We start from the raw sequence: 128,878 nt of genomic DNA, 5'->3' as shown, positions 1-128,878 counted from the left end.
AGTAGAGTGGTCACCGAGGAAAAGGGGAGTGGCCGAGGTGGGACGGAGGATGGTCCGAAGAGTGTCAACAACACTTAATGAGCTCCCCTGGCGTCTCCAGTCTAGTCATAGGCACTGAGAGGGATACAGAAAGAACAAGGTACAGTTTCTGTCCTCTAGGTGTTTACAATCTAGTTGGGGAGGCAAAACATGTACTATACACATTAAATAGCTTAAAAGCAGCTCCAAGGCAGCTTGTAAGCAAGGCCACATAGAGAGTGTATCTAGAGTGTATTGCTTTAGGGAATTCCGTGCACAGCCTGGAAGGTTATGACCCCTCAGGGATTGGTCAAGGGGTTGGTGAAGGAGTCCCAGAGAAAGATCAGAAAGGTAAGCAAGTTGGGCTTCCCTGGTGGCACAGTAGTTTAGAATCCGCCTGCCAATGCAGGGGACACGGGTTCGAGCCCTGGTCCGGGAAGATCCCACATACCGCAGAGCAACTAAGCCCGTGCACCACAACTGTTGAGCCTGCGCTTTAGAGCCCGAAAGCCACAACTACTGAGCCCGCGCGCCGAAACTACTGAAGCTTGAGTGCCTAGAGCCCGTGCTCCGCAACAAGAGAAGCCACCGCAATGAGAAGCCCGTGCACCACAATGAAGAGTAGCCCCCGCTCGCCGCAACTAGAGAAAGCCCGCGCGCAACAACGGAGACCCCACGCAGCCAAAAATAAATAAAATTAAATAAATAAGAAAGGTAAGCAAGTGTTAGTGGCCCCTGTGGTTTGGCTTTAAATACATCTAAATGAGTTCAAAGCTCGTTGAGGCTTATGCATGGCAAGAGGTAGGATAGTGAGGTAGTTAAGAGTAGAAGCCATAGGGGATTCCCCGGTGGCGCAGTGTGAGAATCTGCCTGACAATGCAGGGTACATGAGTTCAATCCCAGGCCCGGGAAGATCCCACATGCTGTGGAGGTACTGAGCCCGCGCACCTAGAGCCCGTGCTCCGCAACAATAGAAGCCACCACAATGAGAACATAACTGTAAACAAAATTGGTTCCAATTTTCAGCACTGCCACTTACTAGTCTTATAAAATTGGCAAGCTGATAAACTTGTTTTCACCTTAATTTTCTCATCTGTAAAATTGGGGAGGTAATAGCAGTACCCGTCTCATCTGGCATTTGAGAGGATTAAGTGAAATAGACCAGTGCCTGGCATATAGTTCCCTCCATAAAGGAACTTTTTTTATAATATTACATTATTATAATATTTCAAGCCCCCTGCCTAGACTAAAATTCTAGATTGGAAGAACTCTTAGACCTATGATCTGCTCCAGATTGCCATTTTAAAATATAAAAAGTAATTATACTAATGTGTCTCCTAAGTAAGTTCCAAATGATTTAGATGTATTCTCAGCAGACAGATTCATAATGGGTTGTTGAAAGGAAATTAGGAATAATCAAGCTATAGCCCTCACCTTTCTCAGTTAAAATCTTTTTTCTTTTCCCACAATTTTCTGCAAGACCATCAATGGAAGATTAGTAAGATGATTCAATATTACAGTATTTAGTTTCTTCCAGAAAGTCATTGGGTACTTTATAGACTGCCGAGGATACAGACTACACTCATGGAAAAGTTATAAGAACACTCATGAAAGAAAAAACATTTTTAAAAAAATAGAAAAAAAAAGAAGAAGAACATGCGTGAAGCACAGACGGCAATCTGAGTACATGAGATGCCCTGAGCCAAGTACTTATTGAGTAATAAGTAATATTGGTAATTATTGGGCTTGGGGTGGGGGTGGGGGGCCCAATATGGACCTGTATCTTAGAAAACTCACATACTAAGATATAGAAAAAGAGCTTAAGGGGAATTAGTATATGATTCAGGGCCACAGCTGGGTTCCCAAATCATCGGCTTCCCATCACAGACCACAGTGCAGAATGGCCATCTGGAATCATTGCTGTAAGGACACAGTTCCCTACTCCCTTCCCCATAAAGACCTGGGAGGCTTAGTAGCAGTGACATAGTAACTTCTGTTCCATCTACCATGTCCCTTTAGCTCTGTCTCCTTGGCCTCGATCACCTAACATTTATTGATCACCTATTATTGACCAGGCACTTTGCCAGGCACATTCACGTACATTATCTTGTTCGTTATCACAATCTGGAATATAGGTGTAACTAACCCTCTTGTACCAGTGAGGAAACAGAACCCAAGGAATTCAGCGCCTAAGGTCACAAGGTAGTAACTGGCAGAGCCAGGTTGGAACCCAGGTTTCCTGACTCAAGTGCAGGGTCTTTTTTTTTGGCCACGCCACGTGGCTTGTGGGATGTTAGTTCCCCGACCAGGGATTGAACGCAACCCCGGGCCCTCGGCAGTGAGAGCGTGGAGTCCTAACCCCTGGACCGCCAGGGAAGTCCCTGCAGGGGCTTTTCTAGTCCTGTGTCCATCAGGGGATGGGGGGTGAGCAAGTCGTTAGGAGGGGCAGGGCAATGAACGCCCGAAATCTTTGTTTGAGGTCAAAAATCCAAGTGAGCTTTGCGTTCTACTCCAGCTTATGCCAGTGTTTGTTTTCATATAAAAAGAATGTCCTTTTTCCCCTAATCGTTGAGTAAAATTAGCACTCCAGGAAGATGTGCCGTGTTTATTCTGTGGCTTCTTATAATAACAGCTAATAATAGCAACCATTTATTGAGCTGTAACTTAATGCCAGGGACTATGATAAGTGCTTACATAGATTACCCACCTTTACATAGATGATCTGCCTGTGAGGGAGGAAGTATGAGCCCCTACTTTGTGAAGCACTGTGCCAGACTGTGCTGTGCCCCGCTCCCGCACCACTACCAAGAACGTTCTAGGCTGTAGGCAAGAGACCTAGATTTCAAATGCTGACCCCTCCCTTGCTAAACCTGTTCTGAGCACGTGGATCCTCTTGTATTTATATGTGTAACCCTGGTGCCTAGCGAGTGCCTGGCACAGCACTGGCACGCAATAATGTAACATCTTGGTGGGTACAGTCTGAGGTTTCTGTACTTCCACTTGGCCAGTTTCCCAGCCTCTCCTCTGTATACCTGAGGAGTTGAAGCTGGGGTGGGGGAGAGCAGCGCTCTCTAGCCCTCTCCTGCCCATGCTCCCTCAAAGCCCTTTCTTCTCTTTTTTTCATATTTTATTTATTTGGCTGCACCGGGTCTTTGTTGCTACATGCAGGATCTTTGTTGCCACGTGCGCGGTATTTGTTGCGGCATGCGGGATCTTTTAGTTGTGGCATGCGAACTCTTAGTTGCAGCATGTGGGATCTAGTTCCCCAACCAAAGGTCAAACCTGGGCCCCCTGCATTAGGAAGGCAGAGTCTTAGGCACTGGACCACCAGGGAAGTCCCTCAAAGCCCTTTCTATCACCCCCAGCTTGAGCTTCATCCGAGCCCTTTTACAGAGAGAAGCTCAGTGCGTTCCTCCCCACCTCGTGGTGACCTTCAGTGCCCTCACTCAGACCTGAGATGCCCTGGACAAGGTTTGAGTCTTGACTCCTTCCCAAACCCCTAGACAGTGTCTCTTTACATCCAGGCTGGCGAGTGGGGTGAGCCTGGATGGAAGCGACTGCCTGATTTTTATTTTCATAATTGTTGAATGAAAAAAACCCTTTATTCCCCAATGGAGAAACCCCCTTCTCTCATGGCCCCAACACCTAGCCCTTCTTGGCGAATAGAGATGCTTCTTGGGAGAATTTTGCTTATTTACAAATGTGCCTGCCAGAAACTGAGCTAGCCTGGCCACTCCCCTTGCTTAGGAGCTGGCCAGGTGCAGGAGGCAGCAGAGCTGACAGCAAAGTGAGCTGATCTCTGGGAAGCAGGCCGTGTCTTGTCCCTATCTTAACTGGCCACTGGCTGCCTCTCCAGACCCATGCATGAAGTGTGCACGGGCCCCACACCGCCCGCTGGGGGTGCCTTACCCTGCCCAGCCTCTCCAAACCTCCGTGTAGGAGCAAATTCAGACGGGCTCAGAGAGGTCCTTCTACCCTGCAATGAGTGTTTGGGGGCTCTAGGCTGGCTTCAGCACTGGGGGCTTTAGTTCAGAAAGTGGGACAGGAGGGGAGCTGCCCTGGAGAGTCCTCCCACACCTCAGTGGCTGGCTGGAGAAACGCCTCTGAGATCCAGCTGTGTGTTGCTCTAGAATCACGGGCTCTTGGAGTTAAAGGGGCTCTTCTTGTCCCTGGAGCCTCACCTCTCCTTGCATTGATGCCCTGGGAGAACCAAGTGTGGGGTCTGCCCAAGGTCACCCTGCAGTACAGTCAGAATCAGGACCCAGACCAGCTGGCTTTTGGCCATTCTCACTCCTGACTCTGAGGATGGGTTGCAATCCACTGCGTGAAACACTTTGTGCTGAGGGCAACAGTGGGAAGGCTGAGCCATAGTGAGAGCCCAGGCTTGGCAGGCTCATCCTGCTTCCCTCCTCCTTGAGGATACAGGGGCCAAAGACAGCAAATCCACCAGACCAGCTTGCAGAACAACAGGGCTGCAGTGGCTTAATCAGGCCATGCTCTTCACCACCGACAACCCAGCACCAACACGTGGGTGTTTCCTGGATGACCAGCCACGGGTGCCAAGTGGCATCTTCTCCCCAGACCCCTTCCTTTTCCCAGAGTCCTCATCCAGGTTGATGGCAAGGTCACTTACCTGGGTACCAAGTTGGCCACCTGAGGGTCAGCCCTCGATATTGAGCTCCGTAAGTCATCAAAGCCCAGGTCATGGTCCCTCTACCCCCTTTTCACAACCCCAAATCCAGAGCTGCTCCGCGGAGGGCAGCTCCACGGGGGCTGGTGCGGGAGTGGTGATGGGATGGTCCAGTGGCTAAGGCTGGGGTTCTGCCGTTAGATGAACGTGGGTTTGAAGCTTGTGCTGCCGCTGACTCACTATGTGACCTTGGGCAGCTTATTTTACTTCTCTGAGCCTTGGTTTCCTTTCTGTAAAATGGGAATAATAACAGTACCTACTAGATAGGGCTATTGAGAATTTAACTGACATGATGAATGGGAGGTGCTTTGCACCTGCCTGCACAATGTAGGCGCTTGATCAACGTTACCTGCTGCTATTAATTCATCTCCATCCCTTGCCTACGCCATTGCTGTAGTCGCCTCACCACCTTGTTCCCAGGAGATTGAAAATATAAACATGATCATTCGACTTCTTTGTTTAGCGTCTTTCTGTGGCTTTCCATGGTCCACCAGAGAATGGCACAAGGGCCCCTTCATGAATTGGTTCCTTCCACCTACCTCCCACCCCGCCTTCCAGCTCTGCACCCCAGTGCACACAGTCCACGCTCTGGCCTCAGCTGCTCACGCCAGGATCCCAACGTTTTGGGGCCACCATGCCTTTGCACTTGCTTCACCATCTGCTTGTAATTTTTTCTTTTTTTTCTTTTTTTTTGGGGGGGAGGTACACGGCCCTCTCACTGTTGTGGCCTCTCCCGTGGCGGAGCACAGGCTCCGGACGTGCAGGCTCAGCGGCCATGGCTCACGGGCCCAGCCGCTCCGTGGCATGTGGGATCTTCCCAGACCAGGGCACGAACCCATGCCATGTCCCCTGCATCGGTAGGCAGACTCTCAACCACTGCTCCACCAGGGCAGCCCTGCTTGTAATTTTTTATTCCTCTACTTCAACCCATGGTTTTACCTAAAGAACTCCTTTTCATCTTACAATACTCAGCTTGGGGCTTCTTTTTATTCTATCTATCTATCTATCTATCTATCTATTTATTTATTTATGGCTGAGTTGCGTCTTTGTTGCTGCGCACGGGCCTTCTCTAGTTGCTGAGAGCAGGGGCTACTCTTCATTGCGGTGTGCAGCCTTCTCATTGCAGTGGCTTCTCTTGATGCGGAGCATGGGCTCCAGTACTTGTGGCTTGCGGGCTCTAGAGCGCAGGCTCAGCAGTTGTGGTGCATGGGCTTTATTGCTCCGCAGCATGTGGGATCTTCCCGGACCAGGGCTCAAACCCGTGTGTCCTACATTGGCAGGCGTATTCTTAACCACTGCGCCACCAGGGAAGCCCCAGCTTGGGGCTTCTTATCTATGAAGTCTTCCAAGAGCCCTATTTTCCCCACTTATTCCCCCACTTACCTGGTCATACCTGTCTGATTGCATTTATTTCCCTCTATTACAACCATTTATTTGCATGCCTGTCTCTCCTGTGGGACCGTATCTTCTTTGTACCTTTGTATTCCAGCATCCAGCATAGTTCTGATTCATAGTAGGTACTCAAAAGATTTTTGTTGAGAAAAAGACTCACAGACATAGAAAACAGACTTGCGGTTGTCAGAGGGGAAGGGGGTGGGGGAGGGATGGATTAGGAGTTTGGGGTTAGCAGATGCAAACTATTATATATAGAATGGATAAACAACAAGGTCCTACTGCACAGCCCAGGGAACTATATTCAATATCCTGTGATAAACCATAACGGAAAATATATGAAAAAGACTGTATATATATGTATAACTGAATCACTTTGCTATACAGCAGAAATTAACACAACATTGTAAATCAACTATATGTCAATTTTAAACAAATTATGTTGAATGATTGAACAAAACAAACCAACTTCTCTCAAAGGTCCCGATGGTGCCAACAGGTCTCTGGGACACCTCTGTCTTTGCTCAAGTCCCAAGTTCTCCATTTGTCCTAGACACACACCCTACACAGGCACATTCACCCCACGTGCACATACGTACATATACACGTGTATACACACACGTGCACACACATACACATGTGCCTCCCCCCACCATTGCTCTCTCCTTAAACTTCAGTTTCTAGATCTGGGCTGCCCGCTGCCGTGGCCCCTAACCACCTTGGGCCTTGAGCACTTGAGATGTGGCTGGTCTGAATTGACACTGGATTATGAAGACTCAGTGTATAAAAGAAAAAAAAAAACAGAGTATGAAACATGTCTGATAATTTTATATTGATTCCTTGTTGAAATGACAATAACTTTATATATATTGGGTTAACTACAATATTTTTTTAAAATCAAATTAACCTGTTTCTTTTGGCTTTTTCTCGTGTGGCTACTAGAAAATTGAAAATGACATATGCGGCTCACGGGATCTTTCCGTTGGAGAGCCGGGCTCCAGAGGCTCAGGAAGCCGTAGGTCCCTTCTTTCTCCAGGAGGTGGCGAACTCTTCCTGCTTTTGACACCTCCGTTGCAGAAAGGTCTGGAAAGTTCCTGAGGAAACTGCCTGTGTAATATGGCAGATTTTGAACCCTAAATAAGGACGGGGCCACGTTCAGCCCTGCAGTGATGTCAGCCTATCTATGCAAAGGAGGCTTCAAAATAAATCCACAGCAAATCAACGAGCTAAGTGTCATCCTCCTCGACAGAATCGCCACCTAGTTGATAGGCTCCTAGTCTCTGTATCTAGCACATCGCCGCCACACGTTCAATACAATTTCTGTTTTCCAGAGGTTTATACGCTCCCGGGAGCTCGCCCAGTGAAACTCCTGCACACAGTTCTCCATCTCAGCCTCTGTCCCCTGGGGAACCTGCTAGTGACAGACTATGGTTGGAAAAGTAACTATGATTAGGCAAAATGTGCCCCGTGCCAGGTGTGCAGAGCCTATCTTAAGTGCAGGGGAGGACTGAGAAAAGGATGCCACCCTCAAAACCACCAGAAAATGCAACTAGTTGCCCAAGTGCCTGAACTGAGGGCTGCCTTCCCTGCCTGTCCAGGCCTTTTGGTTGCTCTGCTGGGAAAACTGGGGTCTCAGAGGTATCATCAGAGTGTTTCGGGGCCCCCCAAAACACTGCATCTGGTCCCCACCCACCCCACCCCTCTGTCCTGGAAGGACTTTTTTTTTTTTTGCGGTACCCGGGCCTCTCACTGTTGTGGCCTCTCCCGTTGCGGAGCACAGACTCCGGACGCGCAGGCTCAGCGGCCATGGCTCACGGGCCCAGCCGCTCCGCGGCATGTGGGATCTTCCCGGACCGGGGCACGAACCCGTGTCCCCTGCATCGGCAGGCAGACTCTCAACCACTGCGCCACCAGGGAAGCCCTGGAAGGACTCTTAACGGCCATCAGAAGCCTCCTTGTTAGGGGAATCTAAGATCTTTTCTCCACTCTGGGCTGCGTGAGATGCTGCTGGCCACCCCCTCCTTGGGTTCTGGGGTGTGTCCTGATCCTGGGTCTGCTCATTTCCTCATCTTTCTTCCTGCTAATGGTTCCCCCCTCCAACCCAGAGAGAACATCCCCAAGCTTGGGCCCCAGCTTCCCTGTGGGGACACGCGGTCCCTCAGAACGTTCCTCCCATACTGTGACTCAGATGTCCGCTCCATCGTGAGGACAGCCAAGTCTGTATCCGTCATCCCACCGCTATGGAGCATTAGTGGGGTGGGGGCTCAGCCGGATCAGAGGCCAGGCTCTGCTGGGGCAGGTGGGCAGTCAGGTCCCATGGCCCTCTGGGGTTCACCATGTGCCCTGGACAACCTGCCTCCAACTGTCATAGAATGTTCTGGAGCCCTGGAGCAGGAGCCCAGCCATAGCCCAGGACTTGCCTGGGACTACAGAGCCTGTAGGAGAGACCTGGCAGCCAGCCACAGCTGATGCCCAGATGTGTGTATCCCTGTCTGGCGGGCTAGGAGGCCCCAAAGGAGACCAGGCTGGAGCGGGTGACGGTGGGACCCCTAAAGGGGAGAAGAAGTGCAGAGTGGGGGCAGGGTGAGCAGAGTCAGAGCTGGGGGAACCATGGTCGCAGGACCCTCTCAAGGGAGCTGGTGCTGGAGGGAGACTGTGGCACAAAGAGCAAAACCCTACGAACAGGGGTCTGGAGAGAAGCCCCTGAGCCGTCCCCACACCGGGACATTTGATGACGTTGACTTTACATCCAGCACCCGGACTGTCCCCTCCCCTCTGGGTCTGCAGTTCTAATTGGCCACCAGGCAAGTGCTCTAAATGATAGCACACTCAGGCTGCCAGAGCTGGAAGGACCCTCAGAGCTGGGCTTGCCCAGGCTTCCAGGGGACAGAGGGTGAATGCCTGTGCCAGCCAGTTGGCGCCAAGGCAGGGATTAGAGTGGACCCATGAGTTTATCCCCGTGCTCTTCCCCCAAAACTCTGGGGCCTCAGCCAGCCACTGTAATCCTCTGCAGCCGTGTGCCATCTGAGGTTTCACCCTCAGCACGCAGGGACAAGGCGCAGGGTGGCCGGAGCCCTGCTGACTTCGACCTTCCTGTAAAAGGGAGGCGGGGCGGGTGGGGGATTAGACAACTCTGAGATCAACGTCACGTGCTGCCCGGCCACACTTGCTGCAATAGCCGTGTACCCAGGAGTCTGGATTTTTCTGGTCCTGAGCCTGTGGATGGCCCCTGGGGTGATTGGCTCTGTGGGGGGAACATTCGAGCCCCTGCCCCACAGTCCTGATAAGTGGGACCCCTGCCCCTGGGCTCCCAGAATTCAAGAACGGGAGTCCCCTGCTTGGGGCTTGGAGATGTGGGGAGAGAAGGTGGAGGAGGGAGGGCAGGGCGACATGCAGGACGTGGGGCTTTGTAAGGGAGGGACGGCCACCTCTAAGAAGTGCACATCAGCAGACGGTCAGGGAAAGAGACAAACAGTGACCCGGGGACCCAGTAAGCAGGGACAGGGCAGGAAGTGTCCACGCCCTGCTTGCCCGCTCCACCCCAGCCCCGAGATTCCCCACTCCAGGTCCCCTACAAAAGAGGCAAGATGCACCATCACCCTGGACGGCCCCCCGGGAGTTGAGGACCAGACCCCTGACCGTCGCTCCTCCGCAACAGGTGCAGAGGGGCCCTCCTCATCACAGAGGCCACTTCTGAAGCTGGGGCCCCCCAGGGTAGCAGCAGCGGCCAGGAGGTCCACTCAGAGCATCCACTACCTGAAGCCTGTGGCTCTGCGCCTGCCACCTGGGATCCCAGAGTCCCCAAGTCACCAGCGGCGCCACACACTCTCCACCGAGCTTTGCTGCCTCACCCCAGAGGATGCTCCTGGCGTGTCTGAGATTGAGTGAGAGGGTGGGTAACCCCCCAACAGGATCCAGGACGCTGCTGAACTCTGTCGCTGTTGCCCTTGGAGAGAAGACCCTCGAGTCTCCTGCCCTTGGCAGTTGGGACCCCAGAGTATCTGACTCTGGGTGTTTCTGTGCATGTGCAAGAGCACATGTGTGTTCAGCAAAGTGGGGGGAAGAGCAGCCCTGAATCCTCTGCTTTCCTATGGGGGAGGGCTGGGGGCTGAGGGAGCCCACCCCCAGCATCCGAGCAGATGCTCAGTGGACAGTGGGCATGTGGCACGGTGACCACCGAGTCACCACCAGGGCCGGCTCCACAGCCTTCATCTCTGTCTCGGGCATCTGCCCCCTGAACCTGGACCAGGTCCGGCACTTCCTGGCCCTGTGTCCTGAGCTGTCCCTGGACTGGTTTGTGGAGGGCCGCCTTGTGGCCTTCATCGTCGGCTCCCTGTGGGCTGAGGAGAGACTCACTCTGGTGAGGAAGGGGCTGGGGGCAGAGATGCCCAGCCCCAGGAGGGCCTCCGGGGGAGAGGCCACTGCCCGATGGTGCCAGCTCCTCCTGTGCTCACAGAGGCAGCCAGGTGGGGGGAGAAGCCTGGAGGCTGGGATCTCTTCCTCCGAGATAAGAGATGAGCACAGACGTGGGTCCTCTCCAGGGCAAGACCAGTCCTTTGCGGTCTCAAGGCCCTCATGAAGGGACCGCCATAGGGCTGGGAATGTAGGTCCCAATTTGGGGTCTCCTTGGGTAGGAGGGGGGTCCTGATTAGAGGCACTCAGGGGCACCTGCCCTTGGCCCAGTTGGGGGTGGTTTGGGGGTGCAGGTGTCCACAGAGGTGACCTGGACTCGTGTCCATCTCTTGCCCCCAGGGGTCGCTGACACTGCAAAGGCCCGAGGGCCGCACGGCCCACCTGCATGTGCTGACCGTGCACTGCCCCTCCGGAGGCAGGGCAAGGGCTCCATCCTGCTCCGGCGCCACCTGCACCACCTGGGCGGCCATCCGGGCGTGCACCTGGCCGTGCTCACGTGCGAGGACAGGCTGGTGCCCTTCTACCAGAGGTTCGGCTTCCACCCTGTGGGCCCGTGTGCCGTGGGCTCACTCGCCTTCGGGAGATGTAGTGCTCCCTGCGGGGCCACGCCTCCCCGCGCATGCACACCGACTGCTGAACTGGCCGCCCCCGGGGAGCCCACGGACGGGTGCCAGGGGTGTGGGGAGGCAGGCTGGGGGCTCCTACCCAGTCCCGCTGTCCCCTTCTCTGCCCTGCTGTCGCTCAGCTCAGCTCAGCCTGAAGGGAGACAGTGATTCCCAGAGGGTCCTGGGGTGGGGGGTGGGGGTGAAATAAAGAGAGGGCGGGGCGGCTGCTCCCGGCCCAGGCTGCCCTGCTGGGGCACGAGTGCTGTATCCTCCAGTCTGTCCACGCGAGGCCTCCTGGACCCCCTGCATCCAAACTGTGCCCACACGTGGCTGGGTGGGTGAATTGGGGACAGTGGGAGGCGGCCTGCAGCCCTGCTTCAGCGTCCTCACCAAAGGAGCCGGGTGCCCAGGGGGCCCTTATTCCCCCAGGCCCAGGGCTGCCCCTTCCCATCCTCATCCCTGGAATGGAGGCAGCCGGGAGCAGGGAAGGGCAGGGGCCACCTCCCAGCTTCCCCACCCACCCACCCTGGGCACCCACGGTTACTGTGGGTCCTCTGTCCCACGGGGTGTGGGATGAAGGGCTGGGGGGCGCAGGGAATGGACCGCACTGCTTCTGCCAGGACGGCCCTCCCCTCCACCCAGCCAGACCCCTGATGGGGCTTGGGGAACGCAGGGGTCTAAAGATTTGACACCACCTTCTCAAGGGCACCCTTGAGCCCCTCCATGTGACCCCAACCTGGCTTCTTCTCCAACCAAATCTCCCACAAGACCCACAGGCATCCACTGTCCCTTTGGGCCAAGCCCCTGCCCCCTAGCTCCTGACGGCTGACCCTGCCACCCCCCACTCCCAAAATAAAGTTCCAGTTTTTATTCTATGCGAGGCTGGAGGTCAAAAGACGATACTTTCTTAAAGAATATCATTTAATACATTTCAGACATCGTCCATACAAAGTTAGCGTTACTTTAAAAAAAATTAGGACCATAATATAAACTGGTAAAAAAAAAAAAAAAAAAAAAGGCCTGATTGACCTTGGACAACCCCCTGGACCCGGGTCCTTGGGGTGGCCCTGCCCTCACCTGGGCAGGAGTGAGGCAAAGGATGGTTGGCTGGCTGGCGTCAGTCCAGCCCCAGGAGGCAGAACACTGACTTGAAGGAAGGGACTGGGCTGGGAGGGGCTGGGGGGCCTGGGTGCGGGGCAGGTTCAGCCTCTGTTTGCTGAGCTCAGCGGAGGCTCTCGGATTGCCGGTCTGTGTCTCTTTGCTCCTTCTCTGCCCCAGGCCACTGCCAAACCCTGTCCCAGAAGGTTTGGACCCGGAGCCTCGTGGGCAGGCTCACCAGGCCACGGATGAGTGCAGGGCATGGATTCACAGGGCAGAGATGGGAGGGGAAACAGGTAGGGGCCGTGGCCAGGCAGGGCTGGGAACCTGGTGGGAACCCCAGCCAGGTCCCCAGGAAGGGCAGGCTCACAGCAACGGGGAGGGGGAACGTACCAGCAGAGCCAGAGGTGGGAGATGGGCAGCAGCCCAGGACCTTGGGAAGAAAGGAGCCCACCCCCCAGGAAGTGGTCCTGACAGCAGGGGAGCAGGGTGATGTCAGGGCCTGGGCCCTGAGCTGCAGAGAAACACATGTTCGGAGTGTCCCCCAGCCCAGGCCTGGGGAAGGGGGCCCTCAGTCCCCCAAGGAGCCGCCCTTGATGACCGTCTCCCGCAGACTCAGCCTCTCCTGGGGGCAGAGCTCCTGGGAGCAGGGCCGGCCCCACAGGGTGTCTGGAGCGGGGGTGGGCGCTGTGCAGGCAGGCAGCCTGGCCCGGGCACAGTCTCCATGTCCTCAGCGCTGCGTGGGAGCAGCCGTGCCAGCCCCGCCAGGCAGGTGGTCAGTGCAGCACCTGGTCCAGCTCGTACTTCTCGCAGAAGTGGCTGGTGAAGGGGAAGCAGGTGAGGTACTCGATCCAGGGCCAGTGGATGGGGTAGACGTAGAGCCAGATGACCAGCGAGGCGAAGAGGCCGGCGAAGACCAGAAGCGACACGAGGATGAGGGCGCGCTTGCGGTACTTGTCGCTCGTGCCGAAGGTGATGTAGGGCAGGAAGGCGAAGGCCAGCAGCAGGCCGCTGAGGAAGCCAAAGATGTGGGCGATGTTGTCGATCCAGGGCAGGAGGCCGCAGATGAACAGGAAGAGCACGATGGCCGACAGGTTCAGGAAGGCCTTCCAGGGCCGCTCCAGCAGCTGCCAGCTCTGGAAGAGCTCCACGAAGAGGCAGGCCAGGAGGCCGAACTGCGACCCTGCCGGGCCCACCTGCGGTGGGTGGATGGGGAGGGGACAGGGTCATTTCCGGGTGCCACGTGGGAGCCTGTGGGGAGGCCTGGGCACAGCCGGGCTGGAGGCCCAGGACCTGGGTCATCCTCTCCGTGAGCCCCTCCCAGGGTGGGGACCCCGAACCTGACGGCCGGGGGGCAGGAGAGGTGCAGCTGGAGCTGCTGGAACAAAGCTGGGCTCGTTCCACCCACCCTTTCTGCGACACTGAGCACCTACTACGCGCACGCCCAGTGCCATAAGCAAGACAGACTGCTCCAGGCAGCGCACGTGGGGAGGGACAGACACTGAACAAGCCACAGCGTGAGGCTGGCTGATCAAAACACTGCCGTTTCTTTGGGTCAAGAACGGTTGCACGAGGGCAACTTCATATGGCCCAACTCACAGCTATGGGACGCGCTGCAGGCGGTGGTCATGGTCACGGAAAGAAATGAAGCAAAGAGGCAGAGTGAGGGACGGGGTCCAGGTCTTCCTGGAGGTGACCTCTACACGTGACCCAGGGGCATCACTGCTCCCTCGCGCCTCAGGATGGACTAAGGAATTGGCCGGGAAGCCCCCAGCTTAGCTGTCCATCCGCTGTTGAGCCTGACGTGGCAGGGGCTGTGTGTCCCTCAGGCCAAGCCAGGCGGGAGGCGTGGAAGCAGTAGAGCTAGCCCTCCCTGCCGCATCCTGAGTCCCTACCTCCGCGCGGTACGGGAGGAAAACGGCACTGGCAAGGTTGCCGGTGATGCCGCTGAGAATGAAGATGATGGCGATGCGGTGCCAGCCGGCCAGCTTCTCCAGGTCCCGTAGGATGGTCATTTGGAAGATCACAGACACGAGGCAGTGCACCACGCTGGGCGGGGACACACCGGGCATCAGCCCCCCGCCCCGTCTGCCAGCCAGCGACTTCGGGAGCAGCGGGGTCTGGCAGGTCATGCCAGCTGCGCCCTGGCCCAGGGGCCCCTCCTCCGGGAGTCCAGGTGGGTGGGCACCACAGGGGTCTGGGGGGTGGGCAGCGAGGCACCTCTTACCCAGCGTGGAGGAACAGAGACAGCCAGAGCCTGTAGAACTGATCTGGGACCTCAGGATTGAGGAAGGGCAGCAGCCCACACACCTTGTCCAAGCAGTGCACCTGGGGGTGAGAGCACGGCAGTCAGCGCCTAGGATCCCGCTGGGTCCGAGGCCCCGATGTAGGGGACAGGACCAGATACCCGCTGCAGGGGAGCATACAGGCTGCTGCACCTGGCTGCTCGTGCCCAGGGCCCCACCAGACCCCACCTCACCTGGGAGCAGAGCGTGGCCTCTTCGTGGAAATAGCCGTGCACGAACTCGCAGTATTCCCGAGTGGTGACCTCACAGCTGGGGGACAGGGAGGCAAGGCGAACGCCAGGGCCCTGAGTCCTGCCCGCCCCCACCTAGTGCCCAGTGCCCGGCCACAGCAGGCACCACTGGGAGGACGCGGTGCCCCTCTGCAGGAACCTGCCCACACCACGGACGGCCCCTGAGTGGGGAGGGAGGACGCCAGCTGGGCGGTGGGTGACAGAGGGGGAGCACAGGGGCTCCGGGCCCAGGGCCCAGGCCGGCTCACCTGCCCTTGGTGCCGATGCAGCAGGGGCGGCCCCGAATCTGGCAGTCCATGTGCGGGAAGCCCGAGCGGTTACTCTTGGCCTGCTCCGTGCAGATCTGCCAGGAGGGGCACAGGCAGCGGCTAGGGCTGTGCAGCAGCACGCAGGCCCTCCCCACCCTTCCCGGACCACTCTCCCCACTGGACACTCACCGGCCACTTGGTGATGTCATCGGGCCAGATGTGGGCACCACTGGAGGCCGGCTCCTCGCAGGTTCTGGAAGCAGAGGTCGGAGGGGGCAAAATGAGGGGCCACGACATCCCCAGCCTGCCACGCCCACTGGCCAACATCCCCGTGGGTGGCACAGACCACATGATGCTCAGCCCCATCTCCTCAGCTCAGCTGTGGGTCTCCCGGGACTGTACCTGGGGTCCTGGTTGCACACGGCCCCCGATGTCCGCTTTTGGCCCAGCGCAGACTTGTCCATGGGGGGCCCCGTATCATCCTGCCACTTGACAAAAGTGGCCAAAGTCTCCTGGAGGATGGAGGCAGGCTGGTCACGGCTAGGACAAGGTCACCACCATCAGAGTGGGCAAGGGCCCCTCCAGGGCCGGGGCTCTTGCCCTGCTGTCCAGGGCTCAGGCTCATCTCCCAGACCCCCACCCCCACTGACACTCCCAAGACCCAGCTTTCACCGCTCTGGGGCTGGGCAGGTTGGCACCCTCCCTGTGCTGAGCTGCGTGCAGGGGTGTGTGATGCCAGGGAGGGTAGAGGAAGGACAGAGGCCACATAGACACTGCCCTTGAAGGGCCCCTCCCCCAGGCTGGGGCAAGTGGAGATGGTGCAGGGGACCAGGGTGGGGCTCGCAGGGGTCGGAGGGCCTCTGCCCCCACCGAGCAGTCCTGCTGCAGCGTCTGGATGCAGCCCGAGTGGTCATTCTGGACACAGCAGCCCGAGTCCCGCTCCAGGTCTCGCTCCCGCAGCACCAGCTGCTCGATCTGCTGGTCCTTCCGGATGCAGGGTGAGAACTTGGCTCCCAGGTGGATCAAGTCAATCTGGGGGCGGAGGGTGGTGGGGAGTGAGCTCGGGTCCAGACCTGGCTGCTCCGTTGAGAGTCTCCCCCTGGGGGCCCCTGATGAGGGGGGCTTGAGGCAAGCCAAGCCCCTTCCTGCTCAGCTGGGGTGGCAGAGGCCAGAGGCTCCCTGCTGAGATGCTGTCCCTGCCTGGGCCCCTTACCGAGCTGGGGCCAATCCAGAAGTTCTCCTGCTGGATGTACTTCATGCTCTCGTACACACCTCTGTTCCTGAGTACCTGGTGCAGAGGTGGAAGGACGGGGGGGTCAGGGGTTTCTCTGTCCCAGGAAAGGGCCTCCGGGGAAGGGGCTGAGAAGCAAAGCAGTGGTGAGCCCAGAGCACCCTCCTGCTTGGGCCAGGTTGTTGCTGTGGGAGGGCCTGGGTGGCCCAAGATGCTGCCGCCTCTTGGGGGAGGCTAGGATCCCCAGGGCGGAGCCCCCCTTCCCTAGCCCCACTCACCAGCTGGGTGGTGACGTGCTGGGCGAAGCCCACCGGCGCGATGCCGTACGTGCAAATCACCAGCAGTGTGATGATGACGTGGACGAAGGTCAGCCAGTAGGTGAAGTAGGGCCTGCGGGCAGAGGCCTTGGGTCAGCGGAGCCAAGGTCACATCCCAACCCTCAGCCCCAGCCGCCAACAGCTCGCACCTGCTCCCTATCCTCCACTACTCCCCTCCAACTCATCCTTCTCCACAGCAACTCTTAAAATGCACCTCTCTGCGTCTCTCCCAGCTTAAATGCTTTCCATGGCTTCTCGCTGCCCTGGGGATAAAGTCTAACATGGCTCCTTCCCCACTGGTTGCAAGGCCTTGCTACGTCTGCCCACCTCCCTGCCTCCTTCCTCTCCTCCTGCAGTTCCTGGAACAAACCCCAATCCCCGCAGCCCCAGGGCCTTTGCACATGATGCTTCCTTTGCCTGGGATGCCCTTGCCGTCTCTCTTCACCCAGCTAACTGCTGCTGCTCCTGAGGACGCTGCCCCCCACCAGTTGTTCACTCCCACTCTCTGTCCTCCTCCTCCAGGACACTCACCACACCTGCTATCACTTAATTTTTTTAAACTTAGGGTCCAATGTCTATCAGGTTGCTGCTAATTGTACGTTCTTTGAGAATGGCCTCTTCCCAATCCTCTGGCTTCCCCCAAGGTCTCTGTGCAGGCCTCTTCACAGTCCCTTCACTCGTGGTCACAGCTTCTAACTGCCCCTCTGACCTACCCCGCCCGCCCTGCTCCCCGCAGAGGAAGCAGGTCCAGAAAGCAGGGAGGGTGGAGAAGAGGCAGCAACACCCGACAACCCTTCCCAGGTGACGTGCATGCTTGTAGGGTGACCCTAGGGGCCGTCCCTGCTCCCCTGACCCAAAGACTCGATGAACAATAAGGGGAGCTTCGGGAGGGGCCCCAGGGGAACCTGGAAGCTCCCAGGCCCTCCTGGATGGCTCTCAGCCCTTCTCCCCTGGGCCTACGCCTGGGAGTGGCTCTCCCCGCACTGTCACAGAGTGGGCGGGGCCCCAGGCCGGAGTGGCTCACCGGTGGCTGTCGAAGCTCTCCAGCTGGCGCTGCACGGTGCTACTGATGCTGCGGCGGTAGCTGCGGTTCAGCCAGTTGCCCACAACACCCAGGCCGTAGTGCCGCTTCTTCCGGTCGAAGGCAAAGTGCTTCACCTTGGATGCGATACGCTTGCCACGTTTGGCCGCGGGCACCGGGGCTCGGTCAGACTCCTTCCTGGTGAGGACGGTGGTCTCAGCCTGGTGTCCTCCCCTCCCACATCCCATGACGGGGGTCAGGAGGGACCTGTGGTCTAGGGAAGCCCCCTGGCAGGGTCGTTGGGCTCCTCCTCCACAGTGCCACCTCCCTCCACCTGGAGGATTGCCCAGAACTCACAGAGGGATCTGCACCTCTTCGGGGGAGACCGGGGAGGCCGAGCATGGGATGCCCCGGAAGTAGCTCGCAGAGAGTGGGGGCGACTCAAACACATCGTCAGGCACGGAGCTCATTTCTTCCTGGAGTGGGTGTGGAGTCGGGGACACGAAAGGAGACAATGTGAGGAGTCACCGTCTCCAGCACTGCCCCCAGTAGCTCAATCAAAGGGCAGGACAAAGCCGGACAGGCTCTTTGGAAGGGAGGTAGAAGGCACGTGTTTGTGGGCCCTGATGGGGACTTTCCCGGCTGCCACCCTTCCTCGCCCCAGGTCCTTGCCCTGCCGACAGAAAGACGCACCCCCATCCCACCGACGGGCCTTTGGCCATCCCAGGGGCTCCCAGCAGAGCATGACTGAGGCCGGGCGACCTCTCCTGGCTCCCACCCACCCCGGTCCCCCGACCCCGAGGGCCCACACACCCCATGCTTGCCTTACTAAAAAATGAGGAGTAGAATGTCTCTGCTCCATCGACCGCATCCTCCTCCAGGAAGCTGGGGTAGGCAAAGCTGCGCTTGACCACCCGGCACCGCTGTCCTGCGGCATCCATTACCGAGCGCCCCTGTGCCAGACAGAAGCATGGGCGTCAAGCCCAGGTCAGGTACCCCTGCCCCTGACACCAAAGGAGTCTGTCAAGCCCATCTGTCTGGGGAGGTGGGACCCTGCCCAGAGCATGTGCATCTGCGAGAGAGGCCAGGACCGGGCTCCGGCTCCTGCGTAGCCTGACTGCAGCAATCTCTACATGGTTGGCTCTTAACTTCTCCCTGGTGACTCCGGCCCTCTGGCTTGGGCACCTGACACCCCACCACTCATCCTGCACCCTTATTCCCACCGGCTTCTTGGCACGGCACACCAGGCCCCTGCTGACCTTTTGATCCCATCTCCTGCCATTCCTCTTGTAAACACACTTCACTAAAACCACCTGCTACTCCCTCCTACCTCCAGGCCTTTGCATAGGCCATTCCCCTTGCTGACAATGCTGTTCCCTTCCTGGCAAACCTTTCCTTATCTTTCTCAAGTGCCTTCCCTGACACCAGCCTCTCCTATGGGTGGGCCCCAGCACTTATCACACTGAATGGTGACACCTGCCCTCACCCGAGCTGAGGGCTCCTCTAGGGCAGTGACACTGGCTCAACTCACTCTGTAGCCCCTGTGCCCAGCACATAAGGGGGTTCAGTAAACACAGGTCAGTGAGTAGTGCCTGCACATTTCACTTCCTACTTTCCACCTTATGTGTCAGTGCAGAAACCAGCTGTCCACACTAGGGACAACTAGAAGTGGACCACTTCAAGTGGGACCACTAGAAGGATGTGGGTCTGGCGCCCAGGGATCCCGGAGCAACCACTGCCCTTGGCACAGAGGAAGATGCCTGGGGACAGAGGTGCTCTGGAGAGAGAGATGCTCTGGGGAGAGAGATGCTCTGAGGAGAGAGATGCCTGGGGAGAGAGATGCCTGGGGAGAGAGATGCCTGGGGAGTGAGATGCTCTGGGGAGAGAGATGCCTGGGGAGAGAGATGCCTGGGGAGAGAGATGCTCTGGGGAGAGAGATGCTCTGGGGAGAGAGATGCCTGGGGAGAGAGATGCCTGGGGAGAGAGATGCCTGGGGAGTGAGATGCTCTGGGGAGAGAGATGCCTGGGGAGAGAGATGCCTGGGGAGAGAGATGCTCTGGGGAGAGAGATGCTCTGGGGAGAGAGATGCCTGGGGAGAGAGATGCCTGGGGTGAGAGATGCCTGGGGAGAGAGATGCCTGGGGAGAGAGATGCTCTGGGGAGAGAGATGCTCTGGGGAGAGAGATGCTCTGGGGAAAGAGATGCCTGGGGAGAGAGACGCCTGGGGAGAGAGATGCTCTGGGGAGAGAGATGCCTGGGGAGAGAGATGCTCTGGAGAGAGAGATGCCTGGGGAGAGAGATGCCTGGGGAGAGAGATGCTCTGGGGAGAGAGAGGGAGCAGGCTGGGCAGAGGTGTTTTTACCTTGAGGAAGGCCGTGGCAGCTTGAAAGCTCATGTGGGCCACAGAGATCCTCTTGCGGTGGGGCAGGTGGGAATAGCCGCCGGAGCGGACGCTGGTGAAGGAGGTGAGGGACAGGACCCCAGGGGTCAGGGGTGGGTGCGGGGCGTGGGGCCGGTCCACCTCGTCCGTGTGGCGGAACGCCCGTCCTCGGGCCAGGGGATCCACAATCTGGACAGGAGGGAGGTGGTGAGCATAGTCAACTGGGCCCTGGGCCAAGTCATCTGCCGCCCCGCACCCCCCACTGGAGCCCACCTTGGGCATCTTGCAGGGTCTTGGAGACTCGGTGCCCTGGAAGGAGGGCAACTCTTGGCTGGGGAGCTCCAGGTCCCGCTGGCACGAGGCCTTGAGCCGGCCGTAGCGGGCGCTGCAGTGGCGCAGGCTCCTGCGCTGCCAGTGCTGGTGCTTCAGCTCCCAGTCGCTGCTGACCCCGAACCACTGGGCCGTGCCCCTGCGGGAGCAGATGGGGTGGGGAGCAGGCAGGTGTGTGACAGGGGAGCGACCGCAATGAGAGAAAGGCCATGTGCGCAGAGAGGTGACAAGAGAGGTGACAGGGCACGTGTGTGTGCAGGGGAGGTGACAGGCACGTGTGTGTGTGCAGGGGAGGTGACGGGGCACGTGCGTGTGTACAGGGGAGGTGACGGGGCACGTGCGTGTGTGCAGGGAAGGTGAGGGGGCACGTGTGTGTGTGTACGCAGTGGGAGGGGCAGATCAGCGTCCCCTTGACCCCTGGTTCGGTGCCCAGGAACCAGATGGGCAGAGGGGGATTCAAGTCAAGAGCTTGAGGGCTGAGCTGGGAAGGCCCCGGGAGCTGCTCTGAAGGGCAGGGGTCCACCTCCAGCTCCCTGACTCCCCTCAGCCTCCTCACTGTGGCTTCCTACCAGGCACAGAGCAGCCTGGGCCTCAGTTTCCCCGCCTGGACCATGGGCTGCCTGCCCGTGCCTCCCGGGAAGGGCCCAGGGCCCAGGTCCCAAGAGTTGACTGGCCCAGGGTGGGTGGGGAGGAGGTGGGGACGCGGCGGGCGTGCTCACTTGCGGATGCTCTGGGACAGGGAGGCCTGTCGGCGGAAGCCGGGGCGCTTCTCCGAGCCGCCCTCCTGCCATCGTGCCCTCGGCTCCTGGAGGCTGACGCTCTTCAGGAAGGCTGGGTTCCTGGGCCTCTGTGGACAGCGGGCAGGAGCATGGGCTGTGACTGCCTGCAGCCCAGATCCCAGGCTGGCTCTGCTCTGGCTCCCAATGTGAAGACCCAGACAGAACAAACCTCGACCCGAGTCTACCCCAAGCTGCTTTCATTCCGAGGGTCAAATCGTCATTTTCTAGTGTCTTCGGCGATCCCAGCACACGCTTCCCTAGCTCCCTATCCAGCGCTCCTGCCTTAGGCCTTAGCCGTGGCTGAGCCTTGGCCTCGCCTGGCTTTACATGTTTGAAAGAGCCCTTGGCATGAGTGGGCGGCATGAGACAGCCTCCCCGGTGCCCCAGGCTGCGCAGGGAGCCCACGCTCTTTTTTTTTTTTTTTTTTTTTTGCGGTACGCGGGCCTCTCACTGCTGTGGCCTCTCCGGTTGCGGAGCACAGGCTCTGGACGCGCAGGCTCAGCGGCCACGGCTCACGGGCCCAGCTGCTCCGCGGCATGTGGGATCCTCCCGGACCGGGGCACGAACCCGTGTCCCCTGCATCGGCAGGTGGACTCCCAACCACTGCGCCACCAGGGAAGCCTTTTTTTTTTTTTTTTAGCCCACGCTCTTTGCAGCTAGTTCTCCATGAGCTCTTTATGGAACGCTGGTCCGGACCGGACTGCTGGCAACGTTGATTCCCCCCCCCGTTCCCCCGCAGGAGCTGGGCACTGGGATCCAGCTGCTGGTGCTGCAGGCGCGCTGTGCCCCTTCCCCCAAGTCACAGGCAGCCCACCGCCCACAGAAGGGCCAGGGCTCGGGCAAGGGAACGGAAACAGCCAATTCCCGGCGGAACCGGCAAGTGTTTCTTATTTTCCCTGGCCCACCATGAGACAGAGACTGAGTTCAGGGCCCACCCCCTGTGAAGTGTGGGGCCAGGAAGGACGGGGTACAGCCTACAGCAGGGACACAGGGCAGCTGTGGCTCCAGAAGGCCCTCCTCCGGGAAGTGAAACTGCCCGAAAGGTGTCATGGGAGCACAGCGGTGGCCGGTGGCAGGGCGCCGAGCGCCCAGCTGCTCCCTTACCTGGGGCAGCATGCTGGCCTGCTCGCTGGGGTCCGGGGTCCCGGGCGGAGGGATGGCGATGGATAGGTTGGGTGGCTTCCGGCTCTGCAGGCGGCTACTGGACACCGAGGAGACGCTCTCGCCATTCTTGTCAGCGGAGGCCATGGTGGGAGGGGGGGTGGGGCAACTGGAATGGAAACAGGGAGGGGGCACAGGTGTGTCAAGAGGCGGCAGGACAGGAGGGGACACGGGGACAGTCCAGGGTGTCAGGGTGGTACCTGGGCAGGCAGCCCAGACTGAGAACAACCTGTAGAAAGTTGGTTCAAACCTAACTCTGGATTTCCGGGAAGGGAGGCGAAGGTTGAAAGAAGTGCAGCCGAAATTGTAACCAAAGGAGGCATTATGCTTCCAGAAAAATCACAAGGAAAAGTACTGCAAGCAACGGTAGTAGCTGTTGGATCCGGCTCTAAAGGAAAGGGTGGAGAGATTCAACCAGTTAGTGTGAAAGTGGGAGATAAAGCTCTTCTCCCAGAATATGAAGGCACCAAAGTAGTTCTAGACGACAAGGATGATTTCTTCTTTAGAGGCGGTGACGTTCTTGGAAAATACGTCGACTAAGATAAGTCACTATCGAAATGGCATCACGTGAAGCTGCCACTGAAGTTCTGAAATCTTTCATCATGTAAATAATTTCCGTGTTTCTTTTACCATAAAGTAATGATATCCAAACTCATGATATTCAGTGTCTCTGAAATTTAGTTTCTCTGTATTGATTTAAACATTCTCAAATAAAAGTATATCAATGAAAAAACAAAACAGAACAAAAACCTAACTCTGGACACTAAACCATGAAGCAGAGACTGACTCTGGGCTGTGTGGGGCAGGGTGAGAAGGTGTATTTTCATCCTTCATTTGCATTCCAGGGCAGCAGGGGTCTGGGAGGTCCCCAGCTCACCACCTCGTTCCATTTCCAGTCTCTCTGCTTCAGGCAAGGACCTCACCCAGAAAGGAACATTGAGGGCCAGGGATGCAGAGCTGCCATGATCTTGGCCACCTCATCAGCCTGGCCAGAGCAGGCCAGGGGGCCAGAGGCAGCTTCCTTGGCCAAAGAGCCCTGCCTTCGTCCTGGGGGCAGGGCTTGGGGGAGGACAAGGGGAAAGGCTCCAGGCAGCCCACAGACAAGGGGCCCACAGCTGTGCAGGGAGCAGGTGGTTCTCAGAGGAGAGATCCCTGGGCTTTGAGCAAGGAAGGAGCAGCTCAGCCTAATTCCCAGGTAGATGAGAAAGCCACCGTACCGGTCCCTGTCCCCCAGGGTTGGCAGGTTCCTCTTTCAAAGGAAAGTGAAACTGCCACCTGTCTGGTACTTTTTTCTTTTCACAAAGGAAGAATATTATATCTTAATGATAAAGATGATATATGAACCTTGCCAAAAAAAAAAAAAAAGACTCAGAAGACTGTAAAGCAGAAAAGTGAACTCCTGGCCCGCCTGTCACCCCACGTTCCAGGAAAGAGCTCGGTGTGCACCCCTCTCCAGGTGCCTCTCTGCACTTGGAAAAGGACACGTGTACTTAACATTTTACACGCACTCATACCTTTTCTTCTATAGCGTGGACATCCTTCCCTGTCAATGCAGACAGATAGCTTTACCTGATCTTTCTTGATGACTGGGAAGGTTTCACTGAGTGGAATGTACCAAGATTTACTTAATTCCAGACTGATGGTTGTTTAGATTCATGTCCAGTGTTAACGAACACTCTTGCCTATACCGTGTGTACTTGTCCCAGTATTATCGCAAGACGAACTTCTAGAAGTGGAGTTGCTGGATTGAAGAGTAATTGCATCTTGAATTTCAATGGATCTTGCCAAATGGCCCAGCCAGGAGGAAGTAGCAGTTTACCTCCACCTGGGGCTTTTCCATAGCCATCATGGTGCCACTGACACCCACACCCCCTTTGACCCACCAGAACTAACACCTCCGCCTCATCTATTCTCTCCATTTCATCTCTCACACTGCCCGTGACCTTTTTCTTGCTAAAACCCTTCACTATTTCCTCTCCCCACGTCCCAAGGCTGCTGGGGCAGGTTTGATTTCTCTCCCCTCGCACAAGGCCAGGGACCTCACATCCATCTGCCAACTCAGGGGAGAGTCACACAGGAGCCCTCCAGCCATGGGACGGGCGCCGAGGTGTGGGACGGCCGGGCAAGGCAGCAGCCACCTCTGTTCCCAGTCTGTCCGCTCCCCACTCTCTGTCCAGCTCCTAGAAGAGCCACCGTCGCCTCTCATCTGAAGGACCACAGCCTCCAGATTCCTCTACCTGCTGCCCCCCCGAGCTCCCACCCCGGGACCATTTTCCACACGGCGGCAGAATCCACCTTTGAAACGTGCAAATCATACCATATCACTCCCTGCTCAACGCTAGGCCAGGATCTCCAGCTCTCACTTAAAGCAAAGTCCAAACTTCTCACTGGGGCCTCTGGACCCTTTGTGGCTTTGTCTCCTCCTTGTTCCTTCCCCACCCCATCAGGGCACCCTGGGCCCCTCACCGCCCCGCACCTACCAAGCCTCTGTGAGGAGGTGCTGAGGGCTTGTGGTCAAAAGCACAGACTGGAGCCGGGTGGCCAGGGTTTAACCTGCACTTGACCATGGGTCACCCAAGTCCTCACCTTACGAGGGAGGAATAACCCGCTCCGCCGGAGAGGTGTCCTGGGCATCAAACGACTGCACGCATGACACACACTCAGGCAGCGTGGCCACAGAAACTTGTTCAGGAATGTTCACAGCGGCCTGTTCATTGCGGCCCAAAGGTATAAACAAGCCAAATGCTCACCGACATACAAATGGATGGGGGGAGGGATAAATAAGGAGGTTGGGATTAACATACGCACACCACTATGCATAAAATAATCAACAAGGACCTCCTGTAGAGCACAGGGAACTCTATTCAGTATTCTGTAATAACCTATATAGGAAAAGAATCTTAAAAAGAGGAGATAAATGTACACGTATAACTGAATCATTTTGCTGTACACCTGAAACTAACACATTGTACATCAACTATAATATTAAGATTTTTTTTAAAGTGTACTATAATCTGTGGGAAAAAAACATACAAATGGATTAAAAAAATGTGTTAATCCACACAGTGGACAATTACTCAGCCACGAACAGGAATGCTACGCTGAGACGGGCTACAGTGTGGATGAACCTGGGGGATGTTACGCCAGGTGAAAGAAGCCAGACACAGAGACCACTTACTCCAGGGGTCCAAATACAAGTCCAGAAGAGGCAAATCTATAGAGACAGAAGGATGAGTCGTGGCTTAGGGCTGGGGGAGGGGGCTGGAGGATGACAGCTAAGGGGCGTGGGTTTCACTCTTGAGATGATGAAAATGTTCTACAGTTGACAGTGGTGATGGTTACATACACCTGTGAATATACTAAAAACCATTCAACTGTACGCTTTAAATGGATGAGTTTTATGTGAATTACATAAATTAAATGTGAACTATATCTCAGTAAAGCTGGTTAAAAAAAAGTCTCCAGCAGGTGCTCCATAAACGTTGGGCCTCTGCCCCTGCTGCTCCCTTCCTCCCCAGATAAGATCATCACACAGCAGAGCAGGTAGCTCCTTCTCATCATTCTGGTCCCAGCTTGAGCGCCACCTCCTCCAAGCAGCCCTCCCTGGCTGCCTGAGGCAGCTCCCCCTCTACCCCATGTGCCTCTCCATCACTTCACCCTGCTCACCTCCCTCACTGCCCTCTTTCTGACTCATTCGCAGCTGCATCTCCACTGCCAGAAGAGTGCTGGCCCCCATGCAGCATTAGGACGTAGTTGTTGAAAATCAGATAAGCAAGCGAGCAAAGCAGCTGGTACCTGGGGTCCAGCCCACTCGGCTACCCAGATTCCTACCTTCAGGGTTTGGGTTGAGCTCACACCTTCCTGGGTCTTGTTGCAGAGCTCTTTAGAGCATGTTCTAGTCCTTTCCTCACTCTGCACAGATGCTCTAGGGTGAAGCCTCAGCTCTGCGGAGAGGTGGATGGATGCAGAGACAGAAGGAAAGATGGACGGATGGCTCCAGGTCAAGCAGGGCAGCTCCCTTGGTGCTCACAGCCTATAAGGAAGGGAGGGCAGGCTCAAGGGTGCATGTCAGGACTACTGCACCTTTTAATCTTATTGACCTCAGTCTCCTCATCTATAAAATGGGGATAATTCCACCAGCTTCATAGGTGAGGGATTAAGAGATATATTCTCCTCCTCCTCCCCCTGGAGTAAAGGCCCTTGTGGTGATGAGCTGGATGCTTCAGAGGGCCTGGAGGCCAGCAGCCTCTGGGCATTTACCTAATAAAACCACCTAAAGACCTGGGCTCTGGGCTGGGAACCATAATCAAGATGGTCCCTACTTTCTTTTCCTGTTTCTACAGAACTTTACTAGAAACATTTAACTTTAAAACACGCAGGCATTATTGGCTATCTTCTGATTAAGACCTGTTTTCAATTAAGGTAAGCCAAATATTCAAGGCAGTGTTCAAATGATTCGGAAATGTTTTGGTTCTTTAAATTAATAATTTTTTTTAAGGTAAAATCCACACAACATAAAAGTAAGGATTAAAAAGCGAACAACTTGCGGACTTCCCTCGTGGTCCAGGGGTTAAGAGACTGTGCTTCCACGGCAGGGGGCACGGGTTCTAGCCCTAGTCGGGGAACTAAGATGCCACATATGCAGCTTGGTGCAAAAAAAGTGAACAACTCGAGGGCAAGCCTTTGTTTTTGAGAAGTCCCGCATAGGGGACATTACCGTGTAGCAGAGCGCTCGGCAGCCCCGGCTTGGTAGAACGCCGAGGGCCGTCGGGGGCAGGACAGGGTCAGGGCCCAGGTGGGCCAGGCCTTCCTCGGCCCTTCGCGTGCATTATCCCGCTTTGTCCTCAAAACACCCTTCGAGATAGACATTATCATCGCTTTCATTTTGTGGATAAGAATGGAAGCTCAGAGGGGTTGAGTAACTTGCCCAAGCTCACACAGCCAGGAAGGGGAGCAGCCGGGACTCAAACTGCTCTGGCTATAGGGCCTGAAGTCTCCTCGGGAAACAGGCGCCCCCCCCTTAAAGCTGGGGTGCACTTCAGGCTGGACAGCCTCCTATCAGGGAGACAGAGTAGAGAGTCCAGCCTGGAGGGAAACTTGGTCGAGCACTTCAGCACTTTGCAAACTGTGCCCCTCGGCGGGCTGGGGTTACCCAGAGGTGCCCAAGGGGCTGCCATGGGGTGAACTGGAGGCCGGGGGAGGGTCTGGACTCCCCTCTGATTCCATGGGGCAGCACCCCTCTGGCTTTACATATTAGAGCGGGGTCTTTCACTTGGTTGCTGAAGTCGTCCAACTACAGGTGAGAGGAACTCTGGGTGCGGAGGGGGTGCCAGAGAGGGATCTGAGGCAGAGCTGGAGGCCCAGGATGCTCCCTGCTTAAGGCTTGAGCAAGACCTGGACATCACCCTTCTACGCTTAGTGCAGGGAGTCCTGACCCTTCATCCCAGGGCAGACAGGCCGTGGATGATGGGGCCGCTCGGAGATCACAGACAGACGGGACGTGGTGCTGGCCTGGCTGGCGCCTCGGACGCCACTCTGCACCACTCTGCGGACAGCTCCAAGACAACAGCCTCACCTGGGACGCCTGCACAGAAAGTCCTCCAGCTTGGCCTCCTCTGGGACCAGGGTACAGTGAGAAGGCACCAGGTGGGCACTGCCCTTGGAAACTGGCACCAAGGAGGGAGGGATGCAGTGGAGGAAGGCTGGTGGTAAGCGTGGGGCTGCCAGGTTTGAGCTTGGGTAAGGTCACCAAGCAGGTAGGATCCTTCTGAAGCTCACAGCTGATTACATCTCCCCACAGTCAACACGAGTGCCCTTCAAAACCTGCCCCACACACCACTGGACACACCACATCCCCCACAGCTCCCCAAGCTCCTGCTTCCTCTCATCTGAGGCCCTGTACCTGGCCCACCAGGCTCCACCCCATCTGCCTGGCCAACACCTACCAGCTGCTTTAAGGAGGGTAAAGTGTCATCTCCTCCAGGGAGCCTGTCGCGTTACCACCAGCCAAAATCAACCACTTTCTCATAGCATCCTACAGAGATCTGCCTACACGTAGGTATCTCCCACCCACCCCTGGGCAACACAGGGTCCACAACCCAGTTAGCCCTGTTAATGGCTAACTGGATGGAAGGCGGGGGAGAGGGTGGGCGCCTGCACGGCTGCAGATGGTAGGTCCACACTGACCCTGAACAGAAACTGTCTTCCAGAATCCTGCAGCCAGCCCAGGAAGTGGCTCATTCTGGAAGGATCTACCGAGTGCTGCTTGCCCCACCCCTGCTCTGTGACCACTGCCCGGCCAAGGATGGAGGATGCTGTCCCAGGATGAGTCCCTAGAGGACCTCCTGTTTCCCCCCTTCTCCAGCACAGCCCAGATTCCCCAACTAGCCCTCCCATTCCAAGGCCATACCACCCCTGGCTGGGACCCGTAGCCCAGGACTTGCCGTGCTGCTGGCATCTGTCCCGATCTTCTGACAGGAAGAAGGGCAGACTCAATCCAAGGCTGAAGGACTGGTGAGACTGGACCAACCCCAGGGAAATCCTAGGGGTCCCAAAGAGAAGTGGCGCGGCCCTGGAGAGCAGAGGCAGGGCTGGGGCACATTCTCCCGGGGAGCCACTTAACCATCTTCATACGGCGGTGCTGAGAGCCCTGGCCTGTAAGCAGCGTGACCGGCACAGCCTCAGTTTCCTTCTCTGTTAAGCGAAGGGATTGGACAAGGTGATGGCCCAGCTTTGACACACGTGAGGCCCACACATTCGGCATAAAAACACCACTTTGGGGACCTCCCTGGTGGTCCAGTGGTTAAGCCTCCGCACTTCCATTGCAGGGGGCACAAGTTTGATCCCTGTTTGGGGAACTGAGATCCCGCATGCTGCAGGGCATGGCCAAAAAACAAATGCACAAAAACACACCACTTTGCCCCAGTCGCTCTCCACCACAGACGGGAGGGCCTGCTCCTGAGGCCGCGTGCCCCCAACTTGTGCAGAGATGGTAGGCAGGTGCACCAGAAGCCCAGCCCCTGCCTCGGGGCTCAGGGAGGGAGGGGGAGGGGGCGGCAAGTGCTCGGGGCAGATGCAGTGGTCGTCGGACCCACTCTGGGCACCTGCGTAACCCAAGTCCAGGGCATGGGGCAGCCCAGACGGCAGAGACCAGACAGAAAAAGTGCTGGAACACTGGGAGCACCGCCCCGCCCAGCCCTTACCTCCCGCGCCCTCAAAGTGCTTCCTCACTGCAGAGGAAGCTGTGACAGCCTGGGACCAGGCTTCCTCCTGGCCCAGTCACATCCGCTGCTCTCTGAGACCCCCAGGCTTGCGGCGGCGCCCAGACCGTGGGCGGGGGGGCGGGGTTTGAGGGCCTGGCCCACCCGGCTGGCCACTGTCACTTGCCCGCAACAATTTTGGCTTCGGTGGGGCCTTCCCCAGAAAAGAGCCTTCAGCCCCAGGATACCTAGGAGACCCCCAAAAGGCCCTGGGTAGAGAGAGGGGGTCCAGCATGGGGTAGCAGGGGTGCATATCCAAAGAAGCAGCGCAGCAGAGAGTTCACATCACCCGAGGCACCCACGGGTTGACCGACCCAGGGTCTGAACCACCACTATGCCCACACCCAGTAGCCTAACCCCTTTAGCAGCAGCCAGGAGCTGGCACATGTGGCAGAAACACAGACTCAGAAACTACAAGCTGGTGCCGCTGGGGAAGCCGGTTTCCCCACAGAGGGTGGAGCTGGGCACGGCCGGCTGAGCCCGTCCCGGCAGCCACGGCCAGGGTGAGCCGGGCCTCCCCCGCGGGTCCCCCGCCAGAGCACTACCAGGGCACACGCTGGCAGGGTGCCCCCTCCCCAGGCTGCATGGGCCCACTGTCCCCTCCCCACCTGCCCCCACGTGTGCTTCCGCGGTCCTGAGGAGTCTGGCTCCGGCGCCCGCCTTCCCTCTCTACCTGCCCGCCACCGACACACTAGCAGGTTTCTGAAAGCTCCCCTGGTCTTGCTAACAGTGGATGGATTCTCCATACCCCCGGCTGTGAGGACCTCATGAGCCGGAAGCAGGCGACTGACACGAGGACTCAGCCTGTGTGTGGTCAGAAATGGGGACAGAGAGAAGGGAGGGGTCCTTGGAGGAGGGGAAACAGGCTTTCTGAAACACGGGGAGGGCCTCAGGCCCCCTGAACAGAGGAAGGGAAGAAACCACCACCTGGCCCAGAGGTTCCGCCCAGCTGGCGGTGGGCAGGCCGTCTGCAGGGAAGGGAGGCAGCCAGGGCCGCTGGGACCTGCCTGTCCCCCGCTGAATCACAGGATGTCGGGGTGAGGGCAGGGGGCAAGGAAGTGGCCTCTCTCCCTGGCTTCCCTGTCACAGAAACCGAAACCCGATGTTTCCCTCCCCACAGCCCTTCTGGGAACTGGGTCATTTTTAGAAAGCAGCAAGGAGGAAGCTGGCCCTCGCCCAGGGTGCAATCCCCAGCGGAACCCCTGGTTCTGCTGATCTCGGAGCCACTCCGGCTGCCACGAGGCCCGGCAGGAGCAGCTTATGTAAAGACTGCAACCTCGCCCAGGCTCCCTACCCGCTGGCCCGGCACGGCCGGTGACTCACCAAGGACGCCTCCCTGCCCTGGCGAGAGCCGGTGGGGACAGGAGCGCCGGGCAGGAGGGAGCAAAGGCACCCAGCTGGGGGTCACGCAGGATTAGGAAGACAAAAAATGGACAGACCAAGAGGGAGGGAAGTAAAGTGCGCCAGACCCAATCATCAGAGCTAGAGAAGGCAGGGGGGGAGGGGACACCTATCTATCTCCAGAAGCCGGCAGGAGCCGTCCCTGTGGCCGCTCTCCCTCCTGGCAAGCGGCCACTTCCCTAGAGGTGCCAGTCGACAGACACACTTCACAGGCTGCCCCAGCGCACGCCCACCCTTCAGCCCAGCTGCCCCCAATGGAGAGGAAAAATGAAACCACCTGTGGGTTTGTGCTCCAGCCGCAGGGAGAGGCCCCACTCACAGAGGGCCCCGGCCTGGGGAGGCCCCGATTTCTCCTCCACCTCGAACGGCTTTGCTCAAACTCTAGAAGATAAAGAACCTGGGGACAGGTTCAGGGACCTGGTGACCTTCCCCATCAGACCCCAGGCTCTGGGCTCCCCGTGACCCAGTTAGAGTGGCTTGGGCGTCACGGCCGACCCCAGACACGGGAAGCGGGAGCTGGGCACATGCTCTTGGTGGCGGCCTGGAACCCAGTGTCCGCCAAGAGCGTGTGGGTGCGAGGAGGACGGGTTGCCATGTTCACAGCCCCACTCCGTTCCGCCCGGAGGTTTTCTCAGGACCACACGTCAGCGGGGCTGGCAGCGATGTGAATACCCCCATATTCTGTGGGGACCCCAATTCCAGAAACCCAGCTGGGAGTGCCCGAGCCCCATGTCCCCACGGCCTAAGGTGTGGCAGCTGCTGGCAACATACAGGGACAGGCATTATTGGAAGTGGAAGCGGCACCAGATCTCCCCAACTGACCACAATGCTGGGCCCTGTCCACCGTGGTGCCCTCCCAGAGGCCCCTCTGGGAATCTCTGGACTCCAGAAGCTGCTGATGGAAGCAGATCAGGGGAGAGCAGTTGAGCAGAGACCTTCCAGACCCCAGGCAGTAGCGGCTTCCAGAGCCTGGGGGCCGATGGCAGCTTAAGGACAACAGCGGGAAGGGAGCAGAGTGGCCGGGTCCTAGGATTTTCTACCCAGCAGCCCGGCCTCCTTTGGGAAGGTGGCCTATTCTGTCCCAACCCTGCTGTTCCCTGAGCATTGCTGTGAAGGACAGGAGTCAGAAGTGGCCCCTAGGGGCCCAGAAGCCTCTGGTCCTTCCAGGCCAGACACCAGGGCACAGGAGGGATCCTGGAGAGGGGTCAGCACCTCTGCGCACCACGCTGTCCCAGGTGTGAGGTGAACCAGGCTTTGCTCCAAACACTCATGAGGATTTGCCTCTCTTGGGATCTTGAAGTAGTGGGAGTTGGGTTTCCACCGGAACAGGCAGAGGCTTAGCAGAGGCTTAGCACATGCTCAGTGGTGGGGGAGAATGGGGTGCAGCATGGGTGGGGGAGCAGGAGAGGCCCACCTCACTCCTGCTGGGGCTCCCACACCCCGAGGTGCGACCAGGCTGTTTCCAGACACGACTAACCTCGGCACACAGAGTAGGCCTCTGTCCCGTGCTTGCAAGGGTGGAGTCCACCCAACTTCCACCCACTCCTCGTGGCCTGGCCCCAGACAATGAAAACACTGTCCAGCTGGGGGAGGCACAGGGTCAGAGTCCCAGCCCTAACCGCTGTGTGATCTTGGGCAAGCCACTTGGCATCTCTGAGCCTCAGTACGTTTATGCATAAGACGCTAAGGAGCCTCCCAGGGGTCTGAAATCTAGGTGGCTTTGTCACCACTAGCTAGGGGTCACCCTGGGAGCACAGGCAGCTGAGGGACAAAGTCTGACCATATCTCACAGAGAGGTAAGCACCTCACCCAACGTCACTCAGCCGGAAGTCAGGCCCTGGGCTGCCCTGAGTCCCTCACCTCAACACACTCAGGACAGGGCGCTGGGTGCCCCTCACTTCTGGAGGCCCAGGTCGGCTGTCAGCAGGGAGGGAACATGCCAGGCAAACACTTTTCAGCTTGTAAACAGTCATTAAGGAGCTAATAAACCAGACTTCCCAGAATCCTGCCCTGGGGCTTTGCTCCTTCCCTGGAAGAGGCTGGCCCCAGCCCCAAAGGCTGCTGCGAGGGCTTCGGGGCACATGGACGTGGGCCATCCAGGCCACTCAGACCACGGGAGCTCTCCACACACGTCACCAACCCCATCCCCGCATCTTGCTTTGGAGCTGTATGGGTTCTGTTGTTGAGAAATGAGGGCTGGGGAGCTGGAGACAGGGCTTAAACCCTGGCTTGGCCACCTACCCGCTGGGAGACTGGCCAAGTTATCACTTCTGAGCATCAGTTTCCTCTGATGCAAAATGATATGATGCAGCCCCCATCCCCAGGGATGACACGAGATCATGAGTGAACAGTGCCTGGGACACAATTGGTGGCTGGTAACTGGTAGCTTCTATTATTCCCAGCTGACCTCTGCCACCATCGCTCACTTGGTTTCTACATCTGAGCCAAGAGTTCCAGAGGTGACAGATCTCTGTTTGACAGGTGGGGAGACTGAGGCTCAAGGAGGTGAAGTCCCCTGTCCAAGGTTACATAGTTACGTGGTGGGGCTGTGGCCTCCTGCCACCTCGGAACTGGTCGAGCAAAGTGGCAAAAGAACGGGCAGTGGGGTGGTGACTCAGGCGCTGCGGACGAGTTTTAGGTGCACAGGCCTTTGACTCATGAGTCCCTCCCAGCCCGCCAAGCAGAAATGACATCACCTAAGGCCTGATGCCACTTCCCAGCTTATCTAAGGACTTTCACAAGCATCCTCTCACCCTTGTCCTTATCTCACGATTGTCATTGGCTGATAAAGCCATGAGCTAAACAGCCAGGGCTCAGGCCAGACTGCAGTTCCAAGTCCTGCCTCTGCCCGGTCCCACGGCAGCTCTCCCACCTTCTCTTCCAGGCCTTTGGGGCCCACACTAGAGGCATGACCTGGGGAGAGCCACCAGGAGAGGGAAAAGGTGCTTCTTGCTGGCAGCCGGGCAGGACCACCTGAGGACCCTCTCGCCACAAGCTCCGGGGCCACACGTGGGAGGCAGAGAAAACCAAGCTTACCCCGCTACCAGCTCCAAGAAGCCCGGCCAGAGGGAGCAAGGGCTGAAGGACACGGCCTCCACGACCACCACCCCCACCGTCATGACGCACATGCTGGAGGGCGGGGGCCAGCAGTTCACAGCCTGATCCCCCACTCCCAGATGGAAACCCACCCACTGTTCCCATGGCCTCCGTGGTGCTGGGGGTCCCCTCCCCCCCAGACACAGCCACTTCTGCAGGATAACAGCAGTGCTGCCGTTCTGCAGTATGTTCTCACCTCCTCCTCCCAACAGCTCAAGAGACGAGGTAAGACCTCTGGCATCACCATGAGTCTGTGCCAGGGCACACAGACACGTTCCTGTTACTGTGACAGCTCGCCCACTGCATTCTTAGTGCAGCCGGGCACCTGCCCAGGCTTTACATGAGTCGCCACTGGAATCCTCACAGCAACCCTCCCAAGCAGACTACTGTGAGCCCACTGGGGAAACTGAGGCACAGACTACTTAAGTGACCCCCATCCTACTGACCACACTTTCATAGCCCAGGTGCCTGCCAGCCTTTGGGCCTGGCTCCCCAAGCTGGGAATCACCCCCTCCCACTGCTGCCCCTCACCCTCCAGACCAGCGACCCTGATGGCCCACCTCGTCTGCCCTGCCCGCTTAGCTCCAAACACTTTCCTAGAGGGGCTTGGAATGTGCCTTCCCGTAGCTTTGAAACCTCAAGTCTTGCATCTGGGCCCCTGGATAAACTTACTGCATGAGGGAATGTGGACACAGTGGCTGTCTATACTGCCCTGAAGTTGAGAAGAAACTATTTCCTTTATGCCAGTCCTGAGAGCTGCCCTTGCACGGCAGCCTCCCTGCCGGGGTCCCCACGCGCTAGGTCAGCCTGCACTGACGTCCCCGCCACTCCTCGCCCGGCCTGGCCCAGCCGGATGGGAAACTGGGAGCAGAGGCGTGAGCTCACTCTGGAAATCCCCACTGGCCGGGGCAAAACTGAGGCCTGCTCCAAAGTGGGTGTCACAGAGACCCAAGGGGAACCGCAACCTGGAGAGTACATCTCCCCTGATGCTGCACCAGGTGGCAGGCAGGGGGCCGGGGCCACCCCAATCCCGCAACCGCTCATCCCGACCCAAAGGGAGGCGCCAGGTGGCTCATCCCAGTCACACGCACAAACATACACCCCTGACTTCCTGCTCTCATCTGGGGTCTCGCCTGGGGACAAGTGTGCACAGCAAATCAACAGGAACCCTGTGAAGAGCTCTGGCCACAGTGAAAACACCACCACTGACCCAGAGCTGGGCTCGGACCCCAGCTGCTCCCACAGTGCATTTCCGGTGTGATTATTCCTCCTCTTCGAGGGCCAGGAGTCCCCATCTAGGCAATGAGCGTGTGCCTGTGTGCATATGTGCGTGTGGGTTACACCAGGTATGGCTGCAGCTCAGAAATGAGCACATCAGGTAGGAGTCACCTGGTACTCTTGCTGGTAGGTGGCAGAAGGTTTTAGGGCTGGGCCTGGGAACAGACAGCCCAGGTTCAATGTCAGGCCCTGACAATTACTTCCTGAACAGCTCTGTCCAAGTCTGAATGCTGCTTTGTGCCTTGAGAGGCACACAACAGATGGGGGTCACTATTATGGGGTTGTTTTTTTTTCAGCTGAACAGATGAAAGTCTCACTCCAGCCTTTTAAACTTAAAAGACCAAAAGAAGCCCCAAAAAGCAAAAGTCAAACCAGAAACTGCGACCTGCCCTCTGACCCCACCAGGGTTCCCAGGTCAGGAGGCCAGGGTCCTGAAGTGAACATGGTGGTGGGGGGAGGGAGGGATGGATATTGTCAGGAAGTGGGAAGGGAGGGCAGTGAGGTGGCCTGGGCTCCTGGGCATGAACGGCTGCTTCATCCCATCCTGCCCCTCTGTGACAGCCCCCCGCCCCAATTCCCTACAAAGCGGGAGCATACTCCTCGAGTCCAACCCAAATAATTCAAAGTCATGCCTACCGGGGGAACCCCAGGCCTGTGGCTCTGCTGTCCTCCATCTCTCACTGGTGCTGAGCTAACACCACGAGCAGGGGGCGCATCACTCCACCAGCAGCTGGGCCCACCCCAGGCCTCTTGTCTCACCCAGGATTCCCACAGCCACGGTGGAACTTCCTACTGCAGGAGGGAAGCAGATTGGGGAGCCGCAAGGAATTAGGCGCCCTGTTATTCCTCAGATGTTATTTTCCTGGTGTAAGTGACTGAGGAGTCAGGTGTGGGTTCAGAAGGGAAAATCACAGCTGGTCACATGGCGTCAGGCGTCCAGGCCCACCTAGCAATCCAACGTTGGGAAAACCTATGAGAACAGAGCTCGCGCCCCGGCCCCCCACAGGGGTATTTGACCTCCAGGGTTGCCCTGGTTCACCCTGCGTGGGAGGTGCCCTAGGGGCGAAACACTCCAGGACAGAGCTGTGAGAGGGCCCCTGTTCCCAGCGCCTCCCCCAGAGCACCGAGAACTGCTTCCCGCAGGGCTCATGGTTTAAGCAGGGAAGAGGCCGGCTTGTGGCACCAAGGGAGGCCTACTGCTAGGGCGTAACTGCCCTCACACCTCCTTACCGCTTATCTCATTTAGGCTTATTCCAAGTTCCTCCTCTAACCCCTGGGGAAACTGAGGCAGGGAGGGGCAGTCAATGAGAAGTAACTTGGTGGCCCGGGTACTGCGCCAGGGTTGCTCAACCTCAGCACAGCACTACTGACACTTTGGGCTGAGTAATTCTTCGTGGTGGGAGCTTCCCCGTGCACTGTGGGGTGTTTAGCAGCATCCCTGGCCTCTACACCCTAGACCCCCTCCCCGGAGTTGTGACAACCAAAATGTCTCCAGACACTGCCGAAAGTCCCCTGGCAGGCAAAAGTCACCCCCTGCTGAGGACCACTGCTTTAAAAGAAGCTTCACGGGCTTCCCTGGTGGCGCAGTGGTTTAGAGTCCGCCTGCCCGATGCAGGGGACACGGGTTCGTGCCCCGGTCCGGGAGGATCCCACATGCCGCGGAGCGGCTGGGCCCGTGAGCCATGGCCGCTGAGCCTGCGCGTCCGGAGCCTGTGCTCCGCAACGGGAGAGGCCACAACAGTGAGAGGCTCGCGTACCGCAAAAAAAAAAAAAAAGCTTCACTTTCCACTCTTTGCTTTACCTACAGCAAGTGACAGTAACATAACACAGACTCTGGGCTCATTATGCCACCCACACAGGGTCCTAAATCTATAGCCATTGGGAAAGAGAAGCCAGTCCACGTGTGGGGTCAAACCCGCAAGCCCTCCCCTCCTTAGACACTCCCTCTTAGGGGCTCCAATTCGAGGCCTCCCCCTTGGCCTTTCACCCAGTTAGGCTGAGACCTGGGCTCCCCTCCGCTCTGGGGTGGTGGGTTTATACTCTAGGGACATACTCCTCTCTAACCCAACACAGTGCCCTGGGGGAACGGAGGAGGGGCAGCCTTTCCAAGCCCCTCTGTCCGGAAGTCAGGAGTCCTGGGTCCAATTTCTGAGCTCTGGTCCAGCCTGGCTGTGAGCCCACCCTCCCGCACCTGTTTCCACCTCAGCTAGACTGAATGGACAAACTCCGCCCCGACCACGGCTGCTCACCCAGGAGAAAGGGGTGGGGAGGGGAAGGTATGAATTCCAGGCGCTTCTGGGAGGAAGGCGGGACTGCGCGGTCCTGCCCTGGGGCGGTCCCCTCTCTTCCTCCTGGGACTTTAAACTTCTGCCCAATCGGCATGCCCCCACCTCTGGTGACCCGTGGCCCAGGGACCCCTGAGGCGTCTTGTCCGAGCTGAGTCCCAGGGGCCGGGAGACCCGGTCCAGCGGCCCCGTTCGAGTAGAGCCCCGGCCTCTGGCCTCGGGCTCGGCCCACGTGGGGCCCGAGTGACCCGCAGCGCCGGCCCCTTCGCCGGCCGCGCACCGCCGCCCCAGGGCATGCTCGGGCGCGACCCCACGGCCCCTCCGGGACCCGGAGTCCGGCTGCCGCGAACCCGGCCTCGCCCGTCGCCCCGCGCTCACCTCCCTGCGGCCCCAAGTTCCCGGGACTCGGCTTCTAGCGGCGCCGGCTGGCGCCTGGGCGGTGGCTCCTGGGGGCGGGGCCCCAGCGCTCCGCCTCTTCCCTACCTGCGCGCGGGCGGGGGGACGGGGCCTGGCGCCGCGGGGCGGGGCCCGTGGGGCCTCGCTCGGTCCCAGGCGCAAGTGTCCTGCTCTGCTGCTCCCGGCTCGCGCCGCCCTTCCGCGGTCGGCCTAGTGGTGTCCCCTACTGGGCAGAGCCCTATTTTCCGCCGGAGCTGGTCTCTTCCGGGCGCCGTCCTCTCCTCCCCCGACAAAGCGTATAATCTAGGTCTGAAGTACCATCATCAGGTCAACCCCCAAGAAGAACCCCTCCAATAAATGACAGCCACCTTCCATACCCCTCCCTCCAGAGCCTTCATCCTTAGGCCAAACGGGCCTGTTCCCTCGAAACTTTTAGCCCTCACCCTTTCCCTGAAGCACATTTGGAGGGTCTCACCTACAAGTGCTGCTGCAGCTCCCGCCTCCGGGACGCCTTCTCTGATCTCCGCCACTGCCCTCGCCTCTCCTCTACAGCGAACGCGCCCTCCTCCGCATCCTCCCGAGGCGGAGGCTCCTTCCGAAGCTGAGCCCAGGTATTGCTCAACTTCCCCCGCCCCCACCCGCCCTCGGCACTAAGTGCAGAGCTGGCGCAGATGACAGAAGGGTGCCTAGGCTTTGCTACTAGGAGAAGCCCTCACTGAGTGCCCGTGTGGGCGGCGGGGTCTCTGGAGGAGTTACAGGAGTCTCCTTTAGGGCAGACCCGGTAAAAACCCGCGATGCCTCTGTCCCCACGACACAGACCTTCCCGATGGGGCAGAACCTTGGTTCACAGGGGTGCCTGCAGCGGACGCAGAGGAAAGCGCTCAAGATCTGGAGATTCGGCTGCGGGGTCAGCCTCCAGGACGGGGTCGCCTGGCTCAGGCCCTAGTCCGTCTGAGGCAGTTCTCAACAACGTAGTGACCCAGGTCCGTCCTTCTCACCTGTGAAATCACGGGCGGTGGGGTCTCTACAGCCAGCGGAGCTGAGTTCAGATCCTGACTCTGCCACTTACTATCAATACCTATGTGGCCTTGGACAAATCCTTCAACCTCCCTGGGCCTCAGGCTTCCTCCTCTTTAAAATGGGGGTAAAGGGAATTTCCTGGCGGTCCAGTGGTTAGGACTCCGTGCTCCCACTGCTGGGGGCCTGCGTTTGATGCCTGATCGGGGAGCTAAGATCCTGCATGCCGCACAGAGCGGCCAAAACCAAATAAATAAATAAAATGGGGGTGAAAATAGGCCCTGTCTCTTGTAAGAAGCCCCTTGAAGGGCACGTGGCACGGGCTCATAACTGTTAGCAGCTGCTATTGTAACTACTGCTGTTGTTACTATTATCACAGGAGGACCCTAATGTCTCCTCAACTTTGAGCCAGTCTCTCTACTTGCTCTCAGCCCAGAGAAGCTCAGTTTTGATTCCTGATCTCCCTCCTATGCTGCAGCCTCTCCCCTAGCCCTGCTGCTCCCCTGGGGTGGGAAGAGGCATAGTCCCCATGGCCCCAGGCACCCACCCCTGTAATGTCCCTCAAGCATCTGCCCAGCAGCCGGGGCCACCTTCCTGCACCTTCCTGCTCCCAGAGGCATTATCCACAGGGCCCACCTAACTGGGACCTGCTGGGTGGGTGGGGCCCTGGCTGACCCCTACTGGTGCCCAATCACTCCGTCCTTCTGTCCTTCCCACCACTCGGCTGGGGTCTGATTACCCAGGTGACCCCTTCTCCCTCCTCCTAGCCTCCTGCTTCAGATTAGATGAACAAAACCATTGCGGGGGGGGGGCCAGGGGGGTGAGACCTGGGGTGAGCTCCAAGGTCCAGATGCCCCTTTCTTAGCCCTGGGCAGGCTCTTATCTCCCCCCACCCCCGCCCTAGCCTTGGGGAGGCGTGGCTGGCCTGGAGAAGCAGAGTTTGGAGTGAGACTCAGGCCTGGCAGGAGGGGGACAGGGTCTGGACCTGTTGGGACCAGAATCAGGCAGTGGTGTTGGTCTCAGGGTGTGTCAAGACCCTGGCCCTTTAAGGAGCTCCAGACCCCCGCCGCCCCACCCTCCCGGTGTTTATCGCTGACCTGGATGGGGGTGGGAGGTAAGGAAACAGAAAGAGGGGGAGGGCCTCCGGAGTGCTGTGGACATCCAGAGAAAGGCATCTCGCCTCCTCCCCTCCCCAAGGGCAAAGCTGGAGGATTGCTCCTCTGTAGCAGGGGCAAGGACCATTTATTGTGCACCCACCGCATCCGCATCCCGGGAAGCTGTGGGGTGCAGAGAGGACAAGGCCAGGGCCCACATGCAAAGAGCTGGTACTCTGTAGGGTAGATGGAGTACAGGAGGCACTATGACGGGAAGATTAAGGCAGCTAGCCATCCCGAGTCCTTTCCGTGACCCAGGTGCTGTGATAGGTTATCGCATGTTATCCTTGAGACAACTCCAGAAGTGATACCATGATTATCATCTCCATTGTAGGGATGAGAAAACTGAGACAGAGAGAGATGTAGGGAGAGCAGCTGAGATTTAAACCTAGCCACCATCTGACTGTAGACTCTGGCAAATGTTCCACACACCTGAGCTCTGTGCTCACCCCTGGAACTCCAAGGAAAGCTCTGTAGGAGGCCCAGGAGGTGAGGGATTCCTGTGGGGGGGGATGTCATGGATTTTCCCCATAGGAACATGGCACACTGCCCTGCCACATGGGTGGAGGGATGCTTACCACAGCCTTGGCTGCAACAGCACCTGTCCAGCCCGAGAGAAGGGTGTTAAATAGAGCAGGGGGATAATTTGTACTAATGTCACCCAGCTGTTAAAAGCAGGGAGCCCACTCTCTCTGTGCTCATTTGGAATACGTCCAAGATACGTTAAGTGGGAAAGAGCAAGTGTGTGTTCTGTATAATTCCATTTACCTACATTTAAAGAGAATATACATGTACATGCTGGTAGAGCCACAAAAACTTTCTGGAAGTACGTGTGTGCAATGACCTCGCATTTGGAGGAGGGGGATGAAGACAAAAACAGAGACTTGCTTTTTATTTCGTACCGTGTGCACATATTACTTTTATAACTGACTGAAAAAGTCTAAAATTTTCTTTTAATAGGTGTGAAGTCGTAGGGAGGATCTTGACAGAGAGGAAAGAGGAAAGGGAGTTTCTGGTGGAAAGAACAAGAAGGAAGGCACAGGAGTGAGGAATCCCTGGTTACGGCAGGGAAACGTCTGCTCCCGTGGTTTGGCTGCCTCACAGGATGTGTTGGGAGGATGACAGGCGGCGACAAGTCTGGGAAGGCAGGTGGGCGTGTGCTGGAGGCTCTGATGGATCAGGGGAAGGTGTTTTTATTTTATCTTGTAAGTAATGGAAGATTTTTTGGTTGTTTTTTTTTTTTGGCTGCGTGGCATGTGGGATCTTTGTTCTCCAACCAGGGATCAAACTCACACCCCATGTATTGGAAGTGTGGAGTCCTAACCACTGGACCGTCAGGGAAGTCCCAACGGAGGGTTTTTTTAAACTGGGAAATTGCATCCTAATACTTTACACTCACGGAGCCCTCTGTGAAAAGTGCTTTGTCAGACATGATTACATTTTTAAATCTTGACAGCAATCCTGCAAGGTAGGTAGGGAGAGTTTTACAATGAGGAAACAGGCTTTGTGACTAAAGGCCACACGCTCAGTTTTAAAATGAGAAGCTTTGTCCTTTGTATGCACTGCTTTGCAGGAAGGCAGCAGAGAGGAGCCGCCACCGGCCGGTTCCCCAGCTCTGCAGAATGACAGGCTTCCTTTCATATCTGAGCAATCTCGAGGACCCCTCGTGACATTCAGATCAAGAAGATGAGATATCATGACCCTCGAGAGAAAAGGACAGAGGACCCTGAAATCATACGTTCACAAACTCAAAAAGGCTCTGATGACATACCTTTCAAGGATGTCCCTGTTTTTGTCCTGGGGAGTAAAATGTTAGGGGTCTCTTTGTTAGCTGAGATTTAAAAATTTTTAGAACACAATGAAGTTCTATTGAATGAAGGGATGCTGACTTTCTTGTCGAGGTTCAGAGAGGTTTAGGGCTATGCCTAAGGCCACACACCTGGTGGAGCCCAGAGGCGGGCGCTGGACCCGAGGCCAACCCTCTTTCCGGCCATCATGGACCATATACAATATCAGACTGGTTTGGACGAAGATGGGGAGGCCAGTGAAGAGGCTACTAAGGGTTCAGAGACCCAGCCAGGAGGAGGGGGCCAGGAGAGCCAAATGGTGAGGACTGTTGAGAAAGGCATCCCCTCTCTCCAGAATTTGGTGGACACAAGACCCCATATTTCCTTTCCATTTATGCTCCAGGTTTACCTCCTCTCACCCACGGGCTCCACGGGACAAAGTCAGGAAAGAACGGACTTGGGTGGGGTGAAGCTGAGGGGTTTTCCTGAGAAGGGAACCGGTATCTCCCGCTCACCTGCAGCTGGCGTTGATGGTGCAGAGTTGCCACCTAGTGTCGATAAGGGGTACTGCACCAAGGAACGCCACCTGTGATCACAAGAGCTCAGAGGAGCCACTTTTCCTCTTCCTCCTTCTACCTGCCTTCTCCGCAGAAAACTTGGCAGTCCCGTCTAAAGGTTACAGGCAGAAGGCCTCGGGCTCACTCTTTTTTTTTGTTTTGCTTTGTTTTGTTTTGTTTTTTGCGGTACACGGGCCTATCACTGCTGTGGCCTCTCCCGTTGCGGAGCACAGGCTCCGGACGCGCAGGCCCAGCGGCCACGGCTCACGGGCCCAGCCGCTCCGCGGCCCGTGGGATCCTCCCGGACCGGGACACGAACCCGCGTCCCCTGCCTCGGCAGGCGGACTCTCAACCACTGCGCCACCAGGGAAGCCCCTCAGGCTCCGTCTTAAGAGGGCTTGTGAGTCTTAGTAAGATGCTACAGCCTCTGTAACTCTTCTCCCCGCCATCCTGCCTGCCTTTCAGGTCATCATGTGACCCTCTATAGGGGCGCTCAGGTGCTGCAAGACCCCAGGCACCCTGAGAGCTGCCTGCCACCCAAAAGAAGCGCCGGGGCATCCAGTGTCCCAGGGTCTGATGTGGTCAGGCCTTGGGGCCCCAGGGATACTTTTCAGCTGTCTCCTCCTGGTGCCGTCTCCTCCCCCATGGCAGCCTTGAAATCCCCACCTCCCTCCCAGCAGCCTGCTCCACGCACATGCTCTTCTCACCCCTCATCAGGGTCACCCTCTGGGTCATCCTTGTCTCAGCCAGGGTTTGGTCATTCCAACTGACCTTTGGGAATGGACTTTGAATGTTACTCCATTGCTCATGTTACATCCCACGTCCCTGCAGGGCTCAATCTGCAGGCCTTGGATCGCTACTGCATCTTCCCTCCCCCTCCCCCCTGGGAGGGCCCTGTGAAAGGGCACTCTGGCTTTGGTGGAAATACTCAGGTATACCCAGCTCACCACTTACTAGCTGTTTGACTTGTGCCATTAAACTTGAGGCAACGAGGCCTCCCTAGGAAGACACCCTGCCCAGAAGCTCCACCCAGTAGCCATAAATGAAAAGATGGACAGATCTGGTGACATAAAAACTGCAAACTTCTGTGCCATAAAAGGCGCCCTAGACAAAGTTAAAAGCCAAGCATATGGGAGAAAATATTTCCACCGCATGGAACTGATAAAGGACCAATAGCTAGAAACGAAAAAAATGGGTCAACAAGTCAATCTTAAAATTGCAAAATAATCTAAGAGAAATGTGCATAAAGCCTAGGAACAGATAATTCATAGAAGAATCAGTAAAAATGGTCAATGAAGGTAGGAGAAGAGGTCCAACCTTACCAGTAATTAGGGAAACACCAATTAAAACTACGATGAGCCCCCTAGCATCCAGATCTCAGCGTCTAGAAGGAAGGCGCCACTGTTGGAACCAGGGCTCCCTGGAGAAATGGCTGCTCCAGGCCTGGGGCAGGGAAAGTGCATGGGGAGCCTGGGACATCTTGTTTGGGGCAGAAAGCAAGGCAGCTTTCAAAGATTAATGGGGTCATGTCAGAAGGACACGGGAACCAGCTGGAAGGGAGTCCCACTGGCCAAATTGTAACAATTTGAAGCTCAAAAAGAAAAATGATTGTTGGCAATCGAAATACATCAGGCTGATGAAAAGCCATGTGCTCCTAAGGAACTCCGACAGTAGAAATCCAGAGAAAGTCTTGGGACCCCATTGAGGCATCTACTAAACCAATATCTTGATGAGTACAAGGTGTGTTGAGGGAGCCGCCGGCTTCCATACGGAGTCTTAGTAGCATCAAGACGCGAAATAGGGACTTACCTGGCAGTCCAGTGGTGAAGACTCTGCTCTTCCAATGCAGGGGACACAGGTTCGATCCCTGATGGGGGAACTAAGATCCCACATGCCGCGTGGCCAAACAAAACAAAAAACAAAATAACGTGAAATAAAAAACACTTTATTTAGTTCTGTGCAGTGTTTCACCATTCATTCTAGTAAGAATGACACACAGTCATATGCATGTATCAAACTATGAGCTACCAATTGTGTAAGTTTGATGATTCTGCAGGTGAGTTTCGTGCTCTTCCAGTAGCATTTAAAAACTGGCAGTACAGGACCTCCCTGGTGGCGCAGTGCATAGGACTCCCCTCTCCCAATGCAGGGGGCCCGGGTTCTATTCTTGGTCAGGGAACTAGATTCCACACGCATGCCACAACTATGGAGCTGGCGCAACCAAATAAATAAAATAAGTATTAAAGGGCTTCCCTGGTGGCGCAGTGGTTGAGAGTCCACCTGCCAATGCAGGGGACACGGGTTCGAGCCCTGGTCTGGGAAGATCCCACATGCCACGGAGCAACTGGACCCGTGAGCCACAATTACTGAGCCTGTGCATCCAGAGCCTGTGCTCCGCAACGGGAGAGGCCACAACAGTGAGAGGCCCGCGTACCACAAAAAAAAAAAAAAAGACTAAAAAAAAAACTGGCAGTGCACAATATGAAGATGAACTGTTAAAATTCATGCTAATAATTTAAACTTTTATTTTATTTTATTTTTTTTAATTTTTGGCCAAGCCATGCAGCATACAGGATCTTAGTTCCCTGACCAGGGATCTATCCTGCACCCCCTGCAGTGGAGGTGCAGTCTTAACCACTGGACCGCCCAGGAAGTCCCTAAACTTTTGTTTAAAAGTAAATGGCATTCATAAATGACATTAAATAGCAAATAAAAAAAACACCAGGAAAAAGTTTTATATTTTATAACTTTTTAAAAATTTTTATTTATTTATTTATTTATTTTTGGCCGCGTTGGGTCTTTGTTGCTGCGCGTGGGCTTTCTCTAGGTGTGGTGAGCAGGAGCTACTCTTCTTTGCGGTGCGCGGGCTTCTCATTGCGGTGGCTTCTCTTTTTGCGGAGCACTGGCTCTAGGTGCGCGGGCTTCAGTAGTTGTGACGCGAGGCGTCTAGAGCACAGGCTCAGTAGTTGTGGTGCACGGGCTTAGTTGCTCTGCGGCATGTGGGATCTTCCCGGACCAGGGCTCGAACTTGTGTCGCCTGCACTGACAGGCGGATTCTTAACCACTGCGCCCCCCTGGGGGCTCTTGAAGTAACTCCCAGAGCAGACTCGGTTCAGCAGAAGAAGGAACAACTCAAGAGCCAGCAGGGTCCCAGTGGTCATCTGGCCCCTCACTTTCGACCGTGGTAACTGATGCTTAACTGAGGGTGAGACCTGCTCGCGGTTGCACAGTAAGTCAGGGGAGACGGGAATAGCCTGCCTCCCCTGACCCTGGTCTGAAATGGTACCACCCACCATCTGGCCCTGAGAAACAGACGGTTCCCAGGAGCTTTCCTGTCTCAAGGCTCCCGAAGGCCTTTCCAGGTCCCAGAAATGGGTGGCCTCGGGCCTCTCCTCCTATGGAAGTGAAGCCGAGCTGGGACCCACTGCTTCTCCTGTGTGTGAACACCTGGGCCCCCCACCATGGCCCAGATCTCAGTTCGGGTGTAAGAAGCTGTGCACATGAAGTCTAGAAACACTCCCGCTCTCCCTCCAGCTCCCCTCGCTCTCAGATCCCAGGTCCCTACTCGACTTCCTTAACCTCCCCCATCAGCTGCTTCTTTTGTGGGGTCCTTCTTTTTCCTCTTTGGCCCCGCCCCGTGGCTTGCGGGCTCTTAGTTCCCCCACCAGCGATTGAACCCACGCCCCCCGCCGTGGACATGCGGAGTCCTAACCACTGAACTGCCAGGGAAGTCCCAAGTGGGGCCCTTCTTTTGTGGGGTCCCAGGACCCATCTAGGACCCAGAGGCCATTGACAGGTCTGAGCTGCGGCCATGATTAAGAAATCGTTGCTGGGCTGCTGGGCGGAGACAGACTGCAGCGGGTGGCAGCTCCTGGAGTTCCTTTGATAAGGACACTAGTCCCATCATGAGGGCTCCACTCTCATGACTTATCACCTCCCAAAGGCCCCACCTCCAAGTCCCCCCACCGTGGGGATTAGGTTTCAACATACTGATTTGGGGGGGGACCCAACATTCAGATTCTCCTCCAGCGCCATCAGTGGGAGTGCGGCCCTGCCCACACCTTGTTTTCGGACTTCTGGCCTCCAGAACTGCAAGAGAAGACATTTCTGCTGTTTGAAGCCACCCAGTTTGTGGTAATTTGTTCCAGCTGCTACAGGAAACGAACATGATGAGTAATTCAAGTTTCCCAACCACCACCGACTCTAGCTCTGACCTTCCTCACCAGAGCTCCATGCTCTCCTGGAAGAACCCCAACGTATAAGCAGATAGGGTAGGGGGTCCCCAGAGAAAGAGAACCAGGCATGGCTTTCTTGACAGAAGAGAAGCCATTTTTGGCCTAGGCCATTTTGTGATCTAAGCCCGGCCACGATCCTTGCGCTTCAACGGGTCTCAATAAGTAATGATTTTAAGGGAACAGGAAAAGCAGGAAAACATTATCAGGCAAGAGAAGTAACAATAGCAAAGAAAATGAATCAGTTGTAAAGACTCCCGGTTCTGTTCCAATGGTAAAGATGAGCCTGCAGCACTTTCTTGAGCTGTTTTGCAGAATTTAACCCACCTGGAGGGCTCAGCCACCAGATGAACCAGAACCTAAAGAATGATGCTGGTGTCCGTTTCTGACCCCGGTGACTTCAATCAACTAAAGCTTGGACTCTGTTGTACTTTGCCCCCATTGGATGCTTTAATTCTTCTCCGCCCGAGCCCCTTCATGAATATGCATACGCCACCCAACCCCCCCCCCCTTCATGAATATGCATGAACGCTTAGCTTAAAACTTCCCCAATTTTGCGCTTTAGGAAAGATCCCCGGTGTTCCTTACTTGCTGGAAGTAATGAATCCTTCCTTCTCCTGCTGTCTGACTTGGTTGTATCTTCTGACTCAACACCCACCAAGAGGCGAACCCAGTTTTCAGGGAACAAACTCACTGTCTCTGATCCCTGCCCTGTTCTCAGGGACCCACCTGACCTCTTCCCCCCACTGCTTCCCCAGGCAGGGGGCTCCTCAGGACTCCCAGCCTGGCCCCTCTGGGGGGAGACCCCTCCTCTCTGTCCCTCCTCCCTCTGCCCACCTGCTTCTGTCTTTTGCTTTCACCCAGCACTGTTTTCTCCCCTGCTGTTCCTAACTCATCCAGGGACTGTTTCCGAGCATCAGCTGTGGCTGGACGATTCTAAACAGGACAGAAGGGCAAGGAAGACAGATCCTGTCTTCATTAAAAATGTTGATATTGTTTCATCGTGGATTTTGTGGGCATTAATTTCTATTTTAAAAGATATTGGGACTTCCCTGGTGGCGCAGTGGTTAAGAATCCGCCTGCCAATGCAGGGGACACGGGTTCCATCCCTGGTCCGGGAAGATCCCACATGCCGCGGAGCAACTAAGCCCACAAGCCACAACTACTGAGCCCGCGTGCCACAACTACTGAAACCCGTGCGCCTAGAGCCTGTGCTCTGCAACAAGAGAAGCCACCGCAATGAGAAGCCCGCGCACCGCGACAAAGAGTAGCCCCCACTCGCCACAACTAGAGGAAGCCTGGGTGCAGCAATGAAGACCTGACGCAGCCAAAAATTAAAAGAAAAAAAGGGGGGACTTCCCTGGCGGTCCAGTGAACTTCGTGCTTTCACTGCTGAGGGCGCTGGTTCAATCCCCAGTCGTGGAACTAAGATCCCACAAGCTGAGGGGGCAAGGCCAAAAACAAACCAAACAATTGCATTAAAATATGATTTCTCTTGATTCTTGGGGGTTTGGGGTGCCCCTGTAAGCTTTGCCCCTGAGGCGAGTGCCTCACTCATCTCATCCTAGGCCAGCTCTGGCAGGCGAGGTCCACGCCTTCATGGCAGGCTGCGCTAATGAGGGAAGCGGACAGTCCAAAAGTGCAATATCAGGTCATGATCAGAGCCATAGGAAACCTAGACCAGAGCAAAGAGAGAGGGATGAGACAGGGCTGTTGTGTTGGAGGGGTGGTCAGGGAAGGCTCCTCTAAGGAGGTGATGTTTGAGCAGAGACCTGAGTGAAGGGAGGGACAGAGCCATGGGATGATGCAGGGGAAAAGCATTCTGGCACAGGGAACAGCAGATGCAAAGGCCCTGGGGCAGGAATGTGCACGTGCCTCTCAGGAACAGCAGGGAGGCAAGTGCGGCTGGAGCACAGAGAGGAAACTGAGGCTGGAGAGATGGGCCCTGGGCTAAATCGTGCCACCCAGTGGGCCAGGCCAGGACTCTGCATTCTGTTTGAGTGTGACTGTGGGAAACTGTGGAGGGTTTTGATGGGGCGGGGAGAGGGCTGACACAATCTTATTCACATGTAAAAGCATCCGCTGGGTGCTGAGTGGAGAAGAGGACTCAGGGGGCAGGAGTGGAAGGTGCAGGCTGTAGAGACGGCCTTGAGGTTGCCTGGGAGGAGATGGTGGGCTCCTTCCCTGGGTCGTTTCAAACAGGGGACCAGCCAGAATCCCTGGGAACATGTCTAGCACGCGTGCCACCATGGAGTCAGCTGTCATTGTTGTCACTGTGTGACCCCGACATAAACCATTACTTGGGTAAGAGCTCCAGGAGGCTCCATGTAAGCAAAGAGATCTTGCTGTGAAACAAACACGTGCCAGATGATCCCAACTTAATAAAAAACGCAGTACATGTATGCCAGGTGTGATGTATGCCAGGTGTGATGTCCGCCAGGTGTGATGTACGCCAGGTGTGATGTACGCCAGGTGTGATGTATGCCAGGTGTGATGTACGCCAGGTGTGATGTACGCCAGGTGTGATGTATGCCAGCGTATGGAAGAGGCTGCGAGGATTTACACCAAAACGGTAACAGTGGTTGCCTCTGCTTGGCAGGATCACAGGTAATTTTCCCTTCTTTGTGTTTTCCTTTTGTCCCCAAATTCCCTGCAGTGATCATATGTTGCTTTTGGAATCATGCAGAACCCCCGTGAATGCTATTTTTATTGTTTTGTTTTGTTTTGTTTTTTGCGGTACGCGGGCCTCTCACTGTTGTGGCCTCTCCCATTGCGGAGCACAGGTTCCGGACGCGCAGGCTCAGTGGCCATGGCTTACTAGCCGCTCTGCGGCATGTGGGATCTTCCCAGACCAGGGCACGAACCCGTGTCTCCTGCATTGGCAGGAGAATGACCAACAGTTCAGATGAGGGAAGTGTATCAGTGCCAGGTTGTGGGCCCCCCCGCCCCATGGCTGAGGAGCTCGGACCATCTTTGTGAGGTCTTTGTGAGGTCATCGGAGCCCCTGGACACTCTTGAGGAGGAACAGGGCCCCTTTTGTCCCCAGCAGACTGAGCCGGTGGCCGTGTGAGGATGGACTGGAGAGGGCAGGGAGGCTACAGTGGGGGTTAGGCCTGAAACAAGAGGGCAACAAAAGAAAAGGACAATGGTCAGAGGTGGCGGCTGACTGCTCCGGGTTGAGGGTTTCATGTGCGACAGAGAGGATCTAAGACCAAGAAACTGAAGTGACAGGGAGTCGTCTGGGGATGGAGTCTCTCTTTGCCGGGAAATACTGCAATTGGCCCTTGGTGCTAGTACTGTGGCACTCGCCACGTTCCCTACCACATGGCCATTGCCGATTGGACCACAGGTGGGCACCTCACCCAGGGCAGCCAGTGGCTTCTACAGTGGCCTCAAGTGAGAGCTTTGTCTACAAACACTCACCCAGAAAAGTGGGATCAAACAGCATCTCTCTGCTGGGGGGTCCGAGAGCTGATTCCTCAGTGGGAAGCCGTGGAAGGCTGAGAGGCTGGGTCCAGAGGATTGGAGCCCCAGGGACTGTGCACACTGCAGTGGGGATGCTCAGGCCCACACTGAGGGCCGGGAGATTATGGGGCCTGGAGCTGTCCTCTCCCAGGCGACCACCCAGTTCCCAGGCCCCTGGGCAGCTGTGCTGGGGTCCCTCCTTCTAGCGAGGCCGGGCCATGTGGTTTTTCCTGACTCCCGGAGGCCTGACTCCCTTCTTTCAGCATGTCTGTCCTTCACCATACAGCACCCCTCACTTTGATTTTCCTTTTTTTTGGCCGGCGCTGCGCGGCTTGTGGGATCTTAGTTCCCCAACCAAGGATCGAACCCAGGCCCTTGGCAGTGAAAGCATGGAATTCTAACCACTGGACCACCAGGGAATTCCCCAGCCCCCTCTCACATTGGGAGCCTGAGTGGACCTCTGTTTCCTGCCACAAAAACCTTCTGACCCAGTGTCTCCAACCCTAAGGGACTGCCAAAGTCCAAACTCTTACCCTGGCGTGGCAATTCTTTTATCAAAGGTATCAGCTGAGCCACTCTGAAACCTACTGCCGTGGGAAGTGTGGAGGGGGCACTTTTTGAGGTCAAGGATGAGTGTTTTTCAGCTGTGGTACCTCGAAAGGATATTCTAGGAAAGCTCTGGGAATAGGGTGAGATGAATGAGGCACTTGCCTGGGGCACAAAATTTAAGGGGGGGGGGCAGTAAACAAAGGAAATAATATTTAAATACAATATTTAAAAAAATCTTTACTGGGAAGTCCCTGGTGGTCCAGTGGTTAGGACTCTGCGCTTGCACTGCCCAGGACACGAGTTCGATCCCTGGTCAGGAAACTAAGATCCTGTAAGCCCCAAAAACAAAAGAAAGCCTGACTGTTAAAGAAAAAAAAAAAAAAGATCTTTATTAAAACAAAAATATCCATGATGAACAAAAAATTCAAAATTTTAAACAAAGACAGGCCGTTGTTTCTTTTAATGACCCCACGTACGTGGCTCTTGTGTCCCCAACTGGGTTTATAAGTGTTGACATAGGTGAGCTAACAGCTTGGGAGATGTGGGGTTTTATGTAGTCTTTTTAAAAATGGAGCATTTATTAACTTTTTCCACTTGGGTCAAAACACGGGAGGATATTTTCAGAAGTATACATGCGGTGCACATTTTTTTCTTTTTGCCTCAGGCCCCGTTAGGGCACTACCTCCTTTAAAGCGAGAGAGGAAGTTGTGCTCCAGAGGAAGGAAAATAGGAACGTACCTTCGCCAGCCGCTCAGGCAGCGGCTTCCCGGGTGATGTTCCTGTCGTGGCCAGCAGGGGTCGCCGTGGGGCTGCGCGGCCAGAACGGCTTGGCCGGGAAGGTGCCTCACAGCCTCTGCACCCCCGTTCCTAACACCCCATCGCTCACCGCTCGAGCACGCCAAGGGGGTTGACACAGTTGCTCAGCTCTTCGGCGACAAGGTTATCCCTGAGCATAGAGCACAAAACAAAACTCCAGTCGCTGCTCCTGTACCCTGTAGCCCCCTGCCCACAGCCTGCAGCCCACCAGGACACACGGGCCCTGCCCAGCATCACCTCTGTTTGGACCTTACCTGCCCCCCTACTCAAGCAGCATCCCTTGCTCAAGTGTAGGATGAATCACTAGTTGCCAGTGTCCTCTCTGTGGGGGGTTGGGCAGTGGAGAGAACCATTCTCAGGGGCCACATTCCAGAATGATTCCAAGCCAACCGAAGTGAACTGGGGAGGGGTTTTTCTTCCTAAAGACTACCCCCCACCTTCGACCACAGATGCCCCTTTTCCTCTTACTCCCCTCGGCCCCACTGTCCCCACAGCCCTCTGGCTCCGGCTCAGCCTGAGCCCGCCAGGGGCCATGAACTGGAAGTCTCTTTCAAGAGTCATCGCTCATCTTGGCCAGCAACCCACCCCCCGCCCTCCATCTGCTGCTTCCGGTGGCCTGACCGTCACTCTGTCCTGAGCATTCCCATGTCCCCAGCACGGTGGCGTGCATCCTCCGTCTTGCTCCTGGTACCTGCCTCGCCAGACAGGCCTCACGTTCACTCCTGTTTTGAATTAGAGGTGACCGTGGCTCAGAAAGTGTGAGTGACTTGTCCAAGGTCACACAGCATAGGGAGACAGCCCAGAGCCCGGGGCTCTCTCTTGCAGCGCCGCCTCCCTGGAAAGGTCTTGCCTCGCTCTGTCCTCTCCACGCTGCGTGCCCGTGTCAGTGCACACAGCTCACTCTTGGCCCCAGGTACTGGTTTGGCTTTCTAAGAGTGGTATTTATTTAGTCTCTGGATTGCTATCCAGCACCTCTGCTGTGCCAGGCCCAGGCGATGAAGGCCTGGATTCAACAAGTTCACGGCCTGGGAGACAAGACCTTTCTTGTGTGTCAGCTGAATCTTCCCAGGCAGCCGGGAGCCCTCCCAAGGGACAGAGGCTGCTTCCTGCTTCTCCTGCAGCCCACCGGGGGTGGTGACCTCCTGGTCCCTCCTCAGGGAGTCGATGCTGCTGACTGTTGCCTCCATCATGAGTGAGGGCTGGGCAGGCCTGGCCCGAGGCTGTGGGGTGGGAGATAGGAGGGGCTGGGAGCAGAGAGCTCAGGGAAGGTATTGGGGGCCTAAGGCTAGTAAGGACACACTTCCTCTTTCTCAAACGCCCAGGGGCTGCCCTACCACTCGTACCTTGAGCATAAGGCCGGGACTCAGCTCTTGGTGTGGGATGCCCAGCTCAGGTCCAGAAGGTGAAGGTCCTATCCTTGGCTGGCTTGGCTCACTGAACTAGCAGGGCCCTCCTTTCTGAACATCTCTCCCTTGAGTTCTCTCTCTCTTCTCTCCCCCACGTGAGGGAGGATATTTCCAGAACAAAAGAGGAAAAGCCCCCGGACTATTTTTTTTTTTTTTTTTTTGCTGTACGCGGGCCTCTCACCGCTGCGGCCTCTCCCGTTGCAGAGCACAGGCTCCGGACGCGCAGGCCAGCGGCCATGGCTCACGGGCTCAGCCGCTCCGCGGCCGGGGCACGAACCCACGTTCCCTGCATCAGCAGGCAGACTCTCAACCACTGCGCCACCAGGGAAGCCCCCCCCCGGACTTTTTTAAACAAGCAGACTCCCTTCTCCCCTCCCACCTCTAGAGCCCAGCTTCCGTTCTGCAGCTCTGTGCTCCTGAGTGAACAAGCCGGGGCCCCCCACCACCGTCCTGAGCCCCAATCAGAAGGGCCCGCGACCAGCCAAGGCTGAGACACAGGTGAGGGGGACCCTTGGGCTGGGGGTCGCCTTTCAAGAAAAAGTCCCGAGTCGAGACTTGAACTAAGGAGGGGAGACAGAGGCGAGGGGCAGGTGGCAGGAAAAGACCAAATGAGCGTGCACAGACACAGGAAGAACGAGTCTGTTTAATGACATGGCTGGGTCTAGTTACAAACATCAGAAACTACAAAAGGAGGACAGGCAGTTACACGGATGGCTGCACGAAGATGGGACAGGAGGACACAGGCACAGTAGCCACAGCAGCAAAACATCCTTGAGGACAATACACGTGACCAAGGGGCACACATTGGGGGGGTCCCCAGCAACGCTGACCTAGATGGATGGAGAGGGCTGACTGCAAGCCAGCAGCCAGGAGAGGCAGGGGAGGGAAGGCCCTCAGCCCTCAGAGCCCCAGGAAGAGACAGAGGCATCTGGTCCCGTCACCACTGCCCCACTGACAGCAGCCTGGATCCCCCTCCCGCCAGGGCCGTCTGTCTTAGTGGCAAAGGCAGATGGAGCTGCCATCCGAGGTTTCTGGACCATGGCCCCTCCCCTGCTGCAGTCATCCTGTCCAGAGCTTCTGGCCCCCTTGCCCATTTAGGGGCAAATCAGGGACCCACCTCCTTTTGTGGGGGCAGAGGTAGGGAACACCAAATCCTTTCTGCCCGAAGTGGAAAGCAGGAATGTGGGGAGCTGGTCAGAGAGAATGGGCTGGGCTTTGCTGGCAAGCTGGGTCACCCCAACCCTGCCCACGCAGGCCCGGGTCCCCTCCGTGCTGATGTGAGACCCCGTCATCTCTGCCGGAACACTCTGTTCTCTGCCCAGGAGCTGCCAGGACTCCTCGGTGGGCAGAACCGAGGCTTCACTCGTGCCTCTGGGCCTTACTGATACACATTATAGATATGTATGTGTATATATATAGATATAGATTTATATATAGATTGTATATAGAATATATCTGTATATACGGTAGACGTGTGTGCGTGGTATTCTAGATAAATGATGTGGAGACCTGTGTGTGGCCAGGCAGATAGAAACAGGGCTGGTTTGCTCCTCCAGTGACTCACAGGCCTGCCCCCGATTCCCGCTGGCCGCTCAGCTAGGTCTCTAACAGTGAGTAGAAAAGCTAAGAAGGGTGTGCCTGGCTCTCCAAGGAGGAAAGGTCCCCCACCCCACAGGCCACCCTCTGCGCCGCTGAGCTGGGGTCAGCAACCAGGCAGCTGATGCAACCTTCCGGCGGCTCCAGGGGGACTGTGGCCGAGGCCGAGGCAGCCTCTTTCCAGGAAGACGAGTCAGGGATTCCTCCAGCTTCCTTGGCACCCAGAGATGGAGGGTCAAGGAGCGTCTTCAGAACTCGGCCTTCTGCTCAAGGTGCTGCCAGGGAGCGGGGAGGAGAGAGGGGGTCCTATGGCCCCGAAGAGGGCAGCGTGGCCGGCGGGCTGTGGACGAGATAGGAGATGTAGGTAACAGGTTACTAGGGCCTTGGAGTGGGACCAGGGAACCTGGGGAGAGGGTAGAGGAATCAGGGGCTGCAAGGCCGAACGGTACCAGCCCAGAGACCCACAGGGCCCGTGAAAGACGCCCACTAGACCCAGCTTCTAGGCCCTTTTCCGCCAAGACCTCGGCCGGCCCATCTGAACCTCAGCTCTTTTTCTCTAAAATGTGAATCATGTCTGTGGTGCCCACCTCCGTGGGATCTGAGCTACAGAACTGCCTGAAAGTGTTCCACAAACTGCGAACAGTGAGCTCTCTTCCTCTTAATTCTGAGACATGAGCACTCCCTGGTTGGCCTGTGGTGCCCCCTTGGGCCACCCATGGGCATTCTCTGCACACGCAGCCCCTTTGCACTCACCACCCCCAAACTCCGCCACCTCCTGACCACCCACACACACCCACACACACCCACACACACACACACACACACACACACACGAGTGCGAGCACACCCTGAAGCAGAGACAGTTCAATAAACAGTGGCGTCTGGCTCGCTATTACGTCTCTGATAAGCGAGGCTGGATGGAGCCTTCTAGAACTCTGCCCTGTAACTCTCTCTCACCCTCCGAACCCCTATGGACACTGGCAGTAGTGGGGTCTGCAGGCCCGGGCCCAGGGAGACACGCCCTCTTGGGGGGGGGGTCACACCGTGTTCCCAGGAGACCAGAGGTGGCACCAGAGTGTGCAAAGGGATGAGGGGACAATTCCCCTCAGCTGGGGTAACCCAAATGTGGGGTGCTCAGGCCCAGGAAGGCGCAGGGCCCCGGCCAGTCCCCACGGTGGCCCATCTCCATTCAGTGCACAAGGAACAGAAAGGGGGAGGCATGAAATTTCAGCGGTTTCCTAATGCTTGGGGTTTGGCGAGATTTAAGTCCCAGGGGTCCAGCTACGGCAAGAAAGGGGAGGGGACAGGGCTTCGTGTCGGGAAATGCTGTCCATGTGTTTCTGATTCACTGGGGCTTGCACGGGCCAGCTCTCTCTCTTCCGTCCCTCTAGGCCCCTATAAAAAAGCCCTTTTCTCTGGAAGCAGGAAGTCTTGTCTCCTGGCTGTAAACAAACTCATCTTTGGCGGCAGAGCCTGCCTGGGGAGAGGCGTGGGAGGGCAAGCCCCCTCCCCCCACTGACCCCTCCCCTGCCCTCCGGCTGCTTCCGGGCTGCCGGCTCTGCCAGCTCCTCCTCCGACAGGTAAAAATCGCCTGCCTGCTTCCGTTTACTCTGAGGTCTGGGGCGGCCCGGGCCCAGCTGTGAACATCTGGAGTCGCTGCCTGGCCATTGCCAGCAGCCCCCGAGGGCTCCGCGCTCTCAGGGTGGCGAAGGGAGCGGCAGCAAGCGGGGGCCAGTATGGTCAGAGGCAGGAAGGCCGGGAGGCCGGGCCTCTGCAGGCTGCCCTCGGGGGACCTACTCCGCGGAGCTGCGCGGGGATGCCTGTGTGCAGGAGGTCCGGCCGGCTCCGCGGACCAGCTCGGAGCCCAGGGAGGGGACGCCGCCTTTTCCCTGGGAAACTGCTGGGAATGTTTCTCTCCAACGCGTGTCCCGAGCCGCTGGCTGACCCCTGCTTCCCATTCCCGCCTCCGCTCCTCTCCCCACTCCCTCCTCCAGCCCTGCCTCCGCCCCTCCATTGAGCTCCCAGAGCCCCAGCCCCTTGGGGGCCCAGGGAGGCCGGAGTGTTCCCAGCCGCCAAGTCTGGGGGCCAGCCCTCCCCTCAGGAGTCACCAGGCCAGCCACCCTCCTGGAGCCCGTTCCCCGGGGGCCCTCACCCCAGAACTGGGAACCCGGCCTCCGGGGTCAGCCCAGAAGTAAAACCCCCTGCCGGTGTGCGTGGGAGGGACACCCACTCAGGCCCCGGGTGGGCCCCGGCACGTGCGTGCGTCCTCGTGATTCTCCTGGCTCCAGCCTTGCTGAGGCCAAGGCGGGAGGGAGCGCGGTCAGCATTAGATGCAAAACAGCCCCATGTGATTGGTACCAGGGAGGAAGTGGCCAGAGCCGGCCTGGGCTGCCTCTGGGCCCTATGAGCGGCCTTCCCGCCGGGAACCTTTGGAGCCTCTCTGCCCGGGGCGGCCTCGGTCTTGGGGTGCCCTGAGTGTCCACTGGCTCCAGGGAAAGAGAAGGCTCTGCCCGAGGAGAATCTGTGTGGGGTCCTCGGCGTGAGCGGGCCTTTTCCTATCATGCCTGATCTTTAATGTGTCAGACCCCAGGCCCACCCTCCTGGAACTGTTCCTGCCCCGGTGGTCAGTCCCTGGGCGCTAGGAGAGGTGGGAGGCCAGGGGACGGGGGAGGATGCGGCAGGGAGGCTGCCTCCTCACGTGGTGGTGTTGGGGACCTGCTGTACCCAGCCCACTTCCTTGTAGGCAGCGGTCACGTGGCTGTAGATGAGGCCGCGAAGCTTGGCCCAGGCTCTCTGCGTCTCGGGTGGGAAGTCATTGGCAAATTCCTCGGCAATCACCTCCAGGATGACCCCAGAGAGGATCTGGGTACAAAGGAAGGAAGGGGGAGTAAACGCCTGGGCATCCTGCCCTCTGCAGCCCCAGAATCCCTTCTGTCCTGTGTTTGGCCAAGGGGATTGTTCATGAAACAAGAACCTGGCAGCTTTGGGAACCAGACACCCTCAAGACACAGCCCCCATCCTGCTGCCCCTCCCGGGAACAGCCATGCCAGGGGAAGAGGCTGGGTGGCCCAGTGGCCCGCAGGCTGTCATTGGTTATGGGGCTCTGGGGTGGAACAGGGTGGGTGGTGGGTGGCAGCACCCATCCGGTGACATACCTTGAAGTACACAGGCTCCACCTTGTGCTTGAGGGCGTGGGCTTTGCCCACGAGGGCGAGCACAGAGGACACCTTCTCGGGGTCGTGCAGATTCTCCACCACGGTGTTGAGGGCCCCCATGACCCGGCAGGCGTGCTTCCGCAGCTGCGGGCTCCGCTCCATTTCCAGGGGCTCCTCCATGTGCTTGAACTGGCTGAAGTACTGCTTGGCCGACGGGAAGTTCACAAAGAACCTGGCAGGTGGAAGCAGGTGGGTGCTGAGCAGGGGGTGGCCTCAGGCCCCACCCTGAAGTGTCCAGACGATGGTGGGGGGGTGGTACGGAGGTGGGAGAGGCTGAACCCACCCTCACCCCACCATGTGTAGCAGTTCCTCAAACACACACCCTTCCTCTGGATGACCTGGCTTACATGCAGACCCCTCTCCAGTCCCGGCCATTTCTATCTGCCAGGTTTGCAGCTTCCTCTCCCAAGGAAGCAAGCTTCCTTGCTTTTTGCCTTCTTTCCAAACTCCACACACCCTTCAAGCCCTGCTCCAGTCGCAGCTGAGAGGGTAAGAGCCTGCTTTCTGGAATCCCCAGCCGGTGTGCCCTTGGGCAAGTTAACTTTTCTGCGGTCAAATGCTATATCCCTGAGATATACCCCCAAGTTAACTTTTCTGAGCCTCAGTTTCCTCATCTATGAAATGGGCGTCACTGTTCCTATCTTGGTTGTGAGTCGTTGTGGTTGTTGGGAGGATGAAACGAGAAACAGCATGTGGAGCCCTGGCACAGTGTGGACACAGGGGGCTCAGTAAATGCCACCCTTTTTTATGAAGTCAGAGCTCTCCTCCTAAACAAAGGAAGGCCCGAGCGGCTTAGCTGACTTAGCTCAGGTCATGGAAGGGAAGAAATGAGACTCAGTCCTCCTCCCAGCCCAGTCCCTTCCCTATTCACTACCCTGCTTCCCTCCTCAGCCTGCATAGTCATCGGTTGATTTAATTAAAGATATGGATTGATGTCACCAGCCTGGTGAGTCCTTCACGTCTGTCTGTACATCTTACCTCTCCAACCAGCCTGTGCACTTCTTGGGGCAGACCCCAGGGCTTTCTAACCCTTCCCTCTCCAGTTTATCTGAAATTGTCTATCCCCCCCGCCCCCCGCCTAATATCACATTCACTGGGTCGCTCTCATGCTTGAAAACATTCCATGGCTTCCCACTGTCTACCGGACAAAGTCAAAACTCCTTAACCTCAGATTCCACGCTTCTTAGAAACTGTCCCACACCCGCTTCTCCAGCATGGGGTCCACATTCTTCCCTACGCTCCAGCCCAACAGCTTCACTTACCATGGGTTAAAGATTCCTCGGCATGCTGGGCCCCTTCCACATGGTGGACCCACCCGTCCTTCCCCCGTGTCAGCTGGGCCTCTCCCTGAGCGCCCGGCCTGGCCCCGGGCGACCGCTTTCCCTCCAAGGCCATTAGTGTGTTCCCTGCCACCTTTCACGGCTTCTTCCTTGTGTGTCTGTCTGGGTCCTGCAACCCCAGGGCAGAGCCCAGGTCTCATGCACACGCTGACCCATCACCTTGGCCCAGAGCCCTGCACTTTGCCGGATGGTGGTGATGACATCTGCGATCCCTCACCCAGCTGGGGCGGGAGGTATGTGGCCAGACTCAATCAGAACTTACATAACTGAAGCCTCAGAAAATGGATGGAATGTCCTGGACCTGTTTTCTCAGGTTGTTTCACACTTTTGGAGTGTCCCCTTTGTGATTAGAGAGAGCTGGTAATTTGCCAAAACAGCCCTTGGGGCCTGGGGTCGGGTCTCAGATCTGAGAGCTGGAACAGATGCAGGGAGAGCATCTGGCCCCGGCCACCCTTTCAGGCTACGAGGAGGGCCCCTCTCGGAGGCCAAGTGTGACCTCGGGCAAATCGCTTCACAACCTCCTGTCTGCAAAAGTGTGAGAGAAGTCCATGCACCCCTGCTTGCTACTTCACAGCTGTACTGGTGAGGACAAATGACGTGATGGGTCTGAAAATACATTGGATTTCTCTGGAGAAGCGTCGTAATGAAGGACAGATACCCAGTCTGGATTTAAATGAGGATCTCTGACTTTAGAGGTTTTACATTGCAACAAAAATACTAATTTCTATTTGGCTGGTGAATAACAATGTGCAGAGCATCTCCACTTGTTATTTCATATAATGCCACAACGAAGTGGGTATTACGTCCACTTTACTGATGACAAAATAACAGGGACTATTTATTGAGCACTTACTATATGATCTCATTAATTCTCGCGATATCCTCCTGAGGTTGGCACTGTTTTTATTCCCACGTTCTGGATTAGGAATTGATGCCCACGGCTGCATCAGTGGGCCAAGCGGAGTGGGTGGCAGGACCAGGAAGGATCCGGGGCGGCCCCGGCTATAATGGCTTCCCCGGACCGCCTCAGAGGCTGCTCTGCCGGGGATGGTAGCCTGGGACCGGTGGGTCTCCCGTTATGGCCCTAAGGATGGTCCCGATGAGCCCTTCTTCTGGGCCAGGGGAGTCAAGGGGCCTTGCGCTCTGCTCCTTCATCCTGGCGTTTCTCTGCGCCTCCCCCCACCCCCGTGTTTACTCCTGACCCTCCCAGTTCCGGCCTGCGCTGCTGGGAGAAGCCTCAGCAGCCAGCTTGGGGAGTTTCTCAGCTTCCAGAGGCATCTGGGCTTCCAGGAGAGCCTGAAATAGGCTTGTCTGAGCGTGAGGGGGAAGGCGGCAGTTACAACCGGGAGAGGAGCCTTCCTAGAGCATGCATGCTCCCTCTTGGTCTCCTCCCGGCAGGGAGAGGAGGCATGGGGTCTGGGCAGCCCCTCTGGCACCATCCTCGAGGCTGCTACCTCCTCACAGGAGGAGTGTTGGGGTGTGGGAGTGGGGAGGGAGGAGGTGAGCGTGCCCGGTCAGAGGGCGACTGTCTCGGGCTCTGTCCCGCCCGTCCTTGTTGACGGGGCGTAAAGACAAGAGGGGTCTGTGACAAAACTGAGGGGCACAGGATCTGGGGAGGGGCCTTATCTGAGCAGCTTATCAGTCGAGTCCCCCTAACACCCCCTACTGGGGCGGACATCAGGAGGAGAAAAAGGAAAGGGAGGCTGGTGGGACTTGGGGCTGGGCGAGGGGGTGCCGGGCCAGCTTCTCTTCTGAGCTGGGCTGGGCTGGGCTGGGCTCCCGGCAGCAGAGGTGGGGTCAGGCGAAGTGTGCCTGGGGTTATCAGCAGCCCAGATCTAACTGCTATCTCAGGCTTTCTCAGGTTAACTGTGGGCCTCCCTCTGAGCCCTGAGCACTAGGCGACCACCTCCCCAGCCCAGACCCAGTGCCCATTGAGGAACGAGTTCCCCTCTGGGGAACTAGAGGGGCACAGAGAGAGTATGAAACCCTTGCCAAGAGCTCAGACTCTCCAGAAACACCCTAGGGTTCAGCTCCTTCCTCGGCACCCCCCATTCCTGGGGAGGTTGGGTGGGACCCTAGGCGCTGGATCTTGGACACATCCCTGACATGTCCTCACCGGCAAACGGCAGGGCGTCGGGACAAAAAATCTCCAAGGTCCTTTGGACTTTGCCTCATTTCCTCTTGGTGACCCATGTGCACACTCGGCTGCATCCTGAGGCCTGGGGGGCCCGCATGTGCCGACAACACAGCTGAGAGCAGCCCTCCGGGGACGCAGTCTGGCGCATCTGTGACTCCACTGTGCACGGTGTGCTTGTGTGGGTGCTCGCACGTGCAGAGCTGCACCTCCCAATGTCTGATGGCTTCGGGATCTGAAATCCCCTCTTAGCTTCCCCACCACCCCCGGCTGTTTCTGGGCCTGGGAGCTGCCCAAATAGCTGTCCCTTCCTCAGGAATCCTCCTGGAACTCCTCAAGAGTGCTTCTTGCTCTTTTTTCTCCAAAATCTGTTTCTAAGTTGGAATCAGGGCACATCGATATGGAGCTGAGTAGGTCCCAGGCTTGGGGGAGGCACAAAGGAGAGAGTTCGGGAGAGAAAGAGGAGCCAGAGACGGGGCCAGGACTGGGAGACAGGCATGCACTTCAACTGTCCTTTCCACAGACAGGTTTCACCCCATCTTCAAACAATCAGACTTTCCAGATCTGCCCTAGATTTGACAGCTTCCCTCTGCCAAGGACAGAGGGTTAAGGGGACCTCCCTGCCTGCGCCCCCAGGGACCGGCATGTGTGGGAAGAGAGCACCGATCTGTAGCTGTAGTCAATTACTAGCTTGTGTGGCTTGGGGACATTAACTATATGGGAATGGTGTGCATGTGTACTGGTGTGTAGGTGTGTGAATAACAGTGTCACTCTGTGTGTGTGCGTCCCTCGGGGGCATGTGGTGCCTGAATGACCCCTGAGCCCAAGACACATGACCCTTTCTCCCCAGATCGGGGTTTCAGGGTGGGGCCCTGTCTCCTGAAGCTTCTCCCTTTCCCTCCACCAAACTCGGCAGGGACTGTATCCTAGGGGACTGTTTGCTTCTCCACTCACCTGCACCTCACCTGGGAGCTCCCTGCTGGCCTGGCCCCAGGGGCAGGAAGGGGCCAGCTGGGAAAACCGGACCTCCAGGGTCTACTCCTTCTGACCTCTATTCTTTCGCCCTTTGCTCTGTTCTTCCAAGTCTCTGAATACAGAAAGGGGCTGAGCTGGAGAAAGGGGTTTGCTCCTTTGTCCTCCTTCTTGGCTGGTCCTCAGTTTTCCTGTCTCTAGAATGGGGAGCCCCCAAGGCCCCCACTGGAAAGGCTGGTAAAATGTGTGTCCATAACAGCTCGGTTGCGTGGCTGGGGTCGCTGGTGAGGAAGGCATGGCTGGCTGAGCCAGGAGTTCTGAGGCCCGGGAGGGGAGGGAGATGGAGGTGCCCTCCTTCTGCGTCTGGCTCCTAGTTCCTGGTGAGCACCTCGCCCAGAGAGAGCTAGGAAGGGCTCGGCCAGGGCTTCGTCCACCCCAAGGCGCCCCACGCTGCCCGCACCCCGACCGGCCCGGCCCCAATCGCAGCTGGGGAGGTGGCGCCCGAGCTCGGACCCGGGCCGAGCCCGCCTCTGCCCGGAGCCGCTGCCGCCGTCCCTCCCCCGGGCCCGGCCGGGCCGGGGCGACACCTACCGCACCAGGATGGCCACCCCCACGTCCTCGCAGTTGGCATAGAGCCGGGCCCACGTCGCCTGCACCGCCTTCCTCTCCGCCTCGGACAGCTCCTCGCTCCGCTCCCTGCGCTCTATCTCCATCTCGCCCGGCACTTTCTCCATGAGCAGCTCCCAGCGCAGCCCGGCTACGCTCGGCGGCGGCGGGGCGCGGGGAGCCGGGGCCGGCTGCGTGTGCCGCTGGCGGGCGAGTGGTAGAGCGCGCCGGAGGGAGGGAGCGTGTCTGTGCGCGCCGGGTGTGTGTGTGTGTGTGTGTGTATATGTGTGCGTGCGTGTGTGTGTGTGTGTGTGTGTGTAGGGTATATGTGCAGGGGGCGGGGGACCGCGAGCGGGGGGCGGGGATGTGGTCTGCTGGAAAAACATGAAAAAAAAAAAGATCCGCTCCAAACCCCCAACCCCTTGTCCGTGAGCCAGTTCCGGCAAGGTGAAGGTTGGGCGGGGTGCCCGCCCTCCAGGCCACCGCGGAGTTTGACTGCCGGGCGGGGCGTAGGTGGGGCGGGTGTACTGAGGGGTCCCGGGAGGAGGAGGAGGCGGGCAGTCACGGGGCGCCGGGCCGCACGGGAGTGCGCCGCGGCGCGTGCAGGTCTGGGGGCACCGGGTCGCGGCTCACGCGCTGGGCGAGGCCGGGGCGTCTGCGCGTGTGCCCCCTTCCCGCGGCGGGGAACTGACTCTAAGTCGAACACTCCCAGGCATTTGCGGCGTGGCCGCCAGCCCGAGGGGGCGGCGCGAGCCCCTCCAGCTGCGCCGCGGTCCGAGCTGAGTTCCCGCTCGCTCCCGGCCTCTCCCGAGCCAGCCGGGGGGCCGCGGCGCCACCCGCAGAGCTCCGGACCCCAGACTCTGGAGGGTTTAGGACTGGGGTCATCTCCCTACGCCATCACCTTACAGGAAAACACCAATGCGGGGATGGGGGGCGGCTGTCGAACTTGAGCGCCAGAGGCCTGCGCCAGCCTTTCCTTCCCGCCAGCACTCCTCCCCCTCGGGGCACGCACGTGGCGTCAGAAAGAAGGCCCTGGGTGGCTTACTGATGACACAGGCAGGCCCAAACCTGGCGCCGCTCCTAATTCTGACCGTGGGGGAGAAAAGCTCGAAGGAGAGGCCGCTGGGCCGGGCAGAGAGAACCTGCGGTGGGTGGGTCGGTGGGGTTGCCAGGAAGTCTTGGTGGTGGGGGAGGCCCAGGGCGCTGGAGACATCTCAGCCACCAGGACCTGGATTAGGGAGGGGTTCTGTGGGTGGAGGAGACAAATTCTTGTCCTGGTGGCCTTCTCAGGGAAGGGGATTGGACCAGAGGTGGGGACTGTGCCTCTGAGAGCCACCTGGTCCCCACCCTGCAAGCAGCTGCTCGATTCTGGTATGGAGGGGGTCCCACCTCTGACTCCCAGTTGAAGCCTGAGGCCAGACCCGGGCTGCAAGCATCTGAAACATGTGACACATGTGACGGCTCTTGTGGGGTGTGTCCAGTTCTCCCTAAGACTCCCTGCTGACACTGCCCTTCCCAAGTCTGTGTCCACTGCTCAAGTATGGCAAGAGGTGGCGGCTGTCCTCTTCAGCTTTGGTTTACGTGTTTATTTTTAAAAATTCTGTTTCAAAGCAGAGGGCCCTAGGGCACAGCCCTAGCTCCGGGCCTTGCTGGAGCCCAGGGTTCAGGTACGTTACTGGAATCCTGGGCGGGAGGCCTCTTGCCGCTCAGGTCTCAGTTGAGGGAGGGAAACTCTAATGCCCTCTTCTGGGGGTCTTGGAAAGAGATGGAGGAGAGTGTGTGGGCTTAGTTTCTTACGCCACTCTCGGACCCGTGTTCTCTCTTTTGGCCTGTGCTCCGCGTGCTTCCTGGGCCGCCTCTGATAGCTTCCCAAGAGCCAGTGCAGTGGCCATCCAAACGGCTGCCCAAGAGGTTCCCCTGGGATGTGGACAGAAAGTAGGAGAAATCTTGATTCTATTCACTTTGATCTCACCCTTTACAAGTTTTATGTATGTCTCTGGTGCGGGACTAATACAGTTTGCACAGTAATATAGTATATAATTTGTGAGTGGATGCATATATCCCTTTTCCTGAGTGCACACTTAGATTCTGCCTTTTACTGAAGAAGGTATGTAATCAGAAACATTTGGAAACGGCTGTCCAGAGGTTAGAAGTGAACCACTTAGCCAGCCCTTCACTCCCTGGCCTCCCTTGTCTTTCTGGCTTCATCATCTATATTCTTCCCCTGTCCTCCTCCCCTCCCGATGCCTCCCCTGTGACATCATGACTCCACCAATACTCAACTTCCAGTTGCCAGAACATGCCCTGTGCTTTCACGTCTGCAGCCCTGGCGGAGTCTTCTGTCTGTGGGCCCACCCTTCCTTGAGCTCCTGCAAATACAGATGAGCCCAGCTCCTCTCTGAAGATTCCCCTGATGCTTGCGACTCCCAGAGTGCTCTGTAGGCACCGTGAATAGACTAAGTCTGTCTGTGGTGGTCATATGTTTAACTTGCCCGTGCGTTTGTCTAGACTCTAAGTCCCTTGAGGGTCAGGCCCAGGGCTTACTTATACCTACATCCAGAACAGACTGAGGTCGATTTACCCTGCCACGGGGAGGGGGGACAACCGGGTCCAGTGAGGTCAATCAGTCTTCACAAGGTCGGCTCTGCTGACCCCACTAATCAGCTTGAGCCTCCTAATCCGTCGCCTGCAGGAGCCTCAGGAAGGACCGCAGGGGCTCGGGAGAGCTGGCAGGGGCCATCTTGGCCTTCTCCTGCGGACGCGGTCTGGAGGGGATGGGGCAGCTGAGCCATGTGCACTACCCTCTTCCTGCTCAGCACCTTGGCCATGCTCTGGCGCCGCCGATTCGCCAACAGGGTCCAACCGTGAGAAACTGACTGGGCCATGGGCTGGGGTCGGGGAGAAACTACTGCGCTGGGTTACAGCCAAGCTGAAGGCGGGCGGGGGCTTCCTGGGCTCCAGGGAGGCTGGGAGGGACTTGCCAGGGAGCCCTGAGAGGTTCCCCCTCGAAGTAGGGGGAACTTGGAGCCCTTCAAAGACGCTGGCCACAGCCTCCGGTTCCAGAGCCCAATGTGGCTTAGGTCTTGCAGAGAAGCAGGAGCGGGGTCTGGGGTCTGGGTGCTGCCCACAGCTCTGCCTGCCTCTTTTCCCTCCCACAGAGAGCCCAGTGGAGTAGATGGGGCAGTTATGGGCAGCAGCTTGGAAACAGACCTCCAGTCCTCAGGCAGGTAAGGCAGAAGAGTCTAGGGTGGAGGAGGAAGGGTGTCGCTAAGGAGGCTGCCGCTGTCCCCTGTCCCTGCCCAGGCCCCGGGGGTGTTCGTGGGTATGTGTGTGTGTGTGCGCGTGCGTGTTCCACGCTGGCCCCTCACCCCAGCTACCCTGTTCACTGTATGCCTAGTGGGCAGGCCGAATGTCTGTTTTCTCCAGTTGGGAATGGGACTCTCAGCTTCTCCTCTGGACCAAAATTTCTCTGCCTTGCTTGTCCTAGTGCGGGGTGGTCCCCAGGGTCCCTTCTGTTGGAAGGTGCAGGGGGAGTGGAGGGAGGGATGAGGCAGAAGCAGCTCTGCGTTGCTTTGCTTGCCTTCCCTTCCCCCTCCCTCTCCCGCTGCCCCCCCCCTGCCCCCCCAGCCTCGGCAGCAGCGGAGCTGCCTGAACCTCCAGCAGGATTCGCTGTCCAGTCCCCAATAGAAGGCGCAGGAGGAGCATGACATCATCAGCACTGAGTGCCATTGGCTGGGCAGTCCCTGCGGGCAGGACACTGTCTCCAGTGGCCAGAAAGTTAACTCTTCCCTATTCTGGAGCCATGTGGCCTTTACCAGGGGTGAAGATTGGGGAACTTCTGGACTTTTCCTTCCCCGCTGACTAGTGTCCTTTGATGATAGGGGCTCTATGCCCAAGAAGACACTGAAAAGTCAGCACATATTTCTGAAGAACATACAGTTGGAAATGTTCATTTGTGCCTTTGGGCCCATCTAGTGTGGGGGACCTATCTGAAGAGTGATATTCTCTGCTGTGGAAGGATCTTCTAGCCCCCGGCACTGCTTCTCTCACTCCCCTGAAAGGAGGCTCAGACGGCTAAGACAGTGAACATGCACACTCGCCTGTGCACCCCACGTCTCTTCCAGGGAGTGGGCGATGTGCCTGCAGTGTGCCCCATAAATACGTCAAGGTTGGCAAGCCGAGAACTTGGGTCTTTCTCTGTGTCTCTGCTCTGACTTCTCAGTCCTTGGGTTCCCCCAGGTTTGGAATGTCAGAAGGCCTCCTGGGAAGCCCAGGGCCTGTGCAGGAAGCAGAGTCATTTCTGTGACGCCCTTCCTCGATAGCTGGGCTAGCTGAGAGGGTCACAATGGTGCCTAATTATGGCTACCGGTGAAATGGGCTGACACGTTTAAAATGACGATCACTGGGCCCTCAAATGCTGACTGGTCCTCACTGTTGAGTTTGGGTCTGGAGCGGGGCAGCCTGAGTTTAAATCCTACCTCCGCTCTTACTGAGAGGCTGTGGGCAAATTATGTAATCTTTTTATTCATATGTATAAACTGTGATTAATAACGGACTGGTTGTGAGGTTTCTGTGAGGTTTAAATGAGATAACCGTAGTAAAGCACTCAGCACAGAGTAACTGCTCAGTTAACGCCAGCTCTACTCTTGCTGTTATATGATCAGTGCTTTATTCTTCCTCAGGGGTTTCTCATACATTAACTCACTCGGAAGTCTCCATGGCCCCAAAGGTTTGGCAGTTCAGGTGTTTCTAGCTCTTGTCAATGGTGCAAGAAGCTGAGGGGCAGGGAGACGTAAATGACTTACTCAACATCGTCCACCCAATTTGTGGCTGATGTGGGACTGACAGGTCCCTGACTTCAGGCAGTCCATCTCCTCGACTGAAATGCCCCTGGACCTCCTGTCGGGAGAGAAAAGGCCAAATCTGGAACCATCTGGCCGGGCCTGGTCTGCTGTGGCCTTGCCAGAAGGAAGCAGTTGCCTGTTAACTCCTTGGGACCCAGCTAACTGGTCTACCAACCAACCCCTTCTGCCAGTGGTGGCTCCACGGAGGGCTGGCCCAGCGGGGCAGTAGACGTGAAAGTTCTGCTCTCCGGTTCCACAGTCATAAATTCCAATTGGCTTCTGGGGTGTTGCTGATTCACCCTCAATAGTGGGGTGAATCGCTAGGCTTGGGGGCAGGAGGAAGGGGAAGGCTGGAAGCGTGGGAGGGTCATCCTCCAGTCTTCTGACTCCATGCTCTTTTCTGTTTAGAGAGAAAGAACCGCTGAAGTAAGCCCTCGCCTCTTCAGGAGGAGCTCTGCGCCAGGGCCAGGGATCAGCTGGCAGGTAGGGCAGGGGCTGCAGCCTGGAGGAGAGAGGGCAGGGCTGGGGACAAGAAAGGAAGAATACAGAGCACGCAAGGCCTGGCCATGTGGGAGCAGAGCAGGCTGTCTTCAGCTCTGTGGTCACGATGGAGGTTAAGGGTAGGAGGGTGGACTCCTTCCGTCGGCTCCTACTTTGAGCCTGTTATGTTCCAGGCCACAGGGCAAGGGTTAGTTTTAAGAGAACTACGTGTGGTCTCAACAGCATTTTCTAGGCCTGGGGATGGTGGTCCTGCTGGGGGCCTGAGGGCTGTCTAGAGGACTTCTCAGGGAGAGGCAGTGCTCTGGGATGCCCACTCTGAAATACAAGGCCCCGCTCTGGGGTGGGAGAGAGAGCCGACCCGGCTTGGTTTTCTCTTTCAGCTCACGTCCTGGTGTGCCCCCCACCCCCGAAGGACACCGTGGTGGAAGGAGCTGCAGGAGGGAGACTAGGGAAAGCAGCCATTGAGAAGGTAGACTCCCCTTTTCGGCCCCCAGACCCACCAGTCTGCGCTTCCCCCAAGGCCCTGGCTCTGGGGCTTCTGAAGCTGGGCCTGGCCGGGCAGGCGGGAGGGGCAGAGGTGCTCAAGCTCTGGGACGGGCTCCCTTCCTCTGAGGAGGCCCAGAGAGAGGGACTCAGTGGGGTCCCCCCATTTAGCTCGGGGGCAACCCCTGCCGCCCGGGGCTAGAGGAGGGAACAAGTGGGGGGCGAGGAGACTCCAGAACTGAGGGACAGAGATGGTTCACATTCACAAAGGAAGGGCTGCCCTTTCACCCTCCTCTGAACCCTCGCAACAACCCACGGAGGCTGGTCATGTTATTGTCCACGGTTTAGAAATGAGGAAACTCACAGAGAGCTTTGCTGATTTGCCCAGCGTCACCCAGCTAGTAAGTGGAGGACCCCAGGCTCACAGGCAGGTTGCAGAGCCCATGCTCTTCACGCCCACAGCGCAGGCCTCCCTGAAGCCGCCTGCAAGTCTGCAGCTGCTCAGTGGAAGACGCGGTTTTACTGGCCTGGCCGCCCATCTTTGGCAGCTCAGCTTGTCCAGGGCTGTGTGGTGTCACTTTGCGATGGTGGCACTCACTTCCTATGACATTTGCCTCTCCCTGGTCCCCAGAGGTCACCCTGCCACTGGCTGCTCTGCTGAAATGATCAATAGGAAATGCCGTTCGGATCTGTGACATGTCTGCCTACAGCTGGATGGAAGCAACTCACAGCTTGTCCTCGGAGTGTGTCTTCTGTGTGTGTGTGTGTGTGCACGCGTGCCCGTGTCCCAAATGGGCAGTAGCATGTGGGAAGGGAAAAAGCATGACACTTGCTTCCGTCAATCTGCTGACTGCTCGGTAACGGCGGTGGCCTCCTTTGCCCCCAGCTGCTCTGCCCTTTCTCTCTCTTTACCATCCTGCCTGATCCTGAGCAGACAGAAAAGCAGATTTCCGCTTCTGCTCCCTGCGGTCCAGGCGCAGACCCTGCAGGCTGCTGCTGCCAGCTGCCTTGCAGCCATTCGTCTTCCAAAGCTCCCCAGACTCCCCCCACGTGCATCTCACCTCCCCATCCAGCCCCCATTGCCCATCCAGCAACAAGGTCTCTGCCCGGCTGGGCCCCGCCCCTGACTTTCAGGAAAGAGGAGCTGGGGGAGTTCTCTAGACAGCAGGAAAGGGTGAGGTGCAGCCGACTGGACTCGGGGAACCCACTCTGAAGTGATGGGGAGTTGGGGGGGCTGCTGCAGGGAGCCTGGCGGTTCTGTGGGAGCCTCACAAAGTAGGGCAGGGCGGAGGCAGGGGAAGGGTCTCATCAGGGGAAGGAGCTGCACCCCTGACGCGGGCCACGAGTTCGTGACCACCTGTCTCAGCTCCTGTCAGCATGTCTTTCTCCCTGGGAGGCATCAGTCTTCCTGGTGACAGGACTCTCAGGCTGAGGGCCGGAGTGCACTGCTCTGGGACCCAGTCTGTACTCCGTGATCCAATGTATGCATCCATTCTCTAATCTACTTGCCATATTCCTGTCACTTCATCCTTGCCTCCGCTCTCTGCCATTTTCAAGTTGCCTGTCTCCTTCCACTGGGCTTAGGAATTGTCAGACCAAGGTCGCCTAGCGGCACCGGGGCTGGCTTACGGCCCAGACGCACATCCACAAAGTGACACCCCTTTGCAGCCCTGTTCTAAGAGCCTGCTCAGGAGATGAAGGCTCCTCTGGGGACTGGTTCCAGATGGAGGGAGGGAAAGCAAGAGGAAGGGGCTGCTGGAGGTGGGGGGATGTGTCTGCCTGGGCTTGGAGGCTGCCCAGGCCCTGGCAGCCGGGGTGCCATGTGGGCTGGGCGGGAGGGGCTCTCTCCCCCAGGGAGCAGGCTGGCTTCGGTGGGAGCAGATTGTGTTTACACCTTCCCCACACACCCGGCCCACGCTCGCCTCTTCTTCTCAGGGCTCTCCCACCCCTGGGCTCTCTGCACAGTCTGCACATTGGCAGCTTCTGCTGCAGAGAGTTGCCACCCTCGGCCTAGAGAGCCTCTACGGGAGGCTGCCCGGGACCGAGGCGCCCCTTCCTCGGCCCACCATCTCCTGTCACAGCAGCTGGTAGGAAGCCCATGCTGGGGTGGACCCAATGTTCCCAAAAGGCTGAGTCCTTCTCCCCTCCCATTTCCTTGGAAAGAGCCGCTGCTTGGAAATGGGAGCAGGAAAGTTCAGGGGCTTGGTAGACTGACCATAACAGGAGGGGGGGATTAAGGGCAACTCGAGAGACAGAGCTGGGTCACTCCTGGTCCGGGGTGTGGGCTCTTATGAAATGATGATAAAGGATCTGAGAGGGAGGAGCCCCGAGTCAGGGCACCGGGTTGAAATCTTGACGCCGCCACCACGTCCTACCTCTGTGGCCTTGGGTAGGTTACTGAACGTCTCTATGCCTCAGTTTCCTCATCTATAAGATGGAGATAACAGTAAACCTTCTCACAGGATTATTGTAGTGTTAAATTAGATAATGCGTGTCAAGGGCTTACCATGTTTAGTGAGTGTTCAGTATAGGTAAGCTAGTGTAATTGTGTTTATAAACTGTCAATTACTGAACAGTTAGTCATTTCAGAACAGTTAGTAGGTTCAGAACAGCTAGAGTCCCTCACCCCCTCCCCACAGCCCTTCCTGGCCTGTCTTTCCACATACACACCAGCTGGGCAACGGGCAACCCTGAAACAAATGAGAGGAGAGCAGAAGGTGGAACTTCTGGGTGGGGGCCACCTAGTAAGACCCAGTACCCAGTGAGATGGTACCAGAGTGCACCACTGTTGCTTCTCGGTATCTAGAACCCTGTCCCAACCTCCAGTGGGAGGGTCCTGGCCTGGATACCTTCCCCGCAACGGGCTCTGCTTCTCCGAATGAATCTCAGCTCCCAGAGAAGACAGGAGGTGGTTGTCCTGATTCTTTTCCATCCTCCGTCTGAATGCTAATCTCCCTACTGATGGGAGCCTGAGTGACAGGGAAAAGGCTGCTCGGAGCTGCAGGGTGGCCGAGGGCAGCAGCCGGGAGCGAGCGGGGAGGTGCTGTCTGCTACTTCTGTGGCTGCAGCTCAGGGCCGCTGCCAGTCTCTCCTGGAGATTGGGACACGACCAGAGAGCTAATGAGGTGCCAGGGGTGGGGCGGGGGAGCAAGGGAAGCAGCTGCCACAGCTGCCTGGCATCACCCTAGGGTGCAGATGCAACCAGGGAGAGTACCCGCCCATCCCAAACGTGTGACCGAGTGTCTACAGGCACGATAGTCCTGGGCAGGGGCAGAGAGCACAGGCCCCGGTCCTAGACTAGGGGGCACGGCGCCTATTGGAGGCCGGCACAATGGCGCAGCACAACAGCAGGGGACCCGACTGGTTCCCCCAGGCTCCCAGGACCCCTCTGCAGGGCCCTCACTGTTAGGAAGAAGCCCAAGACCTTGAGATAGAGGCAGTAATGCTTCTCTGTGAGCCTCAAAAGAAGGAGAGTAGCCAAGTGGCTCATATTAAGGTTTACTTGACTATCATGATGATGATACCACTCATATTATTAATACTGGCTAATAGGTCTCAGACACTTACTCCGTGCTAGGCGCTGTACCAAGAGCTTTATTCATAAGCATCATCTCACTTATGAGGCAGGAACTGCTGTTAACCTCATTTACCCAATACGGAAAGTGAGGTTCACAGAACCCACTCAAGGTCACGCGCAGCTGGTGGCAAAGCCAGGACCCGTGCCTGGGCAACACTGATGCCCAAGCTTGTGAGGCTGTCGGGCGAGGAAGGAACAGTCTAGAGCGGGGCCTGTGAGGAAAGCCTGGGGTGACCGTCCTCCAGGCACAAGGCATGAGAGCTGCGGCCTCACCCCAGCAGTGCCTTTGCAGGTGGGCCGGGCGGGGTTTGCCAGGGTGATTCACATGCTCTCTCTTCAGGAACCTGGGGTTCAAGGGCAGACCAGACTCTGGGTCGCGAAAGGCCAGTCCTTGTCTACCAGCTGAGGGGAAGGAGGAGAGTGGCCCCTCCAGGATCTGTCATCCCCTTCAGGGAGGAAGCAGTGGCCACCGGCAGGGGTGACGGACGGCGAGGCCAGCACTGAGAGCCACTGCCACTGCCATTCTGCTACCTCCTTCAACCAGGGCAGAGCCCCTGGGAGGGAGACGATGGCAGCCAGCGGCCCGGCTGGAGGCGGAGCTAGAGGAGCGGGGAGCTGTTTGTTTTTGCAGGGGGAGGGCGCAGGGCATGTGGACCAAGGAGGTAGCTTCAAGAGGGATCCACGGACAAACTGGAAACAAGTCCTGGAACTTTAGAAGTGCAGACCCTCTCTGTGGAATGCACATGCCCCCTAGTGGGGACTAAGGCTAGAGGGTGGAGAGAAAATTAAAAGCGTTACAGATGACCATGACCTACGAGCCTGGGTAGGAATGGCCAGTCCTATCCTTCTGTGAACACACACACGCCCACATAACATCACACGCAGAAGCCAGCTAAACTAAGTATTAGAGGAAACTATTCCATTTATTCACCTGCTCCTATCTGACAAGCACATATTGGGAGCCTACAATGTACAAATCCTGTGTGAGGTGCTGGGAATGAGACAGCGATAAGAGGCAGTGCCTGCCCTGCTGGTTAGTACAAGACCAAGATCCTGGCCTGGGAGGTCCAGTTCTGCCAGCCCAGCCACTGCCTGGTCACTTGACCTTTCCTTCTCTGGACCTCAATCTCCCCATTTAATAGGCATGTGTTGAACCCAGGTGGGCTGGCGCTGGGGACGTAAAGGACTAGTGACCATCCTCAGGAAAAGAACTGTCTACTAAGATGCAGGGGATGGACCAGATGACCTCTGGGGGCTCCACAGCTTCTCCCAATCAAAAGAGACTCTGGGGCTTCCCTGGTGGCGCAGTGGTTGAGAGTCCGCCTGCCGATGCAGGGGACGCAGGTTCGTGCCCCAGTCCGGAAAGATCCCACATGCCGCGGAGCGGCTGGGCCCGTGAGCCATGGCCACTGAGCCTGCGCGTCCGGAGCCTGTGCTCCACAACGGGAGAGGCCACAAGAGTGAGAGGCCCACGTACCGCAAAAAAAAAAAAAAAAAAAGAGAGAGACTCTGGTGGACTGTGTCTGGAGGTGCTAACAAGGGCTCGCTCACTCAACAGACATTCACGGAGTGTCTGTGTGCCAGGCACTGTGGATGCAGAAATGAATTAAGACTTCCTGCCACAAACAACCAGAAAACTGAGCAAAATATAAGAAACAGACACTTGACAATGCACAGCACACAGGACGGTGACCTCATGATTGCCTCAGCGTCTGCCTCAGACAGCTCCCTGCCTGCGGCGCGGGGAGGGCAGACCACGCAGACCACGGTGGTCTCACTAGGATGAGGAGACATGATGAGAGTTCAAGACGGTGCTGGGTGGGGGGCTTTGCAAAGGACATACATACAGATCAATGAGATCCAAAGACAGGACAAAGGTGATTCAGTGGAGCAAGGAAAATCCTTTCAATAGAATACAGAAAGCACTAACCATAAAAGCAAAATGGATAAACTGGACTTGATCAAAACTGGAAAGACTGGGAGATAATATCTCCCAAGCAAGTATCTGAGAAAGGACCTGTATCCAGAATATATAAAGAACTTTCACAACTCAATAAGAAGATAGGCCTATACAAAAAGGGAGGGTTTTAACAGACACTTCACAAAAAAGTATACATAGGGCCAACAAACACACAGAAAGATGCTCAGCGTGATAGTCAACGGGGAAATGCACGTTAAAACCACAATGAGACATTATGACACACCTACCAGAATGGCTTAAAGACTGACCATAACAGGTGTTGGTAAGGGTGTGGAGCAAGTGTAACTCTGTAATATGTTGCTGGGGGAGTGTAAGCATCACAAAGCACTTGGGAAACCCGTTTGACAGTTTCCCCTGCAGTTATCTAAGAGGGATGAAAACTTATGTCCACAAAAAGGTGTGTACAAAAACGTTCATTGCAGCTTTATTCATCATAGCTCCAAACTGGAAACAGCCCAAAGGTCCACCAACATGCACGGGAATAAAAATGTTGTGGTGCATTCATACAATGGAATGATATTCAGTAATTAAAAAGGAAATGAACTACTGATCTAAGCCACAACACGGGTAATTGAGAGAAGCCAGACACAGAAGAGCACCTACGGTATGACTCCATTTATATGAAATTCTGGAACAGGGAAAACTAATCTCTAGTGACAGAAAGCAGACCAGTGGTTGTCTGGGGCCGGGGCTGTATGGAGACCTGACTGTAAAAGGGTGTGAAGGGGATCTCTGGGCGATGAAAATGTTCTCAATTGTGATGGGGTCGTGGCTGCATAGGTGTATTCCTTATTGGACTACTGCACTGTACATTTTAAATGGATGCATTTTATTGTATGTAAATTACACCTCAAAAAAGATGACTTAAAGAGTTTCAAAAAAAAAAAAACCAAAAAAAACAAGAACGAAGACTTGATTCTTGCCTTGCTGTCTAGTAGAAAAGCCAGACACGAAAACAAATAATCATAAAACAGTGAGCATTAAAAGAAGTATGTACGTTCACATAATAAGAGTGCCGCTTACTAAGTGCTTCCCTCGTGCCCGGGCGTGCTAGATACTCTTTGCGTGCACAGTCCTAAGAACGTCGTGTGGGGTTTGGGAGAGCCTCTGCCTCCTCCTGTTGCAGATAAGGAACCTTAGAGAGAGGTGAAGTCATCTGCTTGGGGTTACTCAGCTCGAATCAGCAGAGCGTGTGCTGAAACAGCCTGCTGTGGACGCTGAGGAAAGAGCTAGGGGACTGCTTGAGCACCTCAGGTAAGATTTCTCAAGGGGGTACTGAAGCATGAGTTGGGATTTGCTACGCAGAGGGAAGGATGAAGGGAAGGAAATGTCAACGCAAAGGAAACAAACAGCATGAGCAAAGGTGCTGCAGCAGTTGTGAGAAGGCAGGGTTTCTGGGAAGGAGAGATGTGTCCAGAAAACAGCAGAAGAGGTCAATGGGATATTACTTATTCTTCAAATTCACTTATTTTTTTAAAAACCCATTAAGTAATAATTTTATGAGAGGCAACAGATGTTCCGAGCAGGCGAGTGAAGTGTGTGCTATTGGTCAACACAGGAAAGAATCCACCGCAACCCAAGGTCATCCATTCTCAATAATTAGGGTTCGTGTTGTTCTGTTTCTTCTCCTCCAGGAAGTTAAAGCTATGTTCAATGGTCCCAGATCCTGAACAGGATTTGTGGCCCTGTTTCACAGTCCTGAGAAACTGAAGGGAAAACATCCTCTATGCTTTTATGATGGGCTTTCTAGCTGGATGAATTAAAATCGCCAGAGTTAACAAAACATGATCCACTGTCATAGCGTATTTTTCCAGGAAATCCAGCACAGCAGTTAAAACCATAGGTTTGGAGGCTAGATTGAGTTCTCAGTGCCCCTACTTACTAATGACTTTCATCTTTCTGCACTTTGGCTGCAAAATGGGAGGATAATGACAGGGCTGTTGTGAGAGTCAAATGAGATAGCAAACTGAAGGTGCTTAGAATCGTCAAGTTTTATACATTAAATATGGGCAGCTTTTTGTATGTCACTCAGATCTCAATAAAGTGGTTTTTTAAAAAAGGTGTTTAGAGCAGTGCCTGGCACGGAGTCAACACTAGACACCAGCTGTTATTTTTTTCAGGATGGTAATTTGAGTGTGTCAGTTTGTCTTTATTTTACCACGATCCATCCTTCCAGAGAATAATCATTAAAAAAAAAAAATTTCGGAAAATGTCGATCATATCATTTAGGATGATTTTGATTCTTTTTTTGGCTGAGTTGGGTCTTTGTTGCTGCGTGCGGCTTTCTCTAGTTGCAGCAAGCAGGGGCTACTCTTTGTTGCGGTGTGCAGGCTTCTCATTGCGATGGCTTCTCTTGTTGCGGAGCACGGGCTCTAGGCGCACAGGCTTCAGTAGTTGTGGCACGCGGGCTCAGTAGTTGTAGCGCACGGGCTTAGTTGCTCCGCGGCATGTGGGATCTTCCCAGACCATGTCTCGAACCCCTGTCCCCTGCACTGGCAGGCGGATTCTTTTTTTTTTTTGGTGGTACGCGGGCCTCTCACTGTTGTGGCCTCTCCTGCTGTGAAGCACAGGCTCCGGACGCGCAGGCCCAGCGGCCATGGCTCACGGGCCCAGCCGCTCCGCAGCATGTGGGATCTTCCCGGACCGGGGCATGAACCCGTGTCCCCTGCATCGGCAGACAGACTCTCAACCACTGCGCCACCAGGGAAGACCTGGCAGGCGGATTCTTACCCTCTGTGCCACCAGGGAAGCCCAGGATGATTTTGGTTCTAACAGAACACCCAACTTGAGATGGCTTAAACAACACGGTGGTTTCTTTCTTAAATCTCACACTCTGTATTTCACTGAAACTAAGATGCCATTGCTCAAAAGATGCCTCCCACATTCAGAAATACTAACATGTAAAAATACGTGTCTCTGAATCAAACAAAAGGTCTGAAGGCAGGGGGTTTGGGGACTGGTTTCTCCAGCAGTTCAAAAGCATCTTCAAGGGTTCATGCTCTTTTCTCCTCTCTGCCACCACAGACCTTCCGCTCTTGCTGGGAAACGGGCGTCACGGATACAAGATGGCTTCGGTGCTCTCAGGCATCTCCTCACGATGTCCCAAAGCCGGAAGAGAGGCTACTGTTTTTAAAAACTAGAAAACGTTCCCAAACCTGGCAGAACTGCGCCGCAGACCCTTTCCTGAAACAATTCCTGGCAAAGGGAATAGCTTTCTATGGCCGAGATGCACTCCTTTGGGCAGGGCAGGGGCTTGCTCAGTGGCTCTGCTGTTTGTAAGACAGAGGAAGGACAGCTGCAGGACTAGGAGTGCCTGCCACACGGGTGAACTTCCCGGGATATCACTGGTGCATCTGCTCCCAGTTAAGCAGCCAGCTGCTTGGGATATACCTACCCTCCTCATGCTTTTACTAATAAAATTAAAGATTCCTTTTCAGGTTAAGAAATTCACCTCAATATTTAAAGACTCTGTTTTCTATATGTGGGTTTCGGATACCATGTCTTAAATCCTAGCAGTGACTGGAACTCAGTGAGCTGACCGCTTGAGCACAGCAGGCCAGCTGACCAGATTTCCCCTTTGCACTCAGAGTCGAGGTCCCTTGAACGGCCCTGGGGACTCTTGCCCTGTTCAGCTTGTGATCTACTTCTGTCACTTATCACTAGACTGTGTGACTCTTTCCATGTAATAAATAGAGGTCTACGCCGGCCTTGAATAATGTAAAACTCAAACGTCCTAGACCTCACCAGCAACGAGTGCAAATGAAGGCACACTGGCCTCGGCATTTCGGTCTCAACAGCTCTGAGCCCTTGCCAGCTCATTCAGGAATTCTGGTGCATTCTTTGAAGTCTTTCTCAGTTATTTCTGGATTGCCTAAGCAGTGCACCTGACGTGTGCTCAGACGCAGGCCTCTCATTGCATTTTGCTCCGGCCGCTTGGCCACAGCCCAGCAGCCCGTGACACCGCCATCCGCCGTGAGCCTGTTGCTGCTCCACCTAGTGCCCTGTCAGGTGTGAAAGCTACACTGTGGCCTCTGGCACAGTGGCCCTTCTCGAGCTGCGACAAATGGCCCTCACTGCACACTGGGTGGCAACTAGTCTGGGACCCAAAACAGACCTGCCAGGGCCCAGAGCCTCTGCCTTTCACTGATCAGCTCCTGCAGGCTCTCACCCTCACTCTTCCTGCCAGAAAGTGGCTCGAAACAGTGCAACAGGTGCCCATCATTCTCCCCCAGTTTCCTCCCTAACCACCCATGCAAACACACAAAATCCCTCTTCCTTCCCCTTCCCCCCAAACCAAAAACCCTTATATATAAGATCCATTTATATATATACACACACGGTGCAGTATAACTTTGTGGTGAAAGCACAGACTCTGCAGGCTGGGATCAAACCCTGACACCACCAGTTACTAGTTGTGTGAACTGCAGCAAGTTACATCATCTCTCAATGCTTCTGTTTCCTCATCTGTAAAAAGGGGGTAGCGATCATACACTGCACTGTGCAGTGGTGAGGATTAAACGAATTAATATCCGTAAAGTACTCAAGGAGTGAATGGCATACAGTAAGTGCTATGAAGTGTTAGCTATCATCATTGTTTTGCCTGCAGATCACCTGCCCACACAAGCAGTTTTTGGCAAATGCCGCACTTAGGGTCTGAGACGAAAGGAATTTAGTTTGCAGGGAGAGACCCCATTCTTTCTTTCGGTATTATACAAAATAATCTGTCTTCAAGGGTAAGATAGAGAAACGTAAGGGCCAATTTCACACGATAGAAGCTATTGCTAAGTTAATGATTATATTTGTGAAGTACTTACTGTGAGCAGAGGCAGTGGAATACCAACTAGGCCTGTGAGGAAATTAAAAAGAAAAAACAAATTAAAATAGACTTCTGCCTTGAAGAGCTCACAGTCCAATTGAGGGAGGCGAACATTAACAAATGTGGTAACTTGAAAATAAGTACCCACAGTGTATTACCACATACAGAACAATTTAATCCAGACTAAATGCCACTGAGATCATTGCTGAGGGCTGATGAGCATGGGGAGAAGGTAATACAGAAAAGGCTTCGTGGTCTTGCAAGTTTAAACCAATTTCCAAATAGGTGTAAACTCTGGCTCTGATTCTAGTTGTTGTTTTGCCCTTTTGTTATTTCAAAACTGAAGCCGGGGTGATTACCTGAAAATCAACACTCAGGAATAGCAGAGGGCATTACACTATTCTCAGTTCTTTTCGTAATTTGATTATTTTTCCTTGTCGGAATTAAAGCCGCGCCCCAGTGGGGCGGCGGGGCGGCGGGACCTGAGGCGCGGGGATAAGCCCCCGGGTTCAGGGTAATTTAGAGCCCGGCCCAGCCCGTCGCTCTCGGGCGCCCTCTGCCGGCCGCGCCCGTGCCCCACTGCTCTCGCCCCAATTAAGAGCAACTGAGCGGGACGTCGAACAATTTCCCGGGAATCTCCCTCCTCTTCGCTAACGCAGCCAACCACCCCAGACGAACTCGCCCCGCCCCAAATAAAATCCGCACAGCAATTAAGAACGAAATCCGGCAGGGCCTCAGTTCCCTCAACCGTTCCTCTCGTGAAGTCCCCTCGAGTTTTCTGAGACCTCCACCGCCCACCCAGTCTCGGCCAGGGACACCCTGTTCACTCAATAGATAAATGGCTTTGTGGACCAGGCGACAGTCCACCTTCGTTTTCTACCGGCCGTGGTTCTATACAGAGCAGGCCTCTCACCCCAGGCTCTCTACTGTCCCTGGCGGCGGGGACCATCTAATCCCGGGTCCAGAGCCGCGCTGAGGACGCGGCTGCCCCGCAGCGGCGGCTGTTTGCACTACATTTCCCATCAGCCTTTTCTCAACAGCGCGAGAGTTCCGGCGAGACTGCCGCGAAGACTTGCGCGCAGGCGCGGCCCTTCTCTCTTTTCGGCGTCGGTCTTGTGGCGGGAAGTCATGGCGGCCTCAGGCTGGTCCGAGCTAGGCCGGCAACCTCGGACCTTTGGCGGCGGTAAGGCTGCGGAGGTGGGAAAACGGGGTCTTTCTTGACACGGCGCTAGCACACTCGGCCGCCCCCTCCTCGAAGGAGAAATGGTGACTCTTAAGCCTGGTCTCGCCCCCAGTAGGGTGGTTGGGAGGATTCGCTGAGATAACTGGGGAAACGCTTTCCAAAGGGCGCGAGTGTTCATTAGTGAGCGGGGAGAGCCCAAGCCCACCTTGGCGTCGGAGCGGCCCTCCTGGGGGAGAGCGGCCCTTCCGTATTGCGCAACCCCCGCGCCCCCCTCCCCGGCTTTGCAGACACCCATGTGCTGAGCTCGCAGCCCCGCGGCCTTGGCAGGTCCCCAGGTCTTTACACGGAGCAGGCTGACAGGGACGGTTCTCGGTTCACTTCAGGGGTGTTAGCGGCTGAACGGCCCCAGTTTTTACGTAACTCCAAAGATGGTAATTAGGGGGATGGTGGACTTTGTTTGGAAAGCCGTAGGCCGTAGTTTTACAACGACCCTTAACACGCTCACGTTTCCGTTCCCCACAGGCCTTTGTTTGGCAACTGCAGAGATGGTGAGAAGCCGACGTGCACGTTGAAGCTTAAAACCAGCGAATGGAACCCTGAAATGAGTAAGAATGGATGCAGGTAAGACCTGGGGGGGCACCAGAAGTGAGAAGGGGGAGGTGGTGTGAAGGCCTACCGCATACCGCGCCCTCACGCTCTGGTCTCAATTCTGAAGTTCGGCTCTGTGAATCCGGGTGGACCCAGAGGTCCCGTCAGGGTCCTGCCTAGAATCCAGAAGTGAGGATGGCCTGAGCCAGTGTAATCGGGGCCACTAGGTGTCACTGAAATGAAAGTGGATGCCGCTGCATACAGGGGTGAAAGGAAGACTTGGAAAATGAGCTTTGCTTGGCTGGGATTTAGAAATGTTTTGTCACTGGTTGAGCTGAGGTTGGTTTGAAGTTATCCCTGTTTGAAAGGACATCTTTTGTGAGGAGTTCTGACTCGCTTAGGTTCAGCTTTTTTAAACACCATCGAGAATCAATACCTTAAGTTGGTTTCTGTTAGAATGAAGTGTGTTATCCGTATTTCTCTTTTAGATTAAAGATGTTGGCTGTGGACTTGGAAAAAAGTCACATGAAAACCATCGTTCAAAGATACTGAGTGTAAGGATCTTTGTGATGAAATTTCTGTGAATGGTAAGATTTTTAGCTCTTTCACAGAATTGCATAGGTTATGATCCCTTTAAGTGTTGGTCAGTTAGATTCTGAGATGTGTGGGTCTTCCAGGATTATTAGTGGCTGGATAAGAGAAGTGGTATGGAACTCTTTGCTAGACCCCTGCCAAGCAGCCTCACAGTGTTTGTTACAACCCGACATGAGGTAGATATTTTCCCTGAGTTGCTACTGAGTAAGTAAACCGAGACAATGAGTTCACTCACCCATAGTACGCGGCTAGGTGTTTTTTTGTTTTGTTTTTAAAGAACCATAAAGATATAGCTAATTGATTTTGGGAGGTGGGGGGGTGTTATTATTACTATTAAGCTTTTTTTTTAATTTAGAAAATTTCACTGATGTAATATTGTCAGTTGTAAAGAGGTGTGTCTCAACCAGATTGTAACAAAATTACCACAGCTTATTCCAAAAGAAACTATTAAGCTTTATTGAGGTGTTAGTTGAACAACTAGTTACTGAGTTAGGCCAGTGGTTCTCAGCTTGGGGTCGGGGTGCGCTGGGACGCAGTAAGTACCCCGAAGTACCCTGCAGTGCGCAAGACAGCCCCCACGACAAAGAGCTACCCACCCAAAGCGTCAGTAGGTTGAAATCCCGTGTTAGACTAACTTGAGAGATCTAGACTCCAGTCTCAGCCTGTTACCAGGTTGACCGCACCAGAGCCTTATTTCTTCAGTTTGTAAAAACAGGAATGGTGCTTCTCAAACCTGGCTGTGCACCTACAGAGGTTTGAAGTAGTATACATGTTCTGGACCCCACCTCTGACCATGATGAGATGGCTCTGGTTTAAGAGCGGGTACGGAGGAACAGTTAGATGATCTGATCTACTTTTAGCTCAGGGATTTTTATGACAGCAAGATTATAGTACTGGCTGTTTTTAAGTAGCTCTCAGGGCAGATCTATAATCCCTGTCTTAAAGCACTGAAAGCCACATGGTTGCTCTGCAGTATTGTTCTGCACACAGAGGTGAGTGAAGGAGAAATGACCTTGTTTGATGTCGATTCCTCTTGGCATCAGGTACCCTTTGTGCAGCTGGCCTTCAGTGGTCTGGCTGAAAGGAGTAATCCGCACCGCCTCAGGCATTTTACTGACGCCAGAAAGATGCTGGGGTGTATATACCATACTTGGCTGCTAGACACTTTGTGCTAAGGGAGACCCTGGCTTTAAAAGGACAGGAACTGTCAGCGTGTCGGGTCTGGGATGCTGGGTGCAGCTAGGCACAGTGCTGCGGGCTGGCTGAGGGGTGGGAGCTGAGTCCATGATGATGTGAAGTTATCCCTGTCTGAAGGCAAAGAAGGGTCTTTCTGTGTGGAATTTGTATATCTGAGACTCAGTTTCCCAAGTTTTTTTAATGCCTGATTTAAAAGTGAGCTACCTGAGAGAGATTGTGTATATCTTCTTGAATAGGTTTTTCTTTGCAATTTCTCCTCGCCAGGTACAGTCTCAGCCTCAGTTTGAGGCCGAAAAGGATGCTCCAGAACAAGACACTAACTAGCAGCAGTGCCGTTTCCGCTGCCCTGGACCCGAGGCGGAATTTCTCTCGTGTGTGTAATGGAGAAGATCTTTGGAACAGGCTTGGGGGGAGTGTTCTTTTTGCTTCCCCTGTCCTGGCCTTTGAGTTGTGCTGAGTGGCAGGGAGACTTTGACTTAGGTTTGTCTTCTTCGCCGGGTGTCTGCAGTGAGTGAGACAGAATTGAACTGCTTTGCCTGAAGCAGGTGAAACGATGATTCTTCTCGTGTTTGTAAGCTTTCTCTTTCTTCTTACGTGTCCCAAAGAAGCCCCACAAGCCTATGATGGTTAGTTATCCCTGTCTGAAAATCTCAACTGATGGAAAACCATCTGTTCTGAGGCTTAAGGGGCTGGCCCTGTGCTCTTAAAAGAAGTTCAGGCTCTAAGGGATCGAATTGAATGGACTCCACAGGGAATTGTGCATACCCTGCCAAGACCCCAGTCCTAATGCATTCACCCCTCTGCAGCTTGAAAAGCAGTGGTGTGGCTGCCCTGTCACACTTTAGGCCCCTTGATTAATGGCTCTGAGGGCACAGGCTGTAAGAGGTGGCAGAAGTGGGCAAGTGGCCCAGATTTGGTTTATACTCTTATTGTGGAATGAAAGGGTGCTTGTCACATATTTCAAGAAAATGAATGTGCTGTTTGAAACAGACGGGAATGGCAGTTGTATGGCAGCTGTGGCAGTGAGAACACTTCAGGACTATCTGACCTCTTCCCCTTGCACCGTATCCTGACATTCAGGAAAGACGGTACAGTGGCACTAGCAGAGCGATTTGGTTTCCAGGTGCTTTGTTAACACCAGGGAGCTCTCCTGGTGTTCGCTCAGCTCTGTCTGAATGGCATGGCTGGCATGTGAGCAAGAGAGTAGCAGAGTGGAGCTGGGCTTTGTTCCCATTTAAATGCCGGGCTTGAACTGGACACAGATTGCCTTTCTTTTCTGTTGAAGTTGGGAGGTGTGTGCAGCTCTTTATACGTAAGGTCACATATTTGTTCGGTCACCAAGGAAGCTATATTTGGAGTGAGATTTAAAGAGCCTGAAAACCGGTCCAAGCAGCTTATAGCTGGGAGTAAAACAAAGCAAAAGGACGTGTTAGCAAGTGAGAAAGTCTACCTCCTGGGTTATAGCCTGCTTCTGCGTGGACTTGACTGCTCTGTGGGACCCAAGTGAACCTGTAGGTTTGTTTCTGTTTCTGTTTTTTTTTTAAAGCTGCGGCCGCACAGCTTGTGGGATCTTAGTTCCTCAGCCAGGGGTTGACCCCTGGCCCTTGGCAGTGAGAGTGATGAGTCCTAACCGCTGGACTGCCAGGGAATTCCCGAACGTGTAGGTTTGACTCCAGAGGGTTGAATATAAATGTGGCCAGCACTTCATGGCCGCTCTTTACTGGTACTGGCCACTTGCCAGATTCTGCTTCCTCAGATCACAGTCTCCCAAAAAGGGGAGTCATCGGGAACCACCAGGCTGCACTGAATTGATCTGGTGGTGCCTTACACGCACACACACATGCACACACGTGCGTAATGACTGATTGCTCAGAGTTCCTCTAGGATCACCTTTTTTTCTCTAGTTTTTTCTTTAAATTTAACCTCAGTTTTGAGTCTCTTAGTTGGCTGCTGCATCAAATGATTCTTTGGTTTTTTTGTTTTTTGGTTTTTTTTGCGGTACGCGGGCCTCTCACTGTTGTGGCCTCTCCCGTTGCAGAGCACAGGCTCCGGGTGCGTAGGCTCTGTGGCATGTGGGATCTTCCCGTACCGGGGCACGAACCCGCGTCCCCTGCATGAGCAGGTGGACTCTCAACCACTGCGCCACCAGGGAAGCCCGATTCTCTGGTTTTATAGGTTGCCTCCCAGTGATGCCAGATGGGATCAGCACAGCCCCAGGTGCTAGTTGCTAACGCCTATAAAATACCACCACCCCCTTCAAAGGAGAATCATTTAAGAGTTCTTTGGACTTCATCTTCAAAAGTAGCCAAAGAATTCAAGTGACAGGGTATCCCAGAAGTGAAATCCCAGTTAGTGAAATTAGGGTATAACTAAGACCATTCAGAATACTGCACACAGTTTAGGTGATCTTGGTACAGTAGCGGGACAGCAGTGATTACAAAATGAAAGTAATTAACATGTGCATGCTCTGTTGGGGAGACTAAAAGGAAAGAGGTGTTCAGCCCAGAAAGACATTTCTCAGTGGATTTCCTATGAAGTCAATGTGTCTTGGGTATAACTTTGAAACAAATTTAAAAATTTTAAAACTGACTTACTAGCATTCGTGGATTTCAGATTGAGACCCGTGTAAAAGCAGTGTTTTATTCTGTGACTCAGCATATTCTTTTATAAGTGAAAGTTTCAGAATAGTTGCGGGTAACAGGATGCAATCAGATGTTCTGGTGTTTATAAGTTTCCCACTAAATTGTTCTTATACCCCTCTAACCGGTTGACAGGTTTTGGTAACTACAGATGTGATGGGAATGGGGAAAATAAAGTATGGATAAAAATGGGTCCAGGCACCGGGAAGCTGTGGTTTCCCAGTAGCGGCTGTAGTCATTAAAGCCTAAATGTCCTCTCGCTTAATCACGTCTCAATTTCTGAAGTAGCAGCATTTTGATTCACCCCTCTTGTTAGGTGTGCTGATAGGGTCGTCCCTGCAAAACCACAGGCCCAAGGGCCAGGTTTGGGCAGGGAGGCTCTTGCCTACCAGACCTGTGGAGACATCCCCCTGTCCCCTCCACTGCCTTGCGGGGTAGGGTGTAGCAACATCAGACTAGACATCAGGACAGTAAATCCCAGGGTTTGCTTCAGGGGTAGTATGGTGATAACTCAGTTGGTTTACACTTCTATAGAAGCCCATGTAATCTAAAATAAAACTGCCTATATCAAGTCAAATTATTGAAGCCATGACGTTTAGTGTCCGATAATGAGGGTTCATTACCCAGTAATGTCCTTTTGGTGACAAGGTGGTAATACATCTCCAACGGGACTTTAATCAAGGGCCAGTGACCTTCTGCATGGTTGACTCCCATCAAATTCCCGTGGTTCTTGGATTCTGAATTCTTTGTGCTACACACCCTGCATGATATACTACTTTCCCCAACACACACAGACACAATGGTTATCCACCATTTATGCAGTTATCTAGTTCCAAATCACATTTATCGGGGCAGAAGTGAGTCGGTCCTGTTCTCAGAAAGGCTGTTCCGACATGGCCTTGAGTTGAACTGCTTTGGAGTTTGCGTGAAGCTGGACATGCTAGTGGGAGGATTTGGGCTGAGAAGCGTGCGTTTGCTTCTACTGCTGCTTGATCTTTGTTAACAGAGAGACCCTGAGCCGCTCCACTGACCTAGTCACCTCGTGCCACTACTGTCTTGGGAACGCTCAGCTATGAAGGATGCCTGCCTCACGCTGGTGAGGGGCAGTCTCACCTTGAGAGTGTTATCTTCGGTTTTAAAGACAAATCCAGCACAGAGCAGTCCGTTTTTTCTTGGCCAGGGTTGGGATGTCTGCCTCAGACCAGATGAGCTGAGGACAAGGTGGGGTGTCTCACAAAGAATAGGCTTCAGTGACAGTCACACATCCACTCGGTGTCCTCTGTAGGGAAGAAGCGGGGGGAGGGTCAAGGACAGTTGGAGCCCCTCTCAGGCTGAAAAGACCAGAAGGCAGCTTTGGCCACTTGAGGGGCCAAGGGCCTCAGCTCTGCAAAAACACAAAGGTCTTGGGTGCTTCAGGGTCAGCGCTGGTACAGCCAAAGGATGCCAGCCTTGTGCAGGTCCTTCCACAGGGTGGCTTCCAGGGACAGATCATGGTTCACGTAGAATATCAGTGGCTTCTTTATTCGTTCGAAATAGTGGTCAGAAAATTTCTGGTAGTTGCTTGTGATGAATCCATAGGCACTAACCTGGACGAGGACAGTCACTGAGTTAGCATTTACTGCGCTTCCACTATGTGTAAAGTGACGCGAATGTAGAAGCCACGTCCCCCCATGGCTGCCTTGTGTTGTGTGAAGGTGAGGATCAACGGCTCTCGCCACACTTTAACACCCTGAACTGTGCTCTTCCCACATTTTCTCACTCAGCCTTACAACCATCTTGGGTAGATATTGTCCCCATTTTACAAATCCCAGATCTGGGCTAGCAGGCCTCTCATGTAGGGGATATCATGGATCGACTTAGGTTCCATTCAAACCTACTTTGCTGCTGTGGGCTCCTGAGAGGGAAGACCTCTTACCTGGTCACAGGTATGCAGTGCTGTCAGCAACATGAGGGCTCCAGTACTAGGCATGTATAGGTCTCTGAATTTTGTGTTAATCCACTTGGATTTCAGAAACCTGGAATCAAAAAGAGCCATCAAAACTCAGGACTTTGGGTCCTGCAGGTCCTGCACACCAGCTAGCTTGACGGTTGCGCCATTACACCAATTTGGTTGGAAAACTGCAAAAATTTCCTGCCCCTCTACCCCAACCCACCCCCAAATGAACTATACACAGAAATCTTTGGTTGAGATAACAAAGAGGAACAGGTCCTCCCAAAGGACCGCAGGTGAGAGCCTTCCCCTTCCTCCCACTCTCTAGAAGCCTGAATCCAGTCTAACTCACCTTTCCTCTCTACAACACCCTCCTGCACCATAGTGTCTAGGGCAAAGGTGGCCTAGTTAATTAGCCGGATATCTAAGCTTCTACCTCCAGACTTGGGCCAAGCAGGAGCCACGTATGAGGACAGAGCACACAGGTCCTGTGACTGGAGGCACCGGTGAGGTGATGAGGGGGGTGGGGTTTGAGATCTGCAGGCAGGTGTTCCCCAGGCTCCTCCCATGGTCTCCTGTGTTTGAGCTGTGATCAGGCCCGCAAGTGATGACAACTCGGCCTCTAGCAGTCCCAATACACCCCCACATCTATGGTCCCCCCATGCCTGACCTAAGGCTTCCTGAGCTTTCCTAGTAAGAAAACCTGATGAGTTCCCTCTCCATTTCCCATCTACCTTGACTGATAGAACACCACCTCCATCAAGGTATAATACTCAAAGTAGTAAGTGAGGCAGTATAAGTGCTTGCGGCGTCCTCGTACATGGCCCCCCTGTGGGTTTAGTCCTTGGGGGGATAAAGCCGGTGCTGCCGGTGGGTGTGGAGCCAGGGGCGGGGGTGAAGCAGTTCTTCCCAGCACCACCCCTGCCCCCACCTACCTCTCTGTCAGGTAGCTGATGAAGTCTGGATGGAGTAGCTTGAATTTGCTGGCAGAGGCTTCTGGTCCAAAATAGGTCTGAGGCCTAGGACCCACGATAGAAGTGGACAGAGGGGCCGGTGCCGTCTTACGGCCCGTTGGGGAATGAGGAGAGGGGAAGGGCGCTGGGACGGTGGCGGCGTGTGGACCGGTAGGGGCGGGGCTGGACGTAGTAGCGGGAAAAGGGGGTGTAGAAGGTGGCGGGCAGCACCGTCGGGACCACGTGCGGCTTCCCGCCCACCAGGACCTCCAAGGGCGGGGTGTACGTGAGAGAGGAGGGGGGTGTGAACAGAGCGGGAGGGGTCGGGTAGCAGCAGTGGACCGGGTGGTGGGGAGGGGGTGGGAGGAGAGGGAAGTAGAGAGACTCAGAGGGGGCGCTCTCTTGGTTCTCGGAAGGGCAGGGGAAGCACTGGTTTTGGGGGAGTGGTGAGGTGGGAGGCTGGAAGAAGGGGGGCTCCTTCAGGAAGTGGGGCACGTAGGGGGCGATGTAGGGCGGGATGCGCCGAATGGGCCCGATGTAGGAGGCCGAGGGTGCAGGGCTGTAGGATGGAGACAGAGCGCTGGGCACAGGGGGAGTTTGGGAAGAGTTTCGAGAGAGAGATTTTAAGCCAGATTGGGAGGGAGATTTGGAGGCGGGTGGAGTGATGTTTTGGGCAGACCCTCGAGGCTGGACATGAGGGCTAGGGTTCAGGGAGGAAGACCGGGAAGAGGGCTGTGAGGCATTTGGGGTGGCAGGGTGAGAGGGGAGACGGGAGGAAGACCCCCGGGTGGAGGACGGGGAAGGGGCTGAGCCACCGGCGCTGGCGTAGGGCTGCTGGTTGATGTGGTTGGATCGGGATTGAGAGGGGGACTGGGAGGGGGAAGGATTAGGGGTGTGGGAGGGGGAGCTCATTGGTGTTGGGGAGGCTTATGTCTGCTCGATGTCTTTGAGCCAGCCCCCCCAGAGCCAGTCCTGCCCCGCGTCACATAGCCCACCCTCATGACCAGCTGCAGCATTGTGAGCTCTTGCAACGGATTGTTAGGTAATCACGAGGGGGGTGGGGCACAGGGCAGGGCTGGTGGAGCCCCCCAAGGAGGCCTCAGCAGCTGCTCTTTCATGGTGGGTGAGATGTCCTGGAGCCACCGAGATGGGAGGCTGGTCATTGTCACGGGGGTGGCACAGATTTCTAAGGACCTGACTCAGGGACAAGAAATTGTCTCAGCACCACAGGGAGGAGGTTTAGATGAGGACAGGACATGGTTCAAAAGAGCTGGACACAGGCCTGCTGCCCAGGAAGGTGGGGGAGAAAAGACAGAGGGCCCTTTGTTCCCACTTCGCCGGACACTGGACTCACGTCGCCTGCTCTCCCATTTCATGGGCAGTCTTGGGAGGGTGCCCGCCAAGAGGAATGGAATGGATACTGGCCCCCACTCTTGGTTTCCAGACACAATGTGCTGGACAGGTCCTACGGCTGCCACTGGCTGGGTGGCTGGGTTGTTTGTGGGGACAGCAGCCCGAAGCTGAGGGGCCAGGCCTGCCTGCTCAGGAAGGAGCCCCTCGAACCTACAGCCCACCTTGTCAGGAGGGTCCCTGGGGACCAGCAGCGTTACCTAGGCTTTCCTGGGGGTAGGAAAAGAGCTTAATCTTCTAATGCTCTGTTGAACTCGGGGGTTTTCTTGCCCCCTTCACCCACCTTTCCCATCTGACAGTGGACCCTGGGAGCATTACCATGCCCTGCCCCCTGCCTGGCTGCTCACCTGTCCCCTTTATCGGGGCCCTCAGGGACAGGCACACCTAGAATGGCCGATCTTAGCATCATGTAGTCGCGGATGTCTGAGGGGATGAAGATATAGCGCAGGTCCTGTCGGAGGGACAGAGAAACAGCCGCAGTGGGAACGAGACCACGTCAAGATCCTGCTCAGAGTGGACCGCTCTCCGCCCAGTCTGTCTGCCCTGACGGGAGCATTTCCCTCTTATGCCTGTAATTCCCACTTTCAGGTACCCTGCTGGTTTCAGTACTCAAATCCTTCGATACTCTTCCCTTCAAGAAGTGATGCTTAATTGCCATCCCCTTGAGTGTGGGCTGGACTTAGTGACTAATGAACAAAATTTTTCTAACGCGTAGGAAAAAGTGGAAGTAAGGAAGGGTATGTGACCTTGGAAAGTGGGTCATAAAAGGCACTGGAGCTTCCTTGCTCTCTGGGATCGCTCACTCTGGGGGAGCAAGGGCTGTGAGGGAGCCATCTGAGCTCCGGCCAGAGGCAGGCCTGAGGACTGCAGCCCCTGCCCGTCCTGACCGCGACCGCTGGGGGACCCTGAGGAGACCCCGCTGAGCTGCTTCTGAGTTCCTGACCCGTGAAAACTGTGAGATAATCGGTGTGTGTTGCTTAAAGCTACTAGGTTTGGGGGTAGTTTGTCATGCAGTTATAGATAATGCCTACAGGTTCTGTGGCTACACCAGAAGTGGAGCTGTCCCGTGTTGTTCTGTCACGAGCTGAAAGAGGCCTCGGTGCACAGACACTGTGGCTAGGACACCCCTGAATTCCCTGGTCAGAGGAGGAAGCATCTAGAAACTCAAACCAGTCCTACTGAGCATCCCAGAACCCTTATCCTGGGACCTCCCCGCTGCATGTGGTAACCAGCCCGCTGTAGAAGCGAAGCACTGTTACAACAACCAGCTGTGGTTGAAGGAAACTGGAAGCGGCAGACAGATTCAGATTCCAGTTCTCCTGCTCCGAAGCTGCGGCTCTGGGCGTGTTTTCCTCGATTGCTCAGCTGAGCCTCAGCTTCCTGCATGGTCTGCTGTGAGCCCTCAGGAGGGCACACATCATTCTTCTAGTGGGCAGCGTGAGAGATGGAAACAACCCTGCACTGCGGTCAGAGGGGCCTGGATTTTGATGATTCTGGCTGGGTGGTGGCCTTGGACACACCGCCCTCTGGAAAGGGGCTGCTGTGATGCCTGTATCCGGTGCTGGGAAGGAGGGAGGCACTCAGTAAATACTGTGTGTAGCCTGAGCTCTGGGTGCGGGGGAGTCTGGATTTGAATCCAGCCCCACCGCTGCTTTACTGACTGAAGGGGCCCTGAGCCTTAGTCTCCTCACCAGTAAGAGAGGGCTGGCGTGGCCTCTGTAAGTGCCTGGCATTCCATAAGCTTTCAGTCAATACTCATTCGTGTTCCACCCCAGAGTTGTCCTGAGCCACCTGAAACCACAGGGCGCCCCTGCCCAGATCCGCCCCTTCAGTGGCTCCATTGCGTGGGCCCAAGACCCTGGCACAGCCTCTCTATGCACTGGGCTGGGGCTTGGGAACCCTGTGGCCCACCCCTCAGACGCGGGTTGGGAAACAATGGCACCGACTGTCAGTGGCAGCCTCACCTGTCCCTGCGGCACAGAGGTGAAGCCCAGGTTTGAGTAGGAGATGAGGGAGTTCTTCATTGTGTTTACAGTGAAACCGTAGAAGGAGGTCTTGGTGCCCACGTCCTTCTCAAAGCCTTTGATCACAGCACCATTGAGTCTGGTCCAAACAGAGGCCCATCAGCCTGCTTGTGGCTACACGATGCTGCGTGTTTACTTCCATCCCCAGGGGGCCTCACCTGTCCCTGTTCCATCCCCAGGGTTCTGTCACTCCCTCTGCCCACAGCAGCCCCAGTGCCCGGTCACTAGCCCCATCCCCACAACTCGGGACCTGAAGGGATGCCTTGTGAAGTGGACAAAGCTGACCCTGGCAGCTCCTTCCTCCTGGGTCCCCTTAGCCGACCACACCCTCGCTTATCTTCAGGGCCTGTTTCCGTAATGCCTTTGTCCGTGCCTGTCTGCGCATTACAACTGCTGAGCTGCCTGAGGCCACTGCTGCCTTGGCCCATGCCCTCACCTATGATGCTCCCCCCGCCCCCCGGGGGCTGGCTGGGGACCAGCTCTCCACCCAGCTCCTCTCCTGCTTCCTCCCTGGCCCCTGCCCCACATACCTGAACACGTAGTCATGGGCATCGATGTTCTGACCCTGGCGGGAACCATTCAGAATGCCTCCGTTACCCACCACGGCACACCGGATGCAGCCCGGAAGCAGCTCCCTGGAGATGGCAAACAGCCTGGTGCTCTCAGAGCCATTCAGGAGGCTCAGGGTGGAGGCGATGGCTGTGGGTGTGGGACAGGGTGGGGCACCACGAGGGGTCACATGGGTCATTGGGGCCTTCCCAAGACTTCCTGGCTCCCCACCTGCCCGAGGCCTGACACCAGCCCCTCTCCAGAGGCACAGAGGGTGGAGGACAGTGAAATGCCAGTGGGAAGAGGGTGGTGGGGCAGGGGGTTTGGCTGTGCCCTCAATCATCTCAAGAACTCATACCAGTCCTCCCAGGACCGTGTGTATTCCCAAAGAAAATAATCGGAGGCATGGTGGGGCGGGGGGCAGATTTAACGCGGAGGGGGCTCTGGGTGGTTTCCCACAGAAGCAACCACCCGCAGGCTGTTTGAGGCCCCACAGCCGCTGTCCTCAGCCACCTTTGGGCACTGGCATCTTTCACACCAGGGAAGCCCCAGGATGGTGAGAGCCACTTGCAGGGGCAGCCAGGCCCCTCTTCTGAACACTGTGCTGCTTATAGAGATGAGGGGGGAGGGAGTCAGGAGTCGCACAGCAGGGGTGTCGAGCCCTGAGGCCCGCCTGGAAGGAAGAGGCAGGGGGTCCACATCTTGGTGCTGTGAGGGAGGAGAGGCCCATTCTGCACCAAGGCCAAAAGCAGGAACAATGGACTAGTTGAAGCCAGAGGGCTGCAGGCTACCTTGGCCGGAGAGCCCCTGCCAGCCGTAGGGGGCTTTGTGCCGGCTCAGGCTGTCCCAGAGCTCCTGGGTGAAGAGGTTCCCTGACAGCAGCACTGGAATGGAGAGATCAAACAGATCCCGGAAGTGAGGGTGCCGTTGAATGGCGAGATAAAGCGGGTGTCGACAGGGCAGGTTCTGTGGGTGAGAAGAGAAGAGGGCTGTTTCTGGGGGTTGGGGTGGGTAGGAGCCACCAGGGGGCTGGAAGGGAAGTGCCGCCCTTCTCCCTCTAGACTTGGGCAACCCCCCGATCTGCAGGCCCAGGTGGCCTGTAGTGCAGCAGCCCAGTGGGGCTGGGAGCTTTCTGGATTTACCCTGCCCAGCCCTTCTCCTGGATGCCACATCTGGGGCCTGATGGCCTCCTACAACTTCACCTCACACTAGGGGGGAACTTTGAGGCATTTTCCCACAAATGGATAAGACCTGCCTGCCCTGTAGTGGAGGAGGAGGTCCAGCCTGGGCTTAGGAGTCCGTCAGCCTGGATCCAAATCCTAGCTCTGGCAGTCCTTGCCGTAGGATTCACGTGGAACAGGCTGCTGGGAAGACTTATGACATGTTTCTGCCAGTCGGTGCCTATACTGAATTGAAGAGTGTCTCCTCCCCCAATTCATGTCTGCCCAGAACCTCAGAATGTGACCTTATTTGGAAATAGGGTCTTTGCAGGTGTAATTAGTAAGATGAGGTCATACTGTATTAAGGTGGGCCCTAAATTCAGTGACTGGTATCCTCATAAGAAGGCATGTGCTGATGGGGGCAGAGATTGAGTGATGCACCTACAAGCCAAGAAACACCTGGCGCCTCCAGACGCCGGAAGAGGCCAGGAGGGGTTCTTCCCTAGAGCCTTCAGAGGGAGGCTGGCCCTGCTGACACCTTGATTTCAGACATCTGCCCTCTAGAACTGTGAGAGAATCCATTTCTCTTGTTTTAAGCCACCCAGTTTGTGGTAATTTGTTCCAGCTGCCATAGAAAGCCCTCGAGGGCCTCTGCACACTGCGACCTTGAAGGAGGGCAGTGTACCAAAAAGGCCTCAGCTCCATCTGCCTGCAGCCCCCATGTCAGAATCCCGAACAGCCTCGGCTTGGGTGGAGCTGTTCTTCCCACTGAAGGGGGCTCTTTGTTAAGCCGTTGGTTTGATAAAGGACAATGCAGGAAAGAGCTGTACAGTCATTTCTGCTCTTATGTGACATATGAGTGCCTAAAAACCATTATGCAGAATTGTGCAACCAAAACCACAGGGCTTTGGGGAAAAGGGATTAGCAGCGCAACACTCAAAAACTTGATCAGTGATGCATAAAATAAGAACGTGGGTAAGATAGAAGCAGTTTTACATACATTCGCTGGTTAAGGAATATATAAGTACTACTAAGAATATGGCACTTGACCTTGGAAAAGACTTGACATTTGCTTGTGGATGTGGGTATCGGAAGGGTGGCAGCTTGGGAGTTTTCGTGAAGTGGTGGAAAGCTGGTTATAGCGTATGCGATGAAGCGGATGGCTATCTGAAGTGTGCGTGTGTGCCTTTTGTGTATTCCTACATGGCTCCCTTTGGTTGAGTGTGGTTTTCCGCATTTACCAGTGTTCTTGCTGACAGAATCACTGAAAACACACACGGAATTTGGATTATGCTCATATTGTTTACTAATATAGCAAATACTTATGGAACAAATTCATGTTTTCAAAGCAAGCATTAAGCCGAACTGACAGCGCTAATTTCACTACTATTCGGTTTATCATAGGGATGTTTTCCAGGGCCTTCTTTATGAGGCTCCAAGAGAAAAATCTTCAGGTCTCTGTATCTGGAAAGGCTGCACTTTCCTTGGGCAGCTGGCTTGCTTTTTACCTCATGGACAGAGTGGCAAACTTTCCTTCTTTGCCGTGGCCACTAGGAAGCTAAGAGCCGGATATATAGCCCATCTCTTACACCCTGTGGCACATTTTTCATGCACTTATCTGACGTTGTCTAATTTTCCTCCCTTTATTTTTCCTTTACCTGCTTCTTCATTTTATTCTTTTTTTTTTTTTTTTTTTTTGCCATGTCATATGTATCCGAAAGCCACCTCAAATCCTTTTTTTAAATGAGGTGGGGAAATATGTCAATTAGCACCAAGCAGCTCAAGGTGAAAAGGACTTTAGGAAAAGTAAAGGTGACCTGACCAAGCACTTATAAGACCCTTGACGCCTCTCTTCAGCCCGCTGGCCAAGTGTCCACCCGGCCTCTGTTATCAAGAAGGGGTCCCCATCACCTGCCCAGGGCTGCCTACTCTGTCTCTGACCGCTCAGCGGTCACTAAGTCTTGCATGGGGTGAAATCTTGCTCCCTGAGGCTTCAGTTAACAATTTCCAGTCTCTGGGGCATTAAAAACAACTCTTAAACCCGAATCAAGCCAGAATTACACAGTCATCACCCCTCCCAACCACAGCACGCAGAGGGGGTGAGGCCGTATTGCTCAGTGGTTCAGAGCCAGGCTCTGGGGTCGAATGAGAAGCTCGAACCCCTGTACCACCTCTTCTCCATGAGTGACCTTAGCCTTTCTGCGCCTCATTTTACTCATCTGTAAAACTGCCTCACAGGCTTGCAATGAGGCTTAAGTGAGAGAACTCACGTAAAACGCTTGAGACGGCCTTTCAGGCCACAGTCAGCGTGATCTGTTATAGAGCAGGGCCCGGAAGTGCTCAAAACCATCTTCCCAGGGCTTGGTGTTTACTTCATGGTGAGCAGTTTAAATGTGACTTTTACAGTAAAAAGACATTTTGAGGAGTAGAATGTAAAGGTCACAGGACTTTTAAAGACAAATCAAGACTTCCCAGAACTTTTCAGCTGGCTACACCCCAAGGAGTAAATATGGAGTCACCCTTCTCTGCTGTTAGGGTTCAGGGAACCTCCGTGGTCAGGTCTGAGGAGCCCTGACTGGCTGGCTGCTCAGTTCTCTGCTTCCTTTGGGGGAATGGCGGGGCGGGGCGGGGGGGGTGGTGGTTCCAGAGTGCTCCCACCAGCAGGCTCCTGAGAATGTTCTCATTTGTGCTTCTCTTTCCCCTTTTCCCCCCGAATGCTAACTTGAGAATGTGAGAAACCGCCCCAGGGTAGCTGGCCCCAGTACCTTTCTCGTCGTAGAATTCGATGCCTTGGGTCCAAAGAAAGCTTGAGACGATGTGATGTTCCTGGGGGAGAAGGCAGAAGTAAAGCAGGGATCTCACCTGCCCCTGGAACCTGCTGTCTGGCTCTGTTAGCTCTGGGGGCTGACATTCCATCAGGGTCTGATTGTTTTTTCTGTGCTCCGATTCTTGCCCATCCCTCTCTCTTTGGGCACACAAAATACTGTCCTATTATTATGTTCTACCCAGAAACCAAGAAATAAAGAAGCCCCTTGGCAAGCGGCTGAAATGTGGAGTGTATAGGAACAGTGAGGTGGTGGTGAAGAGATGAAAAGATAAAACAGGAAAGATTGCCAGCCCCCTGGGATTGTGACCATCTGAGGGGTCTCCCTGCCAAAAGGCCCCAGAAACAGGTGTTAGATCCCAGGTGCCTTGGGCCCCCTTCACCTGGTGAAGGGCATGGGTCTGAAGCCTGACTCCGTGGATTTGTATCCCAGGATCTCTGGAAGCTACTGAACTTCTCGGAACCTCAGTCTCTGTCTGTTCAGCTGGGGTAATCATACAAGTGTGAAGATAATCACATTGAGACAGGCTGGGACCTGGGGGCCTTTGCTGCAGTGCTTGCACGTGGACAAACGACCCCTCGAGCCACAGAATGCAAAGAAACTTATAAGGGACTAAAAATAGCTGGGTGCGTGTGCAACTGGGGCAAATTATGAACAAGAAGATACAAAAAGACCAAAACCTCAGCAAAAGCAGGGTGTCGAGCAAAAGCAGGATACTGCACAGGTACCCTGCACAGGTAGTACCACCAAGGGGGTGGGCACCTAAGCACCCCCTCTGGCCCAACGCCTGGACCCATTCCTACTGTCACCCAGTATAAGGAACCAACTCGCGCCCCCGCCCCCCCCCCCCAGGGAGCAAGCAAGGGAACCTGTTACTTGTTTTCGCTTCCCCCTACTGCAGCAGGGGCCCCAGTAAAGCCTTGCCTGAACTATTGGGAGGTGCAAACACAGAATTTATGTTACCTTACATAAAAAGCCTGCCTTCAGGTTTGTGAAAGACCATGGAGGAGCAGGCCAGGAAAAGCAGGGTGATCCCTTCCCCCACCTGTCCCTTGTGCCCCAGAGGGGCCACCCACATAATCCTGTAGTTCGTCTTTGAGGAACTGGGACTGCGGTGCTCAGCCTAGGTGGCCTTCGAGAATCCTAGGGAGCTTTTGCTCCCTCCCCAGTGATTCTAACACGCAACCAGGCTTGGAACCTGATGGAGGAACTGCTGAATTGGTGGAATAGAGACAGAAGGGACAGAGTTGTGGGGCGGGGCTGGGGAGCCCCCCAATCCAGTTTTGCTGCTCTGAATTGCCCCAGCCTCAGGGAGGCCTGCTCCTCTCTCCAGAGCACCCCTTACGCTCACAGACTTCCCCCAGCCCCTCCCACTCCGGAATCCATGGGCATTTACACACCAGCCTGGGAGCTGGGAAGGAGTGGGGAAGGGGCCAGCCCAGCTCACCCGCACCCCTATGGAAAATTTAACCAGCCCGAGGAGAAAGGAGGTCGATGTTGTGCAGTTTTTCATAAAACTAAATTTACTCAACTTAGATCATATTCTTAGGAATTCTTCGCCCTAAAATAGCCTTTTCTTTTACAAAATAATGTTCACGGTAGATGGTAACTGGCAGGTAACTGGCGTCCTGTAGTATCCTCACCCCCTCCTCCAGAAAAAAACAAGTCTAGAAATCCAAGCCCAGGAACTACTGATTCAGATTCTTCTGTGAGTAAATTCCTGAACCGATTCCACTGTCTAACCTGCAAGGAGAGCCCCGTCTCAGGTGTGGTAGGCCTGGTCCCAGGGCCTTGCTTCCCTGGACTCTCCACTGTAGCCAGCCAGGTAGGTCCGTTTTTGGTCCCCAGTTGGGGAGGTCGCACAGCCTGCTGTCCCCGCCCAGATTTCCATCCCACCTGCCACCCTGCTTACCCACCTCCTACCGAGACTGAGTCTGGACCTGGCCCCTGGGGTTTAATTACAGCACAGACGTCACCAAAACAACAAGGATATGGACAGGTTCTTGGGTTGTACTAGATTTTTGAAAGATGAAAGATCTTTAAAAAAAGCTTTGTTGAGGTGTAATGGATGTTCAGCAAACCTCATGTTTTGAGTGGTATTAGTTACTTTCAACAGATGTTCAAGTGTGTTTCAAAACATCCTTACATAAAACTGACAAGGATCCCCTTTCTTAATACCCTCAATATTCTCAGTCCTCCTTATGCAATTTCTGACTCCAGGGAGATGAAATAACTTCAGGTATTGCCTGTTAGAGCACCTTTTGTTCTAAAGGGACCGGACTCATCATCAGTGGCAAGGGTGTTTCATATTGTTTGGAAATTTGGGTGGCTTCTGACCTTGTTTCCTGATAGCAGACACTAATTTTGATTTCATTTCCTTATTCCTGGAGCAAGGTTTAGTAAGGACTGTGCCGGTGGGAAAGCGCTGGGAAGGGAAAGACACGCCCCGCAGGCCTCAGAAATCCAGGCTCTGGGCACAGCTTGGCCCACCTTCCAGAAGTAAAGCTAAATCCTTTTGAGGCTTCTTCAGTAACTGGAACCATCACCTAGCAAAGGCAGGCTCTCAGATTTCTCCTCCTGGGGCACAAATGAAAGAAAGGTGCCCAGGGTCGGCGAAAGGGAGCGGAGCGCAGGAGGAGGCTCAGGGACGGGAACTTGGATGGAGCCCAGGATCGGCCCCAGTTCGCCGATCGCGCCCGATTGCGCCCAGACGGTGCTTATCAAAATAAACGGAGCAGAGAGCGGGGAGTTAAGGGAGCCCGGCGCGGGGAGGGCGGGGACCACAGCTAGAGGGAGAGGCGACCCGCCGCAGCCCGGCCGAGGAGCCCGGCCAAGTTGGAACCGGGAGACTTGGATTCCTGCTCCCAAGGAGAGCTTGAAAAAAACGTGACGTTAGCGAGGGACAATGGGTGGCAAAAACGGGGCTGTTTTTAAAAGATTCAGGTGTCCTAGCCAAATCTGGACAATAGAAAGGGTTTCTTCTCAGGGCCGGAGGGAAGTAAGCGTAAGGTTGTCGGGAGCGGATCGCCGGTGCGCAAGGGGCGAAGCTCCTCTCCGACCCCGGCGGAGGCTGTGGGGCCCCGGCAGCACGCCGGGGTGGAGGCTCTGGGGACAAAGGGCCGCAGCCCGAGTGCCCGCGTCAAGCCACCCCGGAGGGCGGCCCAGCCCTGAGCTGGGCGCCCCGCGCGTCCCCTGCGCCCTCCAGACAGGTCCCGCGCGGCAGCCCCTACCTGGCTCCGGTCAGGGGCCCCGGGTATGACTCCACCGCCGAGGAGTACAGGGCGACGAGGATCCCCAAGCAGACAACCGCGAACAGGAGCAGCAGCCAGAAGACAGGGACGCGCGGGAGCCCCATGCAGCCCCGGCCCGCGGGCGCCCCGTCGGCCGCAGTCCCGGGCGGAGGGGAGAGGCCCGGCCCACCCGGGACTCGGCCTCCCGGCCCCTGGGGCCCCTCCCCGCCTATCCCCGTTCTGCCCGTGCCGCACCCTCGGGGCCTGCGCGACGGGTCCCGGGGGCGGGGTGGGAGGGGGGTGGAGAATGTAGCGCAGGCACCGGAACTGCCCTCGCCCCGCCGGCGCCCAGCCCGGGGACACCGCGCGAGCCGTGGTTGGGCAGGGCGCTTCCCGGTACCTTCAAGGGCGGGCGTGCGAGGTCCGGGAGCTGCGGGGCGCGGGGAGACGCCGCCACCTGCCGCGTGGGCTGCGCACTGCGCCCCGACGACCCCCGAGGCCCATGGGAGGGGCGGCGAGGATGGAGGAGCCAACGCTGACAGCCCAGACCCTGGGTAGAGCTGGAGGGGGTGAGGTAGGGGGCCTGCCCGGTTGGGATGGGTGGGGGAGCTGAGGCTGTTCATCCTCCTCATTTGGTGACTGGCTGGGGCCCTCAATCGAACTGCCTTCCTGTTACAAACCGAGGCCAACCTGGAGATCTCAGCAGTCCATTGACACCTGAAGGGTGTAGCAGGGGATCCGGTGTCAGCAGGAAGGGCTGGGGAAGCTCGGGCACTAGTGCTCTGGAAGCAGAGCCCTTCCAGGGAGTGAACAGTAGGTGACACAGTGTATTCTCCAGTGGGCCACGTCCTGGCCTCAGAAACCTGTGAAATACCCCAGACTCCCCCCCCCCCCCGCCCAACTATCAGAGCCTGCAATGACAGGGACCTTGTCCGTTTCTACCGGCTTTCTGCTCTCCCCTGTTCTTCACGTATGGGAGCAGGTCTGGGTGCAGCAACAGGTATCTGTCCAACTGCAGAGCTTCCCAGAAAGCTTCCTGGAGCCTCTGCTCGTGGGCAGGAATGGGTCTTTCAGGCTCAGTTCTCACAATTTAAAAAAATGCACCTTGCCACCCTGCTGATGGACACTACTTAGAATTGATGGTTTCGAGTCTTTTCCTTTAATCTTTATGGTTTTCAATCGCCAAAATCCCTGCCCTTGTTACTTATCCCATGATCAGCACCTTCTCCCATTTCTTCAGTGATTGATAAAACATCAAACATCTCTCTAAGCCCCCCAACTGCAAACCTATCCTTCTCTCTCGTGACAGCCTCACCTACTTCATGAAGAAGGGGAATCACTGTTGCATACATACGAACGAGTCACCTACATACAAACAAGTTCTGTTCGGAGAGTGTGTTCTAAGTCCAGTTTGTTTCGTAAGTCCAACGAAGTTAGCCTAGGTACCCAACTAACAATCAGCTATATAGTACTGTACTGTAATAGGTTTATAATACTTTTCACACAAATAATACATAAAAAACAAACAAAAAATAAAACATTTTTAATCTTACAGTACAGTACCTTGAAAAGTACAGTAGTACCAGCTACATCACCGCTGCTTTTACACTTGCTTCTGGACATCCTGGGTTTGAAATAAAGATACTGTACTACTGTACTCTATACAGCACTGTACAGTAAAGTACACAAAAGCACAACCACTTGTAGAGGATGCACGCACGTGACAATGTACGCCAGACACATAAACTAACTTACGTGATTGGACACGCAAACGCATGTTCGCATCTTTGAAAGTTTGCAACTTGACGGTTTGTATGTAATGTCTTCAACTTTCCATCTTCAAACCTACAAACTTGGCCCCCACCACAGTCCAGCTTCCACCTGCCTGGACTCCAGCCTCAAGTTGGCGAGGGCTCTCCTCCTGTGTCGGGTTGACCCTCCACCATCTGTGTTAAGGATTTGGATCCACCTCCAGTGCCTAAAAAGCAGTACCCCGCTCAGACCAGAGTCTCCTATCCACCATGTGGGGTTCTCCTTCCTGTCTGCAGCTTGCAGTCTCTCCACCCCTCCTCTGTCTCCCAACAGATCAGCCCTCTCCCCGAAGCTTTCTTTCTTATCCAGCCAGGACCCGGGGAGTCATAATCTAAAAGCTACTCTCTCATGGTAACCCAGATTCTCTTGTCTTCCTGGCTTTCCGCCCAGCAGAACTCCAACCTGGATTCACACTCTGATCTGCCTGTGCAGTGTCCCCTCCCCCATGCTGCCTACTCCCCGGCCTGGCTGACAGCTGCTAGCCAGTGTCTTATTCCAGAGTGGAATGGTGCACATCGTGCATCAGCTGGGCTCTCCACACCAGCCATTTCCTTGTCCTTGTCCAGCTTCCATCCTGCTCAATGGTGATTCCAGAGCGTCACCTCTTTCCTCAAGCCTCCTCTTCTCCCTGCCATACCTCTGAGAGAGGAGCTTCAACTTCCCATGCCCTCAACTACAAAGTCACCTCTGGCCAGAACTGTGAAGGGTCTGGGGTTTACCCTATGTTCAGGCTAACAGGTCAGCCTGCTACAGTTTTATGGACACTGGCAGAAGAAACGAGACTACAGGGTCAGAGACAAAGGACATGACTACTCATGACACAGCAAGCAACATAGACTTCATGAGAAGTCTTGCCCCTCCTTGCCCCTCAGACCCCACAAGGGTGAGGCAGAGGGACCTAGGAGGTGCCACACAACGGGTTTGCTGCACACTCAATGGGTCTGCAGCACAGCTGAGGAACCCTGAACGAGGAAAAACAGAATCTTCTACAGTGGGCTGCAAGCAAACCTGCCCTTGCCCTAGAGGGAGGCATTAAAAATTATGCTGGGGGGCTTCCCTGGTGGTGCAGTGGTTGAGAGTCCGCCTGCCGATGCAGGGGACACGGGTTCATGCCCCGGTCCGGGAAGATCCCACATGCCGCAGAGCGGCTGGGCCCGGGAGCCATGGCCGCTGAGCCTGCGCGTCCGGAGCCTGTGCTCCGCAACGGGAGAGGCCGCAACAGTGAGAGGCTCGCGTACAGCAAAAAAAAAAAAAAAAAATTATGCTGGAAGTAAGAAAATCTGCCCTCTAGTCCAGGTGGGGGGCATTATCTGTATCTTCCAAGACCGGTTGCTGTCTACTAACGTTCTTGAAAGAGTCTAGGACAATAGGCAGTTAGAGCCTCTGCTATCACGTGCAACATATGCCCCACCCATTGAGGCCTCCCAACGTACTCATACCCACGCATCTTCACCTGCATCCCTGCAGGCTCTCCTCCAGGGAAAGCCGGCTTCCCTGCTGTGTGCTCCCACCTCTTCTGGTCTTGCTTTTGCAGCCATCTCCTCCCTATCTACAGGGTCCTTATCCTGGCCTTTGAACATGTCCCCAAATATCTCATCCTGAAAGGCAAAGCAAAGCAAAACAAAGTCAAACAAAACCTCTGTTGAGCTGACCCTCTTAGCTACCCTTTCCTTTTCATCCTTGTCCTTGGTGGGAAGTCCATGCTGTCACCATTTCTTTCTGAATCTGGTTTCTTTACCTACTTCACCACTGAAACTGTCCCCAGTGAGGCTACCCGGGCCTTCATCATTCCCAGTGGGACAATGGAGCAGACATTTTCCAGTTCTAGTCTTGCTGTGTCTGCCTCTGCCTCTGAATTTGAAAAAAAAAAAAAAAAAAAAGAGTCCGCCTCAGGGCTACTTTTAGGCTTTGTTAAATCCAACATCCAGCCACTCCCACGAGGTGGTTCCTGCTTCCTGCCTTTTTCCAATGTGAGTTATGCTTTCTTGTGTGGACCTGAAACAAGCAGACGGACAGATATTTCTCCAGCAAAAATGATTTTATCTGACCTACTGTATAGCACAGGGAACTATACTCAATATCTTGCAGTAACCGATAATGGAAAAGAATCTGAAAAAGAATGTATATATAGATATCAATATGTACAATATATAACTGAATCACTTTGCTGTACACCTGAACCTAACACAACATTGTAAATCAACTACACTTCAATTAAAAAAAAAAAATTGGAATCAGCAGAGAATTGGAATTCAGGGTCTGCAACTATGGACCATGTGCAAGTCCCCCAGGGCAAGGGAAGGAGATGGCTTTTATAGAGGGGAAAAGGGAGTTGGGAGGGCTACTCCATGGCTTTTTCATTGGCTGAGTCCTTGCCAGGAAGGAAGAGGAGTCTTTCTTCTTCCTGTTGGGTTCTGCAGCCCTCGCAGGGCATGAGAGCTACCCTCTTCCATCTCCCGGCTCTATTTAATTGAAGTTTCTGTTTATTAATTTTTTACGCCTGCTTCTTTGCTTGTCTCATATATTTTTGTTGGAAACTGGACATTTTAGATAATATATTGTAGCAACTCGGTGCTGGTTCCCACCCCCACCTCCTGGCCCCAGGCTTATTGTTACTTGCTTGTTTGTTCAGTGACTGGCTGGCTTATTTTAGTGACGCCTCCACCCTCACTCCCCTGAAGTGTTAAAGCTCTGTTGTCGCTCCGCAGGAGTGTGCAGTTCAGGGTCTGTCCACAGTCACCCTGGGACTGCACTGACTGGCTAGACTCTCTTCCCCTCTTTCCCTGACCACACCCAGCTGTCAAGATCCATTAATTGACAGGTGTTGATCTATCGCTTACAAAAATGCCCTGGGACATAAACTGGTCTACAGGCTCAGGCTCCTTTGAAGGAGTAGCTCCTGAGGTTGGTGTCTGCTGTTTCCCTCCCTGGTTCTCTCCTGCAAACTAGCTGGCTTACACTTTAGCCTGTATCTTCATGGACTCTACCAATCTCCTCCCAGTTGCCTTTCACCACAACCTCCTTTTTTGAGAGCATCCTTAGGCTTGAACTTCTTCACTCTCTGTTGCAAATGAAGTCAGTTCCTTTGGGAAGAGATTAGACCTGTCTGTTTTATAGCCTGCTTCTATCCCCAGGCAAAATCTCTGAGCCTGGACTCCAGCTGGGGGTGGGGACAGTGATGTGTTTCTCTCTGCCTGATACCCCTGTTTAGGAGTTGACCATGTGGCAGAAGAGAGGCAGTAGCCTCAGGTCTTCTCTGCTTGCCTCTCCTGGCATGGAACCACCACTTTATAGCCGGGGCAGGGATGACCAAGGGCCCAGTATCCTCAGTGACACAATGCCCGAGGTGGAGCCCCCATTCCATGACTGGGGGCTGAGCAGAAGGGAGTCCCACCTCTGGGTCACACTTGCCCAGAACTTAGCATCAGCAACAGGTAGCTGGGGCAGGATGAGAAATGCTGATGTATTGCTCCTCCCAGAAAGCAAGCCCTCTGACCAGGAACTGATGGGAGAGGGAGCCCTGTGCGCTTGGCTGTGACAATCTAGAGTGGAGTTTTTGTCTCCACTGGGCTGGGAGTAGGGAAAGAGGACGCAATTTTGGCTCAAAGACTCTTATCAACTTTTAGTAGATTTCCTTGAATAGATGTTTCTTCATTTGCTGTATATCCTTAAGACCGTTTCCAGATACTTCAAATGATCATCTTTTTATACTTTTCACCAGTTTCACTGCATAGTGGGTCTGTAGAGTTCCTTCGGCTGTCATGCTGGAAGTTTATCCCCTGCAATTGCTTTTCTGTTGATACGTTATCTTACAATTCTATAGTTTGAGTCAGGGAAATTTGAATACAAACTGGATATTAGGTGAATCTAAGGAACTGTTAAATTTTTTAGGTGTGATAACATTATTTTAAAGAGTTCTTACCTCTTAGTAATACATACTGAAATATCTACAGATGAAACAATATGATGCATGGGATTTGCTTAAAATAATCAAGTGTGGGCTATAAGTGGGGAGGGGATGGGGACTACAGATGAAACAAGATTGGCTATGAGTTTATGTTATGTTGTATTAGTACTTATAGTAATTATTATTAATATGAGCTGCATAGTAGGAGTTCATAACACTATTCTTTCTACTTTTGTATATGTTTGAAATTTTCCATAATAAAAAGTTAATTTTTTTCTTTTGTCTACATGTGAAATATACTTCATTAGATATCTTAGAAATATGTCATCAATTGAATTAAAATCTTGAGCATATATACATTCGTTTCACCTAAGATTAAGTTTTACAGAACCGAGAGATCAAACTTCAAGTACTCTAGGTTCTGAAAGAATTTTTATAAGCATCTCTGTAAAAAAAATTTTTTTTACTAAAATCAATTATTTTTCAGTATCTGAAATGGCATGAATTTAAGCAAGTTCCTAATCAAAATTTATCAGATGTTCTAGTTATGCATCAGAAGCTAGTTTTGTCATTTCAATCAAATCCATTTTTAGATGATTAATTATTTTATGAAAAAAAGCCATGATGAAAATTGTTCCAGTTGTATTTCAAGAATTTATAAGAAGACAGATTTATGCACTGAATTGAAGCTGAGTAGAAACTGAGCTTACAAAAAGAAAATACAGCTGATGACAAAATTCTGAATATCATCTGGGATGTTCTGGATCAGTCAGAATACGGATTAGCGTTTGTGATTCAAACAATTAGTGCCTAATGCTTTTCAAGATGTAAAACGTTTCTTTTTTTTACATTCTTCTCTATAGACCTCTTAATGGGAAGGTTTTTTTTTTCAATCCCTTGAAAATGTCAGGTTCTTGAAAAAATAAATGTTATTTTGTCAGAAATGAGAAACTAGTTTTGACAATAGATAATTTGCCTATTTGTATGACAGTGCAGTTGATAAAATTTTGCACAATTATAATTGGTCTCGGTAACAATAGGAAACAAAAATGTTAAAATTATGAAACTGAAAGTGATTTCGTCATTAATCTCAATTGTGCTTCCATAATATTGTGTTTATTATAATGAATTAACTATTCCCAAAATAAATCACAGTGATTTATTATTTTTCTGTTTATGATGCTTAACACTGTTCACCGTGATTTTGTTTTTTATTAGTTTGGAATCCAAACTGAATCCATTTGCTATCTTTTTTTAAAATATATTTATTTTATTTATTTATTTATTTTTGGCTGCGTTGGGTCTTCGTTGCTGCATGCGGGCTTTCTCTAGTTATGGCGAGCGAGGGCTACTCTTCGTTGCGGTGCGTGGACTTCTCATTGCGGTGGCTCCTCTTGTTGCAGAGCACGGGCTCTAGGCAAGCGGGCTTCAGTAGTTGTGTGTTGCAGGCTCAGTAGTTGCAGCACATGGGCTTAGTTGCTCCACAGCATGTGGGATCTTCTCGGCCCAGGGATCAAACCTGTGTCCCCTGCATTTGCAAGCAGGTTCTTAACCACTGTGCCACGAGGGAAGCCCTGAAATACATATATTTTAGTATACAGTTCAATGGATTCTGAAATTGCATCTGCTCATGTAACCCACACCCGATCAAAATGTAGACATTTCCATTATCCATCCAATCAATCTGCCATTGCCTCTAGACACAACCACTATGCTGCTTTCGTTCAGTATAAATTAAGTTTAGATTGTTCTAAACACACGGTCAGAATCACACAGTCTGTATTCTTTGTGATTATGTGCATTAGCAGTTTGTTCCCTTATCTTGTAAGTATTTATAGTTCCATTGTATGAATATACCACACATTGTTTATCCATTCTCTTACTGATGGACATTGAGGTTGTTTCCAGTTTCTGGCTGATATGTACTATGAGTACATTCGCTATGAACATTGTTGTACCAACCTTTTTGTGTGCAAATTTTATTTCTCTTGGGTCAATATCTAGAGGTGGAATTGCTATGTCATATGGAAGGTATATGTTTAGCCTTAGAAGAAAGGGTCTGACTTATTTCCAAAACAGGTTTGAATTTGTCTATTTCTCTTTTCAGTTTTGTCAGTTCTTTTTTTTTTTAATACTTATTTATTTATTTGGTTGTGCTGGGTCTTAGTTGTGGTGGGTGGGCTCCTTAGTTGTGGCATGTGAACTCTTAGTTGCGGCATGCATGTGGGATCTAATTCCCTGACTAGGGATTGAACCCAGGCACCCTGCATTGGGAGCACAGAGTCCTATCCACTGCGCCACCAGGGAAGTCCCCAGTTTTGTCAGTTCTTGTTTCACGTAGTTTGAAACTCTGTTATTTGACTCACTGTTTCTGATTATATTCCTTGTCCTGAGGTCTATTTTGTTTGGTATTAATATAGCCACTCCAGCTTTTTTATTATTAGTGCTTGCATGGTTAACTTTTTTCATTCTTTTAATATATCTTTGTTTTTATATTTAATGTGCATCTCTTATAAACACAAGACCACATATATGGTTGGTCTTGCTTTTTTGTCCAGCCCGTCAATCTCTGTCTTTTAGAGTATTTAGTACATTTATCTGTAATATAATTATTGATATGATTGTGTTTATGCCCACTGTATCATTGTATGTTTTCTATTAGTTTCATGTATTCTTCATTCTTTTTTTTTCTTTCCTATTCTATTTTATCTCCTCTATTGCCTTATTGGCTGTGTTTCTTTGGGCTGTTTTGAAAATGGTTGTTCTGAGGTTTACAATATTCATCTTTAGTTTATCATAGTCTACTTTTAAATGACAGCACGCCATTTCACGTATAATGTAGAAACCGTATACTTCCATTTCCCCTTCCCATCCTTTGTACCAATATTATTGTACATTTTACTTCTACGTGTGTTAAACACCCTATAGTTCATCACTGTTGTCTTTGCTTTAAATAATCAATCATCTTTCAAAAACATTGAGCAATGAAATATTTACCCACGTGTTTATCGTTTCCAGAATTCTTGCTGTCTTCTTGTAGATCCGAGTATCCATCTGGCGGTCGCTGGCCATGACTTTTTGAGCTGTGTGAGCTCTGGTTCATTCAGCTCCCCGATTCTTAGTAGTTGTTCTTTCTTTGGTGGTTTTCCTTTGCTTGGCTTTGTGTACTCTTGCACTATACTGGCTCAAATTAGTATTCACCAATAGACTCAGATTTCTGTGAAGATTTCTGACTCCTTCCTGCGCAAATCCTTGTCTCCAGTACCCTGACCTTTTTTGTCATTTTGGCTTCCCAAGGTATACCCTATGAATGAGCAGCTTACAAGTCAGGAGAGTCTGAACTCTTAATCCCTCTGCTACACTGTTTCCATGGAAATTCTTTTTTTTTTAAATATATATTTATGCAACAAGATCTCTTTTTAAAAATTTATAATTTATTTATTTTATTTTATTTTTGGCTGTGTCGGGTCTTAGTTGCGGCACACAGGATCTTCGTTGCGGTGCAAGGGCTTCTCTCTAGTTGCAGCACGCGGGTTCCAGAGCATGTGGGCTCTGTAGTTTGCGGCACGCGGGCTCAGTAGTTGCGGTGCATGGGCTTAGTTGCCCCGTGGCATGTGGGATCTTAGTTTCCTGACCAGGGATCGAACCTGCATCCCCTGCATTGGAAGGTGGATTCTTAACCACTGGACCACCAGGGAAGTCCCATCCGTGGAAATTCTTAATGCTAGCTAATACCGTGGACTGAGGTATCCTTGAAATGGTGTATGATTATGGTGTGAATGTATGTCTGTGTTTTAGTGGATACACACCAAGTACATACTTCCTTTCCCTTTCTGTCTTATGATCTGTGTTTATTCTTTCCTATCTATCCAAATTTATATACAACTCAGAACAAAATATGTTCTCATTTATCTATACTCTAAATATCATAAAAGCTATCAAAATACCATAGAGAATTTACAGTAATAATTTATGATTGTAGTGGGGGACACTTCAAAGTCTTCATGTGCAGCCCGAGTTCCTGGAGAAATTTAAATTGTGTCAAAGTTGCTTTACTAGTCTGTAAACTTTGTGGTATTCAAATTTGCTAACCTACTGTGTAATGTTCAGCATAAAGCAATGCACTAGAAAATTCTCACTTGGGTTGTAGATGGACTTCAATTTTGTGTTTATATTTCTCAGTTGAAGAGATAAAGTGCCAATTCCCACAGGAGCAGGGGTGGGAGCAGCCCCTCTTCTTCCCTTTGGTTTTCTTTTAACACTAGCCACCCCTTAGTATACTTGTATTTAGTTGAGCATTACTATGGCATGTACACAGGTCCAAATGCAGGAACTGGTCCTTTGCGAATTCACAATTGAAATCTGCTCATCTGTAGAAAATACAGTCATTGGTAAAAGTGTCCATTATGTTTTGAATCCGCAAATCTGAAACCAATTTTCTTTTTCTCTTTTTAAAAAATTATTTATTTATTTTTGGCTGCATTGGGTCTTCGTTTCTGCGTGCGGGCTTTCTCTAGTTGCGGCGAGCGGGGGCTACTCTTCGTTGCGGTGCGCAGGCTTCTCATTGCGGTGGCTTCTCTTGTTGCGGAGTATGGGCTCTAGGCGTGCGGGCTTCAGTAGTTGTGGCACGTGGGCTCAGTAGTTGTGGCTCGCGGACTCTAGAGCGCAGGCTCAGTAGCTGTGGCGCATGGGCTTAGTTGCTCCGCAGCATGTGGGATCTTCCCGGGCCAGGGATCAAACCCATGTCCCCTCATTGGCAGGCAGATTCTTAACCGCAGTGCCACCAGGGAAGTCCTGAAACCAGTTTTCTTAATGTAAAAACGAATCTATTTCATCAACAAATGTACTGCTCTTGTGGGGATGCTGGTAATGGTGGAGGCTGTGCATGTGTAGGGGCAGCAGATCTATGGAAGATCACTGTGCCTTCCTCCCAGTGTTGCTGTGAGCCTAAAACTGCTCTAAGAAAATAAAGTCTTGGGAATTCCCTGGCGGTCCAGTGGTTAGAACTCTGTGCTTTCACTGCTGTGGGCCCGGGTTCAATCCCTGGTCAGGGAATTAAGATCCCCCAAGGTGCATGGCATGGCCAAAAAAAAAAAAAAAAAAGTCTTAAAAACAACCACACAAATCAATTCGGCTAATACTGAGTGGAAAACAATAAAATTCATATGTAATGGAAATCTGCCTTATACTCAGCTATCTAGAATCCAAACACCTGAGTATTTTGCAGTTGTCAAGTAAACAGAGGGAAGGGTCTCCTTCCCACCATGGGAGCTGAAGCACAGTCAGTCCTCTCCCTGCCGGCTGGCAGCCAGAGCACAAGCTCAGGTGGAGAAGCTTCTGCCCCCTGGATGCTCCACCTGGGCCAATTGGGAGATGCAGGGATAAACATGGATTTCTTGTAAGTGATGCAGAAATTTACAAGGATTTCTTGTACGTGATCAAAGCCCATTGGAGTTCTGGCAGATACCTGGTGGGAGTGACACAGTGGTGTTGTCCCCAGTGGACAGTTCCAGTGGCAAGATCGAAGTTGGACACAGGCTCAGCTCATGTGACAAGTCACATGACCACCTACGTGGACTTGACTTTATACCTGAGAGCACTGAGAGCTGGGCTCAAAAAAAGAGGACATAATTGAAATTGTATGTGTGTGTACACAGGGGTATATGGTGAGGGAAGTGCTAGCCAGTGGCCTTCAGTTGGTACCCAGAACCGCACAGACCTGCCCCACCCTCCCGTCTGCTCTGGCTGAGTCCTCGTGGGGAACCTCACGTACCTGCACTTTCCCCAGAGCACAAGATCAGGCAAGGTCTCCTCTTTGCTGCTGGTCCCTGTTGACAGTCGCCCACCTCATCAAAACAAATCAAGTCCTCACTGCCTCCTTCCCCAGTGAACCCTGGAGCTCAGATGTTCACGCCACGCCTTGTCTGCTGGCCTCCCTGGCTGCTGCAGTCGGGGAGAGAGAGGGGCAGGGATATGAGCTCCAGCCACCATCCCCCTCCAAATCACTGGACTTGACCCCCTCGGATTAGACAAGGAAGGAGAGAGGAATGCCAAGACAGAAGATACCTCTAGATACCTCCAAGGCAGACCCTCAAAAGGCAGTAGAGTGGGATGCTCAAGAGGGGGGATTGCAAAGCCCACAGTCTCAGCTCCACTGTTTACTGACTGTGAGCTGGGACAAGTTCCTTAAGTCACTATGCCTCAGGTTCCTCATCTGTAACATGGGAATGATCACAGTACCAATTTCATAAGAATTGCTACTCTCATTAAATGTGCCTTCAACAGTTCCGGAAATGTAGGAAGCACTATATAGATGTTAGCTGTTTTAGTCCTGTGTAGACTGAAAAGTGACATGTCAGGGACAGACACTGGACCACGAGAAAGATGGGGCTCTTTTTGGTGAAATGCTGTATCTGCCCACGCTACCAGGCAGGAGTGCTACACATGAAAGCCTGGTGTCACCAGGTGTGTTGCTGGCGGATATGCTGCAACAAGTCCTCCCACCCTCAACTGCCTTGAGTGTACACACTCCTCCCAACAAGAGGTCAAGGCTGTTTCCCCACCCCTTAACTCTGGGCTGGCCTTGGACTTTCTTCAGCCACTAGAATGTGGCCAAAGTGACAGTGTGTGCCTTCTGACAGTCGGCCTCAAGTGGCCTTGTAGCTTCTGCTCCTGTGTTCTTGGAACCGTCTGCCGCCACGTCCAGGAGCTCAGGCTAGGCCCCTGGAGAATGAGAGGCCTCAGAGAGGAGGATGGAGGCTCCCAGCTGAGAACCAGCATGAACCAGACAGAAGTGTGAGGCCATCTTGGACCATCCAGCTCCAGTGCAGCCTCTGGAGGCCTGCAGCTGCATGGGTGACCCCAGACCACAGGAGAAGGGAGCTGAGCCCAGCCCCAGTTGTTGATCCATAAAATCATGAACAAATATGTGGTCATTTTTTTAAGCCTTCAGAATGTGGCAGACCTGGAGGACAGCTCCCCAGGGAGCTGGGTTGTTCCTAGGCCCTGTCTTTGGGGTGAAGCTGCTGCTGACATCTGGGGGCCCCAGCAACAGTGGCACTTCCTCCCTCGGTTTCCATAGGGGGCTCATGCTGTGCCGTTTGTTCAGCCCTTGTCCACAAATGTGGAAGCAGTTTTCTTATCACATCTCGGATCCTAGACTCCTGGCCTGCTTGCTGAGGAAATGCTAAGTTCTCAGCAGCCCGAAGAGGACGGCCAGTTTAGGACGATTGCACACCAGAGAGCAAGCTGAACACCCCAGGTGTCATCACTGAAGTAGAAGGCGGGACGGGCGGGAGGGGAACTTTAACCAAATGGTTATGAGTCCTTTCATGGAGATTCTATTAGAACATTAAGAAAAATGTTCTGGGACCACCCGCTCCCCCCCCAAAAAAAACACCTTTATATATTTTTTTGCAATTCATTATTTATTTTTAGCATTAAAAAAATTTAAGTACAGTTGATTTACAACGCTGTGTTAGTTTCAGGTGTACAGGACTTTTATTTTTATATTTCTAAAATTTCTATTTATTTATTTTTGGGTGTGTTGGGTCTTCATTGCTGCACGCGGGCTTTCTCTAGGTGCGGCGAGTGGGGGCTACTCTTCATTGCGGTGTGCGCGGCCAGGCCGATTCCTCTCTGCTCGCCTTTCCCAGAGGCACATGCCGGAAACCCCGATTGCCCAGTATAAGGAGTGACTGGGCCAGGGAGAAGGCAGTAAAGCCGTAGAAGGACGTCCGAGTACCCACATCCTGTTCATAGCCCTTAATGACAGCTCCACTCAGTCTAGATGGAAAGACAAAATCAGACAGAACACGTGCGTGCGGAAGGGAGATGCATGGAAAGGAAGGAGAAACCGGGAGACAGCACTGATTTACAGAAACTCTCTGGAGAGCCCAGGAACCCCGCCTTCCAGATACAGGCACGGAACACCCTCTCAGATCTCTCAGAAGAGCCCAGCTCTGCAGGAGAGGGGGTGGGAGGGGGCCGGGGAGGGGAGCTCACCGGAACAATTAGTCATGGCCGTCTATCTCTGGGCCCACTTGGGAGTTGTTCAGGATGCCCCCGTTGCCCACCACGGCACAGGTGATGCACCGGGAGCTCCCAGCAGGGAGGCTGGCCAGGAGCAGCTGCTGCTGGGGCGCCGGGGGGTGGGGGGAAGCAGGGCACGACCTTCTGCACCACTGCAACGAGGCGACGCCATTCAGAGCCCTGGAAGGGCCAGGGATCCAGTGGCATTTCTCCCAGGGCCGGTGGCCCCCAGGGAAGAGGCGGACCAGACACAAAAAGCATGGCCCTCTGCTGGGGCCTAGCACACACCCCGGCCCCCGGGGCCAAGGACTCACAGAAATTGAGCTCCATGAAGCCGAAGGGTGGAGCGAAGTGCTCCAGGCGACCCCACTTGCTCTGGTCGAAGTGTCTGGAGTCCAGGAAGAGGGTGACGTTGGGCAGAAAGAGATTCTGGAGCCGGGGTGACTTGGAGGCTTTGATCTTCACTGAGTCAGGGCAGGTCTACATGCAGGAGGACGGGTCAGGCAGGGAGAGGCCCAGGAAGGCCACGGCCAAGGGCTGGCTGGGTGGGGGGGGGGGGCAGGGGCTGGTTGGGCGGGGGTGGGGTGGGGCAGGGGCAGAAAGCAGGCCTCAAAGCTGGGAAGGCGTCGGTCTCTGCTACCCCTTTCATCCTGTTCCCAGGGCCTTCTGGCGCCCCCCTCGCCATCGATCGTCCCAGCCCACTGTGGTCAGGAGGGCTCCCAGGGAACCAGTGGTCCTCAGCCCTCAAGGCAAATGTACCTTCCTATGTGTGAGAGGAGTGGACCGGTCTGTGAACATGCTGCGGGTCCAAGGGCTGTGCGTGGTTGCCGTGATGTGTGTGAACATCCATGCTCTGAAGGCTCCCTTCCCAGCGCTGTGGGCCCCGGCTGTTTCTCTAAGGGCCGTAGAGTTATCTATGCAGGGAGGACAGGGCTGGCCTGGGTATTCTTGTCCCTTAGTCCCTGCTGGTTCCTGCCCCTCCCCCTGCTGCAGGACGGGATTCCAGTGCAGGTCATGCTCTCTCACTGAGATTGATGACGCTCTGGGCTCCTAGGGGCCCAGGACAGGGCCTTCTCGCTCACAGCCTGGGACCTGCCTTCCCTGCCCTGCTTCTGGCCATTATAACAAGGAAGGATGGGATGAGAGCAGTGTTGGGGGAGAGCATGGGTGGGCCGAGGCAGAGCTTAGGATGGGAGCCTGGGAGGGAAGGGAAGGTGGGGCCTCGGGGAGGTGGGGGGCAGGAAAAACTCCCCGTCTGGAGGCCGCTCACCTCCAGGCTGTATTTTCCTCAAAATCCCAGTGCGGCTCAGACTTGAAGTTGGCGGCCCGCAATCTCTGGGCTCTCTGGGTGGTGGGGCTCTGGAGAGGGGCTGAGGACGCGGGTGGCCTGGGCTCTGTCCTTGGGTGGGACAGCCTCTCTGGTGGTTCCTCTGACTCCTTTCCCATTGGCCCCGCTCCCGCAGGGGTCTGCACCCCAGCCTGATTTTCTGGAAGGGGTGTCCTTGCTGTGGCGGCCGCGTTGCCCTGCAGCTTCGTGGGCACCATCCTTTTGGCCGTCGGCCTCGCGCTCTGGTCCCCTGACCCTTTAGGTCGTCCTCGGGTCCTGGCTGTTCAGCGACGGTGCCTCTGTCCAGCCAGAGGCCACCCCCTCGACTTGAGCTCTCGGGGGCAGTGTGTCCCCCACGGCGTCCTGCTCGCCTGTGTCTCTGTTGCTGCCATCCTGGCTGTGCTGGGTGCTCTGCCTGGCCCCTTCGGCACTGGCCTTGCCAGCCTCCGCTCCTCTGCCCTCTCCAGCTGTGTTGGCTGTGGCCTCGGGCGGTGTGTCCCGCATGCTGCTCCCCTCACTGACTCCACGTGGGTGGTTGTCCTGCTTCCAGTAGGTGGGCGCCTGGGACGTAGCCTTTTGCAGCAACTCTGGAGACCTTTCCTTAATGTTCTCTCGACGCTGATTCCTAGAGACAGAGATGACTGGATGAAGGTTGAAGGCTGTAGGGGCTTGAGAAGCATATCTAGTATCTATCTTTGTGTCTCAAGTGGACATCAAACCAGTCTCCAGGAGAGACGAGGGAAGGGCCCTCACCATCCACTACCCAAAACTAAGCTGCATTTGTTGGCCATGGGTCTGGAAACTTATGACCAATAAAGAACCTTTAGTGGTGGCACGGAGTTTGGGGAGGTGGAACTGGTTGCCAGGGGCAGAAATGAACTGCTCACCCCCAGCTCTCCATGTTTGCACCTTTGTGGCTCCTAGCATCTGCTACATTCCCAATTGTGAGTCTAAGAATGAGTTTGTGTGAACTAGTCCTGTCATCTCATATCTGTATGATTCAGTGGACCTTTTTTTAAAATAAATTTATTTATTTTATTATTTATTTATTATTTTTGGCTGTGTTGGGTCTTTGTTGCTGCGCGCGGGCTTTCTCTAGTTGCGACGAGCGGGGGCTACTCTTCGTTGCGGTGCGCGGGCTTCTCATTGCGGTGGATTGTCTCGTTGTGGAGCACGGGCTCTAGGCACGTGGGCTTCAGTAGTTGTGGCTCGCGGGCTCTAGAGCGCAGGCTCAGTAGTTGTGGCTCGCGGGCTCTAGAGCGCAGGCTCAGTAGTCGTGGTGCATGGGCTTAGTTGCTCCGCGGCATGTGGGATCTTCCCGGACAAGGTCTTGAACCCGTGTCTCCTGCATTGGGGGGCGGATTCTCAACCACTGCGCCACCAGGGAAGCCCCAGCCCAGTGGACCTTTTTTAAAAAAAAATAAAGCATAGGTAACAAAGGTAACTTTGTCCACAGGGAAAGACGCATTCCTGTTAAGACCATAGCTGTCAACCTTGATTTTTTTTTTTTTTTTTCGGTACGCGGGCCTCTCACTGCTGTGGCCTCTCCCGTTGCGGAGCACAGGCTCCGGACGCGCAGGCTCAGCGGCCATGGCTCACGGGCCCAGCCGCTCCGCGGCATGCGGGATACTCCCGGACCGGGGCACGAACCCGCGTCCCCTGCATCGGCAGGCGGACCCCTAACCACTGCGCCACCAGGGAAGCCCCAACCTTGATTTTTGAAAGATTGATGCCTACCAGGGCCCTGTGGGGCTCCCAGGCATGGAGGCCTTTTTGTCCCCCATTTCTTGTAGGCAAGACTCCAGCCTCCATGACCTTCGCTGAAAGGGCAGATTCGAACAGTTGCTAATCAAGGGAGGAGCAGCCAGGAAAGCACCTGAGGTGAGATTAAAGGGACAGAGAAGCTCATCAAGATTAGGAGAAAGACGACCACCTGAGGCCCTGCACACACCCTAATCTTGTCAGCAATCCCACCCTTCTTTTTTTTTTTTTTTTCCTTGGGGTATGCAGGCCTCTCACTGTTGTGGCCTCTCCGGTTGCCGAGCACAGGCTCCGGACGCGCAGGCTCAGCGGCCATGGCTCACGGGCCCAGCCACTCCGCGGCATGTGGGATCTTCCCAGACTGGGGCACGACTGTGTCCCCTGCCTCGGCAGGCGGACTCTCAACCACTGCGCCACCAGGGAAGCCCTTCCTTTGGTTATTAACGCATACTTATAACTGCTCCTTTGAAGTCTTTCTCAAATGTGTTCAACTTTTGGACCTCTTCAAAAGCAGTTTATATTGCCTCATTTTTTTCCATGTGTGTGAATCACACATTCCTGATTCTTTGCATGTCTTAAAGTTTTTTTGCTGTTGTTGAAAATTGGACATTTTAGATGATATATTGTGGCAACACTATATACTGAATCTCCTCCTGCTCTGAGCCTTATTGTTGTAACTGTTGTTTGTTTGGACACTGGTTTATTTTTATTTTATTTTATTTTTTTTGCGGTACGCGGGCCTCTCACTGTTGTGGCCTCTCCCATTGTGGAGCACAGGCTCCGGACGCGCAGGCTCAGCGGCCATGGCTCACGGGCCCAGCCGCTCCGCAGCATGTGGGATCTTCCCGGACCGGGGCACGAACCCGTGTCCCCTGCATCGGCAGGCAGACTCTCAACCACTGCGCCACCAGGGAAGCCCCTGGACACTGGTTTACTTGTTTAATTCTTAACTAATTCTGTGAAGTCAGCTTCCCGGTTTGTGTGTAGAGATGCATCTGCTGATGTCTCTGCTCAGATTTTTCTTTTTCTTAAAAAATTAAAAAAAAAATCTTTTAACCTGATTTCCTACAGATCACCCCAGGTCAGCATAGCCACTTATTGGTCAAAAGTTGTGCTTAAGCCCCCTTAACCAGTTATATTTTTATTTCTCAACTATTGGATGTAGGTGTGTAGCTAGGAGACAGCTTTCACAGTTTGGGAGTTCACAGTTTTGCCCCATGTCCATCCCCTCTGAGGGGGTGCAGCCTTGGGCATCTGCACAGTCTTCCAGACCACCGAGGACGAGTGTGATTTTATTTGGGTGCGAATCTCAGGAGTCACCCTGGGGCACAGCAGCTCACTGTTCAGCCGGCATTTGGTCAGAATTTGTGCTTCAGTCCCTTGATCCAGTAGGGCTCCTGCTCTTTGCTGATGGATCTGTGTGGTGCAGAGAGTGCTCTCAAATCTGCTCTGACTGCTCCTGCATGGGTGCAGCCTAGCACACGCACCCACCTTCTGGACGCCCCAGGGGTGAGTGGGATCCTGGGAAGACTCTTCTTGGCTGTCTCTTTCCCTGGTTCTCTCTGTTAAACTCCTGGCTGGTCTGCTACTGTGCTGGTTTCTACTACTGTCATGGGGCTACCACCCCTTTTAATTGTTTCCCCCAAATGTGCTTATATCTGAAGAACCCACAGATCTTCACAGCATCCAGGCACTGTCGCCTTGGATTTTGAAGACATAGGGCAAAGGATGTAGGGAAGCCTCTCTGGGGCCTGACCAGTGTTAGTCATAAAAGTGTATGTTGGGGACTTCCCTGGTGGTCCAGGGGTTAAGAATTCGCCTTCCAACACAGGGGATGCGGGTTCAATCCTTGGTCAGGGAACTAAGATCCCACATGCCGCAGGACAGCTAAGCCCACGCACCACAACTACTGAGCACACAAGCTACAGCTAGAGAGCCCGCATGCCACAACTAGAGAGAGAAGCCCGTGTGCTGCAATGAAAGATCCCACGTGCCGCAACTACAACCCGATGCAGCCAAAAAAAAATAAATAAATACATAAAATAAAAAATAAACAGATTGTTTAAAAAAAAAAGTGTATGTTGATGGTTATGGGTCGTGGTCGTGCTGTGGCAGCTATGAGCACCAGATCCAAGTGACACAGGTGCTCGTTGGTCTTTAAGTTTGTACTAGTATGTTGGTGATATGGGGCCTCCTGAAGTGCAGGATCCAGGGAAGGGGCTCTTGTCTGTGTCTCAAGGTGATATTATTCTATACTCTCTTTTGGCCAAACTTTCCTTTTTTTCTAGCTAGAATGCCTCTGGTTTTTCTTTGTAACAGGCTCAACTGACATATCCATTTTTTAGAGGTTTCTCACACGAACACAAAGGCAAAAATAGTATCGTTTGGTAAAAAAGGAAAAACAATAGAACTTTAATTCATGGATCTTTGTTGTTTAATGAAGGAGTCATGACTAAGGGTGCCCTAGGCAAGGATTCAATATTAAGTTGGCGCTCTAGCCTTTCTCCCACACAGAATGTTCTGTTTCCCGGTTGGTCGCACTCAGCAGCTGTGCTCGTCTTGGACACTGAATCTGGATCGGATGGCCTGTTGCGAGCCCTCTTGTCTTCTGAAGGGCCAGGCAGACCCTGACAGGCTTGTGTGATGACACTTCTTCGGTCTCTGTGCACAACTACGGAATTTCTTATTCTCTTAAGTCTCCAGTATCAACAATAGAACCCTAGCTCATTTTCTAAGATCACAGCTTACCGTTCCTCAGGGCCTGGGAGGTCATCTACCATCCCACTGCCTCTCCTCTTGGAGGAATTACTGTCCGAGGGAAAGGTAGATGTACACCTTGGCCCACCGTCATGGTGACAAGTGCCAACTAAAAGCAACATGACACAAGATCAAAGTTTTTGCTGGTGAATTCATTTACTTGACATTTATTGAGAAATTACTATACGCTGGACTCCTGGGGTGGGAACTGTAAACTGGTGTGTGACCGTGTGTCAGAAGACACGGGAGTCCACTGGAGGCACACAGGAGAGGGGGGTCTAACCAGCATGAGTGCAGAAAGGTTCCCCATGCCTTGTTCCCGTCATGGCCAGTGAGACCCACAGAATAACATGGGACACAGACCCACAAAAGGCAGCACCAGGAAGGCGGAGGATGAGACTCAAGCAGAAAAACTCTACCCTGGCCACATCTAGCGCAGATTTCCATCAGTACCCAGAGAGGAAGGGTTGAAAATTAATGGCCAAATTGCAGGACACCTGCAATGTTAAAAATTGTTGTGTTGAAGGTGCCTTGTGGAGAGGTTTTCAGGGTTGGCAGGAGACTTTTTTTTTTTTGGCCGTACCGTGTGGCTTGTAGGATCTTAGTTCCCCGACCAGGGATTGAACCCGGGCCCCCTGCATTGGGAGCACGGAGTCTTAACCACTGGACCACCAGGGAACTCCCAGGAGACTTATTTTTAACTGTATTTCCTCTACATCAAGCACCTTCGATGCGGCAGGTACAGTGATGAGCAACACAGACCAAGTCCTGACCTCAGCAGGTTAACCTCCTACAGCAGAGACTAGAGTCAATGAGCAGATAGTGATCAGTGCTGTGAGGAAAAATGAAGGGCGTTGAGAGCTGTGATCAGGGACAGGCTCTCTGAGGAATGACCAGGTAAAAGAAGGAAGCAAGTCACGAGAAATCTATGGGCAGAAACTGGGCCGAGCCAGAAGAACAAAAATACAGGGTCCTGAGTCAGAAGCACGCTCAGCGCTTTTTAAGATGCATAGCAAGGCCAGGGTGGCTGGAGCTGAGTACAAAGGGAAGGAGGGGGAAGGGCAGCTAAAACCAAAATCTCCTCCCGACCCAGAAAATCTCTCGACAAAGGCAGAAGAGAAAGAAAACAATTTCATTGTTGAATAAGCATTAAACCAGAATTTGACGTGCATCATAGGCAATCCGCTAAGAGGGGGCAAAGACAGGAAGACATCCCGCCCTTTTCTAGAACCAAACGGATACAACTTATCGCAAACACGTTCGCGAGAGAAACAGTGACTGGTCCTCAAGTAAGAGGGCTACGCAGCCTCCTGTGTCACAGCACTCATCCTAACTTCCCTTGGTGGTTGGGGAGGCCATCAGTGTTCCCTACTTGGCTTTATCCAAAGGGAAATAGGCGTAGACTCCTGAGCTCCCGGAGAAGCTGGGAGGTGGGGTGCTCCCGTCCTTGATGGTGGCATTTCAAAGGGAGGCTTCCCAAGTCCTTGAGAAAGACATTCCCAGATCCGGCGAGAGGATTCTTTAGCTTAAACAGATTCACATACATTTCAAAGAGACAGGGAAAGAACGTTCAGGTTTTCTAAAGTCAATGCTCTCAGAAAAGGAAGGGGGAAGGACATCTCTTCCCTTACTTTCAACAGGAGAATTAAGCCTCTTATTCTTTCCTTGTATTTGCCCTTACCCTAGAAAACCAGAGTATGCGCTTTATTCTAATTGTGATGAGAAGCCACAGGAGGTCTTGAGCTGGAGAGAGTTCTAAAGGTGCCATGGGGTTGCTGGGGGGAGACTCAGCCCCCAGGTTTGGCCGGGCGGGGGTGGGGGGGGATGGTGGGGGCTCCAGGAAGTTGAGGATGATTGAAGGAAGTTGAAGAAGTTGAATTCCTTCAGGTTTGCGCCATATAACCCGAGGGTCTGCTAAACACAGCACTTGTGGCGATAAGCATGTGTGTTTCTTTTCCTTGTTTGGCTGGAGCCCCCAACTGCCGTACGATGAGTGTCACGTGGTCATTAGAGAACACGTCCGTCCTTCCTCCACGGCTCTGATTTTTTCTCCAGGACAACCTCTCTCACACATCTCAAACTTCTCGTAAAAGGTGGAAGTGGGGAGTTCCCTGGTGGTCCAGTGGTTAAGACTCTGTGCTTTCACTGCTGAGGGCCTGGGTTCAATCCCTGGTCAGGGAACTAAGATCCTGCACGCTGAGGGGCGTGGCCAAAAGAAAAAAAAAGGTGGAAGTGAAGTAAAGCTTTGGGAAACAAATTCTGAGGAGCTATTTTTTCGATGTCAAAAAAATCACAAGCTCAGGGCCAGCAGAATAAGGAAATGCTAATAGGAATGTTGCGCAGCAACACCTGCTGCTGGCGACCAGGGGGCGGGGCTTTGACTGTGCCCAGCGCCTGACAAGCAGGCAAACGGGTAGAGAGGACACTACCCAGATCAGAGGTTTTTTTTCCAGTTTCCCACCTGGGTCCTTTGTGCTGCATCGTCCTTTACATAACGGCTTCCCAGTAGAATACTCCATTTAAACAGCTCTCAGCAAAGAAGCAAACTAATTACGTACAGTTTCTTTCATGCTTGTGGCATTGACTCACACATAGAATTAAAATTGACAGCACTTCCTTCTAGGCCAGGAGCTCATTCTTACCAGTTGAGATCCACCTGCTCCCGGAATTCAAGCTCCACCTGGATGTGTCATTTGCTCTTGCTTGTTTTTGGCCGTTTGGTAGGAGTGTTGGTGTTTATTTTAGAGCACTGCCCCTATCTGAGCAGTAGGCTGTTCAGAAACAAGAAGTTAATGGAATCTTTTCTCCGCATCTAAAGGAAGATTTATTGTGTTTTGTTTTTAAGTTTTAGCCTGGCTTTGGTTCTCAGAAATGCACGTTTAATTACACATCGTATGTGGCTGCTTTACAATGGAGACCTTTATCACCTAATTGCACAGTTGCCACCAATAAAGGCAACTGTCGGCCAAGTCATACAATAAGAATGACCTTCAGGTGTCTTTGGAAATGAAAGTCCTTTGATTCTTGGGCTGTCCTCCCCCGCTTCTCAGGTTGGGAAAGCTGTTTTTCTGCAGCTCATGGCTCTAACAGGGCATCAGCGGTTTCGACAGGAAGCAGGCTTCTTCCGCGGTGCAGTTCATCCCCCTTCCCTTCTCCCTCATCACACCCTGCCACTATGTAGCTGTATAACTTTGGACAAATCACTCGTTATTGGTTATGAAACCACACAACTCAGATAGGGACTTGAACCTACTGTCTTTTTTTAAAAAAATAAATTTATTTATTTATTATTTATTTACTTTTGGCTGCATTGGGTCTTCGTTGCTGCATGTGAGCTTTTCTCTAGCTGTGGAGAGCAGGGGCTACGTACTCGCGCGCAGCAATGAAGACCCAACAATGAAGACCCAACGCAGCCAAAAATAAATAAATTTATTTTAAAAAAATTCCCCAAACATCAGCAGTATACTTTTCAACCTCAGCGCAGATTTCTTTTCTTTTATAATTCAAAACCCTGCTGTTCATTTGTCAAATATATTAACAATATCTAGTTAATTTCTCAAGCTTAATTACTGATGTCACCCTTCAGATACAGATTCATTTTCTTATAAATTTTTTTTCCAATGGACTTATTTTCAAGTAAGGATCCAATAAGTATCTTGAGTTTCTGGAATATTGGGCAGATATCTGGATGCCTATGTTAAGACAAGAAGTGATCCGAGTTCAGATTCCATCCGGGCTGAGACGTGCATAAGTCACACTTCTTCACTGGCCTCCATTTCAGTGCTCTTGGCAATACCAACTCCGTTTTGATTTTCCTTTCACACGACCCCATGAAGTTGGTAGTTAAAGCCCCCATTTACAGATAAAGAAAATGAATACACAGTAATTTGCCCAAGATCATTCAGCTAGGAAGTAGCACAGCCAGGATTTGAACCCAGGGAGCCTGGGCACCTGCACCACCACACTGGATGGCCCCAGGGCTTAGCCGAACTTTAACGTCATCATCTGGAACATGAACTGGTTGACCAGGTGCCTTCTGAGGTCCCAACTAGCTCTGCAAATATCTGTGATGTTCAGTGGCTTACCACTTTTTCGTTTTTCCAATTCACTTTTTATTCCCATAATCTCCCAATCTCTCAATCGTGTGTGCCCTGTCTTTCTCTCTGTCTCTTTTTTTTTTAATTAACGTATAGTTGATTTACAATGTTGTGTTAGTTTCTGCTGTATGGCAAAGTGATTCCGTTTTATATATATATATATATATATATATATATATATATATCCATTCTTTTTTATATTCTTTTCCATTATGGTTTATCACAGGATATTGAATGTGGCTCCCTGAGCTATACAGTAGGACCTTGCTGTTTATCCATCCTATATACAGTGTAATACTTTGCATCTGCTAACCCCAAACTCCCAATCCATCCCTCCTCCACCCCCACGACCCCGCTGGCAACTACAAGTCTGTTCCCTATGTCTGTGAGTCTGTTTCTGTTTTGTAGATAGGTTCATTTGTGTCTTTTTTTTAGATTCCACACATAAGTGATCATATGGTATTTGTTTTTCATTTCTTTTGTTTGTTTGTTTTTTGTTTTTCATTTCTGACTTACTTCACTTAGTATGATAATCTCTAAGTCCATCCATGTTGCTGCAAATGGCACTATTCATTCTTTTTTATTGCTGCGTAGTATTCCATTGTGTATATATACACCACACCTTCTTTATCCATTCACCTGTTGATGGACATTGAGGTTGTTTCCATGTCTTGGCAGTTGAGTGGCTCACTACTTTTAAGTGTAGAAGAGGAATGTTCCATGTCAGCTCTGTTCATCTCCCAGAACTTTCACCAGCATACAAGTTCAGAAACCACTAAAGGCAGGAGAAACCAAGTGGGACTCATCTTCATGAATAAGTCATTCATACTGTGTCTGAAACAGTCTTGCCCTGTATCATCATTCATGTACTAGATGAAACTCTTGTATCAGATAGGGCTCCTAAAGCTTCTGGAATCCACTGGTTCTTGGGTTGTTTATGAAACTAAAGCAGGTTAAGTCCCTCTACACCCCAATTAGAATTGACCTCTCTGTCCTCTGCACTCACACGTACCCTACCAAGATTTGGTCAATGACACTTATTACATGTCTTATGTAATCTTTGCATCTATGCAGAGTCCACCCTATCATCAAAGACGAGGAGTAGTAGGTAGAACTAAACCCAGCCAGACCTGGGGCCCTCCCTGTCTTGGACACACAGCAGGTTAAATTAAGGGATCTGTTCCCCCTTAATTCCCACCCCAGCGGTTTCCATTTCCATTTGTTGCTCTCTACACCAGGGAAGCTAAGAAGTTAGGCCTTGAAAAGAGAGGGAGTGGGAGGTATCACAGAACCAGACCACACCCACCCGCAGTCTCCCGCATTCTCGCAGCAACCAGGGTCAGTGCCCCAGCTTGTTCGGGGAGAGGAGCTGTCGAAGCTGTGAGTCACATGTGCAAGTGAAGTTTGAAACAGAGCTGGCCTGAGTCTTAACAGCCTAAAGTGTCTGAACCTGCCCAAGACATTGCAAGGGACAGGAAAGGTAGTTAGCCTAGAATGGTGGGAAGTGGTGCTTAGAAAATAGAGAACTGAGTTGAGGCTCAATGAAATGGCTGCACTTAGATTCTCGTCTGGACCACAGTTTCTGCCCCCCAGCCTCCCCCCAGCCGCCCCCGCCCCCTGCTCCTTTGATGCCCCCAATCTCCCTTCTCTCTGACACTTGCTGTTCTGTCCTGAGACAGCCCTGGAGCATTTCCTGCTGCCCTTCATTATGGAAAACATATAAGGCAAACGTGCAGTCTCGTTAGCATCCCAAGGGTAGGCAGGTGACCTCTTCTTGTCCCTTTACTTCAGCCTTCCCGCTTCCCTGGGAGCTGTGGCCCCTGGGACAGTGGAATGGTAGGAACCCAGGACCCAGGACTGCGTATCACTGAAGAAATTTGTTCATTTAGATAATTCATAAGAACAAGAGACAGGATTGCTGATAGTAGAACAGCCATATTCCCAATGAGTCAGGAGCCCGTCTAAGCACAACGGGAAGGACTCTGCTAAGAACAGTGGCCTCCAGAGATGCACAGGCAGGCTGGCCGGCCTGGGGCAAATCGACTCCTCTGTGCCTCTGTGTGTATTTATGGCTGCAGTTCTGCTTTGCTCAATCACCTAATGTTTATACCGGTGTTCTAACCCTTCCTTGACAGCCTCCTGATGTCCCAGTTCTGCGTTTGCACCTCCAATAAATCAATAATGTTAGATAAGAAAAGACAAGTAGGGCTTCCCTGGTGGCGCAGTGATTGAGGGTCCGCCTGCCGATGCAGGGGACACGGGTTCGTGCCCTGGTCCGGGAAGATCCCACATGCTTGCATACCGAAAAAAAAAAAAAAAAAGAAAGAAAAGACAAGTAAATCTCACAAGTCATAAAATGAAAAAGGAGTAGGAAAACAACTCAGGGATTATACTGGGTGAACCATACCCAAAGCCACGCCAGTGCAGAAGGACCATACGTTCCCCCTGATTCTCCCAGTCAGAAAAACTGGTCCACAAGGGCCAGCCTGAAAATGCTGTTCCCCGAGACGAGCGGTCTGGGGCACAGTTTGGGGGCAGCCCTGCTTCAGCGGGCACTGCTCACCTTCCCATTACCCTCACTCACGCCTCGTCCCCATTAACAGTGTCATCAGAATTCAGTTCCCATCTCTATGTCCCGTTTCCCACTGAAAGAATCCAGGGATCTTTAGAGAAATGGCCTTTAGGATAGGGAATAGGGAAGGTACAGATGAACTTGGGACATCTTGTTATGCCAGAAAGCAAGGAAGCTATCAAAGACTAATCGCGTTAGAAGTTCACAGAATCTACTAAATAACTGGTCTGTACTCTTCAAAAATGTCAAGGTTATGAAAGACCAGGAGACTTAGAAGCCATTCCAGACTGGGGGAGACTAAAGAAAAAAGAGATGAAATGCAATGCTGAATCCTGGCCTTGATCCTGGAATAGAATTTTTTTTTTAAATAAAAGATTTGTTGGGACAACTGGCAAACCATGAATAAGGTCATAGATTAAATAATAGCATTGTATCCATGTTAATTTTCTGACATCAACCATTGTTCATGATTATTTAAGGGTATGTCCTTGTTCTTAGGAAATACACACCATTGTATTTGTAGGTAAAGGAGCATTATGTGTGCACTTCACTCTCCAATAGTTAAAAGTTGTATATATGAAAGAGAAAATGAGTCAGCAAAAGGGGTGAAATGCAAACAATTGGGGAATCTGGATGAAGGGTCTATGAGAGTTCTTTATCCTATTCTTGTAACAATTCCGTAAGTCAAACATTATTTCAAAATTTAAAAAATTACCAAAGGGAAAAAAGACTCACAGGAGTCGAGGTAAAAAATTTTCTTTCCTATTCAAACTATTTTAGTGAAATCATAGAACTGGTAAAGGAAAGTTCTTTACAGAATTCCAGTAATAAGTGCAGGAGGAATAATAGAATTAGAAAACCACCATCTTAGCAAACCCTAAGGCAATGCTCATCAGTGAATGCTAAAACCATGAGGCGGGATCCTGGAGGGATCAGGCTGACACCACATGACTCCTCTGGCCAATCCTGGCACCACTAAACATGGCACTGGGACTTCCCTGGTGGCGCAGTGGTTGAGAATCTGCCTACCAATGCAGGGGATACGGGTTTGAGCCCTGGTCCGGGAAGATCCCACATGTCGCGGAGCAACTAAGCCCGGGCGCCACAACTACTGAGCCTGTGCACTAGAGCTCGCGAGCCACAACTACTGAGGCTGCACAGGGAATGCACAAGGGTTCCAATTTCTCCAGTTCTCACCAACACTTGTTCTTTTCTGTTTATCTTTCTTTCTTCCTTTTTAAAATATTTATTTATTTATTTTTGGCTGCATCAGGTCTTAGTGCAGGATCTTTAGTTGCGGTGCGCAGGCTCTTCGTTGCAGCGCTCGGGCTTCTCTCTAGTTGCAGCACACAGGCTCAGTAGTTGCAGCGCACGGGCTTAGTTGCCCTGCGGTGTGTGGGATCTTAGATCCCCATCCAAGGATCGAACCCACGTCTCCTGTATTGGAAGGCGGATTCTTAACCACTGGACCACCAGGGAAGTCCCTCATTTCTGGTTTTCTATGGGGGGTTTTTTGGATAATAGCCCTCCTTAAAGGGGTGGGAGGTGGTAATACCCAACGTTTAAAAATGTCCTTATGTTTTCATTTTTGCTTCAGTGATATATGTATTTTGTAGAAACAGACAAACTTTATGGTGATTTAAGTTAAAATCCTCTTTGTCCCCCTTCCTAATTCCATTCTTCTCCATTCTTCCCTATCTGTCATGAATGTGGTTGTAACCAGGCCTTTTCTGGTACTTTTAGTACGTGTGTGTGTCTCAGCTTGTGCTCCCCAGAGAGCAGAGCCTGAGTCGGGACTTGAGTGCAGGGAGTTTATTTGGGAAGTGTCCCCAGGAAGCAGGAGTGAAGGAGTCGAGTGTGAGATGCTGAGATAGGGAAGGAGGAAAAGCCAGTGAAGGGAGCATTGTTGAGCTGTTTCCTCTGTGAGCAACCAGGCTCACGCCTGCTGGGGACCATGCAGGAGGGCCCCAAGGATGGCACCCTGGGGCATTTATCCAAGACGCCTTCATCCCACTGGTTGAGAGCTTCCCTGCACTTCCAGATTGCCCTAAGGGCTGAGTCCAAAGAGAAGAGACTGTGGAAGGTGCTTGAGGAGGTGTCTGAACACAACAGAGTTCCCGGGGCAGCCGGCAGGAGCTAACAGAGGGTCCTTGGCCAAGAGGGTCGGTGAAGCCAGCTGCAAGGTTTGGGTGCCAGAAGCATCACTGTCCTCGAGGGACCAGTTCTGGTTCTCCAGGCCTCCTGGTGATCTAAGCTCCAGTTTCTTTTAAATATATTCCTCTTCCTCTTGAATCCGCTGGAATTGGTTTCTATTACTAGGAGGAGCTCTGACTGATACCGTGTGTAAGTGAAAAACAATAATTCCAACGTTCTCAGAGATGATCTCCTTTGCCTGACCCCATCTTTGGTGTCTGATATCTATATTATTTATGGAAAACGAGGCGATGGCAGTCTCATTCTAGCTTCCCGTTTACTCGGTTGCCTGCTCATCTCCCTGATATGAGACTCCCTGTTCATTTTTAATGTGGTCTCTGTTTGCATTATGGGCTGGGGGGTTGCCAGGTGGGTGGGAGGGAGGAGTCAGAAGCAGAAGGTGGCTCGATAGCATGTCTTCTTGGGGAGGGGAGCTTGGCGCTTTGGGGCTGGACCAGAGGAGCGTGGGGTGGAGAATCCTGCAGTTTTCTAACAAGCCACCCTACTGGTGGCCCCAGAGGGGCCCTTGCTCCAGGAACTCACCACTCCTGGCTGCGCAGCGCCTCTGGAGGGAGCAGTCCTCTGCAGTACACGGCTGTGGTTCTCTTCTCCATCCTAGCTTCTCAAAGTTCCTCAGGGCAGAGGCAGTTTAGCTAAAAGCCCTCAGCTCTGCAGCCAGCCTCCTCCAAATCTCAGATTTGAATGCCTCCTGCGACATACTCACCTGTCACATTGGGCTAGTTACTTAGCCTCTCTAGGCTTCAACTTTCTTATCTGTAATATTCAGATAATAATCATGATGGATGCTTTGACGTGCCACCCAGATTCCCCATCAGGAATGAAGGCTGTTTCCCCCACTGTCAGCCCCTTTGGTGAGCTGCTTCACTGGGGAGAACAGCCAGCATCTTCCCCGGGGAGCAGCTAGCATCCACTGGCCGATGCACAAGGTTGTATTAAGGCCTGGTCCTCACACCACATAGGCTCTGAAGGGCCATCCCATCTTCAAAACTCCCCACAGGGTCTGCTTCAGTCTCCATTGAGACTCTGTCGGATCCAACTTCTCCCTCGACCCAGTCCTGCCCCTTCCCTTCCTCCCTTGGGTGCTGATCCCAGGAGCACTCCCTAATGAGCCTCTTCTGTGCAGATCTCCACTTCGGA

At 54.0% G+C, this 128,878-nt stretch overlaps 6 protein-coding genes, 1 long non-coding RNA gene and 2 other non-coding genes across 21 annotated transcripts; 4 read left to right on the top strand and 5 right to left on the bottom strand.

Annotated features, from left to right (window-relative positions):
* The first annotated feature begins 9,490 nt into the window (after positions 1–9,490).
* On the top strand, positions 9,491–11,150 carry AANAT (aralkylamine N-acetyltransferase). The gene is given in 6 exon segments (XM_067714239.1): positions 9,491–9,509; positions 9,759–9,968; positions 10,306–10,460; positions 10,853–10,913; positions 10,916–11,089; positions 11,092–11,150. Coding segments are annotated over 6 exon segments (678 nt in total).
* An 870-nt stretch (positions 11,151–12,020) lies between these two features.
* On the bottom strand, positions 12,021–38,521 carry RHBDF2 (rhomboid 5 homolog 2). 5 transcript variants are annotated; one of them, XM_067714134.1, is made up of 19 exons: positions 38,409–38,521; positions 26,050–26,251; positions 22,162–22,327; positions 20,998–21,125; positions 20,222–20,417; positions 19,931–20,137; positions 18,394–18,522; positions 17,927–18,045; positions 17,573–17,767; positions 16,510–16,621; positions 16,214–16,288; positions 15,871–16,032; positions 15,403–15,512; positions 15,190–15,253; positions 15,001–15,095; positions 14,696–14,771; positions 14,444–14,544; positions 14,112–14,265; positions 12,021–13,412 (listed from the first exon to the last, which is right to left on the bottom strand). In XM_067714134.1, the coding sequence occupies exons 3-19, from the start codon at positions 22,303–22,305 to the stop codon at positions 12,993–12,995; spliced, it is 2,487 nt and encodes an 828-aa protein (XP_067570235.1). In that variant the 5' UTR covers positions 22,306–22,327; positions 26,050–26,251; positions 38,409–38,521; the 3' UTR covers positions 12,021–12,992. The 5 variants fall into 5 exon arrangements, with proteins under 5 accessions (XP_067570235.1, XP_067570238.1, XP_067570234.1 ...); XM_067714137.1 differs by lacking the exon at positions 38,409–38,521 and adding an exon at positions 38,021–38,107; XM_067714133.1 differs by lacking the exon at positions 38,409–38,521 and adding an exon at positions 37,916–38,014.
* Positions 38,522–53,541: 15,020 nt separating this feature from the next.
* On the bottom strand, positions 53,542–63,165 carry CYGB (cytoglobin). 3 transcript variants are annotated; one of them, XM_067717238.1, is made up of 4 exons: positions 62,765–63,165; positions 57,668–57,899; positions 57,237–57,374; positions 53,542–54,852 (listed from the first exon to the last, which is right to left on the bottom strand). In XM_067717238.1, the coding sequence occupies exons 1-4, from the start codon at positions 63,163–63,165 to the stop codon at positions 54,748–54,750; spliced, it is 876 nt and encodes a 291-aa protein (XP_067573339.1). In that variant the 3' UTR covers positions 53,542–54,747. The 3 variants fall into 3 exon arrangements, with proteins under 3 accessions (XP_067573339.1, XP_067573337.1, XP_067573338.1); XM_067717236.1 differs by having other exon boundaries at positions 57,211–57,374; positions 62,765–63,059; XM_067717237.1 differs by lacking the exon at positions 62,765–63,165 and adding an exon at positions 58,990–60,233.
* Positions 63,166–63,326: 161 nt separating this feature from the next.
* On the top strand, positions 63,327–85,759 carry PRCD (photoreceptor disc component). 2 transcript variants are annotated; one of them, XM_067717240.1, is made up of 9 exons: positions 63,327–64,446; positions 65,472–65,643; positions 65,938–66,006; positions 68,032–68,106; positions 68,505–68,593; positions 80,022–80,164; positions 80,687–80,785; positions 81,241–81,339; positions 82,808–85,759. In XM_067717240.1, the coding sequence occupies exons 2-4, from the start codon at positions 65,570–65,572 to the stop codon at positions 68,051–68,053; spliced, it is 165 nt and encodes a 54-aa protein (XP_067573341.1). In that variant the 5' UTR covers positions 63,327–64,446; positions 65,472–65,569; the 3' UTR covers positions 68,054–68,106; positions 68,505–68,593; positions 80,022–80,164; positions 80,687–80,785; positions 81,241–81,339; positions 82,808–85,759. The 2 variants fall into 2 exon arrangements, 1 of the variants encoding a protein (XP_067573341.1); XR_010937736.1 differs by lacking the exons at positions 63,327–64,446; positions 65,472–65,643; positions 65,938–66,006 and adding an exon at positions 66,933–66,947.
* LOC137212986 (uncharacterized) lies at positions 67,415–80,075 on the bottom strand. Of its 2 annotated transcripts, none has more exons than XR_010937740.1 (3): positions 79,895–80,075; positions 78,980–79,011; positions 67,415–67,678 (listed from the first exon to the last, which is right to left on the bottom strand). It is a non-coding gene; the product is annotated as an uncharacterized lncRNA (long non-coding RNA). The 2 variants fall into 2 exon arrangements; XR_010937739.1 differs by lacking the exon at positions 67,415–67,678 and adding an exon at positions 72,225–72,950 and having other exon boundaries at positions 79,895–80,071.
* On the top strand, positions 82,623–82,706 carry LOC137213722 (small nucleolar RNA R38). Its single transcript, XR_010938344.1, has one exon. It is a non-coding gene; the product is annotated as a small nucleolar RNA R38 (small nucleolar RNA).
* Positions 83,156–83,228, top strand: LOC137213723 (small nucleolar RNA R38). Its single transcript, XR_010938345.1, has one exon. It is a non-coding gene; the product is annotated as a small nucleolar RNA R38 (small nucleolar RNA).
* A 223-nt stretch (positions 85,760–85,982) lies between the features above and the next one.
* On the bottom strand, positions 85,983–99,606 carry LOC137212980 (alpha-N-acetylgalactosaminide alpha-2,6-sialyltransferase 2-like). Of its 5 annotated transcripts, XM_067717233.1 has the most exons (10): positions 99,264–99,401; positions 98,524–98,610; positions 95,974–96,034; positions 92,840–93,014; positions 92,030–92,198; positions 91,440–91,578; positions 89,823–89,926; positions 88,048–88,248; positions 87,098–87,197; positions 85,983–86,768 (listed from the first exon to the last, which is right to left on the bottom strand). In XM_067717233.1, the coding sequence occupies exons 2-10, from the start codon at positions 98,574–98,576 to the stop codon at positions 86,601–86,603; spliced, it is 1,170 nt and encodes a 389-aa protein (XP_067573334.1). In that variant the 5' UTR covers positions 98,577–98,610; positions 99,264–99,401; the 3' UTR covers positions 85,983–86,600. The 5 variants fall into 5 exon arrangements, with proteins under 5 accessions (XP_067573334.1, XP_067573331.1, XP_067573335.1 ...); XM_067717230.1 differs by lacking the exon at positions 98,524–98,610 and having other exon boundaries at positions 99,264–99,573; XM_067717234.1 differs by lacking the exon at positions 98,524–98,610 and having other exon boundaries at positions 88,048–88,131; positions 99,264–99,571.
* A 595-nt stretch (positions 99,607–100,201) lies between these two features.
* On the bottom strand, positions 100,202–118,952 carry ST6GALNAC1 (ST6 N-acetylgalactosaminide alpha-2,6-sialyltransferase 1). Its single transcript, XM_067714238.1, is given in 8 exon segments — positions 100,202–100,308; positions 112,625–112,767; positions 112,987–113,157; positions 113,324–113,494; positions 114,267–114,300; positions 114,303–114,600; positions 114,602–115,033; positions 118,947–118,952. Coding segments are annotated over 8 exon segments (1,362 nt in total).
* Between the last annotated feature and the right edge of the window lie 9,926 nt (positions 118,953–128,878).

Source organism: Pseudorca crassidens, chromosome 19 (assembly GCF_039906515.1).
Source record: "Pseudorca crassidens isolate mPseCra1 chromosome 19, mPseCra1.hap1, whole genome shotgun sequence".
Taxonomy (NCBI): Eukaryota; Metazoa; Chordata; class Mammalia; order Artiodactyla; family Delphinidae; genus Pseudorca; species Pseudorca crassidens.
This window is presented reverse-complemented; position numbering and strand designations above follow the sequence as displayed.

What these genes read in the sequence shown, in the direction of transcription:
- RHBDF2 (XM_067714134.1), bottom strand. Translation starts at nt 22,305, where the DNA reads ATGGCCTCCGCTGACAAGAATGGCGAGAGCGTCTCCTCGGTGTCCAGT. An exon ending in AGGCCAGCATGCTGCCCCAG is followed by an intron (nt 21,126 to 22,161) that starts GTAAGGGAGCAG and finishes CGCTGTCCACAG; the next exon opens with AGGCCCAGGAACCCAGCCTT. An exon ending in TCTCTGTTCCTCCACGCTGG is followed by an intron (nt 14,266 to 14,443) that starts GTAAGAGGTGCC and finishes GTCCCCGCCCAG; the next exon opens with CGTGGTGCACTGCCTCGTGT.
- PRCD (XM_067717240.1), top strand. Translation starts at nt 65,570, where the DNA reads ATGTGCACTACCCTCTTCCTGCTCAGCACCTTGGCCATGCTCTGGCGC. An exon ending in TTCGCCAACAGGGTCCAACC is followed by an intron (nt 65,644 to 65,937) that starts GTGAGAAACTGA and finishes TCCCTCCCACAG; the next exon opens with AGAGCCCAGTGGAGTAGATG. An exon ending in GACCTCCAGTCCTCAGGCAG is followed by an intron (nt 66,007 to 68,031) that starts GTAAGGCAGAAG and finishes TTTTCTGTTTAG; the next exon opens with AGAGAAAGAACCGCTGAAGT.
- CYGB (XM_067717238.1), bottom strand. Translation starts at nt 63,165, where the DNA reads ATGTTTTTCCAGCAGACCACATCCCCGCCCCCCGCTCGCGGTCCCCCG. An exon ending in GGGGTGGCCATCCTGGTGCG is followed by an intron (nt 57,900 to 62,764) that starts GTAGGTGTCGCC and finishes TCCACCTGCCAG; the next exon opens with GTTCTTTGTGAACTTCCCGT. An exon ending in TGGAGCCTGTGTACTTCAAG is followed by an intron (nt 57,375 to 57,667) that starts GTATGTCACCGG and finishes CTTTGTACCCAG; the next exon opens with ATCCTCTCTGGGGTCATCCT.
- LOC137212980 (XM_067717230.1), bottom strand. Translation starts at nt 99,388, where the DNA reads ATGGGGCTCCCGCGCGTCCCTGTCTTCTGGCTGCTGCTCCTGTTCGCG. An exon ending in GCCCATGACTACGTGTTCAG is followed by an intron (nt 91,579 to 92,029) that starts GTATGTGGGGCA and finishes TGTTTGGACCAG; the next exon opens with ACTCAATGGTGCTGTGATCA. An exon ending in ATCAGCTACCTGACAGAGAG is followed by an intron (nt 87,198 to 88,047) that starts GTAGGTGGGGGC and finishes TTTTGATTCCAG; the next exon opens with GTTTCTGAAATCCAAGTGGA.